Source organism: Eptesicus fuscus, chromosome 5, assembly GCF_027574615.1.
Source record: "Eptesicus fuscus isolate TK198812 chromosome 5, DD_ASM_mEF_20220401, whole genome shotgun sequence".
NCBI lineage: Eukaryota > Metazoa > Chordata > Mammalia > Chiroptera > Vespertilionidae > Eptesicus > Eptesicus fuscus.
The window spans coordinates 99571610-99715788 of record NC_072477.1 but is presented as its reverse complement, the minus strand read 5'-3'; the positions used below and the strand labels follow the sequence as shown (position 1 = coordinate 99715788).

Genomic DNA, 144179 nt, shown 5'->3' with positions numbered 1-144179 from the left:
TTAAAAATCCTGACACACGTGACCTGTCCTCACTCTTGATTGGAGCTGCAAGTCACAGGAGCCAAAATGGTGGCTGCCTAAACTGTTCTTTGACAGAAAAGATGACTTGTTTATTCTCACAATTCCCCCCTTTTCTTATTTAACTCTTTTCTTCAAACTCAGCTAACATTCACTGACTTTCATGCTTTGCAGTGTCTAGGAGAAGGAGATTATTTTGCCGTTTGGTCAATGTGGTTTCAATTAACCTTTGGATAAGACCTATCATACATGGGATGATATAACATCCCATTACTGTGACGCCTAACCTGATTATCAAAGAGGTGACTATGGACACCATCATTCCCTTCCACTTTTCAGACCATTGCTCTAGTAAATCAGGGAAAGGACCCTTGATCCCAGGTTCCAGCTCACTCATCAGCTAAAGCTACAATGCCTCTGGGGCCTCAGTGGGTCCGTCTGGCTGTGTTGTCAGGGATGAATGTACAACACTGGCCCCAACATTACACAAACTCCTCCTTTTTCTGCCAGAATCCTTTCCAAGGCCAACCTGTCCTTCCATGTAAGAAATTATCTTTTATCTGAAATTCGATTTATCAGGGTATCCTGCATTTTACCTGGCACCCTTAGTTCTTTGATCTGAAAGCTTTCCACTAGGTATGTCACAAATAGACAGAGAGATAAAGATACCATCACTGGACATCCTGACATCAGAGAAATAGTCCCAGTACCTTCCTAACTCACAGCTTAAAATGAACTTTGAATTATGAATGTCTGGACTAGGCTTAGCAACAGCATTGTCCACAGAGAACCAAAAAGAACAGATTGACTAAGGGAATGGTTGCCAGCTCTGAGAGTAGCAGTGATGGGATGAGGAGGAAGAGTGGGCAGGATGAGTCTCCATGCTGTCCTTCTCAACCCATGTATTAGATTATTACTGCTGCTATAACAAATTACCAGAAATTTGGTGGCTTAACACAACATCCATTTATTATCTCACATTTTTGTACATCACATGTCCAGGTGGGCTTAACCACATATTTACATAGGGTCTCATGGGGCTAAAATCAAGGGGTTAGCTAGTGTGGGTGCTTATCTGGAGGCTCTAATAGAGAATTTGCTTCTAGGCTCATTGAGATTGTGGGTAGAATTTAGTACTTTCTCACGTACTTGTAGGACTGACTCCTCATGTATTTGTTGGCTGTTAGCCAGGGGTCATTTCCAGCTTCTAGAGACCACCCATTTCATTGGCTTCTCACCTCTCTTCTTCAAAGCCAGCAGCTGTGCATCAAATCCTTGTCAAGCTTCCTTCTGCTGCATTTCTCTGGCTTTCTACTTTGCTCTTATGCTAAATGCTCATGGAAATACATTGGGCACACCCACAAACAACTTTGGAAGTTGACAATTGGGCTGGACAACCTCTCAAAGCAGAAGAGCAACTTTCTGTAATATGAGAGGTTGTAAGTGTTCACTTACCCACTTCCAGTCCAGTGTGAAATAATCATTGTAGAACCAATTCTGTTCTGAACCCAACCCTGCACTTAAACTTACACAGGCATTTAAAGTCTCTGGGCCTCCGGCCACCTTACCTGTCAGAGGTAACATACTGGATGAAAACTCTAGCTTTTGGCCGAACATTTACTGTGACTTTTAGGCCTGACCATAGGCTTTACCTGCCAGGCCTCACACCAGACTTGGCACACAGCCAGTGCACTGCAGTCTCAGCAGAGGGTGGCAGTCAAGGACTCAGGACCCTTTGGCCAGCCTTGCTTTCACATAGATCTGTATTCCTCACCCAGGCACCTCCATTTGAAGGCCTCTTTAGTGAGGAACTTTACTCAGGAGACTCTGCCAAGCCCTCCTTATGGAGAGGAGGTCGAGGAACCTTGAAGACACTTTTTACCTAAGGTGACTTAACTATTCAGTACTTCTTAACTCTGAGTCCTCCTCCCCTCTGTTCCCTGACCCCTGTACCAGCCCAGTGTCCATAAAACTGCAGGAGCCTTTTGCTCAGAGCTCCCTTAGTAGTGAGATGATTCACCAGTCTGTGTTGATACATCTGACCCTTGCTTGGTGCTGTTCCTTGGAGAAAATGAAACAGGAAGCACCTGCATGCTCTCCAATCTAGCCTCTTGCTTACACTATGGCAGTAGTGATTAAAGGCTTGACTTACTTTCATTTGGGTTTGTTGTCTTAATTGGTTACTCTGACACCTGTCAGTCTGCTGCAGAACAGAAAAAGTTCATCCTCCCGTCCACCCGGCACTACCAGAGCCACACTGGATACCAAGAATTGCAGAGGAGAAAGACTGGTTATTTTTTTTATTAATGGTGCCACCCAAAAGAATGGAAGGTTCTTGCTCAAAAGCCCCACTTCCCCAATCCAGGGGTCAGGATGGGTTTTTGATCGTTTGTTTGTTTTTAAATATGTTTTTATTGATTTCAGAGAGGAAGGGAGAGGGATTGAGATATAGAAGCATCAATGATGAGAGAGAATCATCAGTGGGCTACCTCAGCATGCCTCCTACTGGAGATCGAGCCCAAATCCCAGGCATGTGCTCTGAGAATCATACTGTGACCTCCTGATTCATAGTCCACGCTCAACCATTGAGACACATCAGCCAAGCTGAGGTTTTTTGTTTGTTTGCTTTTGTTAATCCTCACCTGAGGATATTTTTTTCCATTGACTTTTAGAGAGAGTAGAAGGGAGGGAGGTGGGGGAGAGAGAGATGTGAGAGAGATGCATCGATTGGTTGCCTTCTGTATGGGCCCTGATGGGGTCAGGCATCAAACCTGCAACCCGGGTACATCCCTTGACTGGGAATTCGCTGACTGGCTTATTTCACTTAGCATAATAATTTCTGTGTCCTTCCATGATGTTGCAAAAGGTAAGGTTTCTTTTTTTATGGCTGAGTCGTATTCCACTGTGTAAAATGTACCATTGCTTTTTTTATCCACACATCTACTGATGGACAAGATTTGGGTTGTTTCCAAATCTTGGCTATTGTAAATAACGCTGCAATGAACATAGGGGTGCATATATTCTTTCAATTTAGTATTTCAGGTTTCTTTGGATATATTCCCAGAGGTGGGATCGCTGGGTCTAAAGGTAGTTTCTTTGTTAATTTTTTGAGGAAATTCCAAACTGTTTTTCATAGTGGTTGCACCAGTCTGCATTCCTGCCAACAATGCACGAGGGTTCCCTTTTCTCCACATCCTTGCCAGCATTTGTTATTGTTGACTTGTTGGTGGTAGACATTCTGGCAGATATAAGGTGATATCTCATTGTGGTTTTATTTGTATCTCTCTGATGATTAGTGATGTTGAGCATTTTTTCATATGTCTTTTGGCCATCTATAAATATCTCTTTGGAGATATTTGCCCAATTTTTCATTGGGTTGTTTGTCTTCTTGGTGTTGAGTTGCATAAGTTCTTTATATATTTTGGAAATTAACCCCTTATCAGATGTATAATTGGCAAGTATGCTAGCCCATTCAGTGGGTTCCCTTTTCATTTTGTTGATGGTTTGTGTGGGTTTTTGTCTTGTTTTGTTTTGTTTGTTTGTTTTTTGCTGTGCAAAAGCTTTTTAGTTTGATGTAGTCCCATTTAATTATTTTTTCCTTTGTTTCCCTTGTCAGAGGAGATACATCAGTAAAAATATTGCTATGAGAAATGTTTGAAATTTTACTGCCTATGTTTTCTTCTAGGATTTTTTATGGTTTCACGACTTGCACTTTTTACAATTTTAGTTATTGATTTGAGAGAGAGAGAAAGAGAGAGAAACATCAATTTGCTATTCCATGTATTTATGTATTCATTGGTTGATTCTTGTATGTGCCCTGACCGGGGATCAAACTCACAACCTTGGAATTTGGCATATTGGGACAATGCCCTAACCAACTGAGCTACCCAGACTGGGCTTGCAACTTATATTTAAGTTTTTAATCCATTTTTAGTTTATTCCTGTGTATAGTCTAAGTTGGTGTTTTGGTTTCGTTTTTTTGCATGTATCTGTCCAGTTTTTCCAACACCATTTATTGAAGAGACCGTCTTCACCCCATTGTATGTTCTTGCTTCCTTTGTCAAATATTAGTTGAACTTGGAGGTTGGCCATTTATGGTAAGGGGCATTAACACAAGATCTTCCAAGACAATTGATCCTCTGCTTCTGAAATGGTTCTGGTGTTCAAGTTCTGATAATGTCTTTGTCCTTTAGTTCCTAAGGGGCTAAGGGAGACTTTGGTTCTAGGTGAAGCTAGAAATCAAAGTTCTCTCATCTGTGCATGCTTTAGCTTTAGTTCCACTTACCTCCCAAAAAGGCTGCACAGTTCAAAATTGCTGTGACCTACTTTGAGGGGATGGCTTGGCAGAGCATCACGTTTCCTTCCTATTTGTCTAATTTAGTTCATTCTATTGCTCAGATCTCTTCCCCCCAAATCTCCAGGAGGCACCCAAGAAAGAGAGAGCTGCAGTTAAAATTCATGCTCAAATCCTAGTGCAACCCTGCCCACCTGGGGAGTGGAGCCCCACCTAGAACAGCAACAAAAGAATCAGCTGTTTCCTGCCCAACATAAGTGGCTCAGGGTGAGTCATTACTTTCCTGGCCCCAACAAGGCTGGCTCCTCCAATTCCTTACAAAATACTTCCGCCCCAAAATGCTCAGGCCAGCCTGTTAAGGCTGGAGAGTCAATGATTTTAGTCTCCTTTGAATTTCATGAATTAACAATGACTGCACTTAATGCTGCCAAGTGCCCACTAACTGACTTGAAATTAACTCTGTTGACTTTTGGCAAACACCAATCTACCCACATGCATTAAGCCCAATAAGAGCTCTGAGGGCTTGGCAGGGCCTTGCTTCCTCCATGGTCTAAAGAGGCACGTGAGTGTCAGCATCAGCCTTGGTTGGTTAATCAAAGTATTAAATTTTGTGACACATTGCTAAGAACCAATGTGAAACACCACCAAGGACACCTTTCAGTTCCTCCTCTTCTGCACTCTACTTGTTTTAATAGTAAATGCTAAATTCTGAAACGACAGAGGTTGTCTCTGTACATCCCTGGTTGTCCAACAGAGGACTCTGCATACAGAGGTTGTTCAATATATGCTTATTTAGAGGAAAAGTGAGAATCAATGGAGATTCCAACTATTGCTATTTCTGCTGTACACAGTAGCAAAAAAGACCAACATTTCTCTAGGATTCTTCTCCAATACACTTATTTGATAATTGGGAAAACTGAAGTTGAGTGAGGTTATGATTTGGCTAATCACCAAACCTGTCTGGCTAAAATTCAGTCTTCCTTTTTTACACCTTGAAGCTCTATCTTCTAGGAGGAACCGAGGAAAAAGAATGTCATAACCAGTCACTGGGTCCATCTGAAGGTTGCCTGGGACAAGAAAATTGGATTTGCTCTGTGGCAGTGGAATGCTTCAGGGTGAGAAAGGGTATGTGGCAAAACCACTGTAACCAGTAAGGGTTACAACATCTATCAGAGAGATAGTAAGACCAACCCCCAACAGATTTATGGCTCAGAACCAGCAGACCAGTTTGATCCAATATGACAAGTAAGCTCACCTTAGGGTAACTCCTAGCTTCATTATTCATTCATTGTAATACATTAGCATACTAAAGGACACACCCTGTGCTGTAGAGAAACAGAAAGCCCATATAAGGACACAACATGGCGATGAGGCTCTTCCAAGAAGTCTCCACTCATTTCCCCTGAAAAAATCCTGAATATTCCTCACCCTTATTGAATGTCCTAACCCTCCATTAAGTGAGCCTCATTAAAGAAGTAAATCTCACTAGGGAGGGGCTGCTCTGTCTGTGGAGTAGCCACTCTCTGTCCCACTGCTTCACTAATAAACTTTTCATTTTAAACTTTATGCTGACTGATCATGGACTTCTTTCCTGCACTAAGTTAAGAACCCACAGTTGGTCGTGGACACTCAGGTCCCTAGACCCCTGGAATGCTTGCATCAAGGGGGCAGATACAAAGCCAAAGGATAGGGCCTCTGGGGTCTGTATGGATTGTTTTTCATGAGGCACCTGGGAGGAAAGTAAGACTGGCAAGTGGAGGTGGAATAAACACATGAGAATAAGAAGCTGCCTTTCAGAATGGTACATACCAGGATGGGGCTCCATGCCATTCATCTCTGTCTGGACACACAGCTCTAGAGCACCAATGACTGGATCTTGACAAGAGCACTTATCTTAAATATTTGCCAACAACTTTGCACTCATGGACACTGAAAGAAAATATTTTAGGGAGGAGACGATTACATCATGCTCACTTTTGCTCTCCTCCTGGCTCTGAGTGCTGCGCCCTTTATTGTTACCCAGCATTCTGGAAACTCCCACATTTGGTTTACTCCTTCAAGCCAGTGAGATGGAATAAAAGGATTCCTTTATGTCCAAATAGGACTCTGATCCTTAAATGGCTTCATTAAAGAACCAGCGTTTTTAAAGAGTCATTGGTTTAATGGGCCAGACTTTCCAAAACCCTCCTGGAGAAGGCCATCTGCATCTCTGTCTTGAGCGTCTGTGTCAGTAGTACAGGCTCAGCAGAACTCACTGTGAATGCAGCCTTTGCATTATAGCTTACAGATTAATTGGAACTTTGATTAAAAGTAATAAGAGTGGCCCAGCTGGCGTGGCTTAGTGGTTGAGCCTAAAACTATGAACCAGGAGGTCATGGTTCAATTCCAGGTCAGGGCACATGCCTGGGATGTGGGCTTGATCCCCAGTGGGGGGTGTGCAGGAGGTAGCTGATCAGTTATTCTCTCGCATCATTGATGTTTCTAACTCTTTCTCCCTCTCCCTTCCTCTCTGAAATGAATTTAAAAAAAATATTTTTAAAAAGTAGTAAGAGCCGAAACCGGTTTGGCTCAGTGGATAGAGCGTCGGCCTGCGGACTCAAGGGTCCCAGGTTCGATTCCGGTCAAGGGCATGTACCTTGGTTGCGGGCACATCCCCAGTGGGGGGTGTGCAAGAGGCAACTGATAGATGTTTCTCTCTCATTGATATTTCTAACTCTCTATCCCTCTCTCTCCTCTCTGTAAAAAATCAATAAAATATATTAAAAAAAAAAAAAAAGTAGTAAGAGTGTAAATCATGATTATACTAACAGTAACCATCATACATAGCACTTTGCTTTATCAAAGTCCTAAGGCATGACAGCATTCTTCTCCTTTAACCCCAAGAAGAATCATTTCCATCCTCTGGGCTCTTTTTTTTTTTTTTTTTTTTTTACAGAGAGGAAGAGAGAGGGATAGAGAGTTAGAAACATCCATCAGCTGCTTCTTGCACACCTCCTACTGGGGATGTGCCCGCAACCAAGGTACATGCCCTTGACCGGAATCGAACCTGGGACCCTTAAGTCCGCAGGCCGACGCTGTATCCACTGAGCCAAACTGGTTTCAGCCATCCTCTGGGTTCTTACCGAATTTATCTCTAACTGGGATGAAGGAGAGACAGCACTGAATTTCTTTTTCCTTTCCTTTCCTTTCCTTTCTTTTCCTTTTCTTTTTTTTTTTAATTGATCTCAGACAGAGCAAGGGAGGGAGGGAGAGGGAGAGAAAGAAAGAGAGAGGGGAGAGAGAGAGAGAGAGAGAGAGAGAGAGAGAGAGAGAGAGATTGATATGAGAAAGAAAGAGATTGGTTGCCTCTCACCTGTGCCCCAAATGAGAATAGAACTCAGAAATTGGGTATGTGCCCTGACTGGGAATCAAACCACCACCTTCTGATGTTATGGGACGATGCTCCAACCAACTGAGCCATACCAGCCAGGGTGAGAAAGCACTGACTTTAAATTAGAAGTCCTGAATTTGAATCCTGACCTATCGCTTACTAGTTGTGGGACCTTGGGCAAATTATTTTATTCTTTGAGCCTTCATTTACTTATCTGTAAGGATAATCATAAAATTTATCTCAAATAATCATTGTGAGGATTATATGAAATCTCAAGTTAGGTGCTTTCAACAAATACTTGATGAGAGAATTAACTATATTGTGTCATAATTAATGGGTCACATACCTCACCTGGAATGTAACCTTCCTGCCAGTGATGGAACAGGTCTTACTTATCTTTGTATCATTGGCACCTGATAAGTATCCAGCCTTTTTAGGGAATGAATAGATGTTATTAAATACATGAATGAATAAGCCATGTAATTCATATCACTACTAAGGCAACTATGTTGTTCAATGTTGTCAAAAGCTCTGCTGAGTGAAAGAGAGATGGACTTATAACTTGAAGCAGCTAAAAATGTTTATTTTTTAATGAGATACTGAGTTGCTTTTCAGAGACAATAGATCAAAACTACAAGGAGCCGGGGGGGGGGGGGGGAGGGCGTTGATGACAAATATGTGATACCTTAATCAATAAAGTAATTTAAAAAAAAAAACTACAAGGAGCATATGACAAACAAGTAATCCTGTCCCCACTATTGGCTTTATAGTTCAGTGCACCTGGTGAGAAATCCCCAAAGCTGCACTTCTCCAGGAACTGTCAGCCACCAGGAGAGATCCTGTTGCGTGGGCTCTGCTGGTTGCATCTCAGTTTGTCCATGGTGACCATAGCTTACTTCCATCCTTTGAATTACAGAATACTCATAAAACAAGATTAATAATAGAAGCCCCTATTGGGGTGTTTGTGAGGATTATTAAATTAAAACACAGAAGAACCTAGAACAATGCATGGCTCGGAGTAAGGGCTTAATAAATGTTTAGCTGGTTTTGAGGGGATCAAGAGAAAGGTATGGATCAACACTAGCAGTAGTATAGACATTGACTGTTAAATTATGACTGGAAGTAACCTTATGTTTTTCTTAGTTTTAGCAATCCCTGATAAAGACATATTCCTGCAGGAAGTGATTTTACACCTCATACAGTTCTGTTTTATGTCTGGGGGTATGTTTCCTCCATGGTTTAGTTCCGTATGTCTCAAACTTGAATAGTATATAAATCCCTGGGAGGAGGGGATAGTGTCTTAGTAAAATGCAGATATGATTCCATGGATCTAGGGGTAACTGAGATTCTGCATTTTTAAAAAGCTCCCAAGTGATGCCACTGCTGAAGGTTCACAAACTTTGGATACCAAGGGTCTGGCTAGCACAGTCCAATAGAACCTCCTGTAAAGATGGAAATTTTCTGTATATATTTGCACTGTCCAATATAGCAGGCTCTGTAATCACATAGAAACTTCATTTCTTTTTATAAAAAAAACTAGAGGCCTGGTGCACAAAATTCATGCACAGGTGGGGGGTCCCTCAGCCCAGCCTGCACCCTCTCCAATCTGGGACCCCTTGAGGGATGTCTGACTGCCCGTTTAGGCCCGATGCAGGCCTGGTCCCCCCCAACTGCTCTCCCCTCCTGGCCTGATTGCCCCCAACTGCCCTCCCCTACTGGCCATCTTGTGGTGGCCATCTTGTGTACGCATGGGGGTGGCCATCTTTGACCACATGAGGACAGCCATCTTGTGTGTTGGAGTGATGGTCAATTTGCATATTACTCTTTTATTAGATAGGACTAGAGGCCCGGTGCACAAAATTCATGCACAGGGGGGGGGGGGAGTGTCCCTCAGCCCAGCCTGCACCCTCTCCAATCTGGGACCCCTTGAGGGATGTCCGACTGCCCGTTTAGGCCCGATCAGGATCGGGCCTAAACGGGCAGTCGGACATCCCTCTCATAATCCAGGACTGCTGGCTCCTAACTGCTCACCTGCCTGCCTTCCTGATTGCCCCTAACCGCTTCTGCCTGCCAGCCTGATCACCCACTAACCACTCCCCTGCCAGCCTGATTGATGCCTAACTGCCCTCCCCTGCAGGCCTGGTCCCCCCAACTGCTCTCCCCTGCAAGCCGGTCCCCCCCATCTGCCCTTCCCTGCAGGCCCGGTTGCCCCCAACTTCCCTCCTCTGCTGGCCTGGTCACCCCAAACTGCCCTCCCCTGCAGGCTTGATCACCCCCAACTGCCTTCCCTTGCAGGCCTGGTCCCTCCCAATTGCCCTCCCCTGCTGGCCTGATCGCTCACAACTGCCCTCCCCTGCTGGCCATCTTGTGGTGGCCATGTTGTGTCCACATGGGGGCAGCCATCTTTGACCACATGGGAGAAGCCATCTTGTGTGTTGGAGTGATGGTCAATTTGCATATTACTCTTTTATTAGATAGATTATTAGATAGAATAGAGGCCTAGTGCACGGGTGGGGGCCAGCTGGTTTGCCCTGAAGGGTGTCCTGGATCAGGGTGGGGGTTTCCTTGGGGTGTGGGGTGGCCTGGGCAAGGGGCCTGTGGTGGTTTGCAGGCTGGCCACGCCCCCCAGTGACCAAAGCAGAGGCCTTGGTATCTTCTATAATTGAAACTTCGTAGCCTTCAGCGGAGGCCAGGGCAGGTGAGGAACTTGGCTTCCTCCATCACCGGAGAAACCCAAGCCTCCTGTTCCCTCAGTGGCTGCAGCCATTTTTGTTGGGATTTATTTATCTTCTATAATTGAAACTTTGTAGCCTTCAGCGGAGGCCTGGGCTGGCCAGGGTGTGCAGGAAGCTTGACTTCCTCCGTCACTGGGAAAATCCAAGTCTCCTGTTTGCTCCATGGCTGCAGCCATCTTGGTAGGGTTAATTTGCATACTCACCCCTGATTGGCTGGTGGGTGTGGCTTGTGGGTATAGCAGAGGTATGGTCAATTTGCATATTACTCTTTTGTTAGATAGGTTGTTTTTAATGATTTTTTTTATAGAGAAAGGAAGGGAGAAACATCCATGTGAGGGAGAAACATCAATCAGCTGCCTCCAGACATGCACCCCAACCAGGGATTGGGCCTGCAGCCAGGGCATGTACCCTGACCAGGAATCAAACTGGCAACCAAACTGGCAACCTTTTGATGCACTGGACAATGCTCAACCAACTGAGCCACACCAGCCAGAGCAAAACTTCATTTCTTTAATATAACCTTTTCTCCGTTCTTTCTTTTTATTCAAACTGGCCTCATCCTGGCACCCTGGCTCACCTGCCTCCTCCCTAGCAGGTGTACTCCCCTAATCATTAAGCCTTCAGGACAATGAGGTTCTGATTAGCATCATATAATCTTAGGAACATAATCCAAACCTCAGGTCTGTTGACCCCAGAGACAGAGCTTTGGTCAAACTAGAGATAACATCTAGACCTGTTGTGGTTCAGCTCCAGGCCCAGAAAAGTGGCAAAACCAGATAAAGCCATGCCATGGCTGATATCAGGACAAGATGGAATGACTAATGACCCCCTTTTCTAGCACAACCTGGCCTTAATTCCCTTAGTCACCATAATTAATGATTTCCCCCCTATATAACCCATTCTCTGGAAGTCACCAGTCTTTGAGCATTGTCTCCGGGTCTGAGCCACTTCCTAAAACTAAACCCTTACTTTCTTTGCTGCGAGCTCCTATTTGTGTCTATTGGGCTCTGATGTACACAGGCAAACAGACCCCTTTAATCCAGTAACACTGTTACCAGACAGGGACAGGCCTAGGGGTCTGCCTCAGGTGGGCCTGTAATGTGTGGGTTCTTAACTTTGTGTAGGAAAGATTTCACAACATGAGTCCAGATGATTGTAAGAGTATGTTTATTAAAGCTGGGGACAGTGAAACAAGGAAGTGTTAGGATTTGGCCAGTGACGTGAGATGTGAAAGAATTCATAACTGAAAGAAGAGATAGATGCAGAGAGGGAATTTATTTTACTTTCCAAGGGAGGAAAGAGCCAGGTGCCATTTCACAGCACAAGGCATTCAAGATAGAGTGGGTTGTTCTTTTTTTTTAGGTACTAGGGAATAAATGGCAGCCATGGCAAAAACAATAAAGAGGGGAGATGGAATCAAGGAATTCATGTTGAAGGATTCCAGATCCCAGAGGCTGTCCTTCAGCCTCAGATGTCCTAGGGAGGTAATACTAATCTTTCATTTATTTTTAATAAATCTTTATTGTTGAAAGTATTACATATGTACCTTTTTCCCCCATTGCCCATTGCCCTCTCCCCTCTGCATGCCCCCCCCCCCTGCAAGCCACCTATTGTCTGTGACTAGGGGTTAAGCATATATGTATATGAGTTCATTGATTGATTTCTTCCTCCCCTCCATCCTTCCTTACCTTCCCTCTGCAGATTGATAGTCTGCTCCATGCTTCTATTCCTCTGGGTCTACCGTATTTTCCGGCGTATAAGACAACTGGGCGTATAGAAGATTTTCCTGGGTTAAAAAGTCGTCTTATACACCAGAAAATACGGTATTTTTGTTCATCAGTTTATGTTGTTCATTAGATTCCACATATGAGTGAGATCATGTGATACTCATCTTTCTATGACTGGCTTATTTCAATTAACATAATGCTCTCTAGGTCCATCCATGCTATTGCAAATGATGAGTTCTTTCTTTTTTACAGGTGCATAGTATTCCATTGTAGAGATGTACCACAGTGTTTTTTTCTTTATTGATTAAAATATTACATATAGTATTACATATGTCTCCTTTTTTTCCCCATTGACCTTCACCCAGCCTCCCCTACCTTCTGTCGCATGCTCTCATCCCCGCCCCCACAGTGTCTTGTGTCCATTGGTTGTGCTTATATGCAAGCATACAAGTCCTTCAGTTAATCTATTTCCCCCACTCCCCAACACTCCCCAGCCTTCTGCTGTAATTTCACAGTCTGTTCCATGCTTTACTGCCTCTGTATCTATCTTTTTGTTCATCCGGTTATAATGTTCTTTATTTTCCATAAATGAGTTAAGTCATGAGGTATTTTTCTTTCATTGACTGGCTTATTTCACTTAGCATAATGCTCTCCAGTTCCATCCATGCTGCTGCAAATGGTAGGAATTTCTTCTTTTTTATAGCAGCGTAGTATTCCATTGTGTAGATGTACCATAGTTTTCTAATCCACTCATCTGCTGATGGGCATTTAGGCTGTTTCCAAAGCTTAGCTATGGTGAATTGTGCTGCTATGAAAATAGGGGTGCATATATCCTTTCTGATTGGTGTTTCTAGTCTCTTGGGATATATTCCTAGAAGTGGGATTACTGAGTCAAATGGGAGTTCCATTTTTAGTTTTTTTTAGGAAACTCCATACTGTTGTCCACAGTGGCTACACCAATCTGCATTTCCACTAGCAGTGCACGACGGTTCCTTTTTCTCCACATCCTCGCCAGCACTTGTCATTTGTTGATGATAGCCATTCTGACAGGTGTGAGATGGAACCGCATTGTCATTTTGATTTGCATCTCTCAGATAATTAGTGACTTTGAGCATGTTTTCATATGTCTCTTGGCCTTCCTTCTGTCTTCTTTGGAAAAGTTTCTATTTAGGTACATTGCCCATTTTTTTATTAGATCATTTATCCTCCTTTTATTAAGTTGTATGAGTTCCCTGTAAATGTTGGAGATTAAACCTTTAACAGTGATAACATTTGCAAATATGTTCTCCCATAGAGTGGGCTTTCTTGTTGTTTTGTTCATGGTCTCTTTTGCTGTGCAAAAGCTTTGTGTTTTGATGTAGTCCCATTTGTTTATTTTCTCTTTAGTTTCCATTGCCCTAGGAACGGTATCGGTGAAGAAATTGCTTCGACATATGTCTGAGATTTCTCTGCCTGTGGCTTCCTCTAGTTTTTTTATGGTTTCCCGTCTTATGTTTAAGTCCTTTATCCATTTTGAGTTTATTTTTGTGTATGATGTAAGTTGGTGGTCTAGTTTCATTGTTTTGCATGTATCTGTTCAATTTTCCCAACACCATTTATAGAAGAGACTGTCTTGGCTCCATTGTATGTTCTTGCCTCCTTTGTCAAATATTAATTGAGCATAGTGGTTTGGGTTAGTGATATTGGGTTCTGTATTCTATTCCATTGGTCTATATGTCTGTTCTTGTGCCAGTACCAGGCTGTTTTGAGAACAGTGGCTTTGTAGTACAGCTTGAAATCTGGTATTGAGATCCCACCTACTTTGTTCTTTCTCAGGATTGCTGTAGCTATTCGGGGTCTTTTTAAATTCCAGATGAATTTTTGAAGAGTTCTTTCTAGGTCTGTGAAATATGCAATTGGTATTTTACTGGGGAGTGCATTGAATCTATAGATTGCTTTGGGTAGTATGGACATTTTAATGATGTTGATTCTACCAATCCATGAACATGGTATGTTCTTCCATGTGTTTATGTCTTCCTCTATCTCTTTTTTCAGTGTCCTGTAGTTTTTCGCATATAGGTCTTTTACCTCCTTAGTTAAGGTTATACCTAGGTATCTTATTTTTTCTGGTGTGATGGTAAATGGGATTGCATTTTTAGTCTCTCTTTCTGTAAGTTTACTATTGGTGTATAGAAATGCCATAGATTTCATGGGGTTAATTTTGTATCCTGCTACATTGCTGAATTCATTTATTAAGTCTAATAGTTTTTTGATGGAGTCTTTCGGGTTTTTTCTGTACAATATCATGTCATATGTGAATAAGGAGAGTTTTACTTCTTCTTTTCCAATTTGGATGGCTTTTATTTCTTCTCCTTGTCTGATCACAATGGCTAACACTTCCAGTACTATGTCGAACAGGAGTGGTGAGAGTGGGCATCCCTGTCTTGTTCCTGTTCTTAGGGGAAATGGTTTTAGTTTTTGCCCATTGATTATGATGTTGGCTGTGGGTTTGTCATATATGGCTTTTATTATGTTGAGGTATGATCCTTCTATTCCCACCTTGCTGAGAGTTTTTATCAAAAATGGGTGTTGGATTTTGTTAAATGCTTTTTCTGCATCTATTGATATGATTATGTGGTTTTTATCTCTCAATTTGTTTATGTCAGGTGTCCTCAAACTACGGCCCACGGGCCACATGCGGGTGTTTTTGCCGTTTTGTTTTTTTACTTCAAAATAAGATATGAGCAGTGTGCATAGGAATTTGTTCATAGTTTTTTTTAAACTATAGTCTGGGCCTCCAATGTCTGAGGGACAGTGAACTGGCCCCTTGTTTAAAAAGTTTGAGGACCCCTGGTTTATGTGATGTATCACGTTTATTGATTGCGGATATTGTACCATCCTTGCATCCCTGGGATAAACCCTACTTGGTCATGGTGTATGATCTTTCTGATGTACTGCTGGATCCGATTTGCTAGAATTTTGTTGAGGATTTTGGTATCTATGTTCATGAGGGATATTGGCCTGTAATTCTCTTTCATTATGTTGTCTTTATCTGGTTTTGGTATTAGCGTGATGATGGCTTCATAGAATGAAGTATTCCTTCCTCTTGAATTTTTTGGAATAGTCTGAGGAGGATAGGTTTTAGTTCTTCCTTGATGTTTGGTAAAACTCCCCTGTGAAGCCGTCTGGCCCTGGGCTTTTGTTTGCTGGAAGCTTTTTGATGAGTGCTTCAATTTCTTCCATAGTTATTGGCCTATTGAGATGTTTAGATTCTTCCTGATTGAGTTTAGGAAGGTTATATTTTTCTAGTAATATGTCCATTTCCTCCAGGTTGTCCAGTTTGTTGGAATAGAGTTGTTCATAGTATTTTTTTTAACAATCCTTTGTATTCCTGCAACGTCTGTTGTTATTTCACCTCTTTCATTTCTGATTTTGTTTATTTGGGTCCTCTCTCTTTGCTTCTTGGTGATCCTGGCTAGAGGTTCATCAATCTTGTTTATCCTTTCAAAGAACCAGCTCTTGGTTTTGTTGATTTTTGTGTGTGTGTGTTTTGTTTTGTTTTTGTTTTGTTTTTTGTCTCTATGTCGTTTATCTCCACTCTGAGCTTTATTATTTCCTTCCTTCTGCTTACACTGGGCTTTTCTTGTTGCTCTCTTTCTAACTCTTTGAGTTGTAGGGTTAGGTAATTTATTACCATTGTTTCTTGTTTTTTCAGTAGGCTTGTAGTGCTATGAACTTCCCTCTCAAGACTGCTTTCACAGTGTTCCATAGATTTTGGATTGTTGTGTTTTCATTGTCATTTGTTGCCATGATGATTTTTATTTCTTCTTTGATCTCTCTGGTAAACCAGTCATTGTTTAATAGCATGCTATTTAGTCTCCATGTGTTTGATTTTTTTGGATTGTTTTTATTGTAGTTGATTTCCAGTTTTATGCCATTGTGATCTGAGAAGATGCTTGATATGATTTCTATCTTCTTGAATTTGAAGAGACTTTGCCTGTGACCCAATATATGATCTACCTTTGAAAATGACCCATGTGCACTTGAGAAGAATGTATATTCTGTGGCTTTGGGGTGAAATGTTCTGAAGATATCAATTAAGTCCATCTGATCTAGTGAGTCATTTAGGATTGATGTTTCTTTGCTGACTTTTTGTTTAGAGGATTTGTCCAGTGGTGATAGTGTGGTATTAAAGTCCCCTACTATGATTGTATTGCTGTCAATCTCTCCCTTGATATCCTCCAGGAGTTTTTTTTATGTATTTGTGTGCTCCTGTATTGGGTGCATATATGTTTACCAGAGTTATTTCTTCTTGTTGGATTGCTCCCCTTAGTATTATGAAGTGGCCTTCCTTATCTATTTTTATGTCCTTCACTTTGAGATCTAATTTGTCAGATATAAATATTGCTACCCCAGATTTTTTTTCATTTCCATTCGCCTGAAAAACCATTTTCCATCCCTTCACCATCAGTCTGTGTGCATCTTTTTTTCTGAGGTGGATTTCCTGTAGACAGCAGATATATTGGCCATGTTTTCTTATCCACTCATTTACCCTATGTCTTTTGATTGGGGCAGTTAATCCATTTATATTTAAAGTTATTATTGATAGGTACTTGTTTGTCACCATTTTTATTCTTTACCCCTGTGTTCCCTCTTCACTTCCTATTTCTTCTTTTTATAGCAGACCCTTTAGCATTTCTTGCATTGCTGGTTTGGTGATAATAAACTCCCTTAGTCCTTTTTTGTCTGTGAAGCTCCTGATTTTACCCTCAATTTTGATTGATACCCTTGCTGGGTACAGTATTCTTGGATTCAGACCATTCCTTTGAATGACTTTGTATATTTCATTCCATTCCCTTCTGGCCTGATGTGTTTCTGTTGAGAAATAAGTTGCAAATCTGATGGAGAATCCTTTGTAGGTAATTTTCTGTCTCTCTCTGGCCACTTTTAATATTCTTACTTTGTCGTTGGTGTTTGCCAATTTAATTATAATGTGCCTTGGTGTCAGTCTTTTGGGGTTTATTTTGTTTGGGACTATGTGAGCTTCTTGGATTTGTGTGGGGTTTATCTTCCCTATATCAGGGAAGTTTTCTGTCATTATTTCTTCAAACAGGTTTTCTATTCCTTGCTCATTTTGCTCTCTTTGTGGCACCCCTATTATGCAGATGTTGTTTTGTTTTGTGTTGTCCCAAAGTTCCCTTAGGCTCTCCTCCTGCTTTTTAGTTTTTTTTTCTAGAAGCTGCTCTACTTGGGTATTTTTTTCTACCTTGTCTTCTAGCTCACTGATGTGGTCCTCTGCTTTTTCTACTCTACTGTTGATGCTTTCTATAATTACTTTATAGCAGCAATGTCATTTTTCATTTCTTCTTGGTTCTTCTTCATTTTCTCTTGATTCTTACACATATTGTCAAATTTGTCTTCCATTCATTTCATCCACCATTTCATGACCATTTCTCTGAATTCTTTCTCTGATAGGTTGCTTGCCTCCATTTCATTTACATCCTTTTCTGGTGATGCCTGCTTTTCTTTCATATGCAGGCTGTTTCTTTGTCTCCCCATAATCTCTCTTCTCTGGGTGTCTGGTTATGTAGTTCTCTCTCTCCTGCGTTTATTTAAAGTCACAAAATACAACACAACAAGGTACAACGCACAAGGCACTGAACACAAATGTATTCACGATGTTAATAACCCCAAATAAAGGTGACCACCAGAGAAAGGCGAATTAGAGGATAAGAAAGAAAGAAAGAAAGAAGAAAAAAAAAAAAGGACTGCAAAAATGAAATATGAAAAAGGACAAAAAAGTAAGAGAGAAAAGACAGAGAATAAGAAAGAAGAGGGGACAAAAGTATTTATATGGGGAGAAAACTCCAATAGAACAGCCACTAATCCCAACAAATGCCAGCAACAAGTACCTGGAGATGAATGCAAACTACAAACAACAACTAATATCAAGCTAGGCAAGGGAAAACAGAAGCAAAAAACAAAAAAAAAAAAAAACAAAAAAAAAGAACAAGCAAAACAATCTCACAAACAAGCAAAAAATTCGATATAATCAACAATCAAGCAAACAACAACAGAAGGACAGAGAGAAAAATAATTTGGATAGTGAAGAAAGAGAGGAGAGAGGTGTGTATGGACTTGGAGCAGGGGATTTGAAATTAGATATATAAGTAGGGCGAAATTTTAACAGGGGTTAAAAAGAAGGAATAGGGAAAATCTAACGCAGGAATAGGATAAGAGAAACAGGACAACCAAAGGGGAAAAGTTAGGAAGAGAGTAAAGGTAAAGTTGAGATAGAATAAAATGATGCTAAAGAAAGATGAAAATAGAATGTAGAACATTAATCCCAAAGTAAAATGAAGAGAAAATAAAATGACACTTAAAAAAAAAAAGGTAAAATAGTAGTAGTAATAATGCTGTTTGAAAATTAAAATGTAATAATTAAAAAGGTAAAATCAAGTGTGGAAAAAAGAAAAAAATTAGTTTCTTAGGTAAAAGATTAAAAAAATGTGCAGTAGTGAAGGTCATTCACTTCCTCTACTGATCTGTTTGGCATGCCTATTTCCTAGTCAGGACAGTATTGAAGTTCCCTGAGTTCCACTACTTCTCAGTGTTATAAGCCAGTCCTGATTTTTAAGCAGGCAGTGTGTCTTAATTTCTTGTATTCCTTTATTTGTGTTTACAAAAGAGTCAATTTGTGATTCAACCCCTGGGTGGCAGTGTTTCTGGATTGACCTCCAGGTCTATAGGTCCTCTCTAGCCAGTGCTTAGATCCTGCTTTCCCTGTGGCACTCAATACCGGTTTGTGGGAGTGGGTTGCCCCAGAGCTGATTCTCTGATGGTTATTCCCCACTCTGATCCCCACTTTCCAGAAAAACAACTTTCCCCTTCAGTCTCTTAGGGTGTCCCCAATTGGGTGATCCTATGTATTGAGCTTAGTAATCAGAAGCAAGGATTTAAAGAGGAAAGAGAAAAAAGAAAAAAGAAAAAAGAAAAAGAGAGAGCCAGCGTAAGTGTGCAAACTCCGGGGCTGCGTGCAAGTCTGTACAGTCTTTTTTTCCCCTTGGGTCTAAGCAGCTGGCACACTTTTAAAATTTTTAGGCTGTTCTTTTGCGTCAGATCAAAATGGGTTGCTTTTTAGAGTTCCCTTCTGTTAGCAGCTCTGAGGACCCCCTACCACATTCACGGATCACTCCAGTCCCAATGGCCACGGATTTTTCTAGGCACAGACTTCCCCAGGTTCTCCAACTCCTACCATGCGCACGTTTCTCTCTCCTGCTGGGACCACCAACCTCACCTTATCCCAGGCGAAATCTGACCTTTCCGTGAGGGAGTGTAGAGCTCCTCTAAATCCACATGCTTGCACCAATTGGGGACCGGTGTTCTCGGGTTCACAGCTGTTTGGTGGGTGCCGTAGTTGCAGATTCCCCAGGCTTTTCAGACGTCCGATAACATCCACTTTCCCCTTCAAGATGGCGTGGTCTCCGTGTCGAGCCGTTCGCTCCGGGAGGGAACCCAGCAGCAGTGGGGGCTGCCTGGTCAGGGGAGCCCCACCCAGCAGTCCCTCACAGTTCCCTGGAGTATAGCTGTCCCTCAACTCACCAACCAACACTCCCCGTGCGACCACACACTCTCCCTTTGTTTTCTCACTCACACACTATCTTGTAGTCTGCCTTCCCGTCGGCAGCCATCTTCTTCTCCAAGTTTACTTAATCTTAATGACCATCTCCTTAAAGGCCCAATCTGCAAAGCTTCAACATTTGTATTTTAGGGGGAAACAATTCGGTCCAAAACACAAAAATTTTCAAAAACATAAACATAATATCATTGTCACACCTAAATTTAGTAACAATAATATCTTAATATCAAATATTTAGTGAAAGTTCAACTTTGCCCAGTTGTCATATCCTATATAATAAAACCCTAATATAAAAATTGTCTAGGCGGCAGAATGACCAGTCGCTATGATGTGCACTGACCACCAGGATCTCAACACAGGAGCTGTCCCCTGGTGGTCAGTGCGCTCCCACAGGGAGAGCGCCGCTCAGCCAGAAGCTGGGCTCACAGCTGGCGAGCACAGCGGCAGAGGTGGGAGCCTCTCCTGCCTCCGCTGCAGGCGGGCAGTAAGGAGCAAGGGGTCCCGGACTAAGAGAGCCCCGGACTGCAAGAGGGATGTCTGACTGCCGGCTTAGGTCTAATCCCCCGGAGAGTGGGCCTAAGCCAGCAGGCAGACATCACCTAAGGGGTCCCGGACTGCAAGAGGGCAGGGGCCAGGCTGAGGGACCCCTTCCAGTGCACAAATTTCATGCACCAGGTCTCTAGTATTTTTATAATAGCTTCAAATTTTAATCTTTTTGATAGTATAAGAGAATATCTTGTTTTTACCTTTAAAAATCCATCAACAGCCCAGCCAGTGTGGCTCAGTGGTTGAGCATCAACCCATGGACCAACAGGTCACAGGTACCACTGAAATAAACATTCCCAGTCAGGACACATGCCTGAGTTGTGGACTTGATCCCTAGTAGGGGGCATGCAGGAGGCAGCTGATCGATGCTGTTTCACTTTCATCAATGTTTCTATCTTTCTTTCTCCTTCTCCCTTCCTCTCTCTCTCTAAAACAAATGAAAAATAAATCAATAAAAACGTATTTTTAAAAAAATATTTATTGTTTATAGTATTACATATGTCCCCCTTTTTTCCCATTGACCCCTTCTAGCCTGACTCCACCCACCACCCCAGTCCTTCATCACACTATTGTCTGTGTCCATGGGTTATGCACATATGCATACAAGTTTTTTGGTTGATCACTTCCCACCCACTCACCCTCCATTGCTTTCCCTCTGAAATTCCGCAGTCTATTCTATGCTTCTATGTCTCTGGATCTATTTTGTTCATCAGTTTATTTTGTTCATTAGATTTCACATATGAGTGAGATCATATGATACTTGTCTTTCTCTGATTGGCTTATTTTGCTTAGCATAATATTCTCTATGTCCCTCCATGCTGTCTCAAAGGGTAAGAGATCCTTCTTTTTTACTGCTGCATAGTATTCCATTGTGCAAATGTACCACAGCTTTTTTATCCACTCATCTACCGATGGCAGCAGATTGTGAAGGCTCCAAAGAACTAAGCTTTAATATGAAGCAGAAACTCTGGACACTAGCCTATGTTTTGGCCTTGCTGAAGACACCGTTGGACTTTTTCCATGGCAAGACAGACAGAGATAGGACACTGGAAACCTAGGGTTCTGCTTCCAACCAAATAATCCTTGCCACAACACAATTTCCAATGGGTTGCTCCATGAAATGCTTTTCTAGAGACCTTGGGGAAGTACCTGATTTCCACCAACACATAAAGATTATATTTAGTTTACAGAAACTGGCCTTTATAGTCAACTGATTTAATACAGATATTCTGCAAAGCAATATACATAACTATATTTCTGTATATAATTACATTTCCATATATAACTATATTTCAATACTAAAAAGAGATTTTAATTAAAAGTTTTAAAATGGCAAAATTACCATATGCATAATATAAACAATAGTATTCATGATGGCTGAGAGAGATACAGTGAAAGAAATTAACTTTGTAAATTTAAAAATAAGTTTTTCTGATATTTTCTAAAAATCAGTGTAAGTTTTAAAATTATGTCTTAACCAATACTATAAGATCTAATTATACAGACAAATGCTATACAGTATAAAGGAAATTTAACTCTAGTTATTTTTAGCTAAGTGGATTATAAAATAAATCTAAGACCTCATTGGAGGCCAAGTTTTTTGCAAAGATATAAAAATTGAGCTTTGGTTGGCAGAGACATATGTGATAGAATTTTGAGAAACCCTTCTAATCTATGAGTCAGTACCTCTAGAATTCTGGAGAAGAAAGAATGGCAGTAATCAATGCAAGATGACACAAAGGCATGTCCTCTGTGAGCTGTTCCAAGTCTATTTTAGTAAGTGCACATGTTTCCAAAATGAAAGATGCTTTCCAAATAGTCAAATGGCATTTGGATCATACAGGGTCTTTAAAAAGTCTTTTCATATCATCTCACATCTAACTAGACTCTCCAAAACCTTTAGTAAAAGAAATAATTTTTAAAATTTAGAAAGGAATTTAAGTTAAAGGCTATATTGGAACTAGAGTTTTTCATATAAATATTGGCATTATCTGTATTTAGTATTATTAATTGAGGATATTCCATAAACATACATGATTTTGATTAATAAAAAAGCAGAGAAAACAGACTACACCTGAAGTTATGATTTTGTTTGGTGATTTGCCAGAAGGATTCAAAAACTCAATGAAAATTATACTCATGCCTGAAATTTATTACAGCAAAGGATATTTAGCAGAGGCAGCAGGAAATAGATGTGCATTAGTGGAGTACAGAGAGAGGTTAGTACAGGTTTTTGATGACCTTCTTCATCTCAGGCCACACAGGAACACTTTCTCTCTGATTATACTGTATGTGGAATGTCTCTGACCAGGGAAATCCATTTGAGCCTTTATAAGGAGCAGGTCACATTGGTTCATTTTGCTACACAACCAGCCATGACAACAAAAATGAAGACTCACAATAAACAAAGGTGCATGTAATCATTCTTGAAATTTGTGCAAACCAACTTGACAAGCCAGGATAGCATGGGCCATTCCTCTAATTGTATATAACAAAATGATCAATCGCTAACAAAGATTCAAGGGACCACATTCGTTGGTGCTGGCCAAGGGTCAACCATGGTTCCTTCAGAGGCATGTAAGGAATAAGCATACAGAACTGCAGTGATAACTCTTTCATCCTTTCATCAAGGATATTTTTTAATGAGCAAAGGGAGCAAGCTTGCAAGATGGTATTACTCCTGAGAGCATGTCTGGCATGCTCCACAACTCTGCCTTTCCCAAAGTTTCTCCCCCAGAAAGACTGTCCTCCACTTCATCTCCTCTCCTCATTTCCAAATACCACATGCCCTTCAAACTCCCAAGGTATTGGCTGATTACCCAGGGATCCATGTCCAGCTGGTAGCCATCATTTGGGCAGCTAGGACCAGCTACATAATATGTAGGGTCTGATGAAAATACTGGGGGGCTCCTTGTTCAAAAATTATTAAGAATTTTAAGGTGCTGACAGCAAAGCACTAAAGCAAGAGTAAGGCACAGCACATAGCCCTGTGAAACTACATTGGTTACAGATCCATGAAGTTAGTCCTGAGTGCAATGATTATCTTCTGCAGGTTTGCCTCTCCCAAGACACCAAATTATTGATCAAAAGATGACTTGGTGCCCTAGCCATTTTGGCACAGGCCTGAAGAGACCTGGGTTTGATTCTGGTCAAGGGCACATACCTCAGTTGCAGGCTCAATTCCCTGGCCCTGGTTAGGGTGTGTGCAGGAGGCAACCAATCAATGTGTCTCTCTCATCAATGTTTCTCTCTCTGTCTCTCCCCCTCTCTTTCATCCTCTCTAAAAAAAAAAAAAAAAAATGTCCTTGGGTGAAGATTAAAAAAAAAAAAGTTGACTTGCTGAGCCTGGAGTCAGATGAAGGTAATCGGGTGTTTCTGAGAAGCTGTTGGTGCCCCGTTAACTTAGTGTCATGGGTTTTCTACTGGTGCCTGTTAGACAGCTAAGGGGCAGTGAAAAGTATGCTCATGTCAGAGTCAGATCACTCCTAGTTCTGCCCCTCACTGCGAGTGTGACCCTGGAAAGTTACTTGGCCTCTCAGACTCCATTATCTCCTCAATAAAACTGGAGTGATAATCATACTGAGTTTATGGGACAATTGTGAATATTGAAAGAGAGAATATACATGAAGGCACTTTGAAAATTAAAGTATTATGCAAATGTTATTAGCCTTCTCTCTAGTGATATTTTCATCTAGAAAATGAAGAATATTGGTCTATTATTTCCTCTTTCATGGATAGTACTGGAGACACCCTGACAAATACTTTTCCAACTTTGTCTAAGACATTAATGCTTCTGTTATTATGGCATTATCCTATGTAATAAAAGGGTAATATGCAAATTGACCATACCTCCGCTACACCCACAAGCCATGCCCACCAGCCAATCAGGAGCAAGCATGCAGATTAACCCAAACCAAGATGGCTGCAGCCACAGAGCAAGCAGGAGGCTTGGGTTTCCCCAGTAATGGAGGAAGCCAAGCTTTCTGCACACCCTGGCCTGCCTAGGCCTCCACTCAAGGCTACAATGTTTCAATTACAGAAGATAAATAAATCCCAGATACCAGGGCCTCCGCTTGGGTTGCTGGGGGGCGTGGCCACCCTGCAAACCACCACAGGCCCCTCACTCAGGCTGCCCCATGCCCCAAGGGAACCCCCACCATGATCTGGGACACCCTTCAGGGCAAACCAGCTGGCCCCCAACCATACAACAGGCCTCTATCCTATCTAATAAAAGAGCAATATGCAAATTGACCATCACTCCAACACACAAGATGGCTTCTCCCATGTGGTCAAAGATGGCTGCCCCCATGTGGACACAAGATGGCCACCACAAGATGGCCAGCAGGGGAGGGCAGTTGGGATGGACCAGGCCTGCAAGGGAGGCCAGTTGTGGGCGATCAGGCCAGCAGGGGAGGACAGTTGGGAGGGACCAGGGCTGCAAAGGAGGGCAGTTGGGGGCGATCAAGCCTGCAGGGGAGGGTAGTTAGGGGTGACCAGGCCAGCAGAGGAGGGAAGTTGGGGGCGACCGGGCCTGCAGGGAAGGGCAGTTGGAGGGGGACCCAAGCCTGCAGGGGAGAGCAGGTTGGGGGGGACCAGGCCTGCAGGGGAGGGCAGTTAGGGGTGACCAGGCCTGCAGAGGAGGGCAGTTAGGGGAAAACAGGCTGGCAGGGGAGCAGTTAGGCATCAATCAGGCTGGCAGGGGAATGGTTAGTGGGTGATCAGGCTGGCAGGCAGAAGCAGGTTAGGGGCAATCAGGAAGGCAGGCAGGCAAGCAGTTGGGAGCCAGCAGTCCTGGATTGTGAGAGGGATGTCCGACTCCCCGTTTAGACCCGATCCTATTGGGATCGGGTCTAAACGGGGAGTCGGACATCCCTCGAGGGGTACAAGATTGAAGAGGGTGCAGGCTGGGCTGAGGGACACACACTCCTGTGCATGAATTTCATGCACCGGACCTCTAGTACATAAATAACCTCATATGTTTCCCCAACTCACAAAATACAGTTACAGCTAATGTTTCAGGAGAGACTGATATACTTATATCATCCAGGTTGAGTAACTTCGACAGATGGCTAATCTTACATACTTTATGTTTTGTTTCAATTAACTTCAAATTCAGAGAGTGGCACTTGAAAAACTTGTCCCTAAATTTTGGGTCTGCCACACTATATAATACCTGCAGTCCCCTATGTACAAAATACACTTTGCTTTTGTTAGTCTGTTGGCTTCTTAACTATTGCTATGTGCACATAAAGATCTTGATAAATATTTGCTAAATGAATAAATTACTGAATGAATAAATGAAAAGAGCAGAAGATCATAGTCCAGATATACCAATGCTGAAACTTGTTTATAATAATCAGACATGATTTCTTTGATGTCAGAAAGAATGGTTCTGCCGGGCTAGTGTGACCAGTGGTTGAGCGTGGACCTATGAACCAGGAGGTCATGGTTGAATTACCAGTCAGGGCATATGCCCAGGTTGCAGGCTCGATCCCCCGTAGAGGGCATGCAGGAGGCAGCCAAGCAATGATTCTCTCTCATCAGTGATGTTTCTATCTCTCTCTCCTTCTCCCTTCCTCTTTGAAATATATATATAGAAATAATGGTTCTCCTAGTTGCTCCCTAAAGATTTCAAGCACAGCGAAATGCATCCAGATAGTTGCAATACTTCTCCCAGGAAAATGCAATTGTAGTGATAGCAGCTGCTGGGGCTGATGATGGAAAAGAATGGAATGACAGGAACCACTGATCAACCCACACACATAAGCCTTCCCCGAATGGGAAAAGAGCTTCAATCTTGGGGTTCTGAATCTGTTTCAATGTGGTTAAAGAGCATTCTGGGGCCAGATCTGGATGCAAGACCAATCCAGGCAGGGCCAGTCTAAAATGGGTCTTTTCACTTCATGACTTTCCTCCTTACATTCTATTTCCCCCTATTCTTCCCTCTACTCTACAACAACCACACAATTATGGCTACTATTGATCTCTCCAAAGCCAGCTCCAAACCATGAGTCATCTCTGAAACTGTCCTAATTCCCTCGGAAATGAGTTGAACTGGTCCTCTTAGAGGAAGTACAGCATGGCTCTGAAAGACTAGGCTAGCTTTTGGAGGTGGATTAAAGGAAAGAAATAAATAGTTTCCATTTCCAAACTTCTATTTCCTGTATATATTTGGGCCAGGTATGTAATAAAGATAATAAATGTGGGTTGACAAGTTGAATTGAGCTCCCACTCTGGTCAACTCACAGAAATTGAGTTCAGAATGTGACTGTGCTCTTCCAAATAAGTGACTTCATCTAGATATTGGAGGCAACCCAAGAAATTTCAATAAAACTAATTGCTTGCTCTAAAAATTGAAGTATTCAATTTTTAATGTTATGAAAGAAATAAGTGAATGACTTTGAGCATTCAGCCTTTAGGATGATTGAGAAACACAAAATTATTGTGACACTAAGCCCTTAAATGAGAATTAAGAATCCTCTGCAAAACCTTTAAGCAAATTAAAATCTTTATTGTTTGTGCTCCCTAGGTCCCTAGAAATCAGAGTGAATATAACTAAAGCATGGTTTTTGCAACTCTGAGAGCACTCTAATTGTGAAGGTGATCTTCAGCTCCAGAGAGTTCAAAATGCTCAGTTATGTACTGATTTAATTAACTAATTAAATAAGTCAAAACATGTCATTTGAAGGAGCTCATGTTTACTGGGAGTGGATTTGATGAACTGAATTTTCAGCAGTTAGAATGAGATGTTTCTTCTTGTTGTAAGGAGTTTTCTCATGTAGACAATGATGGCAGTCCTACTGTAAGAAAGTAGAGTGTCGTAACTTGGTATGTTAAAGTGAAAAAATTAGTTTGAACTTTTCACTTTAAAAAAGACATATTTTAGCTATATCATCATTAATTTTGGTCCCACAGCAACAGAAAAGCACATTTACGTATTACATCTTTTGCTCCCTGATACTATTCCCCACCAATAGGAGAAAGGACTTCTGGATGGTACCTGATTCCACGTCTTGGCGCCAGAAAAATCAGGATGGTTTTGGAACATCATGTCTTCAAAAAAGCAAGAATGATTTGCCAATGTTATCACCGATAAGGGTTTAATTTCCAACATTTACAGGGAACTCATACAACTTAAGAAAAGGAAGATAAACAACCCAATCAAAAAAATGGGCAATGGACCTAAATAGATACTTTTCAAAAGAGGACATAAGGAAGGCTAAGAGACATATGAAAACACGCACAAAGTCACTAATCATCCGAGAGATGCAAATCAAAATGACAATGTGGTACCATCTCAGTCACTAATCATCCGAGAGATGCAAATCAAAATGACAATGAGGTACCATCTCACACCTGTCAGAATGGCTATCATCAACAAATCAACAAACGACAAGTGCTGGCGAGGATGCGGAGAAAAAGAAACCCTTGTGCACTGCTGGTAGGAATGCAGACTGGTGCAGCCACTGTGGAGAACAGTATGGAGTTTCCTCAAAAAACTAAAAATGGAACTCCCATTTGGCCCAGTCATCCCACTTCTAGGAATATATCCCAAGAAACTAGAAACACCAGTCAGAAAGGATATATGCACGTCTATGTTCATAGCAGCACACTTTACTATAGCTAAGCTTTGGAAACAGCCTATGTGCCCATCAGCAGATGAGTGGATTAAAAAACTGTGGTACATCTACACAATGGAATACTACACTGTTGTAAAAAAGAAGGAATTCTTACTATTTGCAACAGCATGGTTGGAACTGGAAAGCATTATGATAAGTGAAATAAGCCAGTCAGAGAAAGAAAAATATTACATGATCTCACTCATTTGTGAATATAATGAACAACATAAACTGATGAACAAAAACAGATCCAGAGACAGAGAAGCATCGATCAGACCATCAAACCTCAGAGGGAAGGTAGGGGAGGGTGGGGTAAGGGAATGAGATCAACCAAAGGACTTGTATGCATGCATATAAGCCTAACCGATGGACACAGATACCAGGGGCATGAGGGCAGGAGGGGGGTGGGGGGGGGAAATGGGGTGATAAGGACACATATGTAATACCTTAATCAATAAAGAAAAAAAAGCAAGAATGCTTTTAAGGATGCATTTTAGATTTTCATGGCACAGGGCTAAAGGGCAAAGTAATGTGCTTAAACAGTTTCCCACTGTGGATAAGAGCCTCAGCAAACAATAAATGCTATTATGAATGTAATCAGGACAAGTTGAATCTATGAGAGACCATAAGACCAAAGGACATATTAACATAAACTATACAAAATGCAATTGTAGTCCAAAAATGAGTAACTATAAAAGGATATGTTTTATTTGTATTGATTTTAATAAATAATAGAGAGAATGGTGTGTATTTTCTTTCATTCATTAAGTTTATGCCTATTTATAAAGTATGGATATATACATGCTTCTGTGGGAGTAAAAATGGTGAATACAAGATACTATAAAAAGTCCAGAAAATTGTAGAGACTATATAAAGGACAGGAAGGATCACTCATTCCTAGTGGTTACACATAACATTTAATCATTACAGGTAGTCACACTCAAGATGCACAAAAAATAAAGGGGGGGGGGGGGGCGGGGCTCAGTAGAGATAAATGAACCAAATGTCCTAAAGAGGAAGGCTAAGTATGCATCTCCTAGGTAGTGAAGCCTCTTGATGATCCTACTAGTTATAATGAAATACTAATCTTACCTAATAATAGACAAACATGTAAATCGACCGCACCTCCGCTACACCCACAGCCAATCAGAGTGAGTATGCAAATTAGAAGGCCAAAGATGGCGGCCGCCCAGCTGCTCCAGGCGCAGAGTGGCCAGGCAGGATGCCTACTATGAGGGGGGGTGTAGGGAGGGGGTGAAGGAATCTACAGGAGCGGAGTGCTGCAGCGAAGACGAAGATGGCAGACTCCAGCCGGAGCGAAGGCCTGGGTCCTGGGTGCTGGAGGAAAACTGGTGCTGGAAGCCAAGGAAAGGAAAGCCTATTGCATGAATCTTTTTGTGCAATGGGCCTCAAGTAAATAATAAATACAGTTTTAATAATGGAAACAGATGAGGTGAATATATCTTAATGGAAAAACATATCTAACACTAACCAAGCAGGACTTTAAAAGTAAACCATCTTGAAGTAATATACCAAATTACAAAAAAAATCAGTGATCTTGAAAACTTTTACTGAACTGGTAAGTGGAGCATGACTGTAATAAGAAGCTCAGTCTGGATGCCCAAGGGCTCAGGTTTGACTCACCTCAAGTCCTGTATTCCCATCAAGGATTAGTTGATAAGCCACATCATATAAATGGTTTGGTCTGGGGAATATTCTTTTGGGTTTGGTAAAATTACTACAATCCTGGGAAAGTATTCAAATAAAGTTATGAAAACTCTAGGAAGATATAAAAATAAGAATATAACCCCCAAAAGATATAAAAACAAATACAAAAATAATGAAGAAACAGAGTAAACCGATTAGGTTGATGTCTCAGAAATAATTTAAGTGTAATAATATATTTTATAATACTTGTGTATGTTTTATCAACTGAAGGATTTGAAATGTTTTTAAAAATCAGTAATACTAATACATATATTTATAATTACAATTTAAATTGTTTAAGTGAATATAGTTAATTAAATTTTATTTTTAAGTTCTCAAGAAAATTTAGTTTTCTGAGTTTTATTAATTATATGAATTTAATAATCTGGCCATTAAACAAAGTACAAATAGTGTGAGTATTCCTCTTCATGTCCCAAAGTCCCTGGGCATTAATGAATCTAAACCACAGTTGGGAGGAGTGATATGTGGCAGGAATAACTTGGACTGATGAAAACTCAGTGGGGGAGGTAGAAATAGGTGGGGAGGGAGGCCTCCCTTATACCAAGTTTATTACTTGAACTAGGCTTTTGGGCAAATAGGTGTTCATATTATTATGCTCTATACATTCTTTTGTGCTGAAATGTTTCAGAATAAAACAAATTTATAGTTGTACTTAATGGAAGAGAAACTGATCAAAAAGGTGGTCTTAGTCCAAAATGAATGACTAGATTGGTTCAAGTGACATTGAAAAACTTCAGTACCTTGTAATCTTACCTCCAAAGGCAGAATTTTGCAAGTTCAAGACCATTTAAACAATTACTGAAATTAGATAACCAAATTGCAATTAGCCTTAACATTTTATTCCAATGGCATTAAACATTGTATATATACTAGTGGCCCAGTGCACAAATTCATGCACATTGAAAGGAAATTAATTAGAAGAAATATTTTAATATTGCTATTTGCCACTTAAAATAATAGAAGTGTCAACCAAATTCACGACCGACAATTGCAGATCGAAACACACATGTGCGATTGGCACCAGTGAGAGCTTTATTTGTATTGCGTATGCACAAGTCAACTTAGCCTTTTATATATATACTAGTAGAATAAACTTGCTTAATTAGACCTGATTTCTGATTTAGCTAAACTTTTTCCAGCCCAGTGAAGCACCTCAACTTCTCTTTCAGGTAATTGTCAGCAACACAGCAGTAAATATCAACATGAAGCAGATTATTATGGTAGATCACGCAGGGAGAACAAAGGGTAAGATATTTAACTGCAGGAGTATTTGACTATATTCTGCACAGTGAGAAAATTTGAAGTCATTTTCAAGGTCCGCCATTTCCTCCTTCTTTTTAGTCAGGTCAAGTTTCTAAGCTTTCTAAATCTCTGTTTTCCGGCTAATAAAAAGAAAATAGGATTCCACCGAGTCTCCCATCTACCTACTCCAGGACTTCTGTGAGGATCAAATGAGATGAGGCTCGGGAAAACACTTCACAGACATTTGGTTAAAAGTGTAAAATGTTTCCACCTGGGTATAAAGCAAGTTGTGTTTTTGGGCTGAAGAAACTGCAAGGAGGCTAGTGGCTAGGGAGAGGAAGCTGGGCATTGCTACGTGATGTCACTACCCAGATGGACACTTTAGTATATTAACCTTTTATATATACAGATTAGTCTATAACATTTTAGATTTTCATGGCACTGCCCGATATATTTTCTAGCAATTAAGGCATATTGCTTCTGTGGACTTTTGGCTTGTGCTGTGCCTTCAAACACCATATGTATTTGTGGGAAAACATTTACTGAACTAACAAATGTTCCATTTGTTGAGTTAAACAAGCAAGTTACTAGTAGTAAGTTATTTTTGCATTAACTTTAGGAAGCAATAGCATGATGGAAAACAAAAATGCAACTAAATCACGGTGATAAATAACTAATCTTTTAGTGCAATATAATATCTCTTCTCACAAGAGAAGAGAAATATAAAATATATAGGTCTAGTGATATCCTGTACCTAATGTAGAACTTTGCAATGGTCCCAAAGCTATCATGACATTGGCTGGAAATTGTGCAGTCTAGGTCACCTACTAGGCCATTGTCAACACTGGTAATTCTGTGTTACTAAGAGCCACTTAAAATGAGTTCTTCCATAGCAGTCTTCAGAAGGAAACTCTGTCTAGAAGGCATTGGCAGGGCTCATGTATAAATCAAGAACTCAAAATCTCTGTGGTACATTTACACCATTGAATACTACTTGTCAGTAAAAAAGAAAGGAACCTTTCCCTTTGTGGTAGCATGGATGAATCTGGAGAGTACCCTGCTAAGTGAAATAAGCCAGTAAGAGAAAGACAAGTACCATGTGATTTCACTCACATGTGGAATCTATTGAACAAAATAAACAAACAAACAAAATAGAAACAGACTCATAGGTACAAAGAACATGTACAGCTGTCAGAGGGTAGGGGGCTTGGGAGCTGGGTGAAAAAGGTGAAGGGATTAAGAAAAAAACAATAACTCATAGACAGAGACAACGGTATGGTGCTGACCAGAAGGAAAAGGAGGGTGGAGGGAGGTAGAAAAAGATAAAAGGGGGATAAATGGTGATGGAAGGAGACTTGATGTGGGGTGGTGAACACACAATATAATATATAGATGATGTATTATAGAATTGTAATCCTGAAACCTATATAATTTTATTTATCAATGTAGCCCTCATAAATTCAATTTAAAATTTTAAACCATAGCAATTAGACAAGAAAAGAAAGGAAAGAAAAGAAAAGAAAAGAAAAGAAAAGGCATTCAAATTGGAAAAGAAGAAATAAAACTGTCATTATTCACAGGTGACATGATATTGTACATAGAAAACCCTAAAGACTCCATCAAAAATTTATTATACACTGAGTGGCCAGATTATTATGATATCAAAGAGGACATAAGGAAGGCCAAAAGACAAAACATGCTCAAAGTCACTAATCATCTGAGAGATGCAAATCAAGACAATAATGAGGTACCATCTCACACTTGTCAGAATGGCTATCATCAACAAATCAACAAACGACAAGTGCTGGCGAGGATGTGGAGAAAAAGGAACCCTTGGGCACTGCTGGTGGGAATGCAGGCTGGTGTAGCCACTGTGGAAAACAGTATGCAGTTTCCTCAGAAAATTAAAATTGGAACTCCCATTTGACCCAGTCATCCCACTTCTAGGAATATATCCCAAGAAATCAGAAACAACAATCAGAAAGGATATACACACCACTATGTTCATAGCAGCACAATTTGCAATAGCTAAGATTTGAAAACAGCCTAAGTGCCCATCAGCAGATGAGTGGATTAAAAAACTGTGGTACAGCCCTAGCTGGTTAATTCCTCCCAGTGATACCAACAACAATCAAGGCTTAACTACAACAAGACTGTGCAAACAGCCCACAAAGGGGTGCACCAAGAGTGTCCACCTCAAGTAACTGAGGAGGCTGAGCCACTGGGCCCTATAGGACACCTAGAACACAAAGCCACTCTATCAACACAGGGAAGCAGCCAAAATGCAGAGACCAAGAAACGTGTCACAAATGAAAGAAATGGAGGAAAGCAAACTACTGGATATAGAGTTCAAAATCACAGTTATAAGGTTACTCAAGAATCTTCTAGAAAAGGCTGATAAATTTAGTGAGACCCTTGAGGATATGAAAAAGGATCAACTAGAAATTAAGCATACACTGACTGAAATAAAAAATAATATACAGAGATCCAACAGCAGACTAGAGGATCCCAAGAATCAAGTCAAAGATTTGAAATACAAGGAAACAAAAAACACCCAACCTGAAGAGCAAAAAGAAAAAAGAATCCAAAAAGTTGAAGATAGTGTAAGGAGCCTCTGGGACAACTTCAAGCGTACCAACATCCGAATTATGGGGGTGCCAGAAGAGAGAGAGAGAGCAAGATATTGAAAAGCTATTTGAAGAAATAATGACAGAAAACTTCCCCTTCCTGGTGAAAGAAATAGACTTACAAGTCCAGGAAGGGCAGAGAACCCCAAACAAAAGAAATTCAAAGAGGACCACACCAAGACACATCATAATTAAAATGCCAAGGGCAAAGACAAAGAGAGAATATTAAAAGCAGCAAGAGAAAAACAGTTAGTTACCTACAAGGGAGTACCCATACAATTGTCAGCTGATTTATCAACAGAAACTATGCAGGCCAGAAGGGAGTGGCAAGAAATATTCAAATTGATGAATAGCAAGAACCTACAACCAAGATTACTCTACCCAGCAAAGATATCATTCAGAATTGAAGGTCAGATAAAGAGCTTCACAGATAAGAAAAAGCTAAAGGAGCTCATCACTGCCAAACCAGTATTATATGAAATGCTGAAGGGTATTCTTTAAGAAGAGGAAGAAGAAGAAAAAGGTAAAGATAAAAATTATGAACAACAAATACATATCTATCAACAAGTGAATCTAAAAATCAAGTGAATAAAAAGTCTGATGAACAGAATAAACTGGTGAATATAATAGAATCAGGGGCATAGAAAGGGAGTGGACTGAAAATTCTCAGGGGGAAGGGAGTGTGGGGTGGTGCGGGAAGAGAGTGGACAAAAATCGTACACCTATGGATGAGGACAGTGGGCGGGGGAGGGCAGAGGGTGGGGTGAGAACCAGGTGGAAGGGAGCTTGGGGGGGGGGGAAGAGGAACAACTGTAATAACCTGAACAATAAAGATTTATTAAACATAAAAAAAGAGAAAATACTATGAGCAAGTGTTGGAGACCAGGTGTAAGCTGACATGGTCCTTGAACCTGAAGGGGCTAGCAAGGCTAGCTCCCTACCCACACAGTTTTCCCAGGCTTGTTTGGATGGCGATTATCAGTAGAATGAGAGCAACCCTTTCATGGCTTGCCAAGAAGTCTGTAACTATTTACTGAGAATCTGCCTGATTTACTGTACCGAGAATTTGTCCTTCTACTCTATCTCTCCCTTAGAGATTAAGAGGAACAAAGAGTACATTCCTCTTCACAGACCTCCTATTCAGTGATTGGTGTATAAAAGGCATTACACAGTTAATAGAACTACTACAGTCTCTCATAGTCCTCCCGATCCCATAGTCCTGTCTTTCTTTCTTTTCTCAATTCCCACCTCCCTACCTCAGCCCGGTTCAACCTGTCAGGCTGGCCCTGACAAATTGGCGCCCGAACAGGGACCTGAGGACTTGGGAAGCAGACGGTGAGGATCTCCTCCGGATAAAGAGTGCACTCGATAAGGTAAGGGAGGAGCAATTTATTGATAGTCAGGAGTAAAGCATGGGACAAGTAGAGTCTAGAGAAAGTGCCCTTTAGAGGCAAATGTTGAAGTCTATGTGATCACAAAATAATGTTGTTTCTTGTTCAAATTAGAATCTTAGTGTCTCTATGGAATTTAAAATCTGTAATAAGTGAAACTCCACTGCTGGAACTACGTATGGTATGGAGAAATTCAAAGGTGGCAGGAGAGGGCAGGGCTATCTGCTCTCCCACAATAAGATTACTTGCAATAAGATTACTTAATACCTTGTTTAAAAATTTTAAGAGAACTAGCAGGGAAATGCAAATCTTGGCCAAATTGGGTATGAGTTATTACTTCAGAAAGCGAAAAAGAAAGAAAAAAATTTGAGCTCTATCTATCTTTTAAGCATGAAAAGAAATTCGGCCAGATCTGTTGCCTAAACTTCCCCTGAAATAAGCAGGATATGGGGGAAGAGAGGGACACGTGACAATCCAATATGGACGCCCACTCTCCCAGTATACAAATTAAAAGTTTTCTTTCTCACCATAAAAAAGTTTTAAAAAATATAGAAATGCGTCTGGGATATCTGTACATGTGTAAAGAGAAAGCTAGTGTAAGACAGGGTGTGCACACGGTCGGATTTCGGATATTAGATAGGTCTTGAACTAGACTTAACTCTTTACAAGGGCTACAGAAATGAAAAACCCAAGACTAGTTTTTTCCTAAGAAAAAAGGAAAGAAAAAAAAATGGTGAATTTAATCTAAAGGAAGGAAATTCAAGCTGGTTCCAGCAACAAGATTTGCATTTCCATAATAAAGAGTAGTTTTTAAAATACTAATAAACCTTGTTAAAAAGTTAACTTTTAAAGCCTTCAAGAATATAAGTAAATTTGTCTCTGTCATAGAATTTATCCAAAGTAAATACTTTAAAATAATTATAATTGAGTCTAGAATCTCAAAGAAATTGTTAAAATATAGATAAATAATATATTAATTATAAAGATCTAAGTAGCCCAGGTAACTGGCTACGCCCTTTACTAATAGAGGAAGAAGGCTGCTTGCCTTTCCCCCAGCAGACAGGTCAGTCTCCTGCCAGTAGCCATTTTAAAGAATATGGTAATTTACATTCAAATAAACCAAACCTAGCTTTCCAGAGTCACTGGCAAATAAAAAGTAAAGTTTAAATTTACCTCATGAGAAAAATCTAGAGGACAGAATTGAAGCTATTAATTGATTATGTCTTGTGTTTTAGAAATTTATTCTTAAGAATATAAAAGTGTTATTAATCAAAGAACTACTAAATATTTAACTTGCCAGCTTTAAAAGTTCAAAGTACAGATTAAATTAGGAGAAATTATATAAATATAGTAATTATATTACCTAAAATATAAAAATATATTTTAGAAAAATAAAATGTTGTTTTCTCTAATAATTAGGAATTCAAAATATATTAGTTATTGGTCTGATTTTAAAAAGAGGATTAATTCTATAATCCAGTTTAAATATAATTAATATTCTTTAAGATAATTTAGGTATATAATTTTTAAAGCATATATATAAATATATGCATATATATATTTAATCTTTCCAAGTTATTTCAAGACTGAGAATGTCTTTTAAATATTTCATTGGGCCCTGAAATGTTCAAAAGTCTGTTCTCTCTTAAAAGAAATTTTTTTTTAAATTAAACCAATTGATACTTGAAATCACATAGAAAGCTTTATCAAATAAAAATTAATATATTTTACTTATACATATATATTAAATGTTATAAAGGTTTTCGCCTATAAGAAAGGCAAAAATAATATATTTCTTAAATATAGCCAAATTTTTCAACAGCAGTAGAATTTCTAAAAAGACAAAAGCCATACTTTTAGATCAGACCAATAAAGTATCAAACCTATAAATTTTACTAAATAAGTTTCTTTACTTTTTAATTAAAGATACCTACTTAAATTACTTTATAAATTAGCCTTTTAAAATATAATCAAGATCTCATATAAATTAAGTTACATAAGAAACTAATATTTAAATAATTAAATCCAAGTAAAATCTAGGAACAGATTAGAAGCCATCATTTACTATCTGACTTTAAATAGCCGCCTGCATTAAGCTAGAGGCGAGGCAACATTTACAGCTTGTAAAATCAGACGTAAATTTACTTTATTTTAAATAAAGATACCTACTTTAATTACTTAAATAAATTAGCTTATTAAATTATAATCAAGGTTTTCAGCTAAATAAAAAGCCAATATTTTTATAAACAATTATAATAAAGACCAGAAACAGCCAGTTTAAAATTGAATTACCATTACCTAGAGCAAAGAATATCCTTACATAATATTATTCTACAATGTCATTATCATTTTTAATATTTTACAACAGCATATTGTACATTTATCCCAAACAAACTTACAAACTAATTCTTTGAATATTTAGCAGCAATTTAAAAGGACATAAAAGGATTTAATCCCTTCCACTGTGTGGAAGGCCCCATGGAAGGGCACCTGAGCATTCTATATTGGCCTCTCTTACCCTTTTGGCCAAGAGGGACCCTCCCACTGTTACCTGAACTTTCTATTCATACTGAGATTGAAGCCTCATGGTGGCTGGTACCATAGATCTGTCTCTCGCCCAATAGTATGAGCTGGGCCCTCCCTGGAGAAGAAACCTGGGTTCCCCAAGATATGTGATCAATGCCGGGGCCCCGCCAGCAGGTGAGGGGATCCCAAGGCAGGTGCTAGGCGTGGAGGCCACAGGGGCATAGGCTACCAAGGAGACAGAACTGAACCTCACATCACCCTGCTTGGCCCCGGAGGATGGCTAGTTAGCCAGAGACGGGTAAGATTCCTCAGGGAAGGAACAACCTAAGACAGGCACAGTCGCAGAGGGGTCATCAGGAGAGAACTTGGGGATCAACAGAGGTGGTGCACAGATCCTCACCCCCCCAACATTACAGGGGCTTAAACCCTCGCCCCTTCTGAGGGAGGTCTCCTGCCCCATGGCTGCTTCGTGCTTCCCATGCCCGGCTCAGATCAGGACCCAGGTAACAGACAGAGACTTGGCCCAGCTCAGATCGGGACCCAGATAACAGAGACGTGGCTAACAGCAGCTGCCCTATATCTAAATCCAGCCTAACACCAGGAATGCTCAGGGCTTTCTCAGGGATACAAATAATCCTTTCCATTAATATTTACAGGGTAAACTAAGATTGTTATTAAAATGTTAAATTTAAAAATAAATTAGTAGTCAGCCTTACTGTAAAAGTACTTATAATATAGCTAGCTAGTCGCCTATAGGCTTAACCTTCAAACTACAGCCCTATAAGTTACTTGTTATAAAAAGAAAGACAAAGATTCTTAAATAAAAATAAAGAGGTTTCCTTCAAATATTATAGGAATTATAATTAAAAGCCTATATATTTAGGCCTTTAAACTAAGGTAAATAATTTATATTTTTCCTCTCTAATAAGTTTTATATAAAATTAAATATTAATAGCAGAAACTTAATATCATTTATTGTCCATAATTTAGGACAAGTAAAGTTAATAAATAAATTAAGCTTTATTTCAGATTAATTTAAATTAGCTAATTAAAATAAGTATTCATAAAAACTTAATTATACTAGACAAAAAACTATTCCTAAAGTATTAACAAAACTTTATTGATAGTTCATCTCATAGTAAAATTACTTAACATACAATGAACCCAAAGCAATCATATTTCTATACAAAAATTAAAAATAAAAGATTATCAAGACTACATTAAAAATTTTACAAAAACCTCATAATAATACAAAAAAGAGATTAATAGAATAATATTTTAAAAGAAATATCCTATAAGTAAATTACATCAAGCCTTAATTACTTTAAAATTTTTACTCAAATATTAATTTTCATTTATAATACTAATAACACAACACCCATAAAATCTTATAGTATCAAAATAAGCCAAAGGAAAATCATTTAGACAAAAATCAAAAGGATCCCAACTCTAATTTATAGAAAAGATTTCTTTATTAACCTTTGGTTGAGAATATGTTTATATATTTCCAGAAAAGCCCATGTAGATTCCTACAACAATGGATCCCAGAGAGGACCTGATAGAACTGTTCCAGCCACAGAGTGGGCAGTGGCCCACAAGAACAAAGGTAAAATAGTCCAGAAATAAATATAGTAATACGCCTTGCCATGCTAGCAGTCAGCAGCTGTACATTACTACAGGTTGCCCAGGACCAAGGGCAAGGAAGTTCGGTATACGTACTTCCAGATCATGTGTACACACCCTTCTACATAAAAGTCAAAATGTTTAATGTTTTGTGTTCTACCGGGACCCCTGGCTTAAGGACTTACTTTATTTCTAACACAGGGAATAGTATTAACTGCCACATTAAATGAAATACCATACCTCAGGCATTAACCATTTTTACAGATAGATCCAGTTCTAGAAAGGCTGGATCTACTACAGCAGGGGAGCAAAGGTCCTTCAAACCCCTTATATTTCAGTAGAAATACAAGCTCTTATTTATGCCTTAACAGATTTTTGCTACGGAACCCATCAACCTATAGTAATAGTACTTATATAATAAGTATAGCAAAAATTATTAAAACAGCCACTATAAGGCACACTAATTCAGAGGAACTTTTCATTTAATTTTCAGTCTTTAAAATATTATTTGAGAATGACAATTTTCATATTTTATTAGAAGCAATATCCTCAATGTGTTATTTACCCCTAAAGTTAGCACCTTCCTGTGCCAACTTTAGGGGTAAATCCCCAAATACTTAAACCTAATCAAATCTGGCAAAATAAATATCACTCAATTATAGAAAGAGCCAATCATACTCTTAAAATCATTTACTAAAAAACAAAAAGGGGGAGACAGTTGTTATGTGTCACCTCAAGAGAAGCTCAGTCATGCTTTTTTACTTTAAAAATTTTTAAATTGTGATACAGAGGATCGTACAGCAGGTGAAAGGCATCAGGCCTCCTGTACAATAGCCTCCACTGAGTCAGCTAGGTGGAAGAAAGCATGAACCAGAAAAGATTTTTATTAGATTCAGTAATAATGTGGGGAAGAGGTTATGTTTTATATCTTTCCAGAAGGAGCAATACAGCCAATTCTGGTGCCGGAGTGTTACATGTATCACCACAATGGACTCAGACAAGCTCCTGTGTCCCTTCACTCAAAAGGACTAAGTACTGCCCTAATGACAGCAAAGCGGAGGAAGAAGAAAACTAAAAGCTACGCAAGGGACTGAAGTACCAACATAGAGTCATCTAAAGAAGTTAACGACTCAAGTGCAGCAGATTATAGAAAAGCAAGAAGTTGAAGCTACTTCTTCAACCATGTTCCTGCTCATGCTAGCATCTATTAGTTGCCAGTCTTCTGCAAAGTCTTGCGCAGCCAAGTCCAAGGACTCTAAGTAAATATACACCAGCAGCACAAGAGACTTTCTTTCATTTAGTAGCTAAAAATGTTAAAATGTCCATAGTTTTGATTTCTCTCTTATTGTTTTATTATTATTTAATAGCCATAGTTTTGCTCTTGACATTCAAGTTTTGAAAATGATAACATGTATGTAATTTAATTTTACATTGGCATTGTTTACAATTGTTTTAATATTAGAGCTTTATTATTAATATTTAAATTTTACTTTTATTATTAGTAGCCTAAAAAACAAAAAAGGGGGATCTGTTGGAGACAGGGTGTAAGCTGACATGGTCCTTGCACCTGAAGGGGCTAGCAAGGCTAGCTCCCTACCCACACAGTTTTCCCAGGCTTGTTTGGATGGCGATTATCAGTAGAATGAGAGTAACCCTTTCATGGCTTGCCAAGAAGTCTGTAACTATTTACTGAGAATCTCCCTGATTTACTGTACCGAGAATTTGTCCTTCTACTCTATCTCTCCCTTAGAGATTAAGAGGAACAAAGAGTACATTCCTCTTCACAGACCTCCTATTCAGTGATTGGTGTATAAAAGGCATTACAGAGTTAATAAACGCGCTACAGTCTCTCAAAGATTTGTAGACCTCCCAATCCTGCTGCCCTGTCTTTCTTTCTTTTCTCAAATCCCACCTCCCTACCTCAGCCTGGTTCAACCTGTTAGGCTGGCCCTGACAAGCAAGTATATGCCAACAACCTGGACAATGTGGTTGAAATGGACAAATTCCTAGAAAAATACACTCTCCAAAAACTTAATCAGGAAGAATCATAAAACCTAAAATAGGCCAATAACAATTGAGGAAATAGAAGCAGTAATCAAAAAACTCCCAGCAAACAAAAGTCCTGGTTTGGATGGCTTCACAGGGGACTTTTACCAAACATTCAAAAAAGAACTAACACTGATACTCCTCAAACTATTCCAAAATATCCAAGAGGAATTAACACTTCCAATCTCTTTCTATGAGGCCAGCATTATCCTAACTCCAAAACCAGATAAAGACACTACAAAGAAAGAGAACTACAGGTCAATATCCCTGGTGAACATGGTTGCTAAAATCCTCAACAAAGTATTAGCAAATTAGATCCAACAATATATTAAAAGGATCATATACCATGACCAAGTGTGATTTACTCTGGGGATGCAAGACTGGTACAATATTCACAAATCAATAAAAGTGATACATCACATAAACAAACTGAAAGACAAAAAACACACGATCATATCAATAGATGCAGAAAAAGCATTCGACAAAATCCAACACCCATTTTTTATAAAAACTCTCAGCAAAGTGGCAATAGAAGAAGCACATCTCAGCATAATAATGGCCATATATGGCAAGCCTAAAGCCAACATCATACTCAATAGGTAAAAACTAAAACCATTTCCCCTAAGAACAGGAACTAGACAGGGATGTCTGGTTTCCCCACTCTTATTCAACATAGTACTGGAAGTCCTCGCCACAGTTATCAGACAAGAACTAGAAATAAAAGGCATCCAAATTGGAAAGGAGAAAGTAAAACTCTCATTATTTGCAGATGACATTATATTGTACATCGAAAACCCTAAAGACTCCACCTAAAACTACTAGATTTAATAAAAGAATTCGGCAATTGTAGCAGGATAAAAAATTAACACCCAGAAACCAATGGCATTTTTATACATCAATAATGAATTCTCCAAAAGAGAAACTATACAAACATTCCCATTTACCATTGCAGCAAAAAATAAAAATAAAAAGCAAGATACTTAGGAATAAAGGATATAGTAAAAGACTTGCACTCAGAAAACTATGGGACATTGAAAAAAGTGATAGAGGAAGATATACACAAATGGAAGAATATGCTATGTTCATGGATTGGTATATTAGCATAATTAAAATGTTCTTACTACTCAAAGCAAGTTACAAATTCAATGCAATCCCTATTAAAATACATACAACATATTACACAGATTCTGAAGAAATACTCCAAAAATTTATATGGAACCAAAAAAGATCCCAAACAGCTGCAGCAATCTTGAGAAAGAAGAACAAAGTTGGAGGGATCACAATACCAGATATTAAGTTATACCACAAAGCCACTGTAATCAACAGTCTGGTACTGGCACATGAACTGGCATATAGATCAATGGAACAAGAACAGAGACCCAAGAAATCGACCCACGCCACTGTGCTCAATTAATATTTGAAAAAGTAGGCAAGAACTACAATGGAGACAAGAAACTCTCTTTAATAAATGGTGTTGGAAAATTGGATGTGCAAAAAAAATGAAACTAGACACCATTGTGGGAACCGTGCCAGGTCCCCAGATAGTCAAGGCCAGTGGGAGCACAGAGGTCTTGCTATCAGTACACCAGAATGGCCAAAGGCTGCCCTGGACATGTGCCTAAACAGGATGTTCAAGGACTCTAAGCCTGGGAATCCTAATCAGGTCAAGATACCATGAGCGGGTGCAAGGACACACGGTACACTGTGCCCTTCAGTAACCAATATGATTGATGTCACTATTGGCAGGAAGCCTTCTTTGTCTAAGTAGGGTAAAAGCAGGTTACTGACCAGCTAGTTTACTGGAGTATGGAGAGAGAGCAGCTAGCATGGTGTGTGTGAAGAAGTCTGCTAGAGAGCAGCTGGGCAGGAGAGACAGGAGAAGCTGCTGAGCTGGAGAGCTCAGGTATCGCCAGGATATGAGGCAGTGAGTCTAGGAAGTAGCATGTGGCTGCTCAGATAATAGCTGTGGGTACAGAGATTAATGCTGCTATATGGGAAAGATATGTATTTACCAGCCAGTGTCCAGCTGCCTGCTTTTATGGACTTTGCTGTAAGGACTGTTCTTGTCTGATGACTATGTGGCCACTGGCTTCAGCAATAAAGACTCATTCTTATACACCCACAACTTCTCATGGCTTCTCTGTCTCCTAAAAGTCCCTGCCAAGCTCTGCACAGACTCACAGCTACTCAGAGCACTAGAGCTCATACAGGGGCCTGGCTGTGCTCTGACAATCATACACAAAAATAAACCAAAATGGATAAAAGACTTAAATGTAAGTCATGAAACCATAAAAATCTTAGAAGACACTATAGGTGGCAAAAACTCAGACATCTCTCCTAACAATATATTCCCGAATACATCTGGTAGGGCAAAGGAATCTAAGGAGAAAATTAACAAATGAGACTACATCAAAATAAAACGCTTCTGCACAGCGAAAGAAACCATCATCCAAATGAAAAGGGAGCCCACTGTATGAGAGAACATAAATTGCAATGATACATCTGATAAAGGGTTAATATCCAAAATATATAAGGAACTCATACAACTTAACAAAAAGAAGACAAATAATCCTATTAAAAATGGATATAGGACCTAAATATACACTTCTCCAAAGTGGACATACAAATGGCTAAGAGACATATGAAAAAATGCTCAAAGTCACTGATCATCAGAGAGATGCAAATTAAAACAATAATGAGGTATCACCTCACACCTGTCAGAATGGCTACCATCAACAAATGACAAGTGTTGGCTAGGATGTGGAGAAAGGGCACCCAAGTACACTGCCAGTGGGAATGCAGACTGGTGCAGCTATTATGGAAAACAGTATGGAGTCTCCTCAAAAAATTAAATATGGAACTGCCATTTGATCCAGTGATCCCACTTCTAGGAATATATCCTAAGAAATCCAATACACCAATCAGAAAGAAAGTATGCACGCCTATGTTCATAGCAGCACAATTTATAATAGCTGAGATATGGAAACAGCCCAAGTGCCCATCAGTAGATGAGTGGATAAAAAAGTTGTACATTTACACCATGGAATATGAGGCAGCAGTAAAAAAAAAAAAAAGGATATCTTATCTTTGACATGGCATGGAGGGACCTGGAAAGTATTATGCTAAGTAAAATAAGGCAATCAGAGAAAGACAAGTATCACATGATCTCACTCATATGTGGCATCTAATGAACAAAATAAACTGTTGAACAAAGTAGATCCAGAGACATAAAAGTATGGAACAGACTGTGTACTCTCAGAGGGAAGGCAGGGGTGGGTGGGTGGGAAGAGGTCAACCAAAAAACTTGTACGCATTTTTGCATATTCCATGGACACAGACAATAGGGTGATGCAGTGCAAGGCAGGCAATAAGGGATCAATGGTATATATATAATATTTTCAACAATAAACACTTTAAAATAAGTAAATAAATAAATTAAATTAAATACCTATGTACTTCTCTTTATCTTCATGCATTTGAGGGTTCCTCTCTGTGTTTCTTTCTTTTTTTAAAGATTTTTAAAAATTATTAAATTTATTGCGGTGACATTGGTTAATAGAATCATAAGGTTTCAGGTGTAAATTTCTATGTTACAAGATCTGTATATTGCACTGTGTGCTCACCACCCCAAATTAAATCATCTTCCATCACCATATATTAGGCCCCCTTTACCTCAAACTCCCCCACTCTTTTGTTTCTAATAGTGTATAGATTTTATTTTATTTTATTTTTTATTGATTTTTTTAGAGAGACAGGAAGGGAGAGGGGGAGAGAGATAGAAGCATCAATGATGGGAGAGAATCATTGATTGGCTGCCTCCTGCACGCCTTCCCCCACCCCCTGGGGGATTGAGCCCAAAACCCAGGCATGTGCCCTTGACTGAAATAGAACCTGGGACCCTTCAGTCTGCAGGCCAATGCTCTATCCACTGGGTCAAACCATCTAGGGCAGTGGAGTATAGATTTTAGATTTTACTTTTATAATGATAGTTTGAATAGATGGAACAAATTCTCTTGGATTTAACCCTATCTGGGTGGACGTGTGATCATCTAAGTAACAATTCACACCAGTGAACCAGACCCACTGTTATATTCTTATATTTGTAAAGAATTATGGCAAGAGATTTAGTTATTGAAGGTTTAAACTGTATCATGTGGTGGAATCTCAGAGGGAAGGTGGAGGTGGGTGGGTGGGTGGGTTTGAAAAGATCAACCAAAGAACTTGTATGCTTACATGCATAACCCATGGATACAGACAATAGAGTGGTGAAGGCCTGGGGCAGGGGAAGAGGGTTGGAGGGACTAGAAGGGGTCAATGGGGGAGAAAAGGGTACATATGTAATACTTTCAATGATGAAGATTTAATTTAAAAAAAGAAGAAGTTATAAGCCTAGGGCATGACTACCCACCATGATCAGTTAGGAATTGATGATCAGATCATCCTGTGAGGTTACTTGTTATAGAATTCCTTTTTTTCATCCATTGGTAGAGCATTATAAATAAGGTGTGAAAAACCACGTCCTACGTGGCTTGAGTTCAGGACCTGGAGAAGGGCCACATGCAAATGACTAGACTAGACAAGAAATATGAATTTGGAAACAGGGAGCCAGGCGAAGAGTCTTTCTCAAGAAGAAAGGCTTCACTGGTGCCCAGGCCCTGCCAACCTTATATTCAATTTTAGATACACATATTGCCCTTAGTCAGGCAGGCAATTCCAGCAGCAGACAATCTTAAAGGTCAGTAAATATTAGTAAAGATTTACTTTGAGACTATTTGGTCAGGAAATTGCTTGAGCCACCATTGTCTTAACTAAACAATCGGTGCATAGCTTTGGCCCTTGCCAAAGCTCAAGGTCCACCAGCCTTCTGCATTCCTTGTTTACACTTTTCTGATAGTGAAGACAATGGGTAGCTTCCAACAATAAGGTGGCCTATAAGCTGCTGGATTGATGTAAATGCCATACAAGTGAAAAGTTCAGAGTTGTAGATGTGGGATTCCAGCAATTGTTGAAGTGAGTTCAAAGAGAAAAGAGTATAGGGCTGAGGGCAGAACCTTCATGAGATCCTGCTGCAAAGGTGGAAAAGAGGTGGCCTACCGGCCACAACCTCCTTCTTTGAGTGTCTATTGCTTCCTTACACACTGAAAATGTTGTTCACTAAAACATAGACTATTACAAATGGTTTGAAATTACATCAGTAGGAAGAAACCTTCCCACAGTTGCCTGAAGGATGTAAGTCATATTGATTTTTAAGCCAAGTTAGAGCTTTGGGACAGCAGTTTTTAAAGACGTTTCACATCTACCTTAACTTGTTCCCAAGGAAACAGAGCCCTGGGTCCATTTGTAGTTTAGACCTGGTGTCACAGGTCTGCTTTGTTTGGAGTCCATTGCTGAAAAAAAAAAACAAAATTTAAAAAATTAAAATTAAAATTAACTAAGTAAATTCAAATATCTAATTGGCTTTATTAAGATATTCAAATATCAGGGAGCATTCTATTGAGCAACTAGAAGGGGGCTCTGAGGAACTGTACAAAATGGAAGGATTTTATAGGAAGAACAGTGGGGCAAGGGAGTTATTATCAAAAGAAAACAAAGGATTATTTTTGGACCAATACTTCTTTTCTCGGAGGGAAGAGAAGGGGAAGAATTTTTATTGTGTAGATTGCCTCTTATTTTTATGAGGGATGAAGAAGGGCTATGTGACATTACCTTACTGGTCCTTGACCAGAAAATTCCACACTGTTTGATTAAGATTATGTTTCTGGAAGAGGTTGAAACTGCAGTTAGATCAGGTATTAAACCAAGTTTGCTATCCTGGGCTTTTAACACCAGTGAAACTATTTGTGGCCTCTGCTTTCAAGCAAGGGCTCACTGCCCAAGGTGCATAGAAACCAATACTGCAGCACCAGATTTTGAGAGGGAAAAAAGGTCCACCAGCAAGGAAACAAGAGGCAAAGCTCAAATCTGTCTTCCCATCTCTGGTTCAGAGTGAGATTTTTTTTAAAGGGAGGGGAATCTCTTCCTTATATTTCTTCTTCTTCTTCTTCTTTTTTAATCCTCACCCAGAGATATTTTTTCCATTGATTTTTATATAGAGTGGAAGGGAGGGAGAGAGACACAGAGAGAGAAACATTGAAGTGAGGGAGACACATCAATTGGTTGCCTCCTACACATGACTGAGCCTGCAACTGGCGTACCAGGTATGTGCCCTTGACCAGAATCAAACCCAGGACCCTTGAGTCTGCAGGCCTGCACTCTATCCTCTGAGCAAAACTGGCTAGGGCCAGAGTGAGATTTAAGGGGTTTGGGAAAACAAGCTGGTTTGCAGAAGCGCTGGCAGGGCAAGTTTCAATGGCAGAACTTTGGAACTTGGGCATTTATGGTAAGACTAGTGGCCCGGTGCACAAAATTCATGCATGGAGGGGGGGTTCCCCTCAGCCCAGCCTGCACACTCTCCAATTGGGGACCGCCGGCTCCTAACTGCTCACCTGCATGCCTGCCTGATCACCCCTAACTGCTCTCCCCTGCCAGCCTGATATTGCCCCCAACTGCCCTCCCCTGCTGGCCTGATCTTGCCTCCAACTGCCCTCCCCTGCCAGCCTGATCTCGCCCCCAATGGCCCTCCCCTGCTGGCCTGGTTTCCCCCAACCTGCCTCCCCTCCCGACCTGATCTCGCCCCCAACTGCCCTTTCCTGCCAGCCTTATCGCCCCTAACTGCCTCTGCCTGCCTGATTACCCCTAACTGCCCTCCCCTGCCAGCCTGATCTCACCCCCAACTGCCCTCCCCTGCAGACCAGATATTGCCCCCAACTGCTCTCCTCTGCTGGCCAATTTGGTTCTGATTGGTCGGTTTCTATGCAAGTCAGCATCAAAAGCTGCGCCTCCTGGGCCATTGGCTACTCACAGTTGACCCAGATTTGGTTCTGATTGGTCAGTTTCTATGCCAGTCAGCGTCTCTGGGCCTATCAACAGGGCCTGATCATAAAGGCGGGGCTGATCATCAGCCCCGGTGGAAGCCTGGAGAGAAATGGAGGCATGGCTGCTGGCCTGGCCAGGAGAGAAAGAGAGAGGCAAGTGCTGATCAACAGCTGCCACACAAGCTACAGATCAGACCCTGCTTCTCTCTTCAGGTCTCTCTCCAGGCCTGATTTGAGCCCCCTCAGCAGTCAGTGCTGGGTCACCGCCCCTGCAGCCGCAGCAGTCAGTGCTGGGTCACCACGGCAACCCAGCGCTGACTGCAGGACTGACTTCCGGTTGGTCGAGCCTCCAGTCATGACGGACCCAGGGTTTTTATATATTAGGATATGGTAAGGGACTTTAGCATTGGATCTTCCTGGAAAACAGACTCTTAGCTTCTAAAAGGGGTCCTTTATTTCCTTGGGGGAGAAGAGGGGAGAAAGGTGAAACTTTGGTTCCAGGTGTTATCAGAGGTCAAAATTCCCTCCTCTACTTCAGCTTGTCCTGTTGTTTCTGAAAAACAACTCAGTATCTTGTTAGGAACAGAATAAAACCAGTTTGAACTGATTCTGCAGTTACACCTGTGGTGTTTTTTCTTCTTTAACACTATGAAAATACAGCTTCATTTAAATTTTTATTGATTTCAGAGAGGAAGGGAGAGGGAGAGATAGAAACATCAATGATGAGAGAGAATCCTTGATCAGCTGCCCCCTACATGCCCCCATTGGGGATTGAGCCCACAACCTGGGCATGTGCCCTTGACTGGAATCCAATCTGGGACCCTTCAGTCTTCAGGCCAATGCTCTATCCACTGAACAAAACCAGCCAGGGCTTCTTAAATTTTATGTGAACTCCACACTTTCCCCCCAAACCCTATAATAACTCCACCTTTTCCTTTGTGAATCCTGAGGACTAAGAAGTGTTCCTGGTGGCTAACTTGGCAAAGCAAAAAAAAAAGAAAGAAAGGAAGGAAAGAAGAAAGGAAGGAAGGAAGGAAGGAAGGAAGGAAGGAAGGAAGGAAGGAAGGAACGAAAAGGGAAAGGAAAGGAAAGGAAAGGAAAGGAAAGGAAAGGAAAGGAAAGGAAAGGAAAGGAAAAAAAGGAAAGGAAAGGAAAGGAAAGAAAAGCAAAGCCTAGCAATAATTTCTGCACATGGGTTTTCTCAGCAAACTGCACTTTGCAGAGAAGCCTCTACACTAAGCTGACTGCCTCTGTGTTACTAAACTGTTTGCCTGAACTGGGTTTCTGAGCCAGCCCTTATAAAGAAGTTTCTGGAGTCCTAGTTCAACTCATAAGACTGAAGCTTTCCCCATCCAATCAGAGCTGTGAAGCTCTGACCAATCAGAGCAGCTCTATTCTGACCAGTCAGGGATCAGGGGCCGGGACTTCTATCTATATAAGTCAGCTCCTTACTGGTTTGGGACCAGCTCCAGGCTGGAGCTGGCATGCCTACGGAGAAATTTGAAGTGGGCCACACAGACAGACAAGCAGGTATGGGGTGGGACAGAGCAGAGCTGCCTAGCTGAAGAGGGGCCTGGCCCCAGGGACCCCTGGCCTGCGCTGTAACACAGCAGGGTATGGCAAAAACAGGTTTACAAGTGTGAATATGCGGATACAGATGTTTTTCTCTTTTCTTATTAAACTTGGTTTTAATGGTCACAAAATTCTGTGACAGATTTTGGTCAAGTCGTTTCCATTAAAAAGTACTGATTTTAAAAACTAACACCTTAAAAACTGCCCTACCCCCCAACCCCACACACACCAAAAAAAACAAATGGTCCACAAAACTTTCTCTTTTCTTTCTGCAGGTTTTGTGATGCATTGTAATCAATAACCAGCCTTTTACTATTAAACTTAAATGCCAATTGCGACACATTTCTGAGGCCATTCTTCCACCGCTGATTAAGAATTGGGGTGGCAGGTATTGGGGATAATATTCATTTAACCTTCTGAGCTTTCTGGGCAGACTTGGTGACTTTGCCAGCTCCAGCTGCCTTCTTGTCCACAGCTTTGACGACACCCACAGCAGCTATCTGTTTCGTGTCATCAACAGCGAAACGACCCAGAGGAGGGTAGTCAGAGAAGCTCTCAACACACATGGGTTTGCCAGGAGCCATATAGATGATGGCAGCATCACTAGATTTCAAAAACTTGGGGCCATCTTCCAGCTTTTCCCCAGAATGATGATCAATCTTCTCTTTCAGCTCAGCAAATTTGCAAGCTATATGAGCTGTGTGACAATCCAGCACAGGTGCATATTCAGCACTGATTTGGCCTGGATGGTTCAGGATAATCACCTGAGCTGTGAAGCCAGCTGCTTCCATTGGTAGGTCATTTTTGCTTTCACCAGCCACATTGCCATGACAAACATCTTTGACAGACATGTTCTTGACACTGTCCCCAGGAAGAGCTTCACGCAAAGCTTCATGGTGCATTTCAATAGCCTTTACTTCAGTTGTAACGTTGACTAGAGCAAAGGTGACCACCATGCTGGTTTGAGAACACCAGTCTCCACCTGGCCCAGAGGGAGAGTAGGCATATCACCAGTTTTGTAGACATCCTGGAGGGGCAGATTCGGGGGCTTGTCAGTTGGACAAGTTGGTGGCAGGATGTAATCCAGATCTTCAAGCAGTGTGGTTCCACTGGCATTGCCATCTTTACAGTGACTTTCCATCCCTTGAACCAAGGCATATTAGCACTTGGCTCCAGAAATTAGCACAAATGGTACTGTCAAGATTATAGCCAATTTTCTTAATGTAGGTGCTGACATCTTTAACAATTTCCTCATAGCTTTTCTGGCTGTAGGGTGGCTCGGTAGAATCCATCTTGTTTACACCAACCATCAGTTTCACACCCAGTGTGTAAGCCAGAAGGGCATGCTCCTGGGTCTGCCCATTCTTGGAGATACCTGCTTCAATCCAGCAGCAACAATCAGGACAGCACAGTCTGCCTGGTATGTGCCTGTAATCATGTTTTTTATGAAGTCTCTGTGTCCTGAGGCATCAATGATGGTCACATAATACTGGCTGGTCTCAAATTTCCATGGGGAGGTATCAATGGTGATATTCATCTCGCATTCAACTTTCAGTTTATTCAAGACCCAGGCATACTTGAAGGAGTCCTTCCCCATCTCGGCAGCCTCTTTCTCAAATGTTTCAATGGCTATTTTGTCAATCCCACTCTCATTTGTAGATCAGATGGCCAGTAGTGGTAGACTTTCTAGAATCTACACCTGTTCAATGATGAAGATGTTTATATGTGTCTTTTCCTTTCCTATTTTGGGTTTAATTTAGTGGGAGTTTTCACAACATCTGTGTTCTGGCAGCAAACCCTTTGCAAAAAAGCCACAAGTTTATTCTCATATTTTGTTTATAATTTACTGCATTATTTCCCATACAAACAACTGTAAACATACTTTTGCCTCAATCTGTATTGAGCTGTTCCATAGCAGTGTTGTTTTCACAGCTACACTGTATTACTGTTGAGCTGTGGCACTAAATAAAGTTTTCTTCTTCACTGCATCCCAAATTGGGGGGTCCCATTGATATTGCATTGGCACCAATGACCATCGGTTGACACCTTTGTTTGGGTAGATGCCCCACAGATCCCCTGGTGAGACATTTCCCTCATTGTGGTGGATCAAACCTGAATCTGTTGAACAATGGTTTTATTTTTAGAGGTATTAGGATGATTGAGCAAGGGCAATGAGCATTGAAGGTTTTCATAGTCCGATCCTACACACAAAATCAGAACCAGAGGAAGGGTTTCTAGTTATCTTTTGCTGTTCTTTCATAGCACTTCAGAGCCACTTTCATGGGAGAGCCATTATGGCATCCTTCTAAAAATAGAAGGCAAAATCAACTGCGGAGTGGTTTTCTTTAGATATGTAACCCACACATTTATCCCGGCCCTTTGAAACTATCTTTACACTCCAGGGTCCTCATTCCTCCAGTGCTGAAACTGGTAAGTTCCATTTGTTCATTACTGAAGAGGAAGGACCTCTGATTGAGAGCCTTCTCCCACCTCACCCCATTTATTCTTCCACATTTCTCCTCAGAAGAAATTTCTTTTCTTTTTTTCCCCTGTCTCCCAAAACCACTCCCTCAGGAAAGAACAACTGTTAAACTAGCGAGCATGTCCCACCCTTCATTCAAATCTTCCCTTTTTGGGCAAAGGCTGGCTTGCAATCAATTTTATCTCCAGACCAAAGAGAAAGCAAACATTCCTCATTGGAATATAGCATTTCCCTTAAACAAATGGGAAAAAAAAAAATGACAACGTGGTTTTAACAAATCTATTGTTCCCTAAAGAAAGCTCAGCGCGTCTGTCTGCCTTAGCTCGGGATTGCGGCCAGCAGGGGCCGGTGACTACACTTGAGCGAGCCGCCAGCAAAACTTGAATCTGCGACCGCCGGGCGCGGCCCAGGATTGGTCGCCGAGCCGGGCCTCCGCGACTGCGCAGTGCTGCTCGCGCGTCGCCCCGCCCGCCCGCCGCCGCGTCGTGGGTCTGTGGCTCTAGAAGTGACGGGGTCAGCCGTCCAGCAGACAGCCGAGCGAGGAGGCGGTGGGCCAGCCTGCTCTCTCCAGGGAAAGAGGGGGCCACTTTCCTGGTCTCCCAGAACCTGCAGTCTGTTCAGGCCGCTGAGGGGGAAGCTGAGGAGCTGCGCCGTGGACGCTCCACCCGGTGCCGCCACCGCCTTGGCTGCCATGATGGATCGGAAGTGAGCCTCTGGGCGAGGCTGCCGGCGCCGGCGCTTCCAGTCTCCGTCCCCCTCCGCCCCCTGCGGGGAAAGTGCGACCCCGGGGACTTCTTCTCTCGACCTTCGCGACCCTAGACCCTCAGCCCGGGCCTGCTTCCTCCCGGACTGAGCGGCGGGGAGTGGCTCCCGGCCTCCGGCCCCGGCAGCGAGGAAGATGGCGGACCCGGCAGAGTGCAACATCAAAGTGATGTGTCGCTTCAGACCTCTCAACGAGTCTGAAGTGAACCGCGGCGATAAGTACATCGCCAAGTTCCAGGGAGAAGACACGGTCATGATCGCGGTGAGTTGCCGCCTTCCCGCTGCTCCGGGCCTGGCTGGGCCTGGGAGTGCCGGGGAGCGGTGGGGTGCAGAATGTAGAGGGAGCTGTCGTGTCCCCGGCTGTTCCTGGTAGAGTTTTCCGGGTCAGATAACCCGGCCCCGGGAGGCTGCGTTAGCTCCGCAGGTGTTCCTGGGTCCCCCCCACCCCGGTCTTCGGTGCTTCGGAGCTGGGTGACGGGAGGCGCCTGGGCTCAGTCGGGGACACTCCCTCACCTGGGGCGCTGGAGGAACTGTTTGGGGAGCAAGGGATGAGTGTGTGTTTGCCTGTATTTATGTGTGTGTGTTTACTGTTGCTGATGGCTGTTGGGGTTTTGGACTACCCCCAATTTATCATATATAAAATATCCAAGATTAAAATTCAGCGGGTAGCGTGGAGGTATGAGGCCAACCCTACTGTATCCTAAATACTAAAGACAGTTTTATAGAAACTCTGTGTTGAGCCCTATTGTTTTCCCCGCGGGAGGAGGAAAAACTGCCAAAAAAACTACAAATAATACCTTTACCTCAAAATGTTTACCTACCCACCTTTATTAACAATTGAGAAAGACTAATAGGAACTATATAAAAAGAAATAGTGAATTTTCTTTTAAAAATCGGAGTGGTCAATTTTATTGCAAATGTGGCCACTTCAGATTGGGTCAAACAAGTGCTCAGAAAGACCCATAATCTCATTCTTGTTGGGTTTTATTTGTTAACAGTCTAGGTAAGAGTGTTAACTTTTTGTGTGTATATCAGAGTAATGTAAAAGGAAGGTTGTTGTTTTTTTTTTAATGTATTTTTATTGATTTCAGAGAGAGGGGGGGAGAGGGAGATAGAAACATCAGTGATGAGAGAGAATCATTGATTGGCTGCCTCCTGCGTGATGCCTCGAGCCCGCAACCAACCCGGAACGTGCCCTTGACCAGAATCAAATCCGGACCCTTCAGTCCGCAGGCTGACGGTCTACCCGTTGGGCCAAACCAGGTAGGGCTAAAAATAAATTTTTTTAAAAAGGTAAAATTTGACCAATAAACTAGATTTCATGTTGGTATTCGATTCCTACTTCTGTAATTAATATCTACCCTCAAGAAAGTTGAGCCCTAGCCCGTTTGGCTCAGTGGATAGACCTTGGGCCTGCGGACCGAAGGGTCCCGGGTTCGATTCAGGTCCAGGGCACGTAGCTCGGTTGCAGGTTCCTCCTCGGCCTGGCCTCTGTTTGGGCTCTTACAGGAGGCAACCAGTAGGTTGGCTGATCATTGTCAGGGAGACGAGAATGTAAAGTTGATTCTTTTCCTTTTCTTTTTTTTGAGATCATCTCTGGTATTGACAAGTCTCAAATAGCACTCCCAGTTCAAGGAGGTTAAAATGGATACTAAGATACTGTATACAGAGCAGTGTAATTAAAAGCTAAATCTTTCTTAGTTATGCCATGTAGCAGGACTTTTTTCTACATTGTTATCATGGTACAAAATTTTAATGTTAATTTTTCCTAATTGCATTTCATATTTAACGTATTATTTGCACAGTTTAATTTGGAAATAGGACAAAGGATTCATGGGACAGTGATAATTAAAAGCGTTTGCATATTATACAGGACTAAAGTTTAAAGTTCTTTATAGTTTTTATGTGAAAGTTTAAGTCTAGTGAATGAATGTTGATCCATATTGCTTGTTAGGCATTTGACAAGTCATTAGGTTACTAACAACTGCCAGTTCTGTGTGTAGACTGCAAGCTGGTTCTTTAACAAAGTCCAGAAGAAAAACTCTTGTTATAAATGACATCATAGTGAGGCCAAGAAGTTAAGCACAGTAGTAGTCATCCTTTTCCTTTAGAATGATGTGTTTTACATGGAATCAGAAGGCTTATAAGGCCTGGATTGTTAGTTGGCAAACGTGAGGCTACTAGTTTCTCGAGTTTGTGTGAGTACTCAACCTCAACAGTGCTTGACATAAAGCTGTTTTCCTTTTCGACTTGTATTAGGAATGATTTTTAGTGTGTGCTTACACAAATCTATAAGTATAATCAAGTTGGGTTTTTTAATATTAGAATTTAGGATTCACAAAACGTTTTAAGATTAGCTTAGAAGGCAGCCCCAAAATGACAAAAGCTGAGGAAATAGTTAAAACAAGTGATTACCACAAGAAGCACACATTTATGCTAGGTTGTTGCCTTTGGATAAAGTTATTTAAGTGTCATATGTTTACTTAGTAATGTAAATAAATATAAATAATAATATAAATAATGGATAGATGTAGAGCTGTGAAACAATGAACAGTTAAGTTGGCCTTTAGGCAAGCATTTTAGTCTAGTTTTAAAAATTTGTCTAAGCAGAAATACATTACAACTGAGTGACAAAGCCTTTAGAAATACAAAACAATGTGTTTAGTTCATTATTTTCAGGAACTAATATTTTGCACATAGTAATATGTCATTAATTACTCAGGTCTCATTTTTGTTCACTTTTTAAAATGAATTATTTTTTAAAGGTTGTTTGGGAATTTATGAGGGCTACTGGGGAAAGTAAATTAGAAAGTCTCTAAATAAAATCTTCTCGGTTCATTTTGTTTGGATCTTGATCCTGATTCAAAATATATAGTTTAAGAAGGAATTGCTGCAATGCAGAATTTAAAACTAAATTATTCTATACATTTAAAATTTTTTTAAACATTTATTTCTATTGATTTGAAAGGGAGAGAGAGAGAGGAACATCAATGATGAGAGAGAATCATTGATAGGCTGCTTCTACCCAGGTATGTGCCCTGACCCAGAATCGAACCATGACCTCCCGCTCAACCACTGAGCCCCACTGGCCAGGCCATTTAAAAAGTTTTTACTGTCTTCTAGTTGAATCAAAATTTAAAGAATAAATATTTTGGTTTATAATGTTACTGAATTATAAGTATGATCAGTGCTCATGTAGAAAATTATTTTTAAGGATTCTGATTTTTATCTAAGTTTGGTTTCCAATATTTTGTCCAAATTTTTTCCTGTTACTCAAGTAATTAGTTATTTTTAATACTAGAGTCCCTCAGCCTGGCCCGTGGGGATTGGGCTGAAACCGGCTCTCTGACATCCCCCGAGGGGTCTCGAATTGCGAGAGGGCAATTCTCGGGTGACTGCACCCCGGAATCAGGCCCCTTCCTCTCTGGTTCCGGATGTGTCACCCAAGAACTGCAGCTGCCAAGTCACCTCAGCTCTGCAGCTCCTGTGTCAAGCGTCTGCCCCCTAGTGGTCAGTGCGTGTCATAGCTACCAGTCGGACAGTCGCTTGGGCTTTTATATATATAGATAGATTATGTGACTGCATGGCAGGCAAATCTTGTAATCTTATTGTGTTTCCCCGTTTTGCCATTTTTCATACAGTTTTGTTTTTAGTTTGGAAAGTGCTATAATTATCACATATTAAATGAAGTAAGTGAATTCTTTTAGGAAAACCTTTAAATGATACAAGCAGAATATATTTGCTTTAAATAAAAAAACTTGATACCTCAAAAGGAGGATAGGGAAACTCCTTTTGCAATTCTCATGAACCTGCTGAAAGATGAAAAAAATCAATCAAAAAAATTATTCCTATATTTATGTGTTATAAAAGTGGAACATTCGCACTTGTGTTAAGTGTCTTTACTAATCATTGTTCTTTATATAGTACTAGAGGCATGGTACATGAAATTTGTGCACTCGGGGGGGGGGGGTGTCCCTCTGCCCGGCCTGCGCCCTCTCACAGTCTGGGAACCCTCAGGCGATGTCCGACTAATGGCTTAGGCCCGCTCCACCCAGGGAGCAGGCCTAAGCCGGCAATTAGACATTCTTAGCACTGCCGTGGAGGCGGGAGAGGCTCCCGCCACCACCGCTGCGCTGGCCAGCCATAAGCCTAGCTTCTGGCTGAGCGGCACTCCCCCTGTGTTGAGCATCTGCCCCCTGGTGGTCAGTGCACATCATAGCGCCTGGCCGTTTCGCCGTTCTGTCAGTTTGCCTATTAGCCTTTTATTATATAGGACTGGAGGCCCGGTGCACGAAATTCGTGCACTTGTGGGGGGTCCCCTCAGCCTGGCCTGTGCCCTCTCACAGTCTGGGAGCCCTGGGGGGGATGTCCGACTGACAGCTTAGTGGGCCTAAACCGTCAGTTGGACATCCTTAGCATTGACACGGAGGCGGGAGAGGCTCCCACCGCTGCCGCTGTGCTCGCCAGCCGTGAGCCTGGCTTCTGGCTGAGCAGCGCTCCCCCTGTGGGAGCGCACTGACCACCAGGGGGCAGCTCCTGTGTTGAGTATCTGCCCCCTGGTGGTCAGCGTACATCATAGTGACTGGTCATTCCAGCATTTGGTCATTTGCATATTAGCCTTTTATTATGTAGGATTCTCTGTAGATGATGCCCCCTAGAACCATAAGAAATGCAAAAAATTCACTGTAAACTCATTTTCAAATTGCCCTCATTTAAAATCAAATACCGCCCCCCCCCCCCCCCCAGGGTGTGTGCTGCATCTTGGGAACCAGTGGGCTTGACACTTTTCCTCTCTGAGCTTCATTTCTGAATACATACCCATATACCACAGGAATTGTAATCTCTTCTCTGCCTACCTCACTGGGTAGGTGAGGTTATGAGCTAATAAACCTATAAATGTTTCATCAAGTAAGTGATGTCTAAACAGGAAGGGATTGTTATTTTTAAGCCCACAGGTACCCTCACAGGTAGCAGGTGCTGATTAGGAGAGGAGGGCATGATTGTTTCCTGGGACTGTAGCTATGGAAGCTTTGCAGAGGGTTCCACAGGCCTTGGAGTGGGAGCTCTGGCCAGCAGCCCTGTAGCGGTGGTCGTCCCTGGAGGCGCTGGGGGCGGGGGAGGCAGGAAGTTAGGGGGGCGCTAGGGGGGTGGCGAGGCTGAAGGGGAAGTAACTGTCAAACCTTCCCACTTGGCACCATTCTTTAAATTGTACGTGGCTGTTTCGCAGATGTACCTGCTCAGGGCGGGGCTCAATCTCCTGGAGCGGGGTGGGGGCTGGGCCATGGCAGAGCCAGGTGGGCTAGGAGGGGAGGTTTAGCCACATCCCCAGCGAGGTTCAGCACGTTTCCTCTGCAGAGACAGCGCTGCTGCTGTCAGGGGGAAGGGTCTGACCCTGGAGGGCCGCTTAGGCCTGCCTCTACCCAGGTCTGGAGTTGTAGGGAGGAGAGGCGTGCCCAGCCCCAGCGGAGGGGGCCCCTGGTGCCTTGGGGGCGCTGACAGGTGGTCGCCCGCGTGCTATTGTTGTGGGTGCCCCTGGTGGGAGTGGTGGGGGAAGAGATTGGGAGTCTGAGGTGCAGGCTGCAGCTACCCCCAAGACTGGGTCTTCTCCCTATCCAGTCAGCCTCCCCGTTCTCCTGGGGGTGCGGGGGCTGGGTTGGGGTGTCCATGCAGGGAGATCGGAAGAGCTCCCTGTGGCCACTTCCTCTTCTTTGCAGTCCGGGCTCCTGTCAGGCACTGTCCTCAGACCCCTGGGAATTTGGCTCCGGCTGCCCACTCCCTGCTGCAAGTGCATCAATATGCAAATAGGTTGTTACGGGGGACACCGTCATGGACAAATTAGCATGTTACCTCTTTATATGTATAGATACTGTATAGGCTGCCAGAACCAAAAACAGGCTGTTGTACTTTAGTTCATTGAAAGTAGAGAATAAACCTAATTAGATTATCTTGCCCAGTTCCTTGCCTTCAGCACAATAGGATTTCCCTTTTTAAGTGAATGATGATTTGGTGTTTGATCCTGTTTACCTTTTTTTAAAATTTAAATTTGTTGAATTTAGAGAGAGAAAGGTAGAGAGAGAGAGAAACATCAATGTGTTATCCCACTCATTTATGCGTTCATTGGTTGATCCTTGCTGCCCTGACCAGGGCTCAAACCCACAACCTTGGCAAATCAGGGGGACACTCTACCCAACTGAGTTCCTTGGCCAGGGCTGATCCTGTTTACCTTAACAGTGAAAATTAATTAAAAGAGAATAAGGAGCCATCTTCTCCTACCTTTACAATTTGGGATGTTAGTCCATAATCTGTGTCAAACTAAGGAAAATATAGTATCCTATAATCTCTCGTGATTACTATTCAGAATTCCAAAAAGGGGTATATCCATGCCAGAAGGGTTCCTTTGTAACCTGATTTGGTGTTTAGCCTAGTCTGTGCAGACTCAGACAGGAACCACTTCACTTAAAAAATCTAAGGTATGGTTGCAGTTCAAATAAACATTTCTATTTCGTTTTGCCCCCTTGAAGTCTAAGTCACATGTCAATGAATCTTGTGACTTGGAGTGTCTCTGAAGATACATAGAAATAGAGAGTATGTTTCAGTGCCAAGAACCAGGTTTTAAAGTATAGATGTCAAAAAAAATTTTTTTAAGAAAAAAAACCATATAATATACAGATTAGTTTGGAAATGTGCCTTAATTATAGACCATTAGAAATAGATTTTGTTTCACAAGTCGCATTTTTCATCCCAGGAAGCCAGGGTCAGTTAGTAACTTTATGGCTAGATCTCTAATAAAAAATTTGCCTCAATAAAATTTTAATTTAGCCTTGGAATTAAAATTTCTTGGCTTGATACTAAGCACAAAGTTTTTATTAAAGAGGATATAATTTCTAAACAAATCACTCAACCTCGGCTTGATTATTTTTGTTTGCATATTCATAGTCCTACTTTAATAAGGTTGTGTAGGTAGTTTGCATTTTTGCTATGTGGTGGGTGATTCCAGAGTAAGTAGCTACATAATGTATTTTTGAGGCAGGCTTTACTATTACCTATTATTTTTAGCATATCTCTTTCTAAATGGTTTATAAGAACTGTTGTGTTTTTTTAATTGATGTAAAAATGGAGATAAGGAGTTAAAGTTCATTAGTGTTCTTTCTGTTTTTTTAGATGTTTATTTTAATAAAATTTTGTTATTTGATTTATTTTGGAAGGATCAGCTGTCTTCATGCTTTATCTTTTCTATTGATTAACTTGTTTCTTGCAAGCAAAATTAGAATTAGTCATTATTTAAATTTTGCTTTCATACTTTTTTTTTCTACATCTGTTATTAAATGTATATTTGGCTAGTTGCATTCTATTCTTGACTCCTTTCCAGGTTGTGAGATCTTTAAAGCTAGAGACTATCTCCATTTCAAGTCAGTTATCATTACTTGATCACTTATATTAATTAGTATTCAAGACTATTATCCTCTATTCTTTGAACACTACAGTCTATACTAAAATATTATTTTTAAAGTTATGACTTATTTACAGTATCTGTTGCCTTCTAGGTGCTAAATAAATGTTTGCTGGATAAATGAAGAGGGGAAATTATTTTCTTTTTGCATAGAAAAAAATAGCATGGTTTACCACTGGGTGGTGAATTGTTCTTTTGAATGTATTTGTTTTGTGTTTGTTTCCAGAATTGTTTATTATGAATACATCTTGTATAATCAGTAAAATAATAGATTGGCGCTTTTGTGTTTTTTTTTGTTTGTTTTTTTGCCACATCTGTAGGCTTAAATGTTAATGTCTCAGGGGTATCTTAGCAAAAGGACACTTTTATGTATGTCTTAGCTAAAGAGTAATCAGACATTGAGATGCCTTTTAATTGACGCCAGAGCTGATCATCTTAGTATATCCGTCAGGAATGCTTTCAGTTGCAGAGTGAAAACAAACAACAAAGAGAGGTTTAAAAAAGAGGTTATTTCTCTCATAAAAAGTTTATATATAGGCCTTTGCTGCTACTACTTATTGATTCTTATCCTTTGTCTTCCTTAGTTATTGACTTTTCATCATTTTTATCATGTTTGCAAAATGGATGTTACAACTCCAGACATTTATTCCAGAAAGGAGAAAGGGCAGTCTCAGCTGAGAATGGTTCTTTTCATCAGGAAAACAAAACTCTTCTCCAAGACCTTCCAGCAAACCATCACTTACTTCATAGTATCCAGAACTGGGTCAAGTGGCCACTAGTTGCAAGGAAACTAGGCTAACAAGTGGTTAGCTTTTCAGCCTATCTAATGGAAATTGGTAAGGGGAATTGGGAATGGCTTCACATAGCCGTCATTCTTACTTTGAGGAGGGGGATTGTGGGATCAAAAGTAAGGTTTTGGGGTGTGTGTGTATGTGTGTGTTTTAAGATAAGACCCAGGAAGTATTCTATAATGTTAAGGATTTTTTCTGGAGTCATGATTATTTTGTATTTTAGGGTCCAGCTCCCTTCTCTTTTCATCTATAGATGCTTACTTTCCTAGATCAGTAGCTTGTTCTTTTGAGCATTAAAACTTGCTCAGGTCTTGCCCATCTTTAAAAAAGTATCTTTCTTAGATCCACAGCCAGATAGAAATCTACTTGGTTACCTTCCATTCTTTTTTCAACCCATTACAATATGATCTTTGTCTTTTGATACTTTTCAGTTTTGTCTTGACCTCACAGCTATTTGACACAAGCAGTCCCTCCTTGAAAGTTCCTCCTTGATTTGCATGGACATTAAATACTCTTGATTTTTCATTCTATGTCTCTTGCTCCTCAGACTACATCAGCAGTTCTCTAAATGTGGTCCCCAAGCTGGAGTCCCCAAGATCCTTTCTGAGTGCCCACAAGGTCAAAACTATATTCAAACACTGAGATGTTACTTGCCATTTTTACTGTGTTGGCATTTGCATTTGATCTTTGCTTCTTAGACTTTAAACTAGAGGCCCAATGCACAAAATTTGTGAACAGGTAGATCGCCTTGCCAGCGATCAGGGCCAATCAGGTTGGTGATCAGGGCCAATCAGGTTCCCTGCCTCCCCGCCTCCTCCTTCCCTTGCTCCCTCAGCATCCCATGGCTACCGCTGGTCACCCGCCCTATTCTGCACTGCCCCTTGGTGGTCAGTGCTAGTCATAGCAAGCAATCAAACTCCTGGTCTCTGGGTCAAACTCCTGAGAACGTTACTTCGTTTGGTTTCTTACTCTTTTTTTAAAATATATTTTTATTGATTTCAGAGAGGAGGAGGAGGAAGAGAGAGATAGAAACATCAACGATGTTTGCACACCCCACACTGAGGATTGAGCCCGCTACCCAGGCATGTGCCCTGCCTGGGAACCAAACCTTGACCTCCTGGTTCATAGGTCACTGCTCAACCACTGAGCCACACTGGTCGGGCGTCATTTGGTTTCTTGAATGCTACAAGCTCCTTTATACCTTAGGATATTTAAGCATCCTATTCCCAGTGCCTGGAGTACTTACCCAAACTCACCCTCTCTCATGACTAACATTGAAGAGAGTGACAGTGAGCTAGGTGCTTTTTATTCTGCAGTTCTGAAATATCACTTCTCCATTATTTTCCTGATATTCTCATGTCTTTCCCCAGACTCAGGTTTCCTTTAAAGGCTTTCATAGTGTTATGGCAGAACGCACGGGAGAACGATCTGTTAGCACTGAGGGAGGAAAGTTTTAACCTTTATTTCACAGATCTGCTAGTCCAGGGGAATTCCGGATCCAAAGCCTGAACTGAACTTGTGGGGTGGCTCTGACCTATATATCTCCTCCTGTGGTGGGCCCCTGATGGTCCCTGCAGCTCCTCCCAAGTCAGTCTTGGTGGGGTCTTGAGGGCATGCTCCGCAGCTCCACCCAAGTCAGCTGTGGTGGGACCCTGGGGTTAGACTCTGCAGCTCCGCCCAGGTTCAGTCAGAGTGGGGAAGTAAGACTACAGTTTTAACCAGATACTGAACTAGGTTGCAAGCTCCCCCCATTTTCCTTTTCATTCCCTCCTCTTGTTCCACAAGCATTTCTTAGCCTTGGGGATTACAAAAGACTCAGGAATTGGGGATAAGGTCGCGACCACTCTAGCTACTTCCTGCTAAGGGTGGGGGAGGGGTGGGGTGGGGGAAAAAAAAGCAGATTCAGTATCCCGAGTCTTCACCATCTTCCCCAAGAGGGTCGTTCGAGTAGCAAGGGCAGAGAAGTTCTCCTCCCAGTACCAGAATGAGGTTCCGGCAACACTTGTATGAAGACAGAATAAAACTGTTAGAAAAAAACAAAAACAATAATTATCCAGCTAGGAGGGGATAAGGAGATTCAGGTCAGTCAGTCGGATCCGCCATCTTCTGGATGCTGATTGTCCAGTTGGTGGGCTGCTTTTACCCGGGAGTGGTGGATCCAGGTGTTCAGTCCTGCAACTTTGAGAGCTGAGGGAGTGGTTAGTATGACTGGACAAGATCCCTTCCAGGTTGGCTTAAGGGGTTCCTTTTTTCAACCTAAACCTGGTACCCAGGCTTGTGAGGGTGCACAGCTGTTCCTAGAGAGATGGGCAATCGATCAGTAACCCATCTGTGGACTTCAAGGGTAGTTTTCCCAAGTCCTTATAGCTGTTTCTGAATTTCTAAGTTCCCTATTTCCCCCAAATCTTCCTTTGGCTGAATTAAGGGAGGGTGTCTGCCATATAGAATTTCAAATGGAGAACCCTACCCTGGCTCTCAGGAGCAGAAGTGGTAAGATATCTGTCCAGGGTAAGTTCATCTCCTGGCATAGTGTAGCCATAGCCTGCTTGAGAGTCTGTTTCATGCGTTCTACTTTCCCTGAACTCTGGGGCCTGTAGGCTGTATGTAAGTTCCACTTAATTCCTAAGGCCTTAGCTACCTGCTATACTACCTCAGCTATAAAGGCTGGGCCATTATCTGACCCTATGGTTAATGGCATTCCATACTGCAGAATTATGTCCTTCAGTAACGCCTTAGTGACTTCTCGCCTTCTCCGTGCGGGTAGGATATGCCTTAACCCACCCTGAAAAGGTGCAGACAAAAACTAAAAGATATTTATTTCCTCTACTAGGCCCTATTTCTGTAAAGTCTACTTCTAGATCTTTAAAGGGAGCCTGCCCACAGCGCTGAATTCCTATCAGTCCTACAGGCCCCCCTGCCTTGAATTGTTCTGTGCACAGAGGAGGCAGTGCTGAGAGACTGAGGTGCATAAGGAAGGGAGATGGGCAGTTAGGTAGTATCTGCTTAACAAGGTTTCTAGAGCCGTCTTCCCTAAGTGGGTAAGTTCATGCTGCTGGAGGACTACTCTATAAGCTAACTGTTCTGGAACGTAGACCCTGTGATCTGGGAATATCCACCAACCTTCCTTCATCCTTTTACCCCCTTCTCATTGGGCCCATTTTTCTTCTTGAGGGGTGTATTTCAGAGGTTCAGGTAATTCAGGAACCAGCATGATCCGCGATGGCGCCGCCCACTCCTTAGCAGCTAGCCTTGCCTCTGTGTCTGCGAAAGAGTTCCCTTCTGACACTGAGTCTTTTCCTTTTTGGTGTCCTCTACAATGGATGACTGCTACTTTCTTAGGCTCCCAGACTGCTTCTAGTAACTTCAAGATCTAATTCTGATTTTTTCTTTTCCTCCGGACATCAGGAGCCTCCTTTCCTTGTACATGGCCCCATGGATATGCAGGGTAGTGAAGGCATAGCACAAGTCAGTGTAGACGTTGGCGCGTTTATCCTTAATGAGATTTAAGGTTCTGACTAGGGCCCAAAGTTCTGCCCTCTGCACTAACCATCCTTCAGGCAGGGCCTGTGCCTCTGTTATCTCAAAGTTTGATACCACTGCATACACGGCTCGTCTTTTTCCTTCATCTAGGAAGCTACTGCTGTCCATGAACAATATTAAGTCTGGATTCTGTAGAGGCCTTTCTGTTAGATCTGGCCGGCTGGAGTAAACCTCCTCTAGGACTTCTAGACAATCATGCTCAGGGGTACCCTCTGCGATGGGTAGGAAAGTGGCAGGATTAAGTGTTCTTACTGCCTCTAATCTTATTTGTGGATTTTCACATAGGAGCCCTTGGTATTGAGTCATCCGAGCATGAGTCAGCCCATGTTGTCCCTTAGCTTCCATTATGGTGACAACAGTATGAGGCACTTAACATTTAAGTTCTGTCCCAGAGTGAGCTTGTCTGCCTCTTTGAATAATAAGGCCATGGCTGCAAGGGCCCTGAGGCATGAGGGCCACCCAGAGGCAACCGGGTCAATCTGTTTGGAGAGGTAGGCTACTGGCCTCTGCCAGGGTCCCAACTCCTGAGTCAGAACTCCTAGGACTACCCCATTGTTCTTGTGAAGGAAAAGGTTAAAGTCCCTTGTCGCATCTGGGAGCTCTAGGGCTGGCGCCTCGGTGAGCTTTGTCCACGAAGGCTTTTTCCTGTGCAGGACCTCAGTTAATGGGTGCCTTTTCCTCTCCTTTTAAGGCTTCATGAGGGGCTTAGCTAGATCTGAGAATCCTGGGATCCAAATTCAACAGAAGCCTGCTGCCCCTAGGAATTCCTGAATCTGTCACCGGGTGCTGGGGACTGGTATGGCACATACTACCTATTTTCTTTCAGTCCCTAGTCTTTGTTTCCCTTGGGTAATTAGGAAACCTAGGTATTTGACTTCCCTGTGATAGATTTGAGCCTTCCTTTTGGACACAGTAACCTGTTTCAGTTAAGAGTCTTAGAAGGGTTTGTGTTCCTTCCCAACTCTGAGTTCACATGGAGCTAGCCAGTAGGAGGTCGTATACATATTGGAGTAGATTGCACCCCACGTCCTGTCCTGGAAATTTGGACAAATCTGCTGCTAGTGCTCCACTAAAAAGAGTTGAGGAGTTCTTGAACCCTTGTGGCAGTCTGGTCCAGGTGAACTGTTCCTTATTACTGTGGTTGGGTTTTCCCACTCAAAGGCAAACGGAATGACTGGAGGGTGTCAGCTGAAGGCAGAAAAAGGAAGTTTTACAGGCTGTGCCCCAGGCTTCAAGTCAGTTAGCACTGTGGCGCAGTCCGGGGGATTTCCTTCTGCCCAGACCAGCAAGAATTCCTTCTCTACTTCACGCTCTAATTGTGAGTCCTTTGACTGGGAGGTATGAAGTCTTCATTCTTCCTCCCTAAATACTGCTAAAGACAGAATCATTGGAGAGGTCTCCTCACCTAAGAGCAGTTGTGCTGAGCCAACAGGGTAAAGATGGTTTCTGCTCCCATTTTGGCTAAAAGGTCTCTTCCCATTAGAGGGACCAGGCAATCTGGCAAATACAGGAATTCATGAACCACCTGGTGGCCGTATAACTGACATCGGCCGGGCGGCAGAATGGTCTGGAGGTGTGGTCCCCAGTAGCTCCAATAATGATGACTTCCCATCCTGAGAGAGAAGCTACTTTCTGAGTAACTACCGAGTGCTCTGCCCCTGTATCAACTATAAAGTTCACAGTCTGGCCTCCGATTTTCATTTCGACCATGGGCTCATGAGGGCCCAGTTGGAAAGAGCCCAGTCTGTCCTAGTCGGAGTCAGATGCCGCCAGTCTGATGAAGTCTGCCTCAGGCGACTCTGGCCGATAGTGGCTGGGTGGTTGGATGGCCTTGCCTGCTTCTTCTGGCAGCTCAGGTATTCATTCTTCCAATGTCCTACTTCTTTACAATAGGCACACTGGTCCCATTTACGATTTGTCCTTCCTTTTCCTGACTTGGCTCCTTGCTGTCTCCCTTTCCTTTTTTGGGAGCTAGCTTCTATAACAGCCATAGCAATCAGAATTGCTTTCCTTTTTAGTTTCTCCTCAGCCTCCTTTTTTAGCTGCATTGTCCCAATTAATGAAAACCTTGTTTGCTATTTCTAATAGCTCGGTTGTATTCTTTCCCGCAAATCCTTCAAGCTTCTGTAGCTTTCTCCTTATGTCTGGCTGAGCCTGACTAATGAAGGCTGCATTGACCATAGTTTGATCTCTGAGGCCTCTGGGTCAAAGGGAGTGTAAACGCGATATGCTTCACAGTGTCTCTCATAAAAGGCTGCCGGACTGTCATCAGGCCTCTGGAAAACCTCAGAGGTCTTGGCCATATTAGTGGGCTTCTTGGTCCCATCCCGGAGCCCCTGGAGGAAGGCCAGCCAATATATCTCTAATCTGGCCCTCCCATCCTCCGAATTTGGGTCCCGACTGGGTTCCACATCTGGGAGAACCATCTTGGCCCATCTGTCTGTGTCTAATGTCCCTGGCAGGGCCTGGGTCTGGAGCCATTTCCAAGCTTCTATTATTATTTTCATGCACTCCTCAGTGTTAAAGAGCGTGAGAAGGAGTTGCTTGCAGTCAACCCAAGTGGGTTTTTGGGTCTGAAAGCTGGCTTGAGGTTTTTCGGAATAAGCGAGAGTATGGTGCTTCCAATTTAAGAGATTGGTCGTAGTGAGAGGCTGGTAGTAAAAGACCAATCCCCCCTCTTGTGGGATCCTGTTTTCTCCAATTATATGAGGACCCTGCATTTCTCGGAGAGGCATCTGGAAAGCTGGGAGTGGTTTGGGTCCCTGACCAACTGAGCGCAAACATCGTCCAACTGGCTCTGAAGGGTCTGGTTGAGGGGAGACGGAAGGAAGTGGTATATCTAAGCTTCCCTGGCTAGGCAGAGGCACTGGGTACCGCTTGAGGCACGTATAGAGGTGGTAGAACTGGCAGGGCTTCCTCAGGGGGTTCCTGCAGAATAGGAGACTTATTCTCCTTCTAAGGGGCCTGCCCTTTTTCCTTATATACACAAAACCGGATCCAAAGCGGCTTAATAGCCACTGGTCAATATAAGGGAACTGGTCAGGATGACCTGAGTCGCCTGTGATAATTCTGTGAACATTCCTGATTGTGGGGACATCCAATGTGCCCTCCGGTGGCCATCCTACTCCAAAAGATGGCCAGTCTATTTCACACATCCTTTTTAACTCCCAGGGGACTAGTTTTACTCCGTAGTCCCCAATAAACCCCCTTTTAGCTTCCCCAAATCTCTTACAGGTGGCTTTCCAGTATTGCGCAACTGCTTAATTGGGAAGTGCGCACATAACTTCACCAACACCGCCATGGGAACCGCTCCGGCAGGCGTCCTGTTTTACTTTGTATTTAATCTCTATTAGGACCTCTCGTCCCGGGCCGCCAGCGTCCACGGTGAAGGGCGCCCACCCGGGAGGCGGAGGCGGCGGCTCCCACCCCACCCTGCGGCGGCGGCTCCCACCCCACCCGGCGGCGGCGGCTGTGCCGGCCCCCGCTCGCCCCCTTTTAAAATTTCTTAACATACATCCTAAGACAGTAGAGTTTGAGGAGGAGCTATTACCCATGTTGCAGGGAGGGACCGGATTGCCTTTTCTAACTTCATTTGTCCTTGGGTGTGGACAGCAAATGACACTAATCAGATTTCTATCAGTCTCCGTGAGTACATTGACATAAACTATTTAGCCTCTGTTTAGGGGGGCAAATGCAAATCATTTACTCCCAAGTGTCCTTGGTTTAGGGAAGACAGGATTTCTGCTCAGTTTTCCTATTCTACTTGTCCAGGTTTACTGGCTTGTCATCCATTCAACTTTCAACATTTCTCTTTACCTTCCTCCATTACACCAAAGCCATACTTTCCAGTTAGTTAGAACTCTTAGCCTTAATTTTTAGGTGACATGTAAATACTTAACATTTCTCAAATTAGCAATACACGCATATTTTTTTAAGAGATACAAACAGAAATTTAACTAGCTAAACAATTTTAAACAACAAAGAGACATATTTAAACAATAAAGACAGATAACATTCCCCACTAAAAACTTTGAATCACCACAGAAACTCGGGAGAGGTTTAGAAGGGTTTTTAAAAAACAAAACAGAAACAAACAAACAAACATAAAACACTTTTACACCTGCGCGCACCACATTTACACCACAGAATACCACCAAATCAGTTTCAATTGCGCAGAGATACAGAACAAGTTCTTGAACAGAGGTAGTAGAAAAGTGCCTAGGAACTCTTCTCTTCTACCTTTTTTTTTTTTTTAAAGATAGGCCAGACTCGAACCCTTAGCCAGTCCGAGTTTTTACTTCCCTCCTGGGAAGTCCCAGAGATGGTGAATACCATCTAGAAGCCGTTCCTCCAGATGATCTGAGCTATCCTGAGGTAAATAATTACCTAGGTAGGGGCCAGCTACCTCTTCTGTCGCATAGGACAGGCCAGAACTCAGACCCGTTTCCCTGGGGGAAAACTTACAGTTTCAGACGTCTGATTTTGACTTCCCTCCCAGGGAGTCCCAGAAAGGTGTTTCCTGCCTCTTTGGGTCCGCTGGAGCACAGAGTTGCTGCAGTCCCTCCGGGCCTTGTGAGTTCAGGAACCTGTGAGTGTGCCGGTGGCGTGCCTTCCTTGGGTCCTGGAGCCTGAAGCAAGTGCCCCGAAGTCCGCTCTTGTCAGCAGTGGCCTAAGAGCTAGCTTAACTGACGTTTCCCAGCCAACGCACCAAACGATCAGTCAGCACTGTGAGGGAGGAAAGTTCAACCTTTATTTAGCAGTTCTGCTAGTCCAGGGGAATTCCGGATCCAAAGCCTGAACTGAACTCGTGGGGAGGCTCTGACCTATATATCTCCTCCTGTGGTGGGGTTTTGGGGGCATGCTCTGCCCAAGTCAGCTCTGGTGGGGACCTGGGGTTAGGCTCTGCAGCTCCGCCCAGGTTTAGTCAGAGTGGGGAAGTAAGACTACAGTTTTAACCAGATGCTGAACTAGGTTGCAAGTCCTCCCATTTTCCTTTTCAATAGTATTTCCATAATACTTTGCTGCCATGAGTCAGAATTCTAGTCAGAATTAATTATTTGTCTGATGTTAATCCCACTATTACTTATGTTCCACTAAAAGAGAGCGTGAATCTGTCTTGGTTGTCATTCTCGCATGTCATTCTAGTATCATAGGCATTCCATAAATATTTTTTCAATGAATGAATAATTGAAAAGCTGTTGCAGTAAACTGTAGAGCTGAATGGATTAATGGAAAGAGCCCTGAAATGAAAGACTAGAGATTTGGGTTTGAATTTTAATTTTGTCCCAATTTTTGTATATTTCAGGATTCGAATTTCTTTATCTGCAAAATTTTATTAGTATTTTTTTAACTTTTATTTTTTTAGATATGTTTTTATTTATTTCAGAGAGAAAAGGAGAGGGAGAGAGATAGAAACATCCATGATGAAAGAATCAATTAGCTGCCTCCCACCAGCCCCTTCTAAATCAAACAGCACAACGTGGGCATGTGGTCTAAAAGGCAAATCGAACTGTGACCTCCTGGTTCATGAGTCAATGCTCAACCACAGCCACATCAGCCAAGCATGATATTAGTATTGAAAATATAGTCTTAACCCCTGCCAGCATAGACACTCATCAAATCAGAATTCACTGGCAGTATTCAGGTGCCTACCATAATAGTGCAAATTATCATTAGTGTGCTAGGCCCTGGATATATAACAAAGACTAAAGCAGACATTCTTATTTTTGTAGAGTTTATTTTAGTGGATCTGTACTTGGTGATCCCTAAGGTTTTTGCCACAAAGATTCTATGACATGAAGTGATGCAGAATAGGTATTCTGTTGTGAAGGTTAAATATATGTTGATATCTTTAAAGGAGCTTAGAAATCCATTTTAATTTGTGTAGTTGAAACTTTTGTTTTTGTTTTTCAGACCAAGCCTTATGCATTTGATCGGGTATTTCAGTCAAACACATCGCAAGAGCAAGTGTATAATGACTGTGCAAAGAAGATTGTAAAAGGTGAATATATTTAATCTGCTAAGTTGTCCCAGCAATAAGTAAAATTTTGTTTGCAATCTTGCCATTTACCCAACATTCTCTTTTTCATTTTAATGTCCTTTTTCTTAAACAACTTTTTTTCAGCAATTAACTAGTAAAAAGGTCAAATGCAATTAGTATTTGCCTAAATTCCATGACTTAATTTATATACAGTACCTAGTGCATGGTGTTGTTATAAGAATTATAATATTATACTGTACTGTTTTTTTTTTACAGGTTTTTTTTTCATTTTTTTATTAAGGTATTATATGTGTACATATCTTACCATTGTATACTGTACTGTTATTGAAAGATGCATATCTATTAGATATTCCCAGGATAGTTTCTAAGGTAACAATTATAGAAATACAGCAGCATGATAATGAAAATAAGATAGCTAGATGGGTTTCTAAAAAATAGTCGATAATGACAGTCATTCTTCCATTTCATTGTTATTCCTTCCGTAAAGACTTGTAGTCAGCAGAGAAATGCTTGAGTAATTTAACCCGAGTCATCAGGGGTGAGAAAAGTATTCGCATTCCAGGTAAAACTGTTAACTTATACTAGGATATTTTTCAATTTCATATTTTCTAAAACCATAGAACTCTAGAGCTGAGTGGGTGTTAAGTGATTATCTGGACTTCTAGTTACATAAATCCCTTTTCTCAAAGAGATCTTACAGTTAAGTAGTCATTATTTTATGATTTATTCCATTTTTTGAAAGCTCTAATTGTTAAAAAGTTCTGCTTAAATTGGGGCAAAATTTATCTTTTTGTAGCATTCACTAGGGTAGGGAAGTTGGGATTCAGAGGTTAGGATTTAGAAGGAGCACAGACAGTAACAGGAGAGAAGGTCGAGTTTGTTGATAGAAGTAGGTTTATAGACGTGATGGAGGGAAAATGTAGATGTTCTCTTCATATTAATTTCATTTTGTCTATTATATAGAAAGCAAAGTCATCACAGAGTGAGGATGGGGGAGGAGGTTCAGGAAAAGGTATGAAGTCAGCTGTCTATCAGTATAGAAGTGAGTGCATTAGGAAAATATGGAAATATTGCCAGGTAGCATTAAGGGCTCACTTGAGGTTAGCTTCCAGAAGAGTTGACTTTACTCAGTTGGGGTTTTGCCAGGTGAGTACAGAAGGGGAAAGAAGGACAAGAGAATTGAAGATGTTGTCAAGAGAGTAATGATAATGGTGAACCATGGAATCTAAGGTGGGTGAGAGGAAGGAGGACATGAGGGAGGCAGATATGAGGGAAAGGTGGTGTAATTGTCTCAGTAGAGTCAAAAATTTGTTGAAATCAGGGTCCAAGAAGGAATAATGGGAGGTAGATACTTGAAATTGAGATTAGAGAGGCAGTATAGTTAGTAATGAAAAGGTCCTACGCCATAGGACTGTAGAGTTGGCATCTGAAGGAGTAAAGAATAAGATCCTGGGCGGGCGGGGGGTGGGGTGGGGGGTGGCTGGGGGAGAGAGATCATGGAGAAAATTGGATTAAGTATCTGAAAAGCCAGGGTATTTTAGTGGAATCATCTGTATTGACATTGAAACCACCAAGAATTAAAATAGGAATGTTTTTGCCGAAACCGGTTTGGCTCAATGGATAGAGCGTCGGTCTGCGGACTGAAAGGTCCCAGGTTCGATTCCGGTCAAGGGCATGTACATTGGCTGCGGGCACATCCCTGGTAGGGGGTGTGCAGGAGGCAGCGGGTCGATGATTCTCTCTCATCGATGTTTCTAGCTCTCTATCCCTCTCCCTTCCTCTCTGTAAAAAATCAATAAAATATATTTTAAAAAAATAAAAATAAAATAGGAATGTTTTTGATGGGAGAGTGTTCTGGATGCTGAAATCTTCATAAAAAGAGGGAGAATTAAGTTGTGATTCTGTAAATGATTGCAACAAAGGAACCAGCAGTGTCAACTTTTGTTGTAATCATCAAATGGTTTTCCATGATGGAACACAATTACATTACATTCTTTGTGATAACATTTGTTATCAGTAAAACCTAAGATTACATTAGCTTATAAAGTTAATGATTCAGATGAACTCTTGGACAGTTTAAATGTTCAGGTCTTTTTTACATCTGTTTTAACCAACATGAAACCCCAATCCACATTTGAATATTGACGTTTTTAATCTAAGTGCAGGTCTTTTAGGTGCAAATTCCAGTTCATTTTAACTCTTGATGATATTGAGTTTTATTTTTATAATTATCTTTCTAGGGATCTAAGTTGGCTATCAGGATATTTGATAAGTCTATTATCGTGTCAAGGACATTGAAGGTGGTGGGTTTTTTTTAAGTATGTTTTTACTGATTTCAGAGAGAGGGAGGGGGAGGAAGAGAGAGAATCATCAGTTGGCTGCTCCTGTACGCCCCCGTGATGGAGCCTGCAACCTGGGCATGTGCCCTTACTAGGAATTGAAACATGACCTCCTGGTTTATGGGTCAAACCTCAAACACTGGGCAACATCGGCTGGATGAAGGTTGTTTTTATTTTAATAAGGTCTTCATTTAAGGACATTGAAGCTTGAAAAATGTTACTCTTAAGTCATTTATAAAATGCTTAATGGACCATGGTCCTTAGCCGAATCTTCTAAAAACTGGACAAGATTATTGTCAGTTAAATAAATCATACTTTATATTCAACCACCTTCAGATTCTCTCCCCTATACAGTTGTTTAGTTCTTAGCTTGTCAACATATCCACAAGAATATGATGAAAAATTTGGATTCTTTTATGAAATTGTGGGACACGACTGGTATTTCTCCAAAGTACCAATTGTGTGATTCTATCCAAATAGGAAATGAGGTTAGTTCATCCATAGCTTTTCCTTGGTGAAATTTTGATATTTTGTCTGCAGTGCCTAGAATAATTTCCCCTTCTTTTGAAAGAAGTATAATATTTACAAGGTACTCATCTTGTGTCTATGGCTTCTAAATCTTACATACAGTAGCTGTGAAATTTTTGTCTATTCTCTTATAATTAAAAACTTTGATTCTTTTAAAACTATTATTTGACTGTCCTACCTCAACCTGAAAGTCTCTTGACAGTGTTTATCCTGTTCCACTTTCAGAAAGTGTTGTAGAAGATAGTAATAAAATAGGAATACCTTTTCTGTTAATATTTTATCACCTTTTCTAGGTAATGCAGGTTTCATTCATTATTCTTTTTCTGCATATTTTGAAAGCTCTTTTTAGGGCCTTAATTTTTGTTTTATTTTTATAAGGTACAATTATAGTGGGTTTTTACCTTTCTTACACTATTTCATGGATTTTTATCTCTTTTGTATATCCTCAATTATATAGTCTTTTCATAATCGCATACTTAACTTTTTGAGAACTCTTTGAAATCTATTGTCCTGAAGTCTAGAGTACATATTTCTACTCCTTTTGTTCTGTTTTATTACTGTTTATAATTCTAAGGTGAAATCATTTTTCCTCCTTTTCTCAAAATGTTGGTCTCTTTTACTTCACCAGCAAGTACCTGCTTTCCTGTTTGGAATCAAGTTCTGAACAGCGGTTCTCTTTCTTTTACTTATTTAAACTTAACTTTTTAAAAATTATTTTAAAAATTTTTATTGTTGAGAGTATTACAGATGTTCCCCTCTTTCCTCCCTACTGACCCCCTCCACCAAGTTCCCACCCAACCCCAGGCCTTCACCACCTTATTGTCTGTGTCCATAGGTAATGCATGTATGCATATAAGATCTTTGGTTAATCTTTTCCCAGCCCAACCCCTCTGAGATTCCTGTCTTTTCCATGTTTCCATGCCTGTGATTCTATTTTATTCATCACTTCCATTTTGTTCATTCGACTTCTTGTTCGTTTATTTTGATTTTTAGATTCAATAGTTGCTAAATATGTATTTATTCCATTTTATTGATCTTCTTCTTTACCTCTTCTTAAAGAATACCTTTCAGCATTTCATGTAATACGGATTTGGTGGTGGTGAACCCCTTTAGCTTTTTCTTGTCTGTGAAGCTCTTTATCTGACCTTCAATTCTAAATGATAGCTTGACTGGGTAATCTTGGTTGTAGGCCCTTGCTCTTCATCACTTTGAATATTTCTTGACACTCCCTTCTGGCCTACAAAGTTTCTGTTGAGAAATAAGCGGACAGTCGTATGGGCGCTCCCTTGTAGATGACTAATAACTGCTTTTCTCTTGCTGCTTTTAAGATTCTCTTTTGTCTTTAACCTTTCACATTTTAATTATGATTATCTTGGTTTGGGCCTCTTTGGGTTAATCTTGTTTGGGACTCTGTGCTTTCTGGATTTGTAAGTCAATTTCTTTCACAAAGTAGGGAAAGTTTTTTGTCATTATTCAATAGGTTTTCAATATCTTGCTCTCTTCTCCTTGTGGAACCCCCATGATGTGAATGTTGGTACCTGTGAAGTTGTCCCAGAGGCTCCTTACACTATCTTCATATTTTTGGATTCTGTTTTTCTTTTTGCTCTTCTGCTTGGGTGTTTTTGCTTCTTCATATTCCAAATTATTGATATGATTCTCAGCATCCTCTACTCTACTGTTGAATCCCTTTAACTTATTCTTTATTTCAGTTAGTGTATGCTTAATATCCGACTGGTCCTTTTTCATGTCTTTGACATTCTCACTAAGATCCTTGAAAGTCTCACTTAAGTCCCTTGCAGCTCTCATTAAGTCCATTGAAGCTCTCATTGAAATCATTGAGTAACCTTATAACCATTGTTTTGAACTCTGTATCCAATAGTTTGCTTGCTTCCATTTCTTTCATTTTTAACATGTTTCTTTGTCTCCCCATTTTGGCTGCTTCCCTGATTTGTTTATATGTACTACGTAGAACTGTTATATCTCCTAGAATTGGTAGAGTGGCCTTGTGTATTAGGTGTCCTATAGGGCCCAGTGACTCAGGCCTCCCCAGTCACCTGAGCTGGGCACTCTAGGTTCACTGCGCCCTGGTGTAGGCTATGTGCACAGTCTTGTTGTAGTTGAGCCTTGATTGCTTTTGGTGTCACTCTAGGCCAATTGACTATGAGGACCAGCTGAGTCTACAGTGGAAGAGCTGCTGTGCAGCAGACATGCCAAAGAGTTGGACTTGGTTCAGTGGGGTTTTCTTTGATGCTCGCTGAGTCTGCTCCTTGAGTGTGTCACTGTGGATATGTAGAGTTGTAATCTAGTATGGTCTGAAACTGTCCACTGGGTGCACTGGTTCTTGGGCCTCCTGGGAGATACAAAGTCAGCCACTGCCTAGGGCCACCTCGCAGGAGCTGCAGAGAGATCTTCAGATAACTGCTACTTGTATTACGCTTAGAAGTGCCCATGTGAGGTTCAACTGTGAAGCAAGGCAGGCTGTTGCTGGTCCTGGGTCTTGAGCCTTTTATTGATAGGTTCGAGGCATGCTAATTCCAACTGCTGCTTGGTTAAGAGATTTTAGCAAAGTCTGAAGCCTGAGCCAAAACTGGCCATTCATATGGAAAAGCAGCTGCAAACAGCTTGGGTGGGGTTGCAAATTGGATGGGGCAGGGTCTCGGGGTATCACCAGGATGGAGCGAACAATGTGGCCACACTGATGGAAACTCAGATATGACTGCCAATTAGCTCTGTGATGGGGGAGATCCAAGCACAGAAACAGTGACCCTTGCATGCACCTAGGTCTACGAGAAAGCTGCCCCCAAGTTCCTGCCCCAATGCCAGACAGTCCAGTTCCTCCTCTTATCCCTGGATTCCCTCAAAGCCACCGCCTGGCACTGGAGCTCAGAGGAAGCAGGATCTTGTAAGTCTGTGTTTAGGCCCTTTAAGAGGAATACCTGGGACTCCAGCAGCTTTCATGTAATTCAGCCACAATCCCTGCTGGTTTTTACAGCCCATAGTTACCGGGACGTCTCTTCCCACTCTGGGCTGGTGGTCTGGTGTGGGGCTAAGACTGTCTGCTTCTCACAGGAAGCCTTGGAGATATCCCTCCCAATTAAGAAAACACCACATTTGGGTGTTATACCAGAATGTTCCGTGCCTGCACCCCTCCTACCAGTCTCAGTGTGCTTTCTTCTTTACTTCTCTAGTTGTAGGACTTCCATTCAGCCAGATTTCAGGCAGTTCTGAATGATGTTCTGTATTTTAGTTTTAATTTTTATGTGGTTGTAGGAGGTGGCAAGTACTGGGGTTTTCTTACGCTACCATCTTGGTTTTCTTACAGTTCTCTTCTTTGCACTATGGTTAAGCGCACAGGCTTTGGAATCAGACAAACCTAGATTGAAGTCCAGGTTGGCCACTTTCTAGATGTGAGACTTTCAGCAAGTTACCTAACCTTTCTACGCCTCTCTAACTCTACCTTTCCTCTTCTGCAAAATAAGGGTATTGTGGGGATTTGAAAAGATGATTCTCGAGAAGTACCTCACCCAGGGCGAAAGTAAACACACAACAGATGTAAATTGCTACTTTTTCCCCTCCATCTTCTAAGAAGGAACATTATTTTTAATTTAATAAATCATAATAGTACTTAGGGCAAAGCACAGCCTACGATGTTTTCACTCTACAAAATTAGACTTCAAGTATTTGTTACAATAGAAACTTTCTCTCACTGTTTCTATCCTGCTTCTTTGCCAGCTTTGTAATTTATACTAGAAAAGTATCACATGGCTATGACTTTTTCTTTTTATCTTCACCCAAATACTCTCTTTTATTTTGGAAGAGCCTGGATGTAGTAGCTAGTGAATCTTGTCCTGGATAAGGATATGAATGTGGTGGAGTTACCAATTAAATGCATAGGTATAAGGAGAGAGATGGGGTAGAGGTAGGTGGTGGGGGTCTGGTGAGGTGTGAGGACAGTAAACCAATTAAATACATGGTAGGTTGAACTTGGGACAGTCATTGGTGAACACATCAGGTCAAAGGGCAAGGTTAGTAACTGTCGGTAGGCAAAGATCAGCAGAATGATGGGCCTGTTGGTATTTCATCTGAGTTACGGATTTGATGAGCAAGTTACCAGGAATGACCTGAAAGCTGCTAGTACTCTCTGGGCCCCTGACAGTCCACTGAGGTTGCGTTGTTTCATCATTTTCTGTATAAGTGTGTAACTTTATGTAGATTCATCAGACAGATTTTTTTCTTTCAACACAGCTTACCGACTTGTATTCTCTTTTGAATTCAGAATCTGAGTGTTGTCTGCAAATTCGTTTCTCCTGTATTCAGTGCTTGCTATCTGCCAGACATCATATCAGGCCTTCATACATTGCTGTTTCCAGCCATGGTTTCCTGACCTGGACTGTCTACCACTGAATTCACATTTAATTTTTTCAGATGTAGCTTGCCATATATTTATATAAGTTCTTTGTTACTTGATAAAATTATAGTGGTTAACCCTTTGCACTTGCTTGTTTTTTTCTCGATTCCTTTATTCTACTCGGGATTTAATTTTTTAAATATCCCAGATTTTACAAAGCGTGGCAGTAGAATAAAAAACTGGAGTTTCTTTTCATACAAACTTATTTATTTGGATTTTTTTATATTTCAAATTATTGATACATTCAAAGAGTATAAAAAGAGCTGCCTCCGATGCTAACCGTGTCGAGTCACACTCAACATCCAAGTGCAAAAGGTTAAGAGTCTTTATGGGTTTACATCCCAGCTCTATCTTACTAGCTATGGAACTATAGGCAAGTTATTTAATCTCTTCATGCCTCAGTAAAATGTTACTAACTAAAAATATCAAATAGTACCTTGCACAGGGTGGTGTAAGGCTTAAATACATTGCAATATGAAAGATTATTTGAGTCTGGCACATTGTATACTCTAAATGTTAACATTAATAATTTTTTAAAAATATATTTTTATTTATTTTTTCCAGAGAGGAAGGGAGAGGGATAGAGAGTTAGAAACATTGATGAGAGAGAAGCATTGATCAGCTGCCTCCTGCACACCCCCAACTGGGGATGTGCCCGCAACCAAGGTACATGCCCTTGACCGGAATCGAACCTAGGACCCTTCAGTCCCCAGGCCGAAGCTCTATCCAGTGAGCCAAACCAGCCAGGGCAACATTAATAATTTTATATAGTGACTTCTAATTCTTACTTTTCCCCTAAACATATGTTTTGCTAATGAGGAAGGTAAAGTTCAGAGAGATTAAGCTACTTTTAGAAAGCGATATGCTGTTGTCTCACTTGCTAAATATGTTTTTCTTGTTTATAAAGTATGAAAGAAGTAATATTGTTCATAATTGCCCTCCTCTGTTTTTCACAAGAATGGCAAAAGTATATTTAAAAGGGGGAGGGAGCTTTAGAAAGATGCTGTGTGTTAGTGATGATAATAAATCATTCAGCAAGCATTTGAGTTCCTACTAAGTGCCAGACACTGTGCTAGGAATTAAACACACGCCAGCCTCAAGGAGTTGACACTCTGGTGAGGAAGGCAGACAACTAAAGTGACAGTTGCAACAGACAGCAATAAGTATTATGATTAAATCAGATACCATAAGAACACAGGATACCTAGATTTATTTGGGGTTTGTTATAGAGTTGGGTTGGAGGAAGGAGTAAAGTCTGAGCTAGTCTTTTTTATCTATCTATCTATCTATCTATCTATCTATCTATCTATCTTATTAAATTGTTTGGGGTGACATCAGCCAACATGAACATAGAGGTTTCAGGTGTGGGTTTCTATGTTACAAGATCTGTATATTGCACCTTGTGCCCACCACCCAAAGTAAAATCTTATCCTGTCACCTTATATTAGTACTGACCGGATGCATGAAAATTAATGCACTGGAGGGGGCGTCTCTCAGCCCGGCCTGCCCCCTCTCACAGTTCGGGAGCCCTCAGGCGGGAGGCAACCTGGCATTCGGGGGAAGGTGACACCCCCATCACACCTCTGCTGCTGCCACTGCCGGCAGCGCAAGCCACGGCTGGTCCTGGTTACCTGAACCTCAGGCAGCCCTGGGCAGCTGGGAAGCTACCATCCAAGGCTTGCCTGCGCTTCGGGCTGGCCCTGGGCAGCTGGGGGGCTGAGGGGACTGGGGGACTTAGGAGGCAGGCGTCCCGGCGGGGCTGAGGGGACTGGGCGCTGCCATCTTGTGGCTGTGGGTGCCGCCATTTTTGAGGACGTGGCAGTCAGTTAACATATTCCCTCCTTATTGGCTGTGGGTGCCGCCATTTTGCAATGGCATGAGGGTAAATTAGCATATTCCCTCTTTATTAGATAGGTTCCCCTTCTCCTCCAGACCCGTTCCCTCTGGCAATCACCACATTGCTCTTTGTGTTCATGAGTTTCAGTTTTATATCCTACATATGAGTGAAAGCAATAGAGTTCTTAGCTTTTTCTGACTGACTTACTTCACTTAAAATAATGTTCTCTAGGTCCATCCATGTTGTTGCAAATGGCAGTATTTCATCCTTCATTATGGCTGAGTAGTATTCCATTGTGTATATGTACCACATCTTTTTTATTGAGTCCTCAGTCTTGGTACACTTCGGTTGTTTCCATGTCTTGACCACTATGAATAATGCTGCAATGAATATAGGGATGCATGTATCTTTTTATATACATAAATTTGAGTTTGTCGGGTATATACCCAGGAGAGGGATTGCTGGGTCATATGGTAGCTCTCTTCTTAAATTTTTTGAAGATTCGCCAGAGTGGTTTCCATAATGGTACAACCACTACATTCCCACCATCAGTGACTGAGGATTCCCTTTTTTCTACAACCTCACTTGTTATTGCTTGTTTTGTTGATAATGGCCACTCTAACAGGTGTGAGGTGGTACCTCATTGTAGTTTGGATTTGCATTTCCCTAATTGCCAGTCAGGTTGAACATCTTTTCATGTATCTATTGGTCATTTGTATGTCTTCTTGGGAATGGTGTATTTTCAGGTCCTGTGCCCACATTTTAATTGGATTTTTTGTTTTGTGTTGAGTTTTACAAGTTCTTTATATATTTTGGAAATTAAACCTTTGTTGGAGCTACTGTTTAGGACTGTGAGTAGTTCTATATATTTTGGAGCTGTCTGGTTGTGTGTGTGTGTGTGTGTGTATGAAGAAGTTTTATGTATGTTTTATTGATCTAGTGTCCCCTTTATCATTATAAATTGTCCATCTTTGTCTCTTGTTGTCTTGCAATCTATTTTGTCAGATGTAAGTATGGCTATACCTGCTTTTCTGTGAATGTTATATGGAGAATTATTTTCCACCCTTTTACTTTGAATCTACCTTTTGTCTTTGTAGCTTAGATGTGTCTCTTCTAGGTAACATATGGTTGGGTTTTGTTCTTTTTTTTTTTATTATTGTTTAAAGTATTCTTAATACTAATAGTAGTAGATGGGTTTTGTTTTTTGATCCACTCTGCTACTCTGTACTTCTTTATTGGTGAAGTCAGACAATTTAAATTTAGAGTAATTAATTGATGTATGAAGATTTAGCCATTTTATCTTTTGGTTTTCTGGTAGGTCTGTGCCTCCATTGGTATTTTTCCTTTATGTTTCTGTCTGTTATTTTCATCTAGTAGTATTCAGTACTTCTTTTCTCTGTTTCCTTTTTTTTTTTTTTTTTAGCTATAAGCCCTGGTTTGGGGATTCTTGTGTGTGGTCAACATCCTACCTAATAATAGACAAATATGCAAATTGACCATACCTCCGACACACCACAAGCCATGCCCACAAACCACGTCCACCATCCAATCAGAGCGAGTATGTAAATTAACCCAAACCAAGATGGCTACAGCCACAGAGAGCAAGGTTTCCTAGGTAACAGAGGAAGCCAAACTTTCTGCCTGCCCTTGCCAGGCCTAAGCCTCCACTCAAGCTACAAAGTTTCAATTATAGAAGGTAAACAAAGTCAAACAAATGGCAGCAGAATGGAGCTTGAGAGAGCAGGCCAGGGTTGTCCCCGGCAACAGGGAAAGCAAAGCTTTCCACACACCCTGGCCGGGCTCACCCACTTAAGGCTACAAAGTTTCAATTATAACCCCAACAGAAATGGCTGCCCGCCGCAGAGGGAGCCCCAGGCTTGGCTCCGCTCCAGGCTACAGAGTTTCAATTGTAGAAGGAGAATAAATTCCAGATACCAGGGCCTCCACTTGGGTTGCCAGGGGGCGTGGCTGGCCTGCAAACCACCACAGGCCCCTTGCTCAGGCCGCCCCACGCCCCAAGGGAACCCCACCCTGATCAGGGACATCCTTCAGGGCAAACCAGCTGGCCCCCACCCCTGTACCAGGCCTCTATCCTACCTAATAAAAGAGTAATATGCAGATTGATCATCACTTCAACACACAATATAGCTGCCCCCATGTGGTCAAAGATCCTGCCCCCATGTGGACACAAGATGGCCAGCAGAAGAGGGCAGTTAGGAGGCACCCAGCCTGCAAGGGAGGGCAGTTGAGAAGGACCAGGCCTGCAAGGGAGGGGAGTTGAGAGGGACCAGGCTTGCAAGGGAGGGCAGTTAGAGGTGATCAACCCTGCAGGAGAGGGCAGTTAGGGGTGCCCAGGCTGGCAGCGGAGGGAAGTTGGGGGGTGATCAGGCTGGCAGGCAGAAGCGGTTAGGGGCAATCAGGAAGGCAGGCAGGCAAGCAGTTGGGAGCCAGCAGTCCTGGATTGTGAGAGGGCAGTCGGACATCCCTCGAGGGGTCCCAGATTGGAGAGGGTACAGGCTGGGCTGAGGGACAACCCCCCCTCCGTGCACGAATTTCGTGCACCAGGCCTCTAGTTAGGTTTATAAAAAAAGTAGAGGTCAGGTGCACGAAATTCATGCATGGTTAGGGTGCCCAACCTGCACCCTCTACAATCTGGGACATCCCTCTCACAATCCAGGACTGCTGGCTCCCAACTGCTCGCCTGCCTGCCTGCCTGATTGTCCCTAACCGCTTCTGCCTGCCAGCCTGATCAATGCCTAACTGCTCCCCTGCCAGCTCAATTGCCCCTAACTGCCCTCCCCTGCCGGCTGGGTCACCACTAACTGCCCTCCCCTGCTGACCTGGTTCCCCCCAACTGCCCTCCCCTGCCAGCCCGGTCACCCTTAACTGCCCTCCCTGGCCAGCCTGGTTCCCCCTAATTGCCCTCCCCTGCAGGCCTGGTCCCCCCCAAAATTGTCTTCCCTTACAGGCCTGGTCCCCCCTAACTTCCCTCCCCTGCTGGCCCAATCACCCCCAACTGCCCTCCTTTGCTGGCCTGGTCCCTCCCAACTGCCCTCCCCTGCTGGCCTGATCACCCACAACTGCCCTCCCCTGTCAGCCATCTTGTGTCCACATGGGGGCGGCCATCTTGTGTGTTGGAGTGATGATCAATTTGCATATTACTCTTTTATTAGATAGGATGAAGCTGCATATATATACCACAGTTGTTTTTTCTTTTGAGTACATCTGATATTCACCTTCCTTTGCCAGTTCAGAACTTTCCCCCCTCCCCTTGTATGATTTTGTTGTCACAAATTATCCTGTTCATGCTGTAAGTTTTTTTGGTGATCTTATAGAGTTGTAACTTTATGTGCTTTGTTTCAGGTAGAATAACTCCCTTGAGTATTTCCTGCAATGATGGTTTTCTGGTGATAAAATCCTTCAACTTCTGGATATCTGGGAACTTCTTTATTTCTCATTTATATTTAAAACATAATTTGGCTGGATATATTATTCCTGGGTTGTAATTTCTCTCTTTCAGACATTTGAATATTTGGTTCCACTCTCTTCTGGCTTGTAGAGTTTCTGCTGAGGAGCATTTAAGTCTTTTACCCATTTTGAACTTATTCTTATGTCTGGTATAAGTTGATGGTCTGGTTTCATTTTTTTGCATGTACCTGTCCATTTTTCTCAACATCATTTATTGAAGGGACTATCTTGACTCCATTGTATGCTGTTCCCTCCTTTGTCAAGTACTAATTGAGCATAATGGCTTGGGTCTATTTCTTGGGTCTCTGTTGTTCCATTGATCTATATGTCTGTTCTTGGGTTGGTACCAGGCTGTTTTGATTATGGTGGCTTTGTAGTATAATTTCATATCTGGTATTGTGCTCCCTCCAACTTCTTTCTCAAGATTGCTGTAACTATTTGGGATCTTTTTTTGGGGGGTTACATATAAATTTTTGGAGTATTCTAGATCTACGTTGTTGGTAATTTAATAGGGATTGCATTTAATCTATAGATTGGTTTAGGTAATATGGACATTTTAATGATATTAATTCTCCCAATCCATAAACGCAGTATATATTTTTCTATTTTTTCATATCCTCCTCTATATCTTTTTTCAACATCCTGTAGTTTTCCGAGTACAAGACTCTTACCTTGTTGCTTAAGTTTATTCCTAGGTGTCTTAATTTTTTTTTTATTTCTATGGTAAATGAGATTGTTTTTTTTAGTTTCACTTTCTGAGAATTTATTATTGGTGTATAAATATCTGGGTATTAAAATTGTATCCTGCTACATTGCCAAATTCTTTTATTAAATATAGTAATTGGTAGAGTCTTTAGGATTTTTTGTGTACAATACCATGTCATCTGTGAATAAGGAGAGTTTTACTTCCTCCTTTCCAATTTGGATGCCTGTTGTGTTTTCTACTTGTCTGATCTCTGTGGTAGAAATTCCAAGTACTATGTTGAATAAGAGTGATGAAAGTGGATATCCCTGTCTTGTTCCTGTTCTAAGGGGAAGTAGATTTAGTTTTTGCCCATTGGGTACATAATGTTGGTTGTAGGTGTGTCATATATGGTCTATATTATGTTGAGGTATAATTCCTGTATTTCCACTTTGCTGAGGGTTTTTATCAAGAAAGGGTGTTGGATTTTGTCAAATGCTTTTCCTGCATCTATTGATATGATCATGTGATTTTTGTCTTTCATTTTGTGTATGTGATGTATCACATTTATTGCTTTGCAATATTGTACCAGCCTTGCAACCCTGGAATAAATCCCACTTGGTCGTGGTGTCTGATCTTTTTAATATATTGTAGACCAGATTTGCTAATATTTTGTTAAGGATTTTAGCTTCTATGTCCATCAGTTATTGTCCCATAGTTTTCTTTCTTTGTATTGTCTTCATCTGGTTTTGGAGTTAGGATAATGCTGGCCTCATAGAAAGAGATTGGAAGTATTTCTTCCTCTTGGACTTTCTGGAATAATTTGAGGATAGGTATTAGTGGTTCTTTGAAGGTTTGGTAGAACTCCTCTCTGAAACTGTCCGGACCAGGGCTTTTGTTTGCTTGGAGTGTTTTTATTACTGCTTCTATTTCATCAGTTGATATTGGCCTATTCAGGTTTTGTGATCTATTTCCTGATTCAGTTTTGTGAGATTGTATTTTTCTAGGAATTTATCCATTTCATCTACACGTGCAGCTTGTTGGTATATACTTGGTCTTAGTATTTTCTTACAATCTTATATTTCTGTGGGGTCAGTTATTACTTTACCTCTTTCATTTCTGATTTTGTTTATTTATCCTCTCTCTTTGTTTCTTGATGAGTCTGGCTAGAGGGTCATCAATCTTGTTTATCTTTTCAAAGAACCAGCTCTTGATTTTATTGATCTTTTGTATTATTGTGGCTTGTGTGTGTGTGTGTGTGTGTGTGTGTGTGTGTGTGTGTATGTGTCTATGCCATTTATTTCTGCTCTAATCTTTATTATTTCCTTCCTTCTACTTATTCAGGGCTTTTCTTGTTGCTCTCTTTCCAATTCTTTAAGTTGTAGGGTTAAATATTATTGATTTTTCTTGTGTTTTGAGATAGGCCTGTAGTGCTATGACCTTCCCTCTCAGGATTACTTTGGCTGTATCCCATAGATTTTAGGTTTTTGTGTGATCATGTTCCTTTGTTTTCAGGAAGTTGTGTTTTGTTTTTTTTCTTTCTTGAAATAATTGGTAACCTATTCATGGTTTAATAACATGCTATGTAGTCTCCATGTGTTGGAATGTTTTTGAGGATTTCTACTATACTTGGTTTGTAATTTCATTCCTCTATTATCTAACAAGATGCTTGATATGATTTTGTCTTTGGGAATGACCTATGTGCACTTGAAGAATGTATATTCTGCACCTTGCGGTGAAATGACCTATAATGGTCAATTAAATCCCTCTGATCCAGTGTGTCATTTAGAGTCACTGTTTCCTTGCTAATCTTTTGTCTGTAAGATATACCCAGGGAAGTCAGCAGGTGTTTATGTCCCCTACTATGAATGTATTGCTGTCAATCTTTTTCTTAATGTCCTCCAGAACGCTTTATATATATATATATATATATATATATATATATATATATATATATTAGAGGCACAGTGCACAACATTCGTGCAAGGATAGGGTCCCTAGTGGCTGCCGGCCAGGGCCTTTCTTCGTTCTGTGCCACCCCCTGGTGGTCAGTGCACATCATAGAAGCGGTCCAACTCCTGAGGGGACACTTTGCATGTTAGACATATATATATATAGATATAGAGAGAGAGAGAGAGAGCGCGCGAGAGAGAGAGAGAGCACGCGCGCGCGCGCACGCTTTAGGTGTTCCTTTGTTGGATGTATACATGTTTACCAGGGTTATATCCTCTTATTGGCTCAATCCCTTTTATATTATCTAGTGACTTTTATTGTCTCTTATGAAGGCCTTCATTTTGAAGTCTACTTTGTCAAATATGAGTATTGCCATCCCAGGCTTTTGTTTCCATTTGCATGGAAAATTTTTTCCCATCCTTTCACTCATCCTGTGTGAGGATTTTGTTCTAAGGTGGTCTCTTGTAGACAGCATATATTTGGATCATGTTTTCATGTCCATCAGGTACCCAAAGTCATTTGATTACAGCATTTAACCTTTTGCACTCGGATGTCGAGTGTGACTCGACATGGTTAGCGTCGGTAGCAGCTTGAGAAAAAAGCGAGTGCAAAGGGTTAATCCATTTATATTTAAAGTTATTACTAATATGTACTTATTTATTGCCATTTTAATTCCTTATACCTGTGTTTCTCTATATATATTTCTTATTATTATTACAGCAGTCCCTTTAACATTTCTTGCAGTTCTGATAAACTCCTTTAAGCCTTTTTGTTTTTTGTCTAAGAAGCTCTTTATTTCCCTATCTATATTTGGAATAATAGCCTTGTTGGATATAGTAATCTTGATTTCATAGCTTTCATTTTCATTACCTTGAATACTTCATCGCATTCCCTTCTGGCCTGTAGAGTTTCTGATGTGAAATCAGCCGACAGCCTTATGGGAGCTCCTTTGTAGGTAAAAAATTGCTTTTCTCTTGCTGCCTTTAAAATTCTCTTTCTTTCATTTTTGGTATTTTAATTGTGATGTGTCTGTGTGGGAGGCTGTTTGGGTTCTCCTTGGTTGGGACTCTCTGTGCCTTCTGAACTTGTGTGACTTTTCCCTTCACCAGGTACGGATGTTTTCTGCCATTATTTCTTCAAACGTGTTCTCTATGCCTTGCTTACTTTCTTCTCTTTCTGTCACTCCTATTATGAGAATAGTTTTACATTTTCTGTTCTCCCACAGTTCCCTTAAGCTGTCCTCCTGTTTGTTTTTCTTTTTGGTTCTCTGATTGATTGATTTATTTTTTCTACCCTGTCTTCTAATTCCCTGATCCAACCTTGGCTTCCCCTAATCTGCTGTTTATTTGTTCCATTGTGTTTTTAGTGCTGTGTCATTCTTTATATGCTGTTTAGTATCTTTAACATCATTATGCTGAACTCTATGTCTGATAATTTCTTATCTCCATTTCATTTGGCTCTTCCTCTGAAGAATCCTCTTATTCTTTCAGTTGGTGCTTTTTTTTCTTCCAATTTTGGTTGCTTGTTTGCATTTGTGACTATGTATTAGGTAGATCTGCAATGTCTCCCAAGCTCTAGAGCAGGACAGTTTCAGATGCTGTTTCTCACTGGCCCTGTGTATTCTCTTTAGATCTATCAGTAACGTTGGTTCCTCTGCTGGGGCTGGGTGCATTTGGAAAGGACCATGATGTGCTTGCATCAAGGTGTGCTTTTCCCAGCCCAGGGCCCCGAATTAGATCAGGCAAATCCTGCTGTCTGATAGTTACCAGTCTTGATCAGCCTGTGGCTATCAACCACAGGGTGGGGTGAAAGGATTCACAACAGGGTGGGGCAGTTTCTTCTGCTTGCAGGCTGATTATTATTCTCAGTTTCTTAATGGGCCTCAGAAACTCCACAGGATGTTGTACAGGGTCTTTTAAAGCATGGAATAACTGCTTTTCCCCCAGGTAAAAACCACCTGGATAGCAAACATCTGCTAGAGAAAGATGTCCTCCTCAGTGCAAGGGAATATCTCAGCACAGGAAACCAGGGTGCCTGCCTTCTGAGGTCTAACTCAAGAGCCCCCAACCCTGCCTTCTGCTCACACAGCTGCAGTCCACAGTCCTCCCTTTGACAAACCCCAAAGTGAGTGCTGTACATGAAATGTCATGCATTGGCCCTTTAAGAGGGTGCCTGCATTTCCCGTCATCTCTCCCTGACAGATAGCAACCCTGCTGCTTTTCACAGCCAACTGTTATATGGGCACATTTCTCAGTTGTGGTGTTCTGGGCTGGATAGACCATCTTGGGTTGTAGACTCCAGAGTTCTCAGTGGAAACCCCTCACAGCTAATATATCCCTCCGGAACTTTACCTGCTGCCTTTGGAAGCCTGTCCAGCCCTTTAATGCCTCTGCACTTCCTATCAGTTTCTTTGTGGTCTCTGCTTTCCATCTTTGGTTATCAGGGTTCTCTCCATCTAGTCTTCAGTTGATTATTTAGGTTGATTTTTCTTTTATTTTAATTGTTTCTCCATTTTGATCCTGGGAGTGTGTCAGTGTGGCATCCACTTACTCCAGTGCTACATTGGATTCCCACTATTATTCCCATTAATAGACCCTCCATCTCATGTTTCTTTTCTTTCTCTTCTGCAATGCCTATAGTTCTAATATTGCTTTTTGTGATGGATTCAGATAGGTCTTGTAGAGCTCTTTTTAAAAATATATATTTTTATTGATTTCAGAGAGGAAGGGATAGGGAGAGAGAAATAGAAACATTAATGATGAGAGAACCGTTAATCCGCTGCCTCCTGCACACCCCCTACAACCTGGGCATGTGCCCTTTATTGGAGTCGAACCCAGCACCCTTCAGTCTACAGGCCTACTATCCACTGAGCCAAACCAGCTAGGGCGAGTTCTTTATTTTTCTTTATGCTCAGCTCTATTTTTTCCTCTGTGTCATTTCTTGATTCCTGTCTTCAGTATCTCTAAATCTTTCCTCTATCATTTTGGTTCCGTTTTCTATGCTCAGTTCACTCTTAATCTCATGCTTTATTTCCAAGATTTCTGATTGGTTCTTCATTAAAGTTTCATTCTCTTTGGTGAAGAACTTTTGTTCGTTGATTTATTTTCTGAGTGCACTGAATTGCCTGTCAGTATTTTCTTACATCTTGTAGAGCAGTGGTTCTCAACCTTTTTAATGCTGTGACCCTTTAATACAGTTCCTCATGTTGTGGTGACCCCCAACCATAAAATTATTTTCGTTGCTACTTCATAACTGTAATTTTGCTACTGTTATGAATCGTAATGTAAATATCTGTGTTTTCCAATGGTCTTAGGCTCTAGAGACCTAATGTAAATATCTGTGTTTTCCTAAGACCATCGGAAAACACAGATATTTACATTACGATTCATTAACAGTAGCAAAATTACAGTTATGAAGTAGCAACGAAAATAATTTTATGGTTGGGGGTCACCACAACATGAGGAACTGTATTAAAGGGTCGAGGCATTAAAAAGGTTGAGAACCACTGTTGTAGAGTATATTTAGAACTGCAATCTTGAAATCTGTCATTTATATCACATATTTCCATGTCTTCCAGCTTGCTTTCTAGCGATTTTTCATTTTCTTTCTGGTCATCCTTATTACTGTGGTTTTCATGGTGTATGCTGGTCTCCTTTGATTATACATTTATTTCTTGAGTTCTTTCTACTACTTTGAAATATATGGTTCTGAATCTCAAGACTTTTTACTTCTGTGATCTCCTAGTCTTGAACCTCTGTTGCTTCCATAAGACAATACAGCTGCACTACTTGTGATGGGGTTTGTTTGGCTATCACCATAATGGCGATGCCTGACTTCTATCTTGTCCCCCTCCAAGCACCCCTTCAGGAGATCAGTCACAGAAGGAACAGTGTTCCTACTAAAATAACTCTTTGTTTAAAGTTAATATGGTCCTGGTCCCGACACCTAGGGCAAAAGGAGGCAAGTTTTGAGAGTCTTAGTGGCAGCAGGGCTCTGTTGTTCCATTTCTTTGTCTAAAACACTACTGCCGGCCAGATAGTGGAGAGCTGCATGGTAGAACCCAGTGCTCTGTCAGGCATCTGCTGACTCTGACACTGTTTGCTTCCTTGCCACTGGGCTGCCCTCCTGCAGCTCTGTTCCTCCCAACCGAAGGAAGAGCCTGCTACCTCGGCTTTTTCCCTCTCCCCGCCAGCCAAGCCACGAGTTCCCGGCTGCAGGGTTGCACTTGCTGTGGTCCGCACTTTCCTCCCTTCTCGTCTCCTCGTTATTCCCGGTTGTCCAACTTCAGATGTTTCAATGAGCGGGTCTCTCAGGCATGTGTCTGTGTTGAGAAGTGATTTCTTTGTTGAATTATAGTTGGTTAACTTGTTGAAATTTCAGGGACAGAGAACAGGTGTGCTCTCATACCTCCATTCCTCTGACTTCACTCCTCAAGAATCCTGAGCTAGTCTTAAAGATGCATAAAGAGTAGGGACTAAGAGGTTTGCCTTCCATGAAGAGAGAGAGGTCACATGGGTTAATTCATACCCATATGAGAAGAGTATCACCTGTGGGGGGAACAGTATACATTATGGTATGACTGTGAAGTTGAACCATATGAAATTGTCAGATTTGTCCATTATTATCAACAAAAATAGTAATGTGAGGGAAAGGGTGGTGAGATGGAGCTGAAAAAGAGCCAAGTCAAAAAGGGCCTAATTTTATCTGATTATAGATATGTACTCTACTTGAGTACATATCTTTTTCAGGTAGATAATTATTTTTTAAAGATCTATACTCAAAATAATGTGCCCTTCATTGTATGTAAATTTCGCAAAATGTATTTTTATTGATTTCATAGAGGAAGGGAGAGGGAGAGAGATAGAAACATCAATGATGAGAATCATTGATTGGCTGCCTCCTGTATGCCCCACACTGGGGATCAATCCCACAACCTGGAAATGTGCCCTGCCCGGGAATCAAACCATGACCTCTTGATTCATAGATTGATGCTCAACCACTGAGCCACGTTAGTCAGGCTCATTGTATGTAAATTTTACCTCAGAGGAATGAAACTGTAAAATAGTGAATTCTAGTTAATAGTACATGCAAAGCAAAGTATGTACGTAGAAGTCTGCATTTTGAGATACATTAAAAAATAAGATGGAAGGCCAGGTACATGGTTAAAGCAAAGAGTAAAATAATAAAATGTTAATGGTAGAATCTTGGTGATGATTAAATACCAATGTTCACTGTAAAATTCATTCAGTTTTTCTGTGTTTAGATTTTTTAAAATTTTGGGACTTAAATTACTATAGAAATAAAAATCATGGATAGATATTAAGTTAGACAAAAAGGGATTATTTTTCTAATTGATACAAATTTTATTACTTTGGGTGATATGTGACATATTTAGGAATCACCTAATCAGTCCTTGTTAAATCCCCTGCACCCAGAGCAGAGCCTAGATTGTAGCAGGTGCTCAGTAAATATTTGAATGTTGCATATTCCTTAATCTCTATAATCATATAAAATTTTTGAAGTTGTATTTGAAGTCCCAAATACAATTGTGCTACATAAATTTATTATCCTAGAAGCCCTCATATAATACAGTTTCACGTAATACAAATGTACTATCTCTATATATATAAAAGTCTAAGCGACCGTTCCACCAGTAGCTATGATGCACATTGACTACCAGGGGGCAGACACTCAACGCACAGGCATGGAAACATGGAACAGACTGATGACTCTCAGAGGGAAGAGGAGAGGGGGGAGGGTGGGAAGAGATTAACCAAAGACCTTATATGCATACTAGAGGCCCAATCCGTGCACCGGTGGGGTCCCTCGGCCTGGCCTGCGGGGACCGGACCGAAACCGGCAGTTCGACATCCCCTGGGGGGTCCCACATTGCGAGAGGGCACTCTATTACCTTGTTAGTTGTGCCCAGTGTTGGGACAGCTTTTTCCCCTTTAAAAACAATCAGTTGAAAACAAGGATTGGCTTGTTTACAAATTTGCTTTTCACTGTTACCATCTCTTATTTACAACAGAGGCTTCTCTTTACTTAGGCTTCCTTTAGAATAGAATGTAATTTCATAATATTTTCCTTGTCACCAAGACAGAACAAACTGAATCCCTGAAAACTGGAAATCAAAAGGTCACCTTATTTATTCTTTTTCCCCCTTCATCCTATTGGAGGAAGATACTTAGATGTTAATAGTAGATTTGGGGTAAACAAAGGGCTAGAAAATATGTTTTTAATTTCACAGCAAACTTTCTTATAACTGCTTTTGAGGGTAGGACTGGGCTTGTTATACTTTGTGTATGAGGAATGTATAGGTTTGTGAGATTTAACCACCAGTTAACCACCGATCATTAGTCCTATTTCTTAAAACTCATTCATATCTGCATGTAAATAGGCAGAAAATTATTTTTCTTTTAGGTCATATAAAGCTTTAGCATACAGATGTAATGACAAGAACAAAGACTCATTTCCCACATTTGAGATGTACACTTACATAAATGATTATAAGCAACAGAATATAAAATTTGTTTCTTGTTAACCACAGAAAGTAATCTGGGATGGAGAGAAAGTAATTGCTTAGATTGATCATCACTAAGAAAGTTACTATTAAATATATTATTTATTTTCTTTAATGTCTTTATAAATCTTTCATGTACTAAATTTTTACTTTCATATTAGCATAAAGAAAATCTGAAATCTTCCTTACCATTCTTCCCACGAATAGTTTATTATGTTTATGCATGGATAAGGAATAGAGTTAATGTGTATGTGTGCTTTTTTTTAAAGAATATTTTCTAACATTAAGTAATTTCTTAAGAATTTTACTTGAGGAAAAGAATTCCCTGAAGTATGAAGTCTCTTACTATCTTATAGATGTACTTGAGGGATACAACGGAACAATATTTGCATATGGACAGACATCCTCTGGGAAGACACACACAATGGAGGTAACGTTTTGTAGTGTGTACTTGGATATAGTTTGCAGTACAGACAGTACATTCAGTCATTATTTGTGAAATAACTTAGCCATGCTTTAAACAGTTTATTTACTCTCCTTATTTAGTCTTTGCTTTCTCTCACATGGTAGTACATGAATAACTTCATTGATAGAATCTGGTTCTTTCTTGAGTTTGAATAGGGATGTTACATATTTTAAATATCTAGCTTTCTTTTATCAGTTAGCATAACCATGAAATTATGAACATTTTAGAATTAAACAGGAATTTTCCGTTAATTTATAATGGGAAAATTTGAATGTTTGTGTGTTTTCAATTCTATTCAGATAATTTAATTTCTTCTCTCCTTGATCCCTTTTTCCCCCTATACCTGCTATTCTTTTCTGATAAGAACATTTCTATAATTATCATTGCTGCTATTAGTAGATATAGACATGTTTGAGCTTTGCTTCTAGAAGACTTTTACCACTGTTGCAGAGCTTTTGCTGCTGCTACAGAGCATCTGCTTTTATCATTTATCTGAGCTTACTATATAAAGTAAGTGACAGCTTATTCAATTCTGATAACTCATTTTCATAAAGTCCAAGAACAAGGACATTTAGCATATCCAGGAATTTGACTTGAAGTAGAAGGAACAGTGCAGATATATAAAGAAGCTAGACACTTTTCGTAGAAGATGATCATTTACAAATGTGGATAACCTAAATCTAAGGATTAAATAAAAGGCTAAGATTAATTGGTAACCCATGTGGTTATACAGTTCTATATGTAACTTACCTAAGTTTGTATATGTATTTATATACAATATTTATATGTAACTTATAAAAATATGTAAATTGTTGAGTTGAATTGGTTTTTTTAGATACTTGTAGTGCCATTTTCACCAGAAAATGACAATCATTACAATTCCTATTTTCTATTGACTGTAATTATACATTGAAATTTTGAATTTTAATTCATAATTTACAGTTTATTTAAGAAGTCTAGTCTTGTTTTCTGTTTAGGGAAAACTTCATGATCCAGAAGGCATGGGAATTATACCAAGAATAGTGCAAGATATTTTTAATTATATTTATTCCATGGATGAAAATTTGGAATTTCATATTAAGGTAAAATCCTTGGGGAAAGGTTGTATTTTATTTTATACCTAGAATAATTCTGTTCTAAAAAATAATAAATGCTAATTTTCTTTTTAAAACATTTTAAAGTATTTGAGAATTATTTTTTGGACAGATATAGTTAATTCATCTGTCATTAGATAACCTTAAACAAGTTAGCCAAGTTTCTTTTGCCTTATTTTTCTTCTCTGTAAAATAAAGGAATTTGTTTTACTGTGGAACTTAAATGTTCTTCTCTATTCTAGTTCATATTAGATGAAGATATATAATGGAAATTGCTTTTTAGTTATATAAGCAGGTTAGTAAAATTAGGTCTTCTGATTAGAGTATGAGCTATGACAGATTGATAACTCTGTCCCCTTAGTGTAGATGATGTCTGGCACTCACTCTTCAATACATATTTAATGAGTAAGTGAATAAATTATTTTGTAACTTTAATTGGTTGATCTTTTTTCCTTTATTTATTTGCCTTTTAGGTTTCATATTTCGAAATTTATTTGGATAAGATAAGGGACCTATTAGATGGTAAGTTACCTTCTTGCCCTTTAATTATTTTAAAATAGCATATGTTCTTTTTGTTTGTTGGTTTGGTTTGGTTTGGTTTGTTAATCTTGACCTGAGGATATTTTTTTCCATTGATTTTTAGAGAAAGTGGTGGGGTGGGGGGCGGACAGAAATATCAATGTGAGGGAGACTCATTGATTGGTTGCCTCCTGCACTCGCCCAGACTGGGGCCAGGAATCAAACCAGCAACCCAGGTAAGTGCCCTTGACTGGGAATCAGACCCGAGACCCTTCAGTGTGTGGGATGACGCCCGAACCACTAAGAAACATCGGCCAGGGCTATTATTTATTTTTAATAGTAGATGTGAGAACATTTTTTAGTTACCTATATGAAATTGACTTAAGTTATAGGAAACAGACATTGAATATTTTTTCTTTTTAAGTTTTAACTAAATGTCATTTGACACATGGGAGTAACTTATTTAAAGCAGCTATTTATCGATGCTTCTTAATTATTAATTAGAGCATTGAACTTGAGTTAGAGATCCTGAGTTCTGGTTTTCCATCAGCTGTCAATTAGTTAGATACACTAGAGGCCCGGTGCATGAAATTCTTGCACGGGTGCGGTCCCTAGGCCTGGCTGGCGATCGAAGTGCAAGCGTCTGTAGTGGAAGGGCAGATCCCAGCTGACCTCTGGGCCCTGGGAAGCACCTGGGCCCCTGAGCTCCCGCACACCCCCTCCATGTTCCATTTCCTCCCCCCTCACCCCCCCGGTGGTCAGTGCACATCATAGCAAGCACTCGAACTCCCAGTCGAGGGGACAATTTGCATATTTGGCTTTTATTATATAGTACTAGAGACCGGATGCATGAAATTCATACAACAGTAGGCCTTCCTACTCCCAGCTGCCGACACCAGCTTCCCTCTGGCACCTGGGACCTGGGTTTTCCTCCAGCCGCCGGCAGGCACCTGGGACCTGGGCTTCCCTCGCAGCCCTGGTTTTGTCCAGAAGGTCATCTGGAAGGACGTCCAGTCTAATTAGCATATTAAGCTTTTATTATTATAGACTAAGGGCCCAGTGCACGAATTCATGCACCTTGAAAGGAACTATGGTTCGCAAAGCTGCGGTGGGCACAGGGATGGGTCTCGGCCCATCCTCTGTGACCCCGCCCACCCCCTCCTGCGTGGCCCCGGTCCCCTGTCTGCCAGCAGTCCCACTCCTGCCACCACCGCTCCCACGCGCTTACGGCGCTGGCCCCACTCGCACCTGCTGACAGCATGGATCTATTGGGGCATGCACTAGCAGCGGGTGCAAGCAGGGCTGGTGTTGGCAGCAGGTGTGAGCACTGGGTGGGACCACAGTGCACAGGAGCAAAAAATTTTCAGTAGCCACCAGAGGCTCGCCCCAACAACAGCAACCGGTGCCTCACCTTGGTCTGGTGCCCTCACTCACCTGCTCCACCATCCCGCAGTGGCCAACGACGCCTGCCATGTTCCACACGCGCCCCCTGGTGATCAGCGCACGTCATAGCGACCGGTTGTTCGGTTGTTCCACTATTCGGTCTATTTGCATAATAGGGTTTCATATATATGCAGCAATATAGAATTTTTTCTTTTGGGGCAAACCATTGAACCACTCTGGCTTAATGTTTTCATTTTCAACATGTGGGTTGGACTGGACCTAAAATTCTATATTGCTGCATTGGATTCTATATAAATCTCTTACTATTTCTATAGGTACTTATTTTAATAGTGACCTTTTCATATTTTTAAAGTTTACCTATTATTATCAGGCTGATTTGGGAAGCAAACAATTGAATTTCATAGCCAGTGTTAAAGTTTAGGAAAGTGTTGCTAATATTATTTCTTTTTCTTTTTCAGTTTCAAAGACCAACCTTTCAGTTCATGAAGATAAAAACCGAGTTCCTTATGTAAAGGTACTAATAAGATAATATAGAATGATTATTTAGGAAAGCACTGAAATAAAAATTTGTAAGGATATCAACATACTTAAAATTATTATTTATAGGGTTGCACAGAGCGTTTTGTATGTAGTCCAGATGAAGTTATGGATACCATAGATGAAGGAAAATCCAACAGACATGTAGCAGTTACAAGTAAGTCAAATACTTATTAACACTAGTTAAGGTACAAAACTGCCTTAAGTTACCTTTATCAAGCTGATTAGTTGTGAGATTTTTATGTTAATGCTTTAGAAATTAGTAAAGGAAAGCCATGTTTATTTATAGTTATGTAATTTCATTGCAGATATGAATGAACATAGCTCTAGAAGTCACAGTATATTTCTTATTAATGTAAAACAAGAGAACACGCAAACGGAGCAAAAGCTGAGTGGAAAACTTTATCTGGTTGATTTAGCGGGTAGTGAAAAGGTAAATCTTTTTACATATCTAAGCATTTTTGAGAGTTGCAAGCGTCCATGTCAATACTTTATGATTACATAAACTAAATAATCAGTTCAAATCACTGTTATTTGGACTTAGTCCAGTTCAACCAATAGGTGTTACCTTTGACTTAAGATGTATGTTTTTATTAAGGATTTCTTTAGCTTATATCATTATGAATTTTATTAGGTATCCTCCTAATTTTTGGTATCTTTTTATCCATATTGGCAAAGGGCTCCCTATGAAAACTGGTAACTATCCTTTAGTCCTTTCTACTTTGGGTGTACTTATTTCTTTCCTTTGGATGATTATTTCTTTTTCTTTTTTTTTAATTCTCATCCAGGAGTGAAGACATTTTTTTCCATTGATTTTTAGAGAGAGTAGAAGGGAGAAGGGAGGGATAGGAGGGGGGAGAGAGGAACACTGACGTGTGAGAGATACATTAATTTGTTGCCTCCTACTTGCGCCCTGACCAGGAATCAAACCCACAGCCCTTTGGTCTGCAGGCCGATGCTCTAACCACTGAGCAACTGGCCAGGGCTGATTATTTCATTTTTACAGTCCTATATAATCTTACTTTAGTTTATTTCAAAATAAGTGCAAATGTTTTAATATTGACCTCTATGACCATTTTTGCTGTTTTACTAATTTTGTTTCTTCTAATTAGAATAATGTACCTATTTGCTACTACTCAAAAGTCTTACATCCATCCTTTTAAGCCTGTCTCTATTTTGCAGATTCTGAGAGGCCATTTCTTCCACCAACATTGCAACATATTATCCTATCCTATACTTAATATATGTATTTTACATTTTTTAAAAAGAAGCAAGTTTGCTTATATATTTAAATTCAATCTCAGTTTTCTAACAGTTCCATCAACAACAAACATTATGCTCTAGCAAATTTTAAAAGGTTCCTCTTTTCTGATGTAGCAAAAAGGGTACTAACAAATTAGTCAAATTTAAATACACATGTAAATTGGTTATTTTGAAGAACGATAACTAAAAATAAAATTTGTTGTCTCTTTTAATTATGTTCTTGTTATGCAGATAGTTATTTAACCAAGTTCTCAAAAGAATGATATTTGAGAAATAATAGTACCTGAGAGTAAACACTTGGCAAATAATGTCATAAAGCTTTACTTTTCTTTCTGTTTTGCTGATTATTGATGACTTCTGAACTTTTTAGAAAATTTAAAAATTCATTTTAACCTTGTAATTTTTTTTTTTTTTTTTAATCTTATGGATAGGTTAGTAAAACTGGAGCTGAAGGTGCTGTGCTGGATGAAGCTAAGAACATCAACAAGTCACTTTCTGCTCTTGGAAATGTTATTTCTGCTTTGGCCGAGGGTAGTGTAAGTATGTCCTCTATTTCCCTGTTCTTATGGGGAATTACTGAATTACTTAAGAGTGTGGGTGTGGATGTGATTCACTGTATTTGAATCTATGTGTGAATTCGTTGTCTCTTAGAAATTTATTTTATAGTATTAGTATGTATATCCTCATTCTCATCTTAATATTAAATAAACTAGGGGCCCAGTGCACAAATTCATGCACCTTGAAAGGAACTGTGGGCCGTGAGGCTGCGGTAGCCACTGAGTGGGTCTCGGCCCATCCTCCGCGCCCCCCCAAACCCCCATGGCCACCAGTCTCCTGTCTGCCAGCAGCTCCACTCCCTCCACTGCCACTCCTACACACTGATGGCGCCAGCCCGGCTCACACCCACTGAAGGCATGGAGCAATTGGGGCCAGCGCCAGCAGCGAGTGTGAACGGCATCTGCTGCCACGATCACCCCTCAGGAGCAGGGGGAGGTGGAGAAGCCCTCAGGGGTGATCAGGGCCAGCAGCAGCCACTCGTACCCACTGATAGTGCTGAGCGGTCGTGACTGGCACCGGCAGCAGGTGCAAGTGGGGCCATCGCCGTCAGTGGGTGTGAGCGGCGGCTGCTGGCCCTGATCTCCCCTCAGGAGCAGGGGGAGGTGGAGAAACCCTGAGGGGAGATTGGGGCCGGCAGCCGCTGTTCACACCTACCGACAGTGCTGAGTGATCGGGGCCAGCAGTGGGTGTGAGCAGCGGCTCCTACGCTGGCAGCGAGTGCGAGTGGGGCCAGCGCCAACAGCAGGTGCAAATGCTGGGCAGAAATGCTGCAGGTGGGAGCAAAGAATTTTCAGTGACTGCCAGAGGCTCACCCCGATGACAGTGACCAGCATCCTGCCTTGGTCTGGCGCCCCTACTCACCTGCTCCACCATCCCACTGTGGCTGACACACGCCATGTTCTATGCACACCCCCCTGCTGGTCAGCACATGTCATAGCAACTGGTTGTTTGGTCTATTTGCATATTACCCTTTTATTATATAGGATAACTGAAGTCACTTTGTAGTTTTTTTAAAAATAGCATATTTATGTAATAGATTTTATTATGTAGAAACCCATTGATATTTTGTTTCTATATGTAGACATATGTTCCATATCGAGATAGTAAAATGACAAGAATCCTTCAAGATTCATTAGGTGGGAACTGTAGAACCACTATTGTAATTTGCTGCTCTCCATCATCATACAATGAATCTGAAACAAAATCGACACTCCTTTTTGGCCAAAGGTTTGTTGTTAAGCAATTACAAAGTCTGAACGTAGATATGCCTTTTATTGATTAAATCTAGGAAAATGTTGATAGATATTGTTCACATGAGTACAGGTCCAGTTTTTAGACTGCTTGGATTTGAATTAAGTTTTAGCACACATTAAAGTAAAATGTTAAATGTAGTCAAATTTATGTAAGAAGCTGCAACTCAGCATAAAAGAAAATAAACATTTGAATTACGTAATACAGTACAAAGCTGATATATATATATAATCCTATGCTAAACCTGTTGGTATAAGTGACAGGATTCAAATAACCTGTATAATATGATTAGCCTAAGAAGATAATGATGGCTTTATCTTTAAACTTCAACAATTTCCTTTCTTAATTCAACCTTGCAATAAATTGGAAAATATAGGCCCTCGTGTTTTATCCTCATCAGGTTGCTGATTTTTCTTTTTAAGCTATTCACAGATGTTAGGGCTGACCCAAATTTAGTTAGGGTGTGAATAAGTACTATACTAATTATAGCTCCAAGAATAGTTAAATTAACTGTACAAGAAAAGTTAAATTACTTAGCTATATATACATACATTACCTAGAGAAATTAGATGTCAATTGAAAATAATTTCAGTCACATTCTTTTTTTCCCCAATTACTTTTCTTAGGGCCAAAACAATTAAGAATACAGTTTGTGTCAATGTAGAATTAACTGCAGAACAGTGGAAAAAGAAGTATGAAAGAGAAAAAGAAAAAAATAAGACCCTCCGTAACACCATTCAGTGGCTTGAAAACGAACTCAACCGATGGCGTAATGGTAATAACTTAGGAAGTTGTCATTTTTAGTTGTTGGATAAAGATTTAGAGCTACTTTATAAACTTGAGACTTAGGTATAAATATAAATAAAATAACAAAGCATATCCATTTTCACTTTTTAGGCATTAGGGATCATCAAATAAATATGAATAAAGTTTTTACATTAAATTCTGATTTTACCTGAAATAATAAATAGAGGCACAAAGGCCAACTTGGTACTATAAAAGTCACAAGATGGCAAGGTGCCTAGATTAGGGTGGAAGGAATAGAGATTTGATGACTGGATTACAGGATGGGGAAATAAAGGTAATTGCATCTTTTCAAACCTCAGGGACAGAGCAAATAAAGCTGGTTAGGAGCTGCTGAAATTGAATAAAATTGAAATTAGTTTTAGACAGATGAGTTTTATTAACTAATTTGTCTTATTTTAGGAGAGACAGTACCTATTGATGAGCAGTTTGACAAAGAGAAAGCCAACTTGGAAGCTTTCGCAGTGGATAAAGATATTGTTATTACCAATGATAAACCAGCAGCCACAATTGGAGTTACTGGAAACTTTACTGATGCTGAAAGAAGAAAGTGTGAAGAAGAAATTGCTAAATTGTACAAACAACTTGATGACAAGGTAGGTATTGTTCATGTTCTATTTTGTTGTAGAATATTATTGCTATAGGTATTTTTATTTTCTAATTTAATGTATATTGGTCCTCATGACTCTATGCATCTCTCTTGATATCTGTTAGCCTTTTGACAATCATTGTATTAAAAAAAAATCACAATCTTTTTCTATGCAGAAATTGTATGAGTCATGTTTCCCCACCACCACCTCCTCATTTTTAAGCTAAAATAACTTTCTAAAGGAAATTTGGTATTGGATCATGGGAGAGACTTAATAGAATGGCCTCTTAGAATCAGGGATCTGAAGACTGATAAAGATAATGTAAAAGATTAGATAGTGGAACATAACGGTGAAAATATCTTCCTGCATTGGTTATATCAGTAGTGTGAAAAATAACGAATTACGAACCAAATAGAGAGGAATTGGGGGGTGGAGAGCAATAAGAGACTAGAAGAAAATAATTCTAGTTTTGCTTTTTGTTCTTAGGTGGTATATTTATGTATTTTAAACAGATGGCAAGTTTGATGTGGCTGCATGGCCATTATTTTCAATAATAACTTTGAACATGTTAATTACTTTTTGCATTTAAAATATTTAATGGATAGGTTTGTTTTCTTATTGCATGATAAATACGTTTATCAGCTTCTTTTCTTACTGCAAAAGAAGTGTTATAATTATTGATAATTGAAAGAAATTATATCTGTTTCTATATTTTCTTAAGTGATTGGAATAAAATTTGGTTTTAAAATAATTTGGAGGGGTGATAGTTATCTTAATTTTGTGTTAGGAAACAATTACAACCAGCTTGTGAGCAACTTGTTATATTGAAATTCTAGGATGAGGAAATTAATCAACAGAGCCAGTTGGTAGAGAAATTGAAGACACAAATGTTGGATCAGGAAGAGGTAAGTTGAATACTTTTCATGTTATTTTCAGAAAAGCTTTATAATTTGTCATTGAAATTGAAGACACAAATGTTGGATCAGTAAGAGGTAGTTGTATGCCTTTCATATTATTTCCAGAAAAAGACAAATCTACAGAGCTTAAAATATACTAAGTCCATTAAAAAAGTGTTTAATATGTGAATGCTACATTGTGGCTATCCTATGAGATTGATACATCTTGTGGTTGAAGCATAGAATGACTTTCTCGAAAAGTTTAATGTTGAATTTTAACTAGAGGGGAGAGGATAACTTTTTAAAAAATATACTCTAACATACATCTCCTGAATTTCTTTTTAACTGTCTTCTACTTTACTTGCTTAAGGTACAATGCTGTTTTGTCTCCTTATTCTCCCCCAAACATTCTTATTATCCTTGGGAAAGACTTTTACAGTGAGCTATAACAACTTTAGACTCCCTCTCCCTTAATGAAAAGTATAGTGTTTACAGTGAAAATGAGGAAAAGAATATAAAAAACAGTGTTTTAGTCTCATGCATTCACTTCAACACAGAGATATAGGTTAGGTCTAAAGGTTAGGTCTAAATATTGATTTCTGAGTCCCATTGACTTTGTCTTTAATAATTGCATAAGTTGGGGTATTACTGGGGAAATGAGAATGTCAATGAATAAAGTCATTTTTTATATCTTCTTCACATTTCTACCCTCATCTAACCTGTTGCTCATTTCTGCCATCTTTACTTCAGAGTTTCTCTTCCATAGTTTGTCACCTAGCTTGGACTCTCATTTTATCTCACCTGCAAAGCAGGGGAATAATTTTAAAATGGTCCATTTAAGGTTTGTTTTGGGGAAGGGTAGCAAAGACTGTACAGCTTCAATAAGAAAGAAATACCCACCATCAATCAGACGATCTTTATACTGATTTCAACTATAGCATTCTTTTTCAAAGGGCACTGGTAAAAATGGCCTAATTCTTTCTTTTTCTTTCTTGTTTTTTTTTTGTTGTTGTTGTTTTTTGGTACATTTTTTATTGTTTACACTATTACAGATGTCTTCTTTCCCCCCCGCCCCCCTGCCTACCTCTACACAAGCCCTTGCCTCCCAGCCTCTTTCCCTATGGCCATATGCCTACTTCTTCATTATGTTTGTCTGTCTGGTGCATTGTAGTATTTTTTTTAGCATCCCTGGACCCTGCTTCCAAGTGCCAGTAGCATTCTGCTCCTTTATTAATAATCCCCACACATTTCCATATGCCATTACTTAAAAACCACTGACTGACTGGATAATTGCAATGTCCTCCTAACTGCTAGTCTCTTGGCTTCTTTCCAGTTCAGATTTTATATACCAACTAGAGGCCCGGTGCACGAAATTTGTGCAGGGGGGGTGTCCCTCAGCCCAGCCTGCACCCTCTCCAATCTGGGACCCCTCAAGGGATGTCCGACTGCCCGTTTAGGCCCTCCCCTGCAGGCCTGGTTCCCCCCAACTGCCCTCCCCTCCAGGCCTGACCGCCCCCAACTGCCCTCCCCAACTGCCCTCCCCTGCTGTCCTGGTCGCCCTCAACTGCCCTCCTCTGCTGGCCTGGTCACCCCTAAATGCCCCCCCCCCCGCAGGCCTGGTCCCCCCCAACTACCCTCCCCTGCAGGCCTGACCGCCCCCAACTGTCCCCTGCTTGCCTGGTTGCCCCCAACTGCCCTCCCCTGCAGGCCTGAGTCCCCCCCCCAACTGTCCTCCTCTGCTGGCCTGGTCACCCCTAACTGCCATCCCCTTCAGGCCTGGTCGTCCCCAACTGCCCTCCACTGCAGGCCTGGTCCCCACCGAACTGCCCTCCCCTACAGGCCTGGTCTCCCCCCAACTGCCCTCCCCTGCAGGCCTGGTCCTCCCCAACTGCCCTCCCCTGCTGGCCTGACCACTCACAACTGCCCTCCCTTGCAGGCCTGGTCCCTCCCAACTGCCCTCCCCTGCTATCCATCTTGTGGTGGCCATCTTGTGTCCACATGGGGGTGGCCATCTTTGACCACATGGGGGCCGCCATCTTGTGTGAGTGACGATCAATTTGCACATTACCTCTTTATTATATAGGATACCAAGTTTTCCTGAAGCATAGCTCAGAAGCTACCCCAAAATCTAAATTTTAAAGCAAATTTTCTAAACATCTATTAATTTCTTTCTTTTCTATACACACAAGTCATGAGGCTAGAATGCCTTTGTCTTTCTAGTACATTAATTTGCACTTGACTAAAATCTACCTATCTTTGGCACCTTCTCCATTCCTTCTGCTTTCCCTACAAAAATATCATCACTCCTTTTATTTACTACCAAGCTCTTCGTTTGTCATGTCCTGTCCCTCCTTTATGGCTCCTACATATCATCTTGTATTCCATTTATTATGTACATCTTCTCATCTATATTCCTCAATGACAAAGTTTTTATTTTATTAGAGTTTTTAATGACAATGTTTTTATTTGATTTTCTTCCACAGTGTCTAGCACTGTGCCTACACATAGTAACATTCAGTAAATCTGTTGAATGAATTAATGTTTCCACACTTAATAGCGTCCACATTTCCTCCCCTTTGTGCTTAACTAATAGGTTTGTTTTTTTATAACTGATATAGTACTTTGGTAACTTGACTCTTTCATGTAGCTTCTGGCATCTACCAGAAGGGATCAAGATAATATGCAAGCTGAACTGAATCGCCTTCAAGCAGAAAACGATGCCTCTAAAGAAGAAGTAAAGGAAGTTTTACAAGCCTTAGAGGAACTTGCTGTCAATTATGATCAGAAGTCTCAGGAAGTTGAAGACAAAACTAAGGAATATGAATTGCTTAGTGATGAATTGAATCAGAAATCAGTAAGATATAGTTTTTTCTTTCTTAAGACTTGATAAGTGGGTATATAGAAGGCAAAAAATATACATACCAACTATCTAGAAAATTGTCAGTTCCATTAATTTGCTCAGACTTATGGCAGTAAATGAAAATGGAATCTAATTAATTTGGAAGTTGGCCATTTCAAGGCAGAAAACATTACTCAATCTCTAGTTAAGTAATACAGACTACTCTTCTTAATGGAGCACAGTATGGCAACTTTACATTGTCTATTAAGTCTAAAATATGTTGTAAGTTTAAACTGGTAACTATTCCAGAACTAAATAGTTCAAGAAAATGAAAGCAAAAAAATAATGTTTTGAGAGTGTTAGACATGTCAATACCTGTCGATATTTGAATTGATCTTTCATTTAATAGATTAACTGTAACTTTCATTTTTGCCCATCTACTAGGCAACTTTAGCAAGTATAGATGCTGAGCTTCAGAAACTTAAGGAAATGACTAACCACCAGAAAAAACGAGCAGCTGAGATGATGGCATCTTTACTAAAAGACCTTGCAGAAATAGGAATTGCTGTAGGAAATAATGACGTAAAGGTAAATAATAACCAAACAGTAAGTGTAATTATCTGGGTGCAGCTCATTCTTTTGTTTATTACTTATTACTTTTTATTTCTTTACAAAGTTATTTTTCTAAAAATATATTTTTTTATTGATTTCAGAGAGAAAGGGATGAGAGAGAATCATTGATCAAATGCCTCTTGCACGCCCCTACTGGGGATCAAGTCCGCAACCCGGGCATATGCCCTGACCAGGAATTGAACCTGTGACTTCTTGGTTCCTGGGTTGACGCTCAACTGCTGAGCCACACCCGGCTGGGCCAAGTTTCTTTTCTTACCCATTATCTCATCCTCATAATAGTCATGTGTAGTAGAGGGATGGTATTGTATTCATTTTAAGTAGATGAGAAAAGAGAAAAAATAGATGAATATTCAGTAAGTAGCATTTACTTGAGCCCCAAGTTTAATTCTATATAAAGATTTTGCACTTAGAAATTATGCTAGTATATTACAAATGCATGACAGTATATAATTGGAACAACAGTGAAGATTAGCTCAGGGAATAAACTCATAAATGAATTTGCCTGTAGTTGCTTTTCCATTTAAAAAGGAAAAGATGAGCACTGCTAATTAAATTTTTTCTTTAATTTTTATTATGAAAAATTTCAAACATATAACAGAATAATACTGTGAACCTCAGAGTTATCGGTCATCAAAATTTGGCCACACTTGTTTTATCTATGCCTTTTTCGTTTCTATTACATTATTTTATGGATAATAATACTGGTATGTTATCACTAGGCATGTGATAAAAAAATAAAATTGAGTGACCTGGTAGATTTTGAAACTTAGACCAAAAATGTAAACTAAGACTATATAACATGAAATATTTGTATGTTGCATTAAGTATCTGTTTGGACTTCACCTTTTTTCATTAAAACCTACTTATAGTTACAAACAGAACAAATTTATACTTGGGTTTATAGTGAGAACATACTAAAGGCCAAATTTGACAAGAATTGGAAATGAAGTAAAGGTTTTCAGTATGGAGCTTGCATTCCTTCTATTGGTTGTTATTCAGAGCTGCTGTCTATTGATGGAGGCAAAGATTCTTTTTTTTTTTTTTTTCAGTTCTAGATGTTTTTATTTAGCTATTTTTTTTAATTTTTATTTTATTGTTTAAAGTATTACAAATAGTAGTACATACGTCTCTTCCCGACCCCCCATTGACCTTCCCCCGGCCTCTCCTACCCCCCACCCCTTGCACATGCCCTTCCCCCCCTCCCCCCAGTGTCTTGCGTCCATTGGTTATGCTTATATGCATGCATACAAGTCCTTCGGTTGATCTCTTACCCCACTACCCCCAACCTTCCCAGCATTCCCGCTGTAGTTTGACAGTCTGTTTGATGCTTCTCTTCCTCTGTATCTATTTTTGTTTATCAGTTTATAATGTTCTTTATTATCCATAATTGAGTGAGATCATGTGGTATTTTTCTTTCACTGACTGGCTTGTTTCACTTACCATAATGCTCTCCAGTTCCATCCATGCTGTTACAAATGGTAAGAATTCTGTCTTTTTTACAGCAGCGTAATATTTCATTGTGTAGATGTACCAGTTTTCTAATGCATTCACCTGCTGATGGGCCTTTAGGCTGTTTCCAAATCTTAGCTATTATAAATTGTGCTGCTATGAACAAAGGGGTGCATATATCCTTTCCTCTTGTTGTTTCTGTTTTCTTGGGGTATATTCCTAGAAGTGGTATTACTGGGTCAAATGGCAGTTCCATTTTTAGTTTTTTGAGGAAACACTATACTGTTTTCCACAGTGGCTGCACCAGTCTGCATTCCCACCAGCAGTGCACGAGGGTACCTTTTTCTCCGCATCCTCTCCAGCACTTGTCGTTTGTTGATTTGTTGATGGTAGCCATTCTGACAAGTGTGAGATGGTACCTCATTGTTGTTTTGATTTACATCTTTCATATGATTAGTGACTTTGAGCATGTTTTCATATGTCTCTTGGCTTTCTGAATGTTCTCTTTCGAGAAGTATCTATTTAGGTCCTTTGCCCATTTTTCAATTGGGTTGTTTATCTTTTATTATGTTGTATGAGTTCCCTGTAAATTTTGGAGATTAAACCCTTATCAGAAATAACATTGGCAAATATGTTCTCCCATGCAGTGGACATTCTTGATGTTTTGTTGATGGTTTCTTTTGCTGTGCAGAAGCTTTTTATTTTGATGTAGTCCCATTTGTTTATTTTCTCTTTAGTTTCCATTGCCCTAGGAGCTGTAACAGTAAAGATATTGCTACGACAAATATCTGCTATTTTCCTGCCTAAAAGTCTTCCAACATTTTTATGGTTTCCCATCTTACGTTTAAGTCCTTTATCCATTTTGAGTTTATTTTTTGTATGGTGTAAGTTGGTGGTCTAGTTTCATTTTTTTGCAAGTATCTGTCCAGTTTTCCCAACACCATTTACTGAAGACACTGTCTTGTCTCCATTGTATGCTCTTGCCTCCTTTGTCAAATATTAATTGAGCATACTGGCTTGTGTCGATTTCTGGGTTCTCTGTTCTGTTCCACTGGTCTATATGTCTGTTCTTGTGCCAGAACCAGACAGTTTTGAGAACAGTGGCTTTGTAATATAGCTTGATATCTGGTATTGTGATCCCTCCAACATTGTTCTTCTTTCTCAAGATTGCTGCAGGTATTCGGGGTCTTATGTTATTCCAGATGAATTTTTGGAGAATGTGTTCTAGGTCTGTGAAATAAGCCGTTGGTGTTTTAATGGGGATTGCATTGAATTTATACATTGCTTTGGGTAGTATGGACATTTTAATGATGTTAATTCTACCAATCCATGAACATGGTATGTTCTTCCATTTGTTTATGTCTTCCTCTGTCTCTTTTTTCAATGTCCTGTGGTTTTCCAAGTACAGGTCTTTTATGTCCTTGGTTAAGTTTACTCCTAGGTATCTTAATTTTTTTGTTGCAGTGGTAAACGGGATTGCTTTTTTAATTTCTCTTTCTGTGAGTTCATTTATGGTATATAGAAAAGCCATAGACTTTTGGGTGTTAATTTTGTATCCTGCTACATTGCCAAATTCATTTATTAAATCTAGTAGTTTTTTGATGGAGTCTTTGGGGTTTTCTACATACAATATCATGTCATCTGCAAATAAGGACAGTTTTACTTCTTCTTTTCCAATTTGGATGCCTTTTATTTCTTTTTCTTGTCTGATCGCATGGGTAGTACTTCCAATACTATGTTGAACAGGAGTGGTGAGAGTGGGCATCCCTGTCTTGTTCCTGTTCTTAGGGGAAATGGTTTTAGTTTTTGCCCATTGAGTATGATTTTGGCTGTGGGTTTTTCATATATGGCTTTTATTATGTTGAGGTGTGATCCTTCTGTTCCCACCTTGCTGAGAATTTTTATAAAGAAAGGATGTTGGATTTTGTCAAATGCTTTTTCTCTATCAATGGATATGATTATATGGTTTTTATCTCTCAATTTGTTTATGTGGTGTATCACATTTATTGATTTGCAGATATTGTACCATCCTTGCATCCCCGGAATAAATCCCATTTGGTCATGGTGTATGATCTTTCTTTCCTTTTTTTTTAAAAAAATATGTTTTTATTGATTTCAGAGAGGAAGGAAGAGGGAGAGAGAGATGGAAACATCCATGATGAGAGAGAATCATGTATCGGCTGCCTCCTGCAAGTTCCCCACTGGGGATCGAGCCCACAACCCAGGCATGTGGCCTTGACCGGAATCGAACCTGAGACCTTTCAGTTTGTAGGCCAGCGCTCTGTCCACTGAGCCAAAATGGCTAGGGCATGGTGTATGATCTTTCTAATGTAATGCTGGAATCGATTTGCTAGAATTTTGTTGAGAATTTTGGCGTCTATGTTCATGAGGGATATTGGTCTGTAATTTTCTTTCTTTGTATTGTCTTTATCTGGTTTTGGGATTAGGGTAATGCTGGCTTCGTAGAAAACTTGGAAGTGCTCCTTTGTCTTGAATTTTTCTGAAAAGTCTGTGGAAGATAGGTTTTATTTCTTCCTTGAATGTTTGATAAAACTCTCCTGTAAAGCTGTCTAGTCAAGGGCTTTTGTTTGTTGGAAGTTTTTTGATTACTGCTTCAATTTCCTCCATAGTTATCAGCTTATTCAGATTTTTTTATTCCTCCTGGTTGAGTTTTGGAAGGTCATATTTTTCTAGGAATATGTCCATTTCTTCTAGGTTGACCAGTTTGTTGGAGTAGAGTTGCTCATAGTATTTTTTTTTAATTATTTCTCTATTAATTTCAGAGAAGAAGGGAGAGGGAGAGAGAGAGAGAAACTGCAATGATGAGAGAGAATCATTGACCAGCTACCTCCAGCACGTCCCCCACTGGGGATCGAGCCTGCACCCAGGTATGTGCCCTTGCCTGGAATCCAAGGGCACCCTTGGTCTGCAGGTCAATGCTCTATTCACTGAGCCAAACTAGCTAGGGCGCTCATAGTATTTTTTAACGATTCTTTGTATTTCTGTGGTGTTTGTTGTTATTTCGCCTCTTTTATTTCTGATTTTGTTTATTTGGGTCCTCTCTCTTTGCCTCTTGGTGAGCCTGGCTAGAGGTTCATCAATCTTGTATATCTTTTCAGAGAACCAGCTCTGGGTTTCATTGATCTTTTGAACTGTGTTTTTGGTCTCTGTGTCATTTATTTCTACTCTGATCTTTATTATTTCCTTCCTTCCACTCACACTGGGTTTTTCTTGTTGCTCTCTTTCTAATTCTTCAAGTTGCAGAGTTAGATGATTTATTGCCAGTTTTTCTTGTTTTTTGAGGTAGGCCTCTAATGCTATGAATTTCCCTCTCAAGATTGCTTTCACTGTGTCTCAAAGATTTTGGATTGTTGTGTTTTCATTGTTGTTTGTTTCCAGGATGTTTTTTATTTCTTCTTTGATCTCTTTGGTAACCTACTCATTGTTTAATTATGTGCTATTCAGCCTCCAAGTGTTTGAATTTTTGTGATTGTTTTTACTATAGTTGAATTCTAATTTTATGCCATTGTGATCTGAGAAGATGCTTGAAATGATTTCAGTCCTCTTGAATTTGTAGAGACTTTGCCTATGTCCCAATATGTGGTCTATCTTTGAAAATGTCCCATGTGTGCTTGAGAAGAATGTATATTCTGTAGTTTTGGGGTGGAATGTTCTAAAGATGTCAATTATGTCCATCTGGTCTAGTGAGTGGTTTAGGATTGATGTTTCTTTGCTAATTTTTTGTCTAGAGGATTTATCCAGTGATGTTAATGGGGTATTAAAGTCTCCTACTATGATTGTGTTGCTGTCAATCTCTCCCCTGATATCTTCCAGAAGTTTTTTTTATTTATTTGGGTGCTCCTGCATTTGTTGCGTAAATGTTTACCAGAGTTATATCCTCTTGTTGTATAGATCCGTTTAGAATTATGAAGTGGCCTTTCTTGTCTCTTATTATGGTCTTCACTTTGAGGTCTATTTTGTCAGATATAATATTGCTACCCTAGCTTTTTTTTTTTTTTTTTTTTCATTTCCATTTGCCTGGTAGATATTTTTCCATCCCTTCACTTTCAGTCTGTGTGAGTTCCTTGTTCTAAGGTGGGTCTCCTGTAGGCAGCATATATACAGGTCATGTTTTCTTGCCCATTCAGTCACTCGATGTATTTTGATTAGAGCATTTAATCCATTTATGTTTAATGTTATTATTGATAGGTACTTGTTTGTAGCCATTTCTGTGCTTTATGCCTGTGTTCCTTCCTCCCTTTCTATTTCTTCTTTTTACAGCATTCCCTTTAGCATTTCTTGCATTGCTGGCCTGGTATTGATAAACTCCCTTAGCCTTTTTTTGTCTGTGAAGCTCCTAATTTCCCCTTCAATTTTGATCGAGAGTCTTGCTAGATCGAGTATTCTTGGATGGAGGCAAAGATTCTTACAACCTCTCTCCTCATATGTCATTTCTTAATGTCAGCTCAACCTCACTGAAAAAAAGAAGAGTGTTATTGTTAAATACTGGGTGACTTCACTTGATCTCTTTATTATCAGTCTGAATATTCTGTCCTATCCTTTTCTTGGTAAAGTAATGGGAGATGTTGGGGCTATTTGGGAATCTTTGGGGATGGAAATGTAGATTTATTTCATATCATTGAACTCTAGAAAGGTGGTGTTCAAATTTTTCTTTGTAGATTTGCAACTTCTTTTTAGAAAAATCTTTTTGTTTCATGTTAAAATAATCTTAATTTAAGTGGAAAAAGTTATAAAGACAGAAGATAAAGAGTGGATGGCTTATGTGTAGTCGCCAAGTGATAGAATACAGGTTTCCTGACTCCTAGACTCCTTTTTCTTCCCACTTTTATAGCAGTATTTAAAAGCAGGTCATCCTTGCAAATAGGTTCTTTAAAAAGAAATCTATGGATCCTCAGTACTTTTGTCATTTGCACGTAATTCTTTTCCTGTTAACATCATCAGTTAAACCCTGCTGAGGTCTACTTAACTTGTTTTGTGATTTTTACATTATGATTCACTCTTTGTGTGTACCGTTCTAAGGATTTTGACAAATGTATAATATAGAGTCACCATTACAGTATCATAGCATAGTTTTACCACTTAACATCACCTATCATCTCCTTTGCTTTTTCTATTCATCCCCCTTCCCTGAACCCCTAATAACCACTGACCTAAAAAAATTCTCAATAGTTTTGCCTTTTCCAAAATTTCATATAGTTGGAATCATATAGTATATAGCCTTTTTAAACTGGCTTTTTTTCACTTAGTGTTCATTTAAGAGTTCTTTCATGTCTTTTTGTGGCTCAGTAGCTTATTTTTATCACTGAATAATAGCCTGTGGCAGTGGTCGGCAAACTCATTAGTCAACAGAGCCAAATATCAACAGTACAATGATTGAAATTTCTTTTGACAGCCAAATTTTTTAAACTTAAACTTCTAACGCTACTTCTTCAAAATAGACTCGCCCAGGCTGTGGTATTTTGTAGAAGAGCCACACTCAAGGGACCAAAGAGTCGCATGTGGCTCGCGAGCCGCAGTTTGCCAACCACAGGCCTATGGTATGGATATACCAGTTTGTTTATCCATTCACCTATTGAGGAACATCTCGGTTCCTTTTTTTTTTTTTTTTTTTTTAATAATTCTTTAGTGTTCATATTATTACAGGTGTTCCTCTTTTTCCCCTCCATAGCTCCCCTCCACCCGGTTACCACCCCACCCCATGCCGTTACTGCCCTCCCCCCCCACCCCCCCCGGCACTGTCCTCATGCATAGCTGTAAGATTTTTGTCCAATCTCTTCCCGCACTCCCCACTCCCCACTCCCCCTTCCCCCCAAGAATTGTCAGTCCACTTCCTTTTAGTGCCCCTGATTCTATTATATTCACCAGTTTATTCTGTTCATCAGATTTTTTATTCACTTGATTTTTAGATTCACTTATTCATAGATATGTATTTGTTGTCACTTTGTTGTTAATAATTTTTATCTTTACCTTTTTCTCTTCTTCTTCCTCTTCTTAAAGAATACCCTTCAGCATTTCATATAATACTGGTTTAGTGGTGATGAACTCCTTTAGCTTTTTCTTGTTGGTGAATCTCTTTATCTGACCTTCAGTTCTAAATGATAGCTTTGCTGGGTAGAGTAATCTTGGTTATAGGTTCTTGCTATTCATCACTTTGAATATTTCTTGCCACTCCCTTCTGGCCTGCATCATTTCTGTTGAGAAATCAGCTGATAGTCGTATGGGTACTTCCTTGTAGGTAACTGACTGTTTTTCTCTTGCTGCTTTTAAGATTCTCTCTTTGTCTTTTGCCCTTGGCATTTTAATTATGATGTGTCTTGGTGTGGTCCTCTTTGGATTCCTTTTGTTTGGGGTTCTCTGCACTTCCTGGACTTATAAGTCTATTTCTTTCACCAGGTAGGGGAAGTTTTCTGTCATTATTTCTTCAAATAGGTTTTCAATATCTTGCTCTCTCTCTTCTTCTGGCACCCCCATAATTTGGATATTGGTACGTTTGAAGTTGTCCCAGAGGCTCCTTACACTATCTTCATATTTTTGGATTCTTTTTTCTTTTTGCTCTTCAGGTTGGGTGTTTTTTGTTTCCTTGTATTTCAAATCTTTGACTTGATTCTTGGGATCCTCTAGTCTACTGTTGAATTTCTGTATATTATTCTTTATTTCAGTCAGTGTATGCTTAATTTCTGACTGGTCCTTTTCCATTTTTTTTGGCATTCTCACTAAGATCCTTGAAGGTCTCACTAAGTTCCTCGGAGGTTTCTAGAAAATTCTTGAGTAACCTTATAACTGTGGCTTTGAACTATATATCCAATAGTTTGATTTCCTCCATTTCTTTCATTTGTGACATGTTTCTTTGTCTCTGCATTTTGGCTGCTTCCATGTGTTGATAGAGTGGCCTTGTGTAGTAGGTGTCCTATAGGGCCCAGTGGCTCCGCCTCTCCAATCACCTGAGGTGGACACTCTTGGTACACCCCTTTGTGGGCTGGGTGCACAGTCCTGTTGTAGTTAAGCCTTGATTGTTGTTGGCATCACTGGGAGGAATTGACCTCCAGACCAATTGGCTGTGAGGACCAGCTGTGTCTACAATGGAAGAACTGCTGTGCTGGAGATACCCTTATGGGGCAGGACTTGTTTCAGTGGGGCTTTGGTCCTCACTGAGTCTGCCCCTTGAGTGTGTTGCTTATGGATGTGAAGAGTTGTGATCTGGTATGGTCTCACACTGACCACTGGGTACACTGGCTCTTGGATCTCCAAGGAGGTGCAAAGTCAGCCACTGCCTGAGGCCACCCAGTAGGAGCTACAGAGACCTGCAGATTCATCTTCTTTGTTTAGGGTGTGGAAGTGCCCAAATGAGGCCCAGCTTTGAAGAAAGGCAGGCTGCTGCTGCTGGGGCTTGGGTCTTCTTTTGGAAGCTTTGGAGCTCTCTGACCCAGCTGCAGTTTGTTAGGTTTTAGGCTGCGAGAAAGGACAGGCCATTCATATGCAAAAGCCGCTGGGCACAGCTTGGGGTGGGGTTGTAAATTGGGTGGGGTGGGGTCTCAGGGAATCACCAGGGCAGATCAAACAGCAATGGCTGCCTGTCAGCCCTGCACACGAGAGGTCACCGCGTCTCTGCGTCCCCACGCAGGAACAGTGATCACTGCGAGCCCCTCTGAGAGCTGCCCTTGCATTCCAGCCCGGTACCAGACAGTCCAGTTTCTTCCAGTAAGAATCTGGGTCCCCAGAGTCTCGCCCGGAACTGGAGTTCAGAGCAATTGGGAGCTTGTATCTCCCTCCCGATTGAAAAAAACAACAGTGCACCCAGTTGCCAGCCTGTTTTCTGCTCACCTCCTACCAGTCTCAATGCGCTTTTTTCTTTCCTTCTAGTTGTAGTACTTCCGCTCAGCCAGCTTTCCTGTGGTTTTTTATGATCATTGTTTTGTCTTTTAGTTGTAGTTTTGATGTGGTTGTGAGAGGCAGCAAGTACAGGTGTTTACCTATGCCACCATCTTGGTTCTCTCTCATCTCGGTTACTTTCAGTTTTGGCAGTTATAAATAAAATTGCTGTAAACATTCATGAACAACTTTGTCTGTGAACCTAAGTTTTCAATTCAATTGAATAAAAATACCTAGGAGTATGATTGTTAGACTGTATGGTAAGACTATGTTAGCTGTGTAAGAAACTCCCAGAGTAACCATACCAGTTTGCATTCCCATCAACAATGAGTAAGAGCTCCTGTTACTTCACATCTTCACCAGTACTTGATGCCATTACTTTTTGGTTTTGAGCCATTCTGATAGATGTCTAGTGACATCTCATTGTTGCTTTAATTTGCATTTGGGTTGCATATATTTTTCCCAGTCTGTGACTTATCTTTTTATTCTTCTCATAACAGTGTCTTTTACAAAGCAGAAATTTTATCGAAGTCCAACATACCAATTTTTTTTTTCACGGATTATGTTGCTGATGTTTCTAAAAACTCATCTCTAAATTCAAGCTCACCTAGATTTTCTCCTGTGTTACCTTCTAGAAGTTTTTTTAGTTTTGCATTTACATTTATGTCTGTTATCTATTTGGAATTAAATTTCCTGAAAGGTATGTCTGTCAGAACTCATTGTTTTACATGGGCATGACCACTTGCTCCAGCAGATTTATTGCAAAGACTATTCTTTCTCGATTGAATTGCCTTTGCTCCTTTGTCAGAGATCAGCTGACTGTCTTTGCGTGCATCTATTCCTGGGCTCTGTTCTGTTCCAGAGATCTATTTATTTATTCTTTGACCAATATCACATCATTTTGATTACTGTAGCTTTATGGTAATTCTTGTAGTTGGGTAGCATTAGTCTTCCAACATTGCTCTTTTTTTAAATGTATTGTTGGCTGTTTAGGGTCTTTTGCCTTTTCAGGTATTCTTTAGAATCTATTTGTTGATATCCACAAAATAACTTGCTGGGATTTTGATTGAGGTTATATTAAATACACAGATGAACTTGGGAAGAACTGATATTTTACCAGTATTGTCTTCCTATCCATGAATGTGGAATATATCTATTTAGTTCTTTGATTTCTTTCATCAGTGTTTTATAGTTTCCTCATAGAGATCTTACACATATTATATTACATTTATACCTAAATGTTTCTTTTTTCTTTTTGGCACTGATGTAAATGGCACTGTGTTTTTTCATTTCAAATTTTTGTTGTTTATTGCTGGTAGAAAGGAAAGGAAAATGATTGACTTTTGTACGTTAACCTTGTATACTGTGATGTTACCATAATGGCTTATTAGTGCCTGGAGTTTCTTTAATAATTATGTCATCTGTGAACAAACACAGTTTTATTTGTTCCTTCTCAAGCTCCACTTAATTTTGACACTAAATATTATACTGGAATTTTATAATGAAAGTATAGAATGTACAGTGACTGCAGTTCCTCTTTGGTGAACTTCAAAGTCATTTCTATGACACCTAAACATCCTTATCTATTAAGTTTTAAACTGGGAGTTACATGTGATTAACAATAAATTTACTGAAAAGAGCCTGTGAAGAGGAAATCCAAATATTGAAAGAGGTAGAATTGATCAGTGGTTTTTTGGTATGTTTGTTAGGTGTGTGTTTCTTTTTTTCATGTAGACATATATTAGCATTAAGTTTAGAAAGGAAGGAAGGAAGGCAAAAATTAAGCTCTATTTTATTTGCCCTTTATTAAAAACAAGTATATTTCATAAAAGAAAAAACTCCAGACTTCCTATGAATATTGAGTAATGTTAAAATATAGTTAATTTTCGTTTTAAGATTTTTAGAGTCTAATTTGGTAATCACACTGGATATTTTTTTATTTACTTTTTTAATTTCACTGTTTTCTCATAGCAGCCTGAGGGAACTGGCATGATAGATGAAGAGTTCACTGTTGCAAGGCTCTACATTAGCAAAATGAAGTCAGAAGTAAAAACAATGGTAAAACGCTGCAAACAGTTAGAAAGCACACAAACTGAGAGTAACCAAAAAATGGAAGAAAATGAAAAGGAGTTAGCAGCATGCCAGCTTCGTATCTCTCAAGTATGTATTAACAAAAAAAAGTTTCTATTTTTTAATAACCACATATAAGTTGTATTTACTGTAAAAATTTTAAGAATAACAAACTTATATAGGTTATTTGAGTAATAAAATAGGTTAATTTTATGAGTTTTTCCTAGTCTAGCTGTATTAATAATAATATGAATGATTTGACTGGGCTGTATTTGCTAACATGTATATGTTAAGTATATAGATTTACTAGAAAGATGTGACTGTTGAAGAATCTAGAGGAATTCTGGGGTGGACAAAACTGCAGGGCCAATTTTTTTGCTTTTCCAGTTGAATGAATGAGGCCAGTCACCAAGATTAGGAATTGTAATATGGAGGGAAGAAGGTAATATCATATGGAGAAAACAATGTCTCTTTTTTTCAGCCTTTAGTGCCTTTGCTTATAAGTGTTTTAAGCTATGCAGGTGACCATTTTATTGATTAAATTCTTTTTCATTGTAAAACTGTCCCCTGAACATTTTAGGTTTGTATCTTTAAGTGTATTATATATTAATACCTCGATAAAACTTGCTTATTTTCAAATATTCTTAGCAATAAAATGTGTACATGAGAATTTTTCCACTTCATATCATTACATTTTTCCCAAAAGCATGAAGCCAAAATTAAATCACTGACTGAATACCTTCAAAATGTGGAACAAAAGAAAAGACTGCTGGAGGAATCTGTTGATTCCCTCAGTGAAGAACTAGTCCAACTTCGAGCACAAGGTATCAACTTCTAATTATTTGAGTTATATCTATATTAATTTATCCTTTAGTGTAATTGTTAATTTATATTTGCACTGATAATGAATAGTAGGAATCTGGATAACTTGAAATAGAGAACAAATAATATGTTTTAATATGGCTTTGATACATTTTTGAAGTTGTATTTGAATATGGAAGTAGCCAATCTGGGAATTTCCCACTAAGTTACGAGGTCACACATATATATGAAGTTTATACACACACACATATCTTAACATAGGAACTTCCAAAGCTGTCTCGTTTCCCTACCATGCCTTAACCCATTTGTTCTGGGATTAGGTAAAGAAAATAAAGGTAACCATAATATCAATCAGCACAAAGGATCTAAGTCAGTATGTTGAGCTTAGCAAGATTTACTGTGTGGCATTTGGATAGGTTAAAGGCAAGAACTGCTAAGGAATATATCCCTCATAAAAGCCATTTTCTCCTTGGTTTATCTGAAGAACTTTAAGGCTTATTTCCTCTTTGTTTTCTCTCCCTGTCCTAACAGAGAAAATGCATGAAATGGAAAAAGAGCACTTAAATAAGGTTCAGACTGCAAATGAAGTTAAGGCAAGTTTTATGTAATTGGATTCTAATGGCTTTAATCCATCAATATTTATCTTCATTAGTCTGATTTAATATCCTTTCCCCCGAAATGATTTTAGCAAGCTGTTGAACAGCAGATCCAAAGCCACAGAGAAACTCATCAGAAACAAATTAGTAGTTTGAGAGATGAAGTTGAGGCAAAAGAAAAACTTATTACTGATCTTCAAGAGTAAGTATATTTTTATTTCCTCTAAATATTAAAAACTAACTCAGAAAGATGGACTCTTTAGGGAAAAGGAAATAATTGGTTACTGGTAGATAATATGTTCTTATTAGATACCTGCATTTTTTCACTGAAATTGTAATTTTTGACTTGACAATAAATTTGTTCATTTATAACTTCTAAGTTCCTGGTGAAAATATTTTTGGGGTCTTTTGATGTAACTATTCAGTAAAAAGAAAAAAAATATTTAACTGTTATTACAAATAGAAACCACAGTCTCCTTCAAATCACTTCATTCCTTTTAAAAAATATTCTTAGCTGAGAAAACTATATTGGAAATGTGGGCTTTAAATTTAAGAGTTTGAAAGTCTTAATGACAACATTCAGAAAATGGTGGTGTTGATTGATATTGTAGGGGTTTTTTTTTTCTTTCTTTTGTCAGCCAAAACCAGAAAATGATGTTAGAACAGGAACGCCTGAGAGTAGAACATGAGAAGTTGAAAGCTACAGATCAGGAAAAGAGCAGAAAACTACATGAACTTACGTGAGTTAATGTTTTAATTCATGTTTTAAATTTAAAACTACGGGATTGTGGGTATTACTACCAGATATATTCAGTGGGTACATTTTTTCATTTTGTGTTTTTCTTCATTGGTTTAATATATACCTAAAAACTTGCAGTGTATCCTTGTACTTAAGTAAAAGCAAGGTCTTGTAGTTCAGTGATTATCAAGATTTCTGATTCCTATTTACTGTTTCTGTGCCACCATTTTACTTCAAGATCTATCATAAATCTAAATTTTTGTCAGAACTGATCCTATATAATAAAAGACTAACATGCAAATTAACTGAACAGTGGAACAACCGACAGAATGACCAGTCACTATGATGCGCACTGACCACCAGGGGGCAGACACTTAATGCAGGAGCTGCACCCAGGCCCCAGGCCAGCCAAGGCAGGCGCCCCCCGATTGCCCCACCAGTTGCCCCACAGAGGGAGGTGACTGGCAGAGGTGGCAGGGTATGGGGCCAGCAAGCAGGTGGTGCCAGCGAGAGGGTGTTGCCAGGCTGGCCAAGGCAGGTGCCAGTGGAGGCCCCCTGATCACCCCGCAGAGGGAGGGGACCGGCTGTGTCAGCAGGGGGTGAGACCAGCAAGCAAGTGGGCGGCGCCAAGCCAGCCAAGGCAGGTGCCATGAGGGCCCCCTCTTCCCCTCCCCCCCCCCATCGCCCTCCTGGTCGCCCCACAGATGGGCCCTGATTGCCGGCCAGGCCTAGGCCTGAATTTCATGCACCAGGCCTCTAGTCTTGCATAAAAGGACATTATTATTTTAGCCTTGCCTCTTGAACAGAGATTTTTTTACCAACTGCTTTTTTTTTCTAATTTTCTAAGAGTATATTTAGCCCTAACCAGTTTGGCTCAGTGGATAGAGCATCAGCCTGTGGACTCAACGGTCCCAGGTTCGATTCCGGTCAAGGGCATGTACCTTGGTTGCGGGCACTCCCCAGTAGGGGGTATGCAGGAGGCAGCTGATTGATGTTTCTAACTCTCTATCCCTCTCCCTTCCTCTCTGTAAAAAAATCAATAAAATATGTTTTTTAAAAAAGAGTATGTTTAGTCAATGCTCAGTTTTCTACAATCTGAGCAGACAGAAAACTCAGGATTATAATTTTTCACATGCCTTGAATTTTTAAGAGATAACTTATAAATGAATTACTATTGTTAAAAAGGTAACAAGGTAATACCATCTCAGAGTTGGTTTTATAAATATTCTGCTGAAACTTAGCCATAATTTATTGAGAATAATTTTAAATAAAATATGTAGAATATTTTAATTTCAATAATTTATTTAAATTTTTTAAATTTTTTATTTATTGATATTAGAGAAAAACATCAATTTGCCGTTTCACTTATTTATGCATTCATTGGTTGCTTCTTGTGTATGTCCCCTGACCAGGGATCATACCCACAACCTTGGCCTATTGGGACAAGCTCTCACCAGCTAAGCTAGGGTTTCAGTAATTTATAATCTCCATAATTACCAGTTAATCAGAATATCTTGAATAAAAGCAGTGTGCTATATGTGCCATATTCTATAATATAAAAAGAGCCACTCCTTATTCTTTGTATTCTGCCACATTTTATTTTATCTCTTCCATTGCTATATAGGAGAGTTTTCTTCTAATAATGGATTTAGAAGGATTTATAAAGCATTATAAAAATTTCTTTGAAAGACACAACATGAGTAAACTTTTAAAAATGAGTGTCATTTATTTGAATTGAAGAATTTCTTTCAGATAAATATTTGCATCAAGTCTTGTGCTAAATAAAACTAGAATTTTACGGACTCAAAGGTGAAAATATATGTATATTCTTCCTCTGTCTAGGATTATGCAAGATAGACGAGAACAGGCAAGACAAGACTTAAAGGGTTTGGAAGAGACAGTGGTAAGAAAAACTTGAAAATAAATAGGATTGGGGAATGTTTAATGGGGTTTTTTTCCCCCTTGGTTATATTAAATTTGAAGTCTGAACTCCAAAAATACTGCTGTTCTTTATTCAAGGCAAAAGAACTTCAGACTTTACACAACCTGCGGAAGCTCTTTGTTCAGGATCTAGCCACCAGAGTTAAAAAGGTAATAAAACTATACTGAGGAGTGGGCATTTGAATAAATGGGGTCTATAGTGTGTAATTCTTTGCATGCGTAAGCGAAACGTTTTATGTTGTCATAACAATTTTTGTTTAGTTAAGATTAGTTTTTTTAAAATTTGTTCATAGTATTAATCAACCTTCTTTCCCTAGAGTGCAGAGATCGATTCTGATGACACTGGAGGCAGTGCTGCTCAGAAGCAAAAAATCTCTTTTCTTGAAAATAATCTTGAGCAACTCACTAAAGTCCATAAACAGGTAAAAATATATATATATATATATATGTATTTGTGATTGTTGCAAGAATTGAGAAGTGGCAATTTTTTCATTGTTCATGCTCGGAACCATTCCATTATCGCTAACAATTTGTAGGGAAGTTAATATTTTTAACAACCCTTTATCAAAAGTCCAATGAAAACCTTTTTGGAATTTTAAATCTGTCAGTTTTCTTAATTTAGTCAAGGTAATTAAAATACCTCTGGTAGATAAGTCTTTGCAGCTGAAATACCAATTTTTTTGGTTCTTTTACATTTAATGCCCCAAGTTCATGAGGCAGGTTTTTTTGTGTGTGTGTGTTTTTTTTTATAACATATTTTTATTGATTTCAAAGAGGAAGGGAGAGGAAGAGAGAGAAACATCAATGATGACAGGGAGTCATTGATTGTCTGCCTCCTGCATTCCCCACACAGAGATCGTGCCCGCACCCCTGACATGTGCTCTGACCAGGAATTGAACCATTATCTCCTGGTTCACAGGTCGATGCTCAACCACTGAGCCATGCTGGCCAGGCCAGTTCATATTTTTTCAAAAGTACTGCTTACTATTTCTTATTTTTTATTATAGTTTGATACACGATTTATTTACTTAAATTATTTCTTAGCACACTGAATTGTATATCTTTGCTATTGTAAACTTGATGTTTGCACTAGAGCAGTGATGGCGAACCTATGACAGGCATGTCAGCACTGACACGCATAGCCATTTCTGATGACACGCGGCCGCCTAGCGGCCGCATGCCAAAGATGAAACATTTGCGAAGTAATGTTTTTTCCTCAAAGTGACTACCCGAGTTATGCTCAGTTTTTTGGCGAAGTTTGACACACCAAGCTCAAAAGGTTGCCCATCACTGCACTAGAGTAAGGTTACAGAAATTTTAGCCTTTTTTGCTTTCAAAAATAATAAGGGCTTGCTAAATTTATGTGTATTCGTGGGTCTAAAATGATATTTATTTCCATCAGATGAATATATGTCCTAACTTATTGTCATTGCCTAGTAGGAGGAAAGAACAATCCACTCACACCATAATTTAAGTGAAATTAAATCTTTGTGAGAAATGTATGTGTATGATATATACGAATATATGAACTTCTTGCTTGTTGCTAAGCTACTTGAAAAACCTTAAAATTAAATTTCTAAAAATATTCTCTTTTCTGAAGAGAAATTATGAACAACATATTTTTTTTAAACCTTATTTTTGAGAGTATTACAGATGTTCCTCTCCCCCCCCCCCCCCATAGCCCTTCTCCACCTGGTTCCCACCCAATCCCAGGTCTTTGCCATCCTATTGTCTGTGTCCATAGGTAATGCATATATGCATATGAGATCTTTGTTTAATCTCTTCCCACCCCCTCACCCCTTTTCCCTCTGAGAATCATCAGTCTATTTCATTTCTATGCCTCTGATTCTATTTTATTCTGTTCGTTAGGTTTCTTATTCGTTTATTTTTAGATTCAATTATTGGTAGGTATGATTTATTGCCATTTTATTGTTCATGTTTTTTATCTTTTTCTTTTTCTTCTTAAAGAATACCCTTCAACATTTCATATAATACTGGTTTGGTGGTGGTGATAAATTCCTTTAGCTTTTTTTTGTTGGTGAAGCTCTTTATCTGATCTTCAGTTCTAAATGATAGCTTTGCTGGGTAGAGTAATCTTGGTCCTTGCTTTTCATCACTTAGAATATTTCTTGCCACTCCCTTCTGGCCTACATAGTTTCTGTTGAGAAATCAGCTGACAGTCGTATGGGCACTCCCTTATAGGTAACTAACTGTTTTTCTCTTGCTGCTTTTAACCTTTTGCACTCGGATGTCGAGTGTGACTCGACACGGTAGCATCGGTAGCAGCTCTTTTTATACTCTTTGAATGTATCAATAATTTGAAATATAAAAAAATCCAAATAAATAAGTTTGTATGAAAAGAAACTCCAGTTTTTTATTCTACTGCCACGCTTTGTAAAATCTGGGGTATTTAAAAAATTAAATCCCGAGTAGAATAAAGGAATCGAGAAAAAAGCAAGCGAGTGCAAAGGGTTAAGATTCTCTCTTTGTGTTTAGCCCTCAGCATTTTAATTGTGATGTGTCTTGGTGTGGTCCTCTTTGGGTTCCCCTTGTTTAGGACTCTCTTTGCTTCCTGGACTTGTAAGTCTATTTCTTTCACCAGGTGGGGGAAGTTTTCTGTCATTATTTCTTCAAATAGGTTTTCATTATCTTGATCACTCTCTTCTCCTTGTGGCACCCCCATAATTTGATATGCTTGAAGTTGTCCCAGAGGCTCCTTACACTATCTTTATATTTTTGGATTTTTTTTTTTTTCTTTTTTCTTCTTCTGGTTAGGTGTTTTTTGCTTCCTCATATTCCAAATCGTTGATTTGATTCTTGGAATCCTCTGCTCCACTGTTGAATCCCTGAAATTATTCTTTATTTCATTTATTGTATGCTTAATTTCTGACTGGTCCTTTTCCATGTTTTTTGCATTCTCACTAATATCCTTGAAAGTCTCACTAAGTCCCTGGAAGGTCTCATGAAGATCACTTTATAACTGTGATTTTGAGCTCTGTGTCTAATAATTTGCTTTCTTCCATTTCTTTCATTTGTGACATGATTCTTTGTCTCTGTATTTTGGCTACTTCCCTGTGTTTGTTTCTATATATTGGGTAGAGCAGCTATGTCTCCTGGAGTTGGTAGAGTGGCCTTGTGTAGTAGGTGTCCCATAGTACCCAGCTGGTCATTCTAGGAGCACTCCTGTGTGGACTGTATGCACAGTCTTGTAGTTGAGTGCTGTTGGTGTCACTGGGAGGAATTGACCTCCAGACCAATTGGCTGTGAGGACCAGCTGCGACTACAGTGAGAGAGCTGCTGTGCAGGAAACACCCCTATGGAGCAGGACTTGCATCAGTAGGGCTATGGTGCTCACTGAGTCTGCCCCTGAGTATGATCTGAAGCTGTCCACTGGGTGCACTTGCTCTAAGGCCTCCAGGGAAGTGCAAAGTTACCCACTGCCCGGTGCCACCTGGCAGAAACTACAGAGAGATATGTAGATGGCTGCTATTTGTATTGGGCTTGGAAGTGCCCAGGCGAGGCCCAGCTGTGAAGCAAGGTAGACTGGTGCTGGTGCCAGGTCTTGGGCCTTTTATTGATAGGTTTGGGGCACACTGACACCAACTGCAGCTTGTTTGAGAGATTTTAGCAAAGTCTGAAGCCTGAGCCAGGACAGGCCATTCATATGGAAAAGCTACTGCAAACAGCTTGGGTGAGCTGCAAGTTGTACAGGTTGGGGTCTCAGAATCATAGGGTGGAGCAAACAGTGTGCTCTAGGTTGATGGGGACTCAGATATGTTTGCCAGTCAGCCCTGGGACAGGGTAGGTTTCAGCATAGGAACAGTTACCTCTATCTGGTAGAAAGCTGGCCCCAAGTTCCTGTCCCGATGCCGGACAATCCAGTTCCACCTCATATTTGTCTAGGTCCCCCAATGCCCTTTGGCGCCGTAGCTCAGAGAAAGCAAGTCCAAGTATGTTCCTCTTGGGCCCTTTAAGAGGGACACATGGGTCTCTGGTAGCCTGCATGTCTCTCAGCCGCAATCCCCATTGGTTTTTACAACCTGAAGTTATGGGGTCTTCTTTTCCCATCTCTGGGACCTTGGACTGGGGTCTGGTATGGGGCTGGGACCCATCGCTCCTCATGGCAGTCCCACAGGAACAATTCCCCCCTGGGTTAAAAAAAGGCACACATGGGTATCAGACCAACCCTTTCTGAGCCTGCCCCACAAGTAGTCTCAACATGCTTTCTTCTTTACTTCTGTAGTTGTAGGACTTCCATTCAGTCAGCTATCAGGCGGTTCTGAATGATGGTTGTTCTGTATTTTAGTTATAATTTTAATGTGGTTGTGAGAGGTGGCAAGTACTGGCATTTACCTACACCGCCATCTTGTTTCTCCTGAACTGCATATTTTCTTAATCTTCTTCTTATAGCTAGAATCCTAACCTTATTTATATACCTTTAGTTGGTACGTGATAATGCAGATCTTCGCTGTGAACTTCCTAAGTTGGAAAAGCGACTGAGAGCCACAGCTGAGAGAGTGAAAGCTCTGGAGTCAGCACTGAAAGAAGCCAAAGAAAATGCATCTCGTGATCGCAAACGCTATCAGCAAGAAGTAGATCGTATAAAGGAAGCAGTCAGGTCAAAGAATATGGCCAGAAGAGGGCATTCTGCACAAATTGGTTAGTAGAACACATAAAAACATTATGTGTTGTAGTGGTGGTATTCGTCTGTTTTTATTTTCTAACTTTCCAAAGAGTGGCATTGTTTGGAAAGCAGCACAGAGTTGAGTAATAATCACATTAAGACAGTGGTCGGCAAACTCATTAGTCAACATAACCAGATATCAGCAGTACAACGATTGAAATTTCTTTTGAGAGCCAAATTTTTTAAACTTAAACTTCTTCCAACGCCACTTCTTCAAAATAGACTCACCCAGGCTGTGGTACTTTGTGAAAGAGCCACACTCAAGGGGCCAAAGAGCCGCATGTCGCTCGCGTCGCTCGCGAGCCACAGTTTGCTGACCATGGCATTAAGAGAACAAGAAGATAAATAAGAACTAGACATACAAGCAAGGATGGTCAGGGGTAGGAAATAAACTATAGAGCAATGTTATTAAAGCAAAAAGAATGGCAAAAAAGTAAGTTGTGCTCCCCTAAAACCGACCCTAAATGCCTAGCCTTTGAAACCTCTTAAAATGCAGGTTCCAGGGTATGCTCTCCTTCCTGAAAACTGTAGAGTAGAACCTCATCTCCAGGGTGACCTTCCCCCTCCCCCTCTCCTTCCCCAAAGACATGCATCTCCTAAACTCTAAGGGACCCCATGAGGCTTACAACCAGGACAGCAATAGGCAGTTCGTCCCAGAAGGCCCCCTTTCCTCTGGCTTCTTAGCCAAAGCAGCCCAGCCTGGGCTCATATCTCCACCTAGTTGTTCTCCTGTTATCCTAGGCCCTTCCTTGTTTCACTGTCCCTAGCTTTAATAAACATACTCTAAAATTAAAAGAAAAGTCATCAGCACTATTTCATGCTTTAGAATACCATTGATGTAGGAATAAAGTGTTAAAGAGGCTAAGGATTGTGTAGGTCTTGGAGAAAAAGATGTAACTGAAAAATGAGAGAGAGGAATTTAATGATAGAAAAAAAGACAGAAAAACAAAACCCAAAACTTGTGGTAAGTAAAGAGAAGAGACCTAAAAAATAGTTACAGGCATGTTTTAAGACTTATTCTAAAGCCAGTTTTTGGTTTTTATATTAGCTAAACCTATTCGTCCTGGGCAACATCCAGCAGCTTCTCCAACTCATCCAAGTGCAATTCGTGGAGGAGGTGCATTTACTCAGAACAGCCAGCCCGTGGTAGTAGTACGAGGTGGAGGAGGCAAACAAGTATAAGCATTACACATTACCTACAGGTTTGTAATTTATATCTGGCTTTTGAATTATAACTATAAATGAAAATGTTCAACCATTGATCGTTAAACATTTCTTTTTAGATTCTCACTATTTATTTTTATATATTTTATTAATTTTGAGAGAAATAGAGGAAGGAGGGAAACATCGATGTGAGCATAAAACGATAGGCTGCCTCCTGCACGCGCTCATCACACACACACACACACACACACACACACACACACACACACACACACACACAGACCAAGCCCACAATCCGGGCATGTGCCCTGACCGGGAATTAAATCACAGCCTCCTGGTTCATAGGTTGACACTCAGTCACTTAGCCATACCAGCTGAGCCAAATTTGGATCACTTAAAAAAGATACTGCTATTAACTTTTCTTTTACTGGACATGTAATTTAAGTGTTTTTTCCATTCTTGAAATTTTTATATATGAAATTCGAAGTATGATTATCTTTTTTACACCCTCTCATCTTTTAGATTATTTTCAGAAGATTCCCAAAAGTGGAATTGTAAAAAAATGTGAACATTTTTTAAGGCTCTTGAAAGATTACACCAGGTTGCATATTAGCCAAGGACACTGTCCATTTTGTTGCTTCTTTGCAGGATTGAGTATTAATAATTTTTAAGCTTCTGATGTGATAAACCAACAAGCATTTCATTGGTTGATTAATAAAGTTGGGTTTTTTTTCCCTATATTTATTGCCCACATATATTTTCTTTCTTATGAGTTATTTCTGTGTCATTTTCCATTTACCCATTAAAAGTGATTTTTCAAACAGATGTATGAGTTCTTACACTTATTTGTTTCTAACTATGTAAGTAATACTTGTTACTTGTAGGGGATTAAAGACTATTACAAAGTAGAAAGATAAATATCTCTAGAGATACCACCCAGTACATTGTGTTTATCTTCCTAGAGCTTTATTTCATAAGTTTTAAATTAAAAGGTTTAAATTGTTGATAAGTATTTAATAACATACTATTCCTAGTCTATATATGCTACTTTGTAACCTGCTTCTTTATCTTTGTAATATATTCTGAACATTTTTTTCTACAACTTGATTAGTTAATAGCTGCTTGATATTTCATCATATGGCAGGAAGTCAGATTTTAATTATTTAGGAAGTCCTGGATGTGTAGGTGTTTTGGAAACTAAAAGTACTAGATAATTATTAGGCTTAACTTGTTTCTGATTAATATTAAAATCTCTATTTTTATCTTTCTTGTTTTTACTTTCACAGTTTGTATAACATTGGTTTTCAATTTGAATGGAGAATTAAGCAATATTTTGGAGGATTCACATTACAATTTAATAAAATTTTTTTGTCCACACCGTATAGGATTTCTAAGATAGTGAAAAGAGCTCGAATGTTGAAGTTCTGAGTTTGAATCCTGACTTTTCAATTTTCATGAACTTTGTTACTTTTTAAATAATTTTTCTCATTTTGACTCCTTTTAAAATTTGTTTGCATAAAAGTAAATTATGTACTCATGACCTGTTTAGTGTATCTTTAAAACATAACATTTTTCTTCATAGCCACAATATTATAACCAAAATATTGTTAATCAACTAGCAAATAAAAATATTTTTAATATTATCTAATACCAATCTATATTCACATACCTCAATTTTTTAAAATTCTCTAGACAAACCAGTGATTTTCAACCTTTTTCATCCCATGGCACACATTAAGCTAATTACTAAAATTCTTTGGCAGACCAAAGAATCTATTTTTTGCCAATCTGATAAAAAAAAATAGGTATAATTTTGATTCATTCACACCAGATGGCTGTTGCTGTTTTGGCTGTTGTCATTTATTAACTTGACAATATAAGGGAAAAGAGATCAGTGCCCCTGACTAAAGAGTGATTGCATGTTTTAAAAATTCTTGCTGTGCAGGAGGCACCTGATCGATGTTTCTCTCTCATCAATGTTTCTACCTCTCTTCCTGCCTTTCTAAAAATCAATAAAAACATATTTTAAAAAACACAACAAGAGTTAAGTTCATATAGCATCTCAGCAACATTATAATGAAACAGTGTTAAAAAAAATGTTATTCAGTGTCGTGCTATATTTATTTTTGAGCCCCTTTATTAGTAAAATGGAAGTCATTCTTAAGAATTACACAAGTTAAAGTGTAATTACCTACAGGTACTTTTCTAGATGTGGGAGGTGGGCAAGGAGCTTTTTAAAGCACAAATATAGATGAAAGTTTATCCTTTTTTGATATTGTGCTCATATTAAAATTCATATGTAAACTTTGAACTCATATCTCATTAGCAGAGAACATATACCATGGCCTTTGTTCAATATAGCTAGGTTTTAGCTTGAAAGTAGAGTTCTAATAAGGCAGCTTAACATACGAGTGAGATAGCTAACATGAAGTAATTATAAAAGTATAAAGTTTACAGGCTTGTCTCCTTGCTGGTCCAAAAGATAGTAGTTCTTTTGTTTTTTTTTAACACTTAAACCATGATTGGGGAACATATGATTTACTTAAGTGATAAATGACTGGAAATTTTAAAACTTTGTAGAGAAATTTTTTATTTTTTTAATTATCAAGAAAAACATTTTAAAACACTGGGTTTATTTTAGGGAATGATGTCAGTGTATTAATATTACTGATACCTTTACTACCCAATTTTATATGGCTGGTCTTCTATCTTATGTAATACTTTGAAAGTTGAATTTTCTTTTAAACATATAAGTAGTTAGTTTAATACAAGGATGCCTCCAGGTAACAACTGATGAAATTGTTTATTTTACAGACGATATCCCTATCCTTCTACCCCTCTTTTTTTTTTTTTTTAATAACTTCCATGTATATAGCATTTCTCATTAAAGGTCCTTAGCTTAAGAAGGTCACTGACACTGTCTACACCTTCCCATCTTTTAAAAAAATATGTAACTCATGCATCAGCTTACTCAAAGCTCTCTTAGGAAGAATAAAAACAAATGAAGGGTGGGGCTGACCTCTTTTAAACATTGTACTGCTCGTAAGTAGTTCTACTTATGAAGTAAATTAAAAGAGAAGAAATCAAATCATTTATTTTCTTTTTTTTAAATTTTGTGGAACGTGGTCATAGCTATTAGCCAAAGTGTTTTTAAACTATTTGTATATTTTATCTACTTTGTTTCTTTCATGATTTTCTCAAACAAGTTTTATGCAAATGAAAATATTTCTTTTGTTTTCTCCCATTTTCAGGTGTTGAGAGTAATTGAAGAATGAAGAAGACATAATATCAAGCAGAGTCATTCAGTAACTATAAAATTTACCCCTGGGAATTGTAGAATTACAGCTATTTTAAATATATAAATTATACCTGGCCTGAAGGGCTGTTTTCTGCTCACTTTTCTTGTAACTCTGCTGCTTCCCAACAAAACTTAGAGTGCAATTTTGGCTTCTTAGGAGGGAAAAATGACAGTTTACAACTGTGGCCCTATTTATTATACAATTTGTTTTTTGTGTCTTGCATTTAGTCTTCACTGTGCCAATCTATCTATCATATAGAATTATGCTTTTTGTACTTGTTTCTTTATGTGTGGTTTTTAATCTCAAATTACCTAGCTGCTGTTGCTTTTCATTTCTTTTTCTTATTAAAGTGTCTTCCTTATTTTAGGGGAAAATGTAAACACATTTAGATTAAATTTCTTAAATTTTACCACTTACAACACTACATGCCCACACAAATATATCAGGTCAATACTACAAATGATTTCAGAGTCAAATTTATTTGTATCTTTTCTGATGTTTGCTTCTGAAAACTACTGTTTGAGCACTGAAACCATAAAACTGTCTAAGTAGTCATTTGAGACTGAGTAAGGCTACTTGATTGTTATTTCATGAAATTCTTGTTGCTGAATTTTCTTGAATAGAAATATTTTACAATATCAAAAACTAATCTCAGTTTGAAAAAGAGTTCGGAAAACGAATTATATTTGCCTTTTTTCCAATTCTATAATCAACATAGCTTGATGGAATGAAAATTTCCTGCTTCAGATTTTGGAGGATCCACAGAGTCTGTGGGGATCGGTCATGGCCCAACACCCTGAGGCCACAGACAAGTACACGTGGCCCCACTGTTGCAGCCCAATGCCCCAGGATGTACAAGCCTGATGCCACCCAGTGAACCTGAACCTGTGCCCCTGACAACTATCCCACTGACTAGATGGGGCGCACCTGGCCCCACCATTATGATCTTACTCTCCTGGATGCACCAACTGGCCATCACGACCCAGCATGTCTGACCCAGTACCCCTTGGACAACCAGCCTTACATCCTTACACCAGGCCACACTTTCATTACCTGGCACCCCTGGAAGACCCAACCCTGCCATGACCCAATACCCCCAGTGGACCTGTCTCTGTGACCTAACATGCCTGATCTGGTGCCCTAGAAGACTGGACCCACTAAATAGGGAGACAAAGAAATAATCCCCAAGAAAAGGAAGAATTGACACAAAAGGAGCTAAATGAAATGGAGGCAAGCAATTTATCAGATACAGCGGTCAAGGTAATAGTGATAAGGGTCCTCAAACAACTTAAAACTTCAAGCAACTTAATGAGAACTAGAAGGAACTCAGTGGGAACTTCATAAGCATGAAAAAGTATGTAGAAACCATGAATAAGACTCGATTGGAAATTAACAGTGACGTAGCTAAAAGGAATACCATGGAAGGAATCAACAGATTAGAAAAAACTCAGGACCAAATAGGCAAATTAGAGACAAGGTTGAAAAAACATCCAAACAGAGTAGCAATTAGAAAATAAAAATAAAAAGGATAATTTAAGGGAGCTTTGGGACAACATAACACTTCCAAGAGCTTTCTTAAGAGACTGGAATTATCCTAATTCCAAAACCAGATAAAGACACTACAAAGAAAATTAGTTGGTATCCTTGATGAAAAGATGCTAAAACCCTCAACAAAATATTAGCAAATCAGATCCAGCAATATATTAAAAAGACCATACACCATGATCAAGTGAGACTTATTACAGGAATGCAATGCTGGTACAGTATTCACAAATCCATCGATTTGCTATCCTGTATAATAAAAGCCTAATATGCAAATCAACCAAACGGAGAAACGACTGGTCACTATGATGCGCACTGACCACTAGGGGGCAGATGCTCAACTCGAGCCTCCCCGCAGACCCCAGGCCAGCCAAGGTGGGTACCAGTGGGGGCCTCCCAATTGCCCCACAGATTGGCCCTGATCACTGACCAGGCCTAAGGACCCTACCCGTGCACAAATTATCCGCAAAGTGGGAATAAAAGGATCATACCTCAACATAATAAAGGCCATATATAACAAATCTACAGCGAACATCATAGTCAATGGGCAAAAATTAAAATCATTTCCCTTAAGAACAAAAACAAGACAGTGATGTCCACTTTCACCACTCTTACTCAACATAGAACTGGGAGTCTTAGCCACAACAATCACACAGTAAGAAGAAATTAAAAGGCATCCAAATTGGAAAGGTGGAAGTAAAACTCATTATTCAAGGATGATATGATATTGCTCATAGAAAACCCTAATGACTCCACCAAAAAACTCGATTTAATCAATAAATTTGGCAATGTAGCAGGATACAAAGTTAACACCCAGAAATCCATGGCATTTCTTTATTCACCAATAATGAACTCTCAGAAAGAGAAACTAAAAAACACATCCCTTTACCATTGCAACAAAAAAAAAAAAATTAAGGTACTTAAGAATAAATTTAACCAGGGAGGTAAAAGGCCTATATTTGGAAAACTACAGCTTTTGAAAAAAGAGAGAGGAAGATACAAACAAATGTAAGAATATACTGTTCATAGATTGTTAGAATTGAAATGTCCATACTATCCTAAGCAATCTATAAATTCAATGCAATCTATTAAAATATCAACAGTATATTTCACAAATCTAGAACAAGCACTCCAGAAATTTATATAGAACCCTAAATAGCCACAGCAGTCTTGAGAAAGAACAAATTTGGAGGTATTGTAATACCAGATATCAAGTTATACTACAAAGCCACTGCATTCAAAAGAGCCTTCTACTGGCACAGGAATAGGCATATAGATCAATGGAAAAGAACAAAGAACTCAGAAATTGACCAAGCCTTTACACTCAAATAATACTTGACAAAGGGAGCAAGAGTATACACTGGAGTAACAACAGTCTTTTCAATAAATGATGCTGGTAAAATTGGACAGGTACATGCAAAAAAAATGGAACTAGACCACCAACTTACACTATACACAAGAATAAACTCAAAGTGCATAAAGGACTTAAATGTAAGTCGTGAAACTATAAAAATCCTAGAAGAAACCACTGGCAGCAAAACCTCAGACATCTCTCATAGCAATATGTTTGCCAATACATCTCCTAGGGCAAGGGAAACAAAAGAGAAAATAAACAAATGGGACTACATCAAAATAAGCTTCTGTGCAGCAAAAGAAACCATCAAAAAAAATGAAAAGGGATCCCACTGTATGGGAGAACATATTTGCCATTGATACATCTGATAATGGGTTAATTTCTAAAATATAAGGAACTCATACAACTCACTCAAAAAAAGAAAACAGTCCAATTAAAAAATGGGCCAAGGACCTAAATGGACACTTCTTCAAAGTGGTCACACAGCTGGCCAAGAGACATGAAAAAATGTACAAAGTCACTAATGAGAGATGCAAATTAAAAGTACAATGATGTACCTTCTCACATCTGCCAGAATGGCTACCATCATTAAGTCAGTAACAAGAGCTGGTGAGAATGTGGAGAAAAAGGAATCCTGGCACACTGCTGGTGGGAATGCAGACTGGTGCAGCCACTATTGAAAAGAGGCTGTACCAGTTTCCTAAAGTTAAAAATGAAACTATTGTTTGACCCAGTGATTCTAGGAATATACCCTAAGAATCCCAAAGCACCAATCAGGAAGAATATGTGCACCCCTATGTTCATAGCAGCACAATTGACAATAGCTAAGATTGGCAACAGCCCAGGTGCCAATCAGTAGACAAGTCAATAAAATAGCTGGTACATTTACACAGTGCAAGACTATGCAGTTGTAAAAAAGATCTATATTACGTTTGAGACAGCATGGAGGAACCTGAAGATGATTATGCTAAGTAGAAAAAGCCAGTCAGAGAAAGACAAGTACCATATGATCTCACTTATATGTGGAATTTAATGAACATAATAAACTGATGAATAAAATAGAACAAGAGGCATGGAAACATGGAACAGAGTAATGAATGTCATAGGGAAAGTTGGAAGGGGGAGAGATTAACACCTTGCTTCATTTCACTGAGCCTGGTAGTTAACATGAGAATTGAACAAATATTAATTTGTCCACTTAATATAGTGAAATGAATTGAGATGTTATATAATTAAATAATTTTATATTGTCTACTGTATTGGCTGATTAAGTTTATAGACTGAGAGTTTAGAAAAAAGTGGAAGAACCAGACAAATATATGCTAAGTTTATAAATATGTAGGTAATTTCTGGACTCAAGTTCTTGAAGTACTTCTAACCTCCTACACTAATTCATACACTATAATTTATATCTTACTTAGCCTGGAAATAGTAAATTGTTTGCAAGTCACTAATAATCCTCAAATTATTTTGTTTTATCCCATAATTTTATAATTAGTACTAAATGTACCTGTTTTTGCCACCCTTTCCTCAGTTGATAAAACTAAGTCAACAGTTTATTTTAGGGAGCTATAAAAGTAATAGGGAAGGAGATTTCAATATTTGCTTCATCAATGGAGTGGTGACTCCCAACTGTTTTAGCAGAAATTTGCCTAGAATGGTGGGTATATAATGTTTTCAGTCAGCAGAGAAACTTGGAAAGTTCTGTGTTAGGATCTCGCTGGCAGAATTTACTTTCTGAAGAAGTTTTATACATAGATATTTGTAATAAATTTGGAGCATAGTCAGAAGACTCAGATCATAATTGGCTTATTTTTCTATTTCCTTAACTATTGTAATTTCCACTTTTATATAATTTTGATTTAAAAGGTAAATTTATTTATTTTTTTAATAGTAAAAAATTTTTGCTGTTGTAGTCTACATCCTTTAAAGTGATTGTGTTCCTTTTAGGATTGATCAGAAGAAACACTCCAAAAATTGATATGAAACATTGCAGCAAGATTAAAGTAATGCAGTTAACTTTATTTTGTTTTCAAATGAAAACTTGCTTCTTAGGCAATATTCATCAATGAAGCAGAATTTTTTTCCTCTTTGTCTGAATATGGGAATTTCATTCTTGTTAGATGTATCACGGGTATTGGAGCTGTGTAACTGAATTGTAGCTAGCATGTGGTTCAGATTATACAATGTTAGTTTTTTTTAAATATCTGAATTTTTTTATTTATAATTTCAAACTTTCACAGCAGTGTACAGAGAATTTCATAAATTTGTTTTCAGTGAACTCTTTTTGCTATAGGTTATTAGACATAGTGTTTACTCTTATAAATGAAAATTTCTGGTAATCTAAAACATTGACACTTCAATTTGCAGTGTTTTGTTTTGTACTCAATATATTAACGGTCCTCTGAATGGTATTGATAAATGGTTCAGAAGAGTAACTCAGTAAAGTAAAAGTAATATTTATTCATGATAAGCAATTAAATTATTTGCCTAACTTAAGAAAACTACTGTGTGTAACTCAATTTGACACAAGGCGATAGAAGAGTCAGAGTTTACCTGTGGAATATGTTGGTTTATTCTCAGTGTTTGAAGATACATTTGAAGATAATTGATTTGGGAAGATGCCATATAATCTTACTTTTTTTTTAACCTGCATGCTGTAAATGTGTTTTATGTTTAAATAAAGAGGAAAAATTTTATGAAATGTAATGACTTTTTTAAAACTTACTTGATGAAGTATTAGGTTGAGTTTAGCCTTTGGTCTTGACAGAATAATGACTAATATGTCATATTTGCATATTTTGTTTCCTAATGTATTACATTCTTCGGACAGCAAGTACCTCTGGTGTGAAAGTGGGCTAAAAAAGATTAGTTGACATCCTACTTAGGACTTTCAATTTAATCCCAAAATAACCTCTTCAAGATTGTACAGCATGATAGCTGCTTCTCAAACTGAAAAACACGAACAGTTGAGGATGGGAAACAATACTGAAAACAAGGAGTGTGCCAGTTACCAATTTTGTCTCCTCTCCAAATCCACTCTTCATTAATATTATAGGTTGAGATGTATTCCTCCAAACTTCATATGTTAAAAGTCCTAAACCCCAGAACCTTTCTTGGAGTTAGGGTCTTTTCAGAGATAATCAAGTTGAAGATAATCAGGGTGGCCCTAATCCAGTATTGCTCACCTCATAAAAGAGAGATTTGGACAGAGATACAGAAGATGTGAAGAGGCAAAGGTAGATCATGGTCTACAAGCCATGAAGAGAGGCCTGATCATTCCCTCACAGCCCTCAGAAGAAACCCACCTTGCCAACACCCTGAGTTTGGACTTTAGCCTCTAGAACTGTGAGACCATAAATTTCTATTAAGTCACCCAATCTGTGGTACTTTGTTATGATAACCCTAGCAAACTAATACAATTTCCTGTTATAATGAGCTGGACCCTTTAAGCAGTTCTCCTTTTTTACCTCTGGCATGCTTTGTTTGCTTGGTATTATCATCCAGTTATCAATGGAGTTTGGATAGGGGTGGGCATATCCAGTGGCCCCAATGTACATAGTCACAGTGAGCTCAAAGCCCTGGGCCTGGCCCTGTGATGGTCTCTCTAGCCAGTAAGTGGGTGCCCAAAGTTCTGATTCCCTGGGTGAGACTGATCTTCAGTCTTATGGAGAGGTACTTCCTGACCCCTGTCTTCTGGAGAGGTGTGCCAGCGTTAGCCCATCTGTATTCCAGTGAGGTATTTTCTTCCCAGTCCCAGCTATGGATCCCAGCTACCAGACTCAGCCTGAGAGCACCCCAGAGAGACACTTCATGCTTCCCTGGGCACTGCCTCAACTCTAATCCAAGTAACATATCAAACTTCACCACCCAATAGCTGCAGCCACACCTTTGTCAATGAGATCTGAGACCCAGACATAGGGTGGAGAACTCCCTTCTAAGTTTGTACCACCCTTGGGTACGCTCCCTTAGCCCTAGATTATTCTCTAAAGTTCTTTGTAGCCATTTATAGTTACAACTTGGACCTTGACTGATACATAGGGTAAAATGACATTTTATAATCAGAATTTTTAGAATCTCTGCTGCCCTGTTCCCTCACTTGGATATCTGAATGCTGACATCCAGGCTTATGGTCTCCAGCCAGGAAATTAGAAGATTCTTCTGAGAAAACTGTGACAGCTGACATGGGGTAAACACAAGGAAGCAGTACAGCTTCAGAAATGCCAGTTATCCTCGCATGAACCAATTGCTTCTAGTCAGCTTTTTCGTGTCTCCATCTTAAATACGTGCAATCTAGCAAAGATAACCAGGCATTTGAGGAAGTCTCTAAGGTGAAAGGATCAATACAGAAAAAAAAAAAAAAAAAGAAAGTGAGACCAAAATGGAAAGAGAAATGTTTTAAAGAACTGATGTCCTCAGGTGTTGAAATAGTTAAAAAGTTTTCTTCCATTAAAAATATAAAATAGGAGTATCCAAGATGGTGGAATGTACATTCCTCCCAGGACGAAATTGGAATTACAACTAAATTATAGAAAAATCAATCTGAATAACCATCTGAAGACTAGCTTGAGAGAAGCCTTGGACTTAAAAGAAGAAAACACATCAAGTCTGGTAGGAAGTGTGGAGGTGCAAGAGGACTGCCTAGGTTCTCACAGGTGGCTGCTGAAGTTCCAGAGGGATATCTCAGCTGGGGAGCCCAGAGCACCAGATCCAGGAAAGGTGCCCACATAACACCTGGATGTTAAAAGCAGCGGGGTTTCTGTCTGCCAGGGAGAGATGGTTAGAGATGCAGGCACCCTCTTAAAGGGCCAGTGCACAAAATTTTGTTTGCAACCACTCATCCTCAGCTCCAGTGGAGGGAGGGCAGAGTGGCTTAGAGCCATGGGAGGAGAGTCTAGGATTGGTGGCTCTGGGGAGAGACCTCTCAGGAAACCTCATACTGTTGAAACCATCTTTCTTGGGCAGAGCATTCCACTCTATGCAGCATCAGCCTGGGGTGGGGGGACAATAACCCCACCTACTGGAATGCCTTTCACCCCACCCTGTGGAGCGTAAGCCTTGCTGAGGAGTACAGGTACAAGCTCTTTCAGTAATTAAGCCTAATAGGAACCTGCGGTCAGAGGCAGACTTCTAGGTGCTTGAGACTTTTGTTGACTGGCCCGTGGTGCTGGTAAAAGCTGACCATGGTGTGCAGCTTGGACCTTTCCACATGCACCCAAGCCCAGCAGAGGGATCCAAAAGCTGCACATTGCAGATTACTCCAAACACGTTGCCCAAGGCTAGACACAGGCAGTGTCTGATATAGCTCTGCAACAGAGTTGCTCCAAAAAGGCCCAGAACAAATACAAGCAGTGGCCAACTTCAGACAATATAGCAGGATCCAATAAGGTTCACAAGTCCCAGGTTCGATTCCAGTCAAGGGCATGTACCTTGGTTGCGGGCACATCCCCAGTAGGGGGTGTGCAGGAGGCAGCTGATCGATGTTTCTCTCTCATCGATGTTTTTAACTCTCCCTCTCCCTTCCTCTCTGTAAAAAAAAAAAAAATCAATAAAATATATATTTATTTATTTTTTAAATACATTTTATTGATTTTTCACAGAGAGAAAGGGAGAGGGACAGAGAGTTAGAAATATCGATGGGAGAGAAACATCGATCAGCTGCCTCCTGCACACCTTCCACAGGGGATGTGCCCACAACCAAGGTACATGCCCTTGACTGGAATCGAACCCGGGACCCTTCAGTTCGCAGGCTGACACTCTATCCACTGAGCCAAACCAGTCAGGGCTAAAATACATATTTTTTTTAAAAAAGTTCTCAAGCAGCATATCCACAGGAAAATCTAGGCCAACACCAAACCCTGCTGAGGCTAATTTCGTTTTGTGTAATCAGCATCTGCACAGCAGCTTGCATGCTGTGTTGGTTGAGCCTCGCTGTTAGCCAGCCTGAGAGTCATTCCCACACATGAATGGGCCAATAGAAATCAAGACTCAATTACATCAGGAGGGCCCACATAATGTGCTCAAGAAACATTCATAAAGCACCCAGTCAGGTGAGCATAAGTGTGCTACTGAGTCCCACAAGAACATCTGCATAAGGTCACTCTACCAAGACTCACTATGTAACAGTTACATGGTTAAAAAAATAAGAGTGGTCCAACTGGTGTGCCTCGGTGCTTGAGCGTTGACCTATGAGCCATGAGATCATAGCAGATCTGTCCAATGCAGAGAAACAAACACAGAGACAGCCAAAATGGGGATACAAATAAATATGTCCTAATTGAAAGAACAAAGGATTCTCCAGAAGAGCTAAATGAAATGGAGGCAAGCAATTTATCAGATATAGAGTTCTAAGTAATGATTATAAGGATGCTCAACAGAATGAAAAGACATAGACACCATAAAGCAGGGCCAGTCAGAAATGAAGAATGCAATATTTGAAATAAAGACTGCACTGGCAGACTTTGGTTGATGTGGCTCAGTGGTTGGAGCATTGGCCCATGCATTGAAAGGTCATGGGTTTGATTCCTGGTCAGGGACACCTACCTGGGTTGCAGGTTCAATCCCCAGCCCCAGTTGGGCACATGTGGGAAGCAATGAATTGCTGTGTCTCTCAATGATGTTTTTTCTCTCTCTCCCCCGCCCTCCCTCCCTCCCACTCTCTCTATAAATCACTGTGAAAAATATCCTCAGGTGATGATTAACAACAAAAATAAAAAACACTGGCAGGAATAAACATAGGTAGGATGGAATCATCAATTTGGAAGACAAAGTTGAAAAAAACACCCAATAAGACCAGAAAGAAAAAAAAAAAGGATAGTTTAATGGACCTTTTGGACAACGTGAAGCAAGACAACATCCACATCATAGGGGTACCAGAAGAAGAGAAAGAGTAAGGAACCTATTTGAGAAATAATGGCTGAAAACATCCCTAACCTGGTTAAGGAAAAAAGACACACATGTCCAGGAAGCATAAAGAGTTCCAAATGAGATAGACCCAAAGCAGCCCACACTAAACACATCATAATTAAAATGGCAAAGACTAAATGGAAAGAATCTTAAAAGTCCCAAGAGAAAGGCAGCTAGATATCTACAAGTTAGCTCCTCTAAGACTTTCAGCTAATTTCTCAATAGAAACATTTCAGGCCAGAAGAAATTGGCATGAAATATTCAAAGTGATACAAAGCAAGGATACTTTACCCAGCAAGGCTATCATTTAAAATTGAAGGAGAAATAAGAGCTCCTCAAACAAGAAAAAGCTAGTGGAGTTTGTTACGACCAAACCAGAATTACAAGTAATGTTAAAGGGTTTGCTTTAAGAAGGAGGAGGAGGAGTGAAAAAAACAGAGTTAGATAATTAAAAAAATAAAAGTGGTCCAGCTGGTGTGCCTCAGTGCTTGAACATTGACTTATGAACCAGGAGGTCATGGTTTGATTTCAGGTTGTGGGTTTGATCCCCAGTTGGGGGCGTGCCAGAGGCAGCCAATCAATGATTCTTGTCATTGATGTTTCTATTCCTCCTTTTCCCTTCCTCTCTCTAAAATGAATAAAAAGCATGTTGAAAATAAAATTAAAATGACAATAAATATATACCTATCAGTAATCACCTTAAATGTAAATAGCTTAAATGCTCCAAACAAAAGACATAGGGTAGTTGAATATATCGGAAAACAAGACCCATATATATATATGCTGTCTTCAAGAGATCCATCTCAGAATGAAAGATACATACAGAATAAAAGTAAAGGGATGGAAAAAGGTATTTCATACAAATGGAAAGGAAAAAAGGCTGGGGTAGCAATACTTGTATCTGACAAAATAGACTAAAACCATGGCTATAATAGGAGACAAAGGACACTAGAAAATTATAAAGGGAGCAATTTGACAAGAGGACATAACCCTTGTAAATATTTCTTCACTCAACATAGGAGCACCTAAATATATAAAGCAAATCTTGATGGATATAATGGGAGAGATTGACAGTAATATAGTTAAAGTAGGGGAATTTAACACCTCATTGACATCAATGAATAGATCTTTCAAGACAGAAAATCTATAAGGAGACGGTGGCCTTAAATGACACACTGGATCAAATGGATTTAATTGATACCATCAGAGCATTCCACCCTCAAGCGGCAGAATATACGTTCTTTTCAAGTGCACATGGAACATTTCCTAGGATAGTCCACAGGTTAGAACACAAAGCACATCTCAATAAATTTAAGAAGATTGAAATCGTACCAAGCATATTCTCTGACCTTAATGCTATGAAACGTGAAATCAATCACGGAAAAAACTGAAAAACACACAAAGACATGTAGACTAAATAACATGTTACTAAACAATGAATGGGTTAACAATGAGATCAAAGAAGAAATCAGAGACCTTGAAACAAATGAAAATGAGAATACAACAACCCAAAATCTGTGGAACACAGGGAAAACAGTCCTAAGGGGGAAATTCATAGCCTTGCAGGCCAATATCAAGAAAAAAGGAAAAGCATAAATAAACAACCTAACTTTTCACTTAAAGGAGCTAGAAAAAGGAAACAAAAACAAAACATAGCCCAAAGATTATATAAGGAAGGAAATGATAAAGCTCACAGCAGAAATAAAGGAAATAGAATCTAAAAGCAATACAAATAGTCAATGAAACCAAGAGCTGGTTCTTTGATAGGATAAACAAGACTTAAAACTTTTAACCATATGTATGAAGAATTAAAGAGAGTTGATACAAATAATTAAAATAAGTAAGAACTTTTACCACAGAAATACGAAAGATTATAAGAAAATATTATGAACAACAATATGGCAAAAAATTGAACAATCTGGGCAAAATTGGTAAATTCCTAAAAATATACAATATTTGAAAACAGACTGGAAGAATCAGAGAATCTGAATAGACAGATTACAACTAGTGAAATTGAAGCAGTAATGAAAAAGCTCCCAATAAACAAAAGCCCTGGACCAGATGGCTTTACAATAAATTTTACCAAGCATTCAAAGAACTAACACCTATAATTCTGAAACTACTCCAAAAAATTCAAGAGGAGGGAAGACTCCCAAACTCATCTTACAAGTCCAGCATTATCCTAATTCCAAAAGACACAATAAAGAAAGAAAAATTATAGGCCAATATCCCTGATGAACATCTATATTAAAATCCTCAACACAATATTAGCAAAATGAATCCAGCAATACAATGAAAATATCATACACCATGATCAAGTGGGAATTACTCTGGAGATGCAAGGTTGTTACAATATCTGCAAAACAATAAATCTGATACACCACAAAAAAATAAAATAAAATGAAGGATAAAAACCACATAACCATATCAACAGATGCAGAAAAATCATTTGATAAAATCCCACACCCATTTATGATAAAACCTCTTAGCAAAGTGGGAATAGAGGGCACATACCTCAACGTAATAAAGGCCATATATGACAAACCCACAGTCAATATCATACTCAATGGGCAAAAACTGCAAGTGTTCCTCCTAAGATCAGGAACAAGAAAGGGATGTCCGTGTTCACCACTCTTATTCAACATAGTACTGGAAGTCCTAGCCACAGCAATCAGACAAGAAGAAGAAATAAAGGCATCCAATTTGTAAAGGAGGAAATAAGTCTGTTACTATTGCAGATGACATGATATTTATTGTATATAGAGAACCCTAAAAATTCCACCAAAAAACTAGAACTAATAATGAATTCAGTAACTATTAGAACTGATAAATGAATTCAGTAAAATATCAGGATACAAATAAATATCCAAAAATCAGTTGCATTTTTATACACCAATAATGAATTACCAGAAAGGGAAACTAAAAAAACAAAACAAAACAAAAAACAATCCCATTCGCAATTGCTTCAAAAAGAATGAAATATCTAGGAATAAATTTAACTAAGAATGTAAGACTTGTACTTGGAAAATTACAAGATACTGAAGAAAGAAATTGAAGGAAATACAAATAAGTGGAAACATAAACTGTGTTCATGGATAGGAAGAGTTAATTAACATCATTAAAGTGTCCAAAGTACCCAAAGCAACCTCCAGATTCAATGCAATTCCTATTGATACCGAATTTTTGGACTGGAACCCGGATTCTTTGTCCGCCGGAATCGAAGAATGAATCCACAGACAGAAAGTGGTATAGCATAGGTGGAGATTTACTGAAGAACAAGTACAGACTCCCACGTGGGGAGAGGGAAGAGTCCCACAGAATGGACTCCCACGAAGGGAGGGGGAAGAGTCACACAGAATTCCTCTTCCCATTGGCTTATAAAGGCTGCAGATCCTGGTGCTTTGATATCCCCTCTGATTGGTCACTATTCCCTTAGACTGGTTACTATAGTAACTCCTGGGCTCAAAGGTAGAACCACACAAGGGACTTGTGAGTTTCTCCCCCTCCCCCCCCTTCCTTATTGTTTTCCTATTCCCTTTGGGCTTTCTTCTCTTTATTTTGTAAATATAGACCTTTTTTGGATACTTCCAGTTCCCTCGTCTTATGTATATATACCTGTTGCTGCCTCCTTGTCTTATGGAGATGTAACTGCACCTGGCTTCCTTATGTTATGGAAATGTACCTTTTCCCAGTCTGTGGCCCTGTGTTTTATTTTCCCCCCATGGACCCCAATTCTAAAAAATCCCTAAGCTTGCCTATATCCCCCTAAAATTCCTGCTTCCGTCCCCCCTCCGATTAGGAAACCCCAACTGCCATTGGGGACAGGGGATGCCGTGTCTTTCTGGCTGCTTCCTGCTGGCAAAGGGGTCATAGTTTGGGGCGGCAGTCAGGTTCCCATCAGAAGTGGGCTACTAAGGGTCCACGGAAGTTGGATGTAGCATCCTCCATTTACTGTTCCATGCAGAGGACCAGTTGCAGCTTTAGGGCTTCAAAATGGGAGAATATGAAACATAACAAGCAATGGTTAAACATGAGTAATAATAAAACAGTATAAACCAAAGCCTGAGGAAGTGGTTTTGATTGGTGGTAGTGGTGGCATAGGTTGTCCTATAGACCAAGATTTAACACATTTTACTCTGAATTGGGCTGCTTATAATATACTTAGTAGTTAGGGATTTGGGGAGCCAGTATGGCTTGAGAAATTTACTGTTACCAGGGTTACAGAGAGAGGCTATAAGTAGGAGTATCTTGTGGTGTTTCTGGGTCCCGGTAAGGACAGAGAAGGTCTCCTCCAGGTACCAGCCTAGGGTTTAGATGACACTTATAAAAAGACAGAATAAGAATTGTTAAAAAGATTAAAATACTGATTATTTAGAAATACCAGAGTATGTTACTTATTTGGCATTCATTGTCTTCCCAGGATCCCTTTGAAAGAGAAGTTTCAGGTCCTTAGAGGCTCACATGAGTAGAAGTTTGTTGATGTAATTGATGGCAATGCAGCTTCATCCT

At 39.9% G+C, this 144179-nt stretch overlaps 1 protein-coding gene and 1 pseudogene across 2 annotated transcripts; one reads left to right on the top strand and one right to left on the bottom strand.

Annotated features, from left to right (window-relative positions):
* Positions 1–49951: 49951 nt before the first annotated feature.
* On the bottom strand, positions 49952–52771 carry LOC103304049 (elongation factor 1-alpha 1-like; annotated as a pseudogene).
* Positions 52565–137134, top strand: KIF5B (kinesin family member 5B). Of its 2 annotated transcripts, none has more exons than XM_054716605.1 (26): positions 52565–53102; positions 70535–70622; positions 92717–92790; positions 93804–93908; positions 94394–94442; positions 96302–96357; positions 96450–96537; positions 96689–96813; positions 98075–98179; positions 99283–99428; positions 100079–100227; positions 100659–100852; positions 101683–101751; positions 104390–104596; positions 105026–105169; positions 116528–116713; positions 117330–117447; positions 117977–118038; positions 118134–118243; positions 118680–118781; positions 120623–120683; positions 120800–120871; positions 121039–121143; positions 125164–125380; positions 126454–126607; positions 129821–137134. In XM_054716605.1, exons 1-25 carry the CDS (start codon positions 52977–52979, stop codon positions 126585–126587), a joined length of 2892 nt encoding a protein of 963 aa, XP_054572580.1. In that variant the 5' UTR covers positions 52565–52976; the 3' UTR covers positions 126588–126607; positions 129821–137134. The 2 variants fall into 2 exon arrangements, with proteins under 2 accessions (XP_054572580.1, XP_008159218.2); XM_008160996.3 differs by having other exon boundaries at positions 116525–116713.
* Positions 137135–144179: the final 7045 nt, after the last annotated feature.

Bases quoted from the DNA above. Each gene is read 5' to 3' on its own strand.
- KIF5B (XM_008160996.3), top strand. From the start codon at position 52,977: ATGGCGGACCCGGCAGAGTGCAACATCAAAGTGATGTGTCGCTTCAGA. The intron at 118,782-120,622 runs GTGAGTTAATGT...TCCTCTGTCTAG, and splicing joins AGAAAACTACATGAACTTAC to GATTATGCAAGATAGACGAG. The intron at 125,381-126,453 runs GTTAGTAGAACA...TTTTTATATTAG, and splicing joins AGGGCATTCTGCACAAATTG to CTAAACCTATTCGTCCTGGG.